The sequence below is a fragment of the Camelus dromedarius genome, chromosome 14 (genome assembly GCF_036321535.1).
Source record: "Camelus dromedarius isolate mCamDro1 chromosome 14, mCamDro1.pat, whole genome shotgun sequence".
Classification (NCBI taxonomy): domain Eukaryota; kingdom Metazoa; phylum Chordata; class Mammalia; order Artiodactyla; family Camelidae; genus Camelus; species Camelus dromedarius.
The window spans coordinates 62,968,006-63,108,330 of NC_087449.1; the positions used below are offsets into that span (position 1 = coordinate 62,968,006).

Genomic DNA, 140,325 nt, shown 5'->3' on the forward strand with positions numbered 1-140,325 from the left:
CAGCAGGCCTCCTCCAGAGCTGGGATCTCGAGAGAGCAAGATGGCAGCCACGTTGTCTTTTATGAGCTAGCCTCAGGAATCACACACCATCATCCCCATGATGTTTTTCTTTTTTGGTTGCGCAGGCTGGCTCTCCCCAAGGCGAGTAAGGACTGCACAGGTGCAGAGAACCAGGAGGTGGTGGGGATCATCCGGGCATGTTTCTTTCTCTGCCAGATGTGGATTTAGCCCTACCAGGCAGCCCTGAATAAAACAGTGGACACAGAATGCTCTTTGGATGCAAGGGGGGAAGGCTCTTCCAGCCGGAGCCCAGGGAGGGGCTCCCGTCCTCAGCAACAGCCTAGCCTCCAGGCTCAGGCACTCTCGCCTGCTCTGCAGCCTCGTGGCTGTTACCCCTCATGAATTCCTGGGACTGGTAGCTGGTGAGGAGTTCCTGTTGTGTTCCAGTGTTTCCTTCCACCTTCCAGAGAGACAGAGGAGGAAGCTGAGACCAGAGAGGGAAAGAGACTCGGCCAAGGCCCATGGCAGGGATGACCCCGTGGGCGGAGACTCTCCATCACGGAGTCCCTCTCTCCCCCAGACCTTCCTGCTCAGCAGGTCCGTTGTGAATGGGGGTGAGTCATTTAGACTTTCAGGAAACCAAACCTAGTCCAATATTAATCACGGAATCAGAGGCATCGGCTGCAAGAAGGAAACAGAAGCAACGGATGGTGGCAGCGACTCAACCAGAGGTGAAGGTGAGGAGGGTATGTCCGTGCAGGGAGGTCCCCGGTCCTGCGTGTCCCGATAGGAAGGCCTGGGGCTGGCCCCCAAGAAGGAGACGACCACTCCTCAGTGCCTTTTTTGTCCCGATGAGCCATACTCCCTTCCAAGAAGCACTGTCCCCACCCTACAGAAGGAAAAACTGAGGCCAGGGTCTGCTGGCTTCTTGGAAAGAGAAGAATCTCCCCAGGCAGGGATTTTGCCCATCGTGTTCAGTGCCTGGGAGCAGGTAAGACGCTCAGCAAAAAATGCAGAATAAATGACTCTAAGGTGCTTACGGGGTACCTGGCACAATGGCCCTGCAAAGTGACAATTTTTTAAAGTTCTATGGGAAAACAGATGCTCAGAGCAGTCATTTGCCCAAGCCACCCAATTAGTAAGTTCTAGAGCCATGATTCAAACCCAAGTCTGTGACTCAAAATCTGTGTCCCCTCTTTAGGGTGATTTTTTTGCTGTAATTTGAGCCCCCACATCTAGTTGTCCTGAAGGCCGCGGGGCAGCCCACACCCCCTGGTCACTCTGAAACCTGCTCTTGGCTCCCAGCACTGTCTGTTGTAAAGGAATTTACTCTACAGAGATTGGTCTTGGGTTCCCTGTCCCCTCGTGGGCTGAGTCTCTGGCAGTCAAGCCGGGGAAGACTCCCAAGGACCAGCTCTGGAGGATTTGAGGGGGCCAAAGTTACCCCATCTTCAAATCACGACTTACAACACAGCAGGTTCCAGAAGCCAGCTTCTCTTTCCTGAAGGCTGAGAATTTAGTGACCCAAAGAGGGATTGATCAAGACTCCAACCACTGCCTGCCCCTCGGCCTGAAATTCCACCATTACTCACTCCTTCAGGCCAAGGTACTAAATGCCCTGATTAACATGTAAATTATTTCTGGGGGAAACCACTTGGTAAGTCATTAGTGAGTGTCACCGCCCTACATGAACTGGTTCTCAGAAGAGCCTCGGAGGAGAACAGGGCCAGAGGGTCTGATGGCCAAGTGTAACATGCTGCTCATTCACCAATCAAGAGGGTGTCAGTGAAGCATTCAGATTCAGACCCAAGCTTCTCAGCTTGGCCAAAAAGGGCCCTGTGGGACCCACACCCCACTGACCTTATCCCTGTCACATTCCCCACTGGCCTCCTTTCTGCTCCTGGGGTCACCAAGCTTGTCCCTGCCACAGGGCCTTTGCACTCGCTAGTCCCTCTGCCTGAAACTCTATTCCCCCAGCTCTTTGGCCCTCTGAGGAAACTTGGGGTAATGGAAATATTCGTTACCTTGGTTATGGTGATGAATGCATACAGATGCCAAAATCTGTCAAATTATATACTTTAAATAGGTGAAGTTTATCATATGTCAATTACACCTCAACAAAGCTGTAAAAACTATTTTTTTAAAATGCTGCTCCTTCTCATCCTTCACGTCTCGGCTTAGAGGAAACCTTCTCAAAGAGGCCTTCCCTGATCACCCAAACTGATAGATACTGCCACTCTGTGTCACTTCACTCTGTTTATTCCCTTCAAGGGACACATCACACCACCATCTGAACCCGTTTATTTGCCAGTAGCCTGACTCTCCCCCTAGGATGGGAGCCTATGGGCACAGGGACTGTCTGATGTGAAGGGGGCTTGGCTTAATGCATACTTCCTGGATGACTGAATGACCAAGGCCAGGGGCCCTGGGAGGCGCAGCGGACATGAGCCCAGCCTCCTCCCTCCAGGGGGGCAGCATTGAGGCTGAGACAGACAGACACTGCTCTGAAAGTGAAACCCGGAGCAGAGCCCTAGCGTCAGTGCCATCATCCATGCAGTCACGGCAGGCGGGAGGTGGGCCGCACTCCGGGTGAGTGTACCCTGTTCCCAGCAGGAGCTGCCCATGGATGTGCGGAGCTCATTCAGGAAAGCTCTCTGGAGTTTCACTCAGCAGTCCCCTCACGCCACTGGGGGAGGATCAGCCTCACACCCAGGATCTCTTTCTCCAAATAGGAGCCATGAGGCCCTAAGGCCTGGTGGAGCCTGGGGCTCACCAGCCATGAAATCCTGGAGATCTGAAGAAACTGAGGCATGGCCCCGACTCTGGCCTCAGTACTCATGGAGTTCCTGCTGGAGACTGGGACCAAGTTCTGGGCTAAGAAAAACCAACAGTTATCATCCACAGCCCCCAGCTACTCATTGCTGACTGGTTTCTGGTTTGCATAAGAACGTGGCCCAGAGTGTGAAAGCTTAGAGGGGTCTAGCGAGCATGAGTCCCTTCCCCACCCATAGTCCCTCCCCTACCCAACTTACACTGACCCTGAGGCCAAAGTCAGGCAGCAAGTTAGTGCAGAGACAGCCCCAGACCCAGGCTCCTGACCCCTCACCTGTGCCATCACTTGCATTGTCATGTTTACCTGCCACTTTGCATCATCTGCCTTCTCCAGGCCTGCCATCAGGGGAGCAAAGTCTGGACCCCAGAGTTTCAGACCCCAGCCAGGGAAGTGGGCAGGGAGCCGGAGTGTCTGCGTGGCTGTGACTGCAGAGACTGCTGGAATGTCACGGGTTGGGGAGCAGTGGGCCTGTTTGAATTCCACAGGCACAAATTCCCACGAGCCCACAAGTGCCAGCACACCCTCCTTCCCCAACACTCAGAACAGCTCACCCACCTGCTACCTGGAACGAGTCCTGGTGTCTATCCAAAGAGATACCGGGGAAATGAGCGCTGCAATGGGGATAAGAAACAAGTGTGACATCTGTCCTGTGCCACCCCCTGGGGACTGTGTGCTCGTGGGCTGACAAAGCATTTCAAAGGCCCACTGGGTTGGCGGCCATAGCCCAGAGGAAGCAGCCTGTCCTGTGTTCCTCGAGGCCTAAAGTCCAGCCACTCGCTGGCATCCCACCCTCCTGCGTGGTCGCAGTTAGAGCGGCCACTGCCCTGCCTGGGACGGCCTCTGCTCCAGGGACCGGGGCACCTTCTGAGCCATGACCTTCCAACTCTAGAGGGAGGGGTCACTGATCTAAGTCAAGTAAATGAACCATCCGTGCCTACAGGTACTCGTGGCCGTCACTGTGTTCCCAGTCCCCGAGGCCCCTTCTGTGCTGTGCTCCAGGGACCAGAGCTTGGCCACCCAGGCCTGTGTGGTGTGTCTAGCGGGGCAGGGTGCCCACTAAGTCCTAGAACTCCACCAGGCTGCTTCCCACGGGACCTACCAGTGCTGTGGGTCTAACATGCCTTCAGGAACGAGGACGGATGAGAGAAACACATTTCCACTTGTTTGAGGTGGGCGGTGGGGTTATCATTCATTCATGCATTCATTCAACAAACACTACAGGTGTGTGGGTAGCAGGCCTTGGACTAGGTGCTGGGGATACAGCAGCGAACACAGTCAAAACGCCCTGCCTTTGAAGAGTTTCCATTCTAGTGAGGGAAAGACAGACAACACATAAAATAAATGAGTAAAGACACGGGATTTTTGAAGGGGAGGTGGGCTGTAAAGAAAAATACGGGGAAAGGATGCAACACAGGTGTGCTGGGGCGTAGGAGTACACATTTAAATAAAGTGTGAGGAAAGGCCTCACAGAGAAAGTGATTTGTGAGCAAAGACCTGAAGAAATGAGTGGGGGTGGGGGCGGGGGAGCCAGGCAGACAGAGAGGGAGCACAGAGCAGCCAGTGCAAAGGCCCTGAGGTGGGGGTGACCCAGGCCGGGCAGCAGGTGGGGGTGAGATCAGAGGAGCAAGGCAGGGCTGTGCAGGGCCTGTGGTCACTGTGCAGACTTTGACTGCTACCCTCACTCAGATGAGGGCCACTCAGGAGCCTTGAGCAGAGGAGAAGCATGACCTGACTTAGGTTCTTCCAGGGTCACTCTGGCTGACACGTTGAAAATAGGGCTGGGTGGTGGGGTGGAAGAATGGAAGCAGGAAGACCAGGCAGGAGGCTGACCACAGCAATTGGTTGGGGGAGGGGGGGGTTGACAGAAGCTCGGACCAGGAGGGAGCAGGAGGAGGGGAGGAGAAAAGTGGCCAGATGCTGGTGAACTCCAAAGGGAGAATAGGCAAGGTTTGCTGACAGAGGTATCGAGGACGACTCAAGGGATTTGGCCTGGGAAACCAGAAGGATGGAACTGCCTTCAACTAAGATGGGAGGATGGGGTAACTAATTAATCACCCACTGGTGACTGTTAGGAGAGAGGGCAGGTGCTGCAGGAGCACGTGTTCAGGGCCACCTAGCCAGATCGTGACAGAGTGTGCTTGGTGGTCAGAGAGGGCTTCCCGAAGGAGATGACATTTAAGTTGCGCCTAAAGGAAGAACGAATGGGCTGGGGAGAAAGGACAAGAACCAGGGCTGCTGGGAAGACCTCGATGAGGGCAGTTAGGGGGAACTTCCAGTGGCCTCAAGGGGCCCGAGTGTTGCTAAGGGCAAGGAAAGCGAGCTCCAGATGAGGCAAGAGGTGGGCAGGACTGGCCAGGCTGCTTGCTCAGCACCCACCAAGAAGGAGGCTTGGCCCTCAAGCGCCCAATCAGACCGAGAAATGGAAATGGGTAATAAATAGCCACAGATGAGTCATCTCAAGCCCCAATTTTGAGCCTGCTGTGCAGCTCTCCCCAGCCTGCATCTTCCCGGGAGGGGCCCCTGATTTCAGAATGACCAGGTCAGGCAGAGCTCAGCCCCCGGGGCCCCCAGCGCAGGGAGCTCAGCCCTGCAAAACCCCAGGCGGCACAGCAGCTCTTCCTTGCAGGACCTGGGCCCATCACCGTCCCCAGGACTCAGATTAACATGAACAGGGCACAGAAAACCTTTCTCAGGCCATCAGGGCTTCAGATGTTTTTCAAAAAGGAAAAGAAAAGCCTTGTACTCATAAAATGCAGTTGGAGGTAGTCAAGTATTTTGTTTGTTTATTTGCTTAAGCATTTGGGAAAGTCAGGCAAAGCTGGGTTCGAATCCCACCTCTGTCACCGCCACAGCTGAGCCACTTGGAACAAGTTGGTTAACCTCCCAAGGGCCTCTGTTTCACCCACTTCACAGGGCTGTGCGAAGATTAAAGGAGGTGATAAAGCTTAGCACAGAGCTGGGCACACAGGAAGCGCTCGAAGACTCATTGCCCAACCACTACAAAGACAAAGATCTCTTCTAACTATGTGGCCACCGAATCGGGCCCCAACCACACGAACAGATGAGGCCACCATTCTCTCCTTGGGCCCCCTGGGCCTCACACCGGAGCACCTGCTCCTGGCATCTCAAGACCTCCACTCTGCAAACATCCTTGGACAAACTGTCCGGGCCAACGCTGACGTAAGAAATGTAGAATCACCAGGGAGAGTTATCTCCCAGCAATGCTATCCACTACCATTGTTCAAGCAGCTACTATGTGCATGCCAGAGGTTACAGTGCTGGCCCTGGCGTTCGTTACCGTCGCTGCTGCAGCAAAACGCCCGAGACTGGGTGACTTAAAGAACAGCAACTCATTTCTCACAGTTCTGGGAGCTGGAAGTCCAAGATCAAGGTGTCGGCAGCTGTGGTTTCTCCTGAGGCCTCCCGCCTTGGGTTTGCGCATGGCCGCCTTCCTGCTGTGCCCTCACATGGCCTGGCCATGCATGCATGTCCCTGGGGCCCCGTGCTCTTCTCTGGAGGACTCCGGTCCTACTGGATATGGGCTTCACCCTTATGACCTCATTTAACCTTATTTTACATCTTTAAAATGTCCGTCTCAAGCTGGTGGTAGGGGAGGAATAAATTAGGAGTCTGAGATTAGCAGATACTAACTACTGTATACAAAATAGATAAGCAACAAGTTTCTACTGTAGAGCACAGGAAGCTATATTCAGTATCTTGTAGTAGCCTATAATGAAAAAGCATATGAGAAGGAATATATGTATGTACATGGATGATTGAAACATTATGCTGTATGCCAGAAACTGACACAACACTGTAAAACTGACTATGCTTCAATTAAAAATAAATAAATAAATAAAAATCCAAGGGAAAAAACTATCTTGTAATAACCTATAAAGAAAAAAAATATGTGTATATACATATGACTGAATCACTAGGCCATACACCAGAAACTAACACAACACTGCAAATCAACTATAGTTTAATTAAAAACAAAAAAAAGGCCTGTCTCCAAATACAGTCACGTGGGGGTTAAGGCTCTGTAACAGCCCTTACCTGCATGAGCTCATGTGTCCTCCCCCGTATCCCATGAGGCAGGCATTCTAATACCTGATTTATAGATGTGAAACTGGGTTGAGAGGTTAATCATCCAACATCACATCAGAAAAAAGGATAAAAGCACAATTTTCTGCTATTCCAGTGAATAACACACTTCTCCGTGCTCCTCCCTCAAATCCAAACAACCTGGCAAAGAAGAGGGAGTCATGGGACTTGGGGTCTGAAAAAATCTCTAAGTAGGAAGAGGCTGCTTTCTCCCAGGGACGCTCAAAGGCGTCCTGTACCCGACAGCGCTCAGGCAATGAGGGCTCAGAGCACCTTGCCCGGAGCGCCTCTGCCAGCAGCAGTCGAGCTAGACTCAAACACAGTCCGCGGGGAGCGGGTGGGAGGCCACTTGGAGATCCCAAGCGTGACGGCCGGGGGAGGCGCAGCACATCTGGGGCAGGCAGGTGTCAGCATCCCAGGGAGAACCCTGTGATCAGCTGGGGACCCCAGCAGCCTCAGAGTCCTCCCTCCCCGAGCACTTCTCGAATGGCTCACAGAAACTCCCAGCTGAGGAGGTGGAATGACAGGCCTGAGCTCTAGGGGTCTACCCACCCCCCAGCCCGGGGGCTCCCCTGTGATATCACGTCTCCTCCCTCAGCCTTCCTCTCTCCCCTCCATTCCGCAAATGGCTGGGCAGCGGCGGGGCTGGTGACGGGGCCATCCTGGGCCTGCCCCCAGAGTGGATACGCGGGAGAGGCCAAACGGGGCTGGGGAGGTGGGGGGCCGGAGCTACAGGCGCTGGGCTGTCAAAACCACGAGAGAGAGAGATTGAGAAAAAATCCTTCTCAGTCAGAATGAAAAGTGAGACTGAGAGAAACTGAGTGAGAAGATCCTGGCAAAAGAAAAGCCAAACGTCGGCTTCCATGAAAGCAGCACGGCCCAGTGGGTCCTCAGATGACTAAGTGCTGGGGCCACAGTGACAATGACGACGGGGCCTCCTGCAGCACGTGTGTGTGTGCGCGCGCCCACAAGTGTGAGTGTGCGAGCCCTTGAGATTACGCGTGTGAGGTGTGCGGACACAGGGCATGTGTGTGTGAGGGGGTGTGCCCGCGGCGATGTGAGTCAGGGGGGGTGTGTGCATGCACGTGTGCGCGGGGGTGTGTGGTCAGAGAGCATTAGGATCCTCTCCGCTGCACAGCGGTCCAGGTAGAGAAGCCCTGTCACCAGGGAGGAAAATGAAGCTCAGGGCAGGGAGGTCACTTGCCAGTGTTCCCAGCGTGGAGCCCACACTCAGGACCAGGCTTTGCCACTGGTCCCTGCCGAGCTGCCTCCCAAGGGAAACAAGTCCAACCCAAAGCCAGCCCCAGGAGGAAAGACAGACCAGGATAGTCGTCACCGCTGGGTGTGTGGTGTAGGTTAGACACACGGACTCTGGAGTTCAAGGTGGTCTGAATTCAGATCCCAACTTGGTCATGCTGCGTGGCCTTAGGTAAGTCACTTAACCTCTCTGTGCCTCAATTGCTCCACATGTAAATGGGGATAATAACCTTACCTCATAGGCTGGTTTTGAGGACTCAAAGAGATAAGAAATGTAGCGCTCTTAGAAAAGCACCTGGCACATAACAAGTGCCACATAAATCTTCCTTGTTATGATCACAGCAGTGAGCTTGTGGATTTAATAAGCTCCGGGGACAGGTGAATTCCAGGATTATAAAATCCCAAGATGCTGGAATGACCAGACACCAAGAACAGCTAGGCTAAGTCTCAGCGTGGTGGCGACTGGGGCAGAGGCAGGTGTGGTGGGGCGTCCTGTCCCCAGGCCTGTCTGCTGCACCCCCCAACCCCCACCCTCTGCCCAAAATCTTGTCTCCTCCATACATTGTCTGCGAGAGGCTGGTTCGGCTGGGAAGATGGCCCGAATTTTCAGGCAGAAAAAAACGAGGTCCAGGCCAGGGCAGCTCTGGAGCGCAGGGGTCACTGGTTAGGGCTGTGCAGAGTCCGCCAGCTCCCTCCCACCTCCCCAAGTCCCACAAGGAATTTCCGGGCGTGAAGGTATCTTAGTCTACCCAGGTGGCCCTGACAAAGCACCACAAACCAGCTTAAACAACAGAAATGTCCTGTCTCACAGTCCTGGGGGCCTGGAGGTCTGAGATCAAGGTGCTGGCTGCGTTGGGTCCTTGTCAGGCCTCTCTCCTTGGCTTGCAGACAGGGGACCCCTGCCCTTCACAAGGCCCCCAGTCCAGTGAGGCGAGAGGATCCAATGAGCCCACCAGGCTCTGGCCGAGAGATACACAGGAAGATGCAGGCTGACAAGGCAGCCAGGAGGGCCGAGGAGGGCCTGTGGCCAAGCAGGGAGCCCAAGGCCAAGTTTGGGCAGTAGACTCCAAAGGAGGAGACAGATGGAGCCTTGGGTAACTCCCACCCCAACAGCCCAGTATCTTCCCACACTGTGTCACGCACTGCCCCACATCCCCCAGAGCTCGAACCCAAGGATTCCTGGAAGGGCCTTAGTGATTTCCAGGCCTCTAACCCTCCCACCCCAGCCCAACAGAATTATTCTCACCCACTCAGCCATGTAACTCCCCCAGAAATGCAGGCCGATGGGGGCGCAGCCCAGCAGGGACGCTGAGACAGAGCCCCTCATCAGTCGTTCACTGGAGAAACGACCTAGAGCCTTTCCTGCATCCTCTCTCATCCCTGTTTCAGGCCAGGGGGGGGGCAGACTGCCCCAAAGACAGGATCCGCATCTGCAATACGCACATGGGCCCCTGTTTTCAAATAATAACATCCCATATTTATTAAGTACTTCCTAAGTGCCGGTTACCGCACTAAGCAGTTCATCATCTCAGAATTGTCTCATTTACTCCTCAAAACACCTCTGTAAGATGGGTAGCATTATAACCTCCATTTTACAGGAAACTGAGGTTCAGAGAGGCCCACTGGCTTGCCCTGAACCCCAGGCCTCGGCTCCAGGCCCAGTGCTCAGCCCACACAGCATTCACTGACCCCGTACAGACCCAGGAGGGTGTCCCTGGAGCCAGGGGAAGTTTGTCAGAACTCGCTGGGAGTGGGAGGGCAGGACAGCTGGGTCTCCCTCTGGGCTGGAGCCTTCTGAGCCTTCTGATGCGGGGGATCCTCCCCCACACCAGATCTGGGATCCGGAAAATTCTCAACCCCCGACCTTCCCTTCCCTCCCATGGAGATCCCACAGTTCCTGAGCCCTGGCTGGCTGAGAAGGGTCTCGTGGCCTTGGGAGCTGGGCTTAGAGCGCCCAGGTCCTCCTGGCACCTGTCCAGACAGCGGGGTCTGGGGGGTCTCTGGTGAGTTTCAGGGGCTGTGTTGGGGGTTTCTGGGGAGAGAGGGCCATAGATAAAGAGGGCCTGAGGGAGAAAACCCTGTGGTCAGGGCTCAGCCCGGTGCCACGACAGAGGGATGTCCCCAAAGGCCACCCAAGCCACCATCAGGCACCTCGTCATCACCAGGGCCCAATCCCATGCCACCCCTACCAGCTACAGCATGGTCCCATGGGGCCCGGGCTTCCCCTCTTGACTTCCTGCATGGCCTCGGCAGCCACCCTCACACCCCCAGGGAGCGCTGCCGATGACAATCGCAATGTCTTATCACGTATCACCCTCTTCTCCCGCCAGCCATGGGCAGCCCTCCACCCGTCTTGAGCTCCCTCACCTCTCACTGGTCCTAACACCCTCTACAGATGATGAACCAAGCTGTGGAGGTGAGATGACGTGCCCAAGGCCACAAAGTCAGGAGCAGCAAACCAGGCTGGGGTCTGAACCCCGATCTCTTTGAAGCCAAGCTGTGCCACTCCCCCAGGTCAGGCTTTTAATGCAACTTTCCAGTCGGGAAAGCCACGTAGGAACTTTTGTTGCAACAAAATGTAAATCCTGAGAACACCATGATGCTATGTTCAAAAGGCACAGGGAAATAATTTTGGAAAATCCAATTCTTTGTGTTTTCTGGAGCCATGCAGGGTCCACCTACATGAGGTCACAAAAGCAGGAGGTCCAGGGAGGACCACCCTCTAGATGGCAATCAGGAGATGCTTCTGTTCTTTGGGAAGCGGGAGGGGTCCCTTGGGAAGCCAGGAGTTCATTTGTTTACACACACTCTCCATCCTCTTACCAAGGGACTGGGACCATGGCTGCTGACAGGTGAGGGAGATGTCACAGCTCTCCCCAGTCACTCCCCACCTCCCATCCCAGGCGGCCAGATACCCCAGGGGGCTGGTGCTGAGCGAGACCCACCACAATCTGCCTGAGACACAGGACAACGTGAGGAACTCCAAACCGGTAACAGCTAGAGCAGCTGCAGCTCACGCCCGGTGCCACGTGCCTGGAACACGCTCACTTCCAGTCCCTGCGCTGTGTGGCCTCCATCATCCCAAGACCTCAGGGTTCATTTATTCAACATCTGTTTAGTACACACCCATTATATGCCACGTGCTGCGCAAGGACAGAGCTGAGGGTCTTGACAGCAGAGCATAAGGGCAGGTAGGATGGGGACACAGAAGCAGGATCTCTGATTCGGCCACCTCAGCCAATTCTGTGGGACCCGGGAAGGCCTCTGAGGAGCGGACATGGAAGCTGAGGCCTGAGTAGGAGTTTGTGGACAGAGGGAACAGCGTGGATGAAGATCTAGGGGCCGGGGGAGAACCAGACAAAAGCTTCAGCGGGGCTGGGGCCATCTCTGCGAGCGGGCTCATTTCAGCCCCAGCACAGGCAGGGAGGCTCCCTGGGGCCACTTTTGCTGTCACTGCTGTCTCTGGTTCACCACTGGGTCTGCAGAGCCCAGCACAGTGCCTGGCAGGGTAGGCCCTCGGTGCCCATGTAAATGAATGAAAGGACGGATGACCTGTGTGAGTCTGTGTCTCTCTGCTGGGACACAGGCTACAGTTGGACTCTCTGTTCTTCCTACTAAATGCCTGACATCAATTTTGGAAGATGTAGGTGATTTTGGTTTTTTCCTTTGGCATTGATGCTACATATTCAGAGTGGACACATAAAAGACAACACTGAATTTGGAGGCAGGTGGGAAGCATGCAAGGTGTCCAGCCACAGGGGTCCTTTGGTTCAGAAAAATGAAAGCATCCTTCCCACCTGTCATGATGCAGGTGGGGAAACAGGAAAAAGCCAACTCTGGAAATACAGTCACTACTTCTGAGAAAACTGGGGGAAAAAATTTCCAAACTAACAGAAGAATGCCACCTTTGCCATACGGAGCTTAAATTCTAGCAGGGGAAAGGGGGGCACTAACGCAAAGAACCCCATGATTAGGAATCGAATAATACGGCAGGGCTGAGATGAAGGAGGGTGTGACGGGGTGGGGTGCATCCGAGCGGCCCAGGGGTTCAGGGAAGGTCCTCTTGAAGGAAGAAGCACTCCAGCTGAGACAGGGAGCTGGAAGGGGTGAAGGTGAGGGAAAGGGAGACATCTGGGCAACCCCATGTGAGGGAGGGAAGGGCTGGAAGAATTAGGAATGGCTGGCAGGTACCTGGGAGGGCAGCGGTGACCTGGAACAGTGCGGGCTGCAGGCTGAGGGGGGCAGAGCCGAAGACCTGACGCTCTGTTCAGGGGCCGTTCTGCCCGTGACCTTCATTCTCAGGGCCCCTTAGGTTTGAGAAAGCCTGTTCCCCACGCTGAAGCCACCACACGCAGGGGGTGGCCCTGCAGAAGCCAGACACCTAAATTTTCCAAATTATTGTCCTTCCAGAGAGACTGCTTGCCCTGACAATTTAATGGGGTCTGGACTTTTATGGGAAAGAAACATTTCTGTCTTGTTCAAGCTGTTGCTATTCTGGGTCAGCTGAACTTAGGCAGCGATGTCAGCTGTAAATTTTGTCATTTTGTTTGTTAGAAGGTTTCCAGACTCTCTTCTCCCTCGGGCCAAAGAATTTCTAACAAAACCACTGACTCCCACAGGCTCTTTGACTTAAAATCACATGTGGAACAACAGAAAACCAAACAACCTCAATCAAAAATGGGCAAAGGACTTGATTAGACATTTCTCCAAAGAAGATAATACAAACGGCCTCTAAGTACAGGAAAAGATGCTCAACATCGCTACTCATCAGGGAAATGCAAATCAAATCAGTAACGAGCGGTCACTCTCCCTTGCCTTCTGAGACGGCCGGCACTCTGTCTATGGCATGTGTATCTTCATGGCATGTGTACTTTAAACATCCTCACACCTCATGTTCTCTCTCCCTCTCACCTTTTGAGGTGGTCCATATTCTGCCTATGGAGTATCTCCCTGATTAAACCTGCTTTCACTTAAAAAAAAAAAAAAAAAAAGAAAGACCTAAGTGAGATATCACGTCACACCCACTAGGATGGCTACCATCAAAAAGGCAGGAAGTAAGCGTTGGTGAGGATGTGGAGAAGCTGGAATCCCTCTGCTTTGTTGGTGGGAATGTAAGACGGTGCAGCTCCTCTGGAAAACAGTACAGTGATTCCTCAAAAAAATTAAACCTAGAATGACCATATGACCCAGCAGTTCCTCTTTGACGTACATACCCAAAAGAACTGAAAACAGGGGTTCAAACAGATATTTGTCCATCCAGGTTCACAGCAGCATCGTTCACAATAACAAAAGGGGGAAGTAACACAAAGGTCCACCGGCGGATGGATGGATGGATAAGCAAGATGTGGTGGAGCTGTAAAATGAAATACTTTCCAGCCTTAAAAAAAAAGGAAGGAAATTCTGATGCTGTACAACATAAACCTTGAGGACATTATGCTAAATGAAAGAAGCCAAGTAAGAAACAAAAAAGACAAATACTCCATGACTCCACTTGTAGGAGGTACCAAGAGTAGTCGAATTCAGAGACACAAAGTAGAATGGCAGTGGCCAGAGTTAGTGTTTAATTGGTGTGGAGTTTGGGTTTTGCAACAAGAAAAAAATCTGGGGATGACTGGCGGTGATGGTCACACAGCACTGTGAATGCACTCAATGCCACCAAACTGCACATATAAAAGTGACCAATTACGGTATGTATGTTTTATATAATTAAAAATCAATTTTAAAGTTGATTTAAAAATTACAAGTAGGAGACTGTTTCTCCAGGTGCCAGACTCAAGCAAGCAGCAAACCATGACCTGCTACTGAACCTGCCCAGACACGCAGAGTTTGCATCATTGAGGCATTTGAACTTGAAAGCCTTTGGAAGGGACATGTGCGCACCAGGTGGCCCTGAGCCCACCTTACCTGTCTGGATTCTGAGGCAGAGGTTGGAACCCCAGATGGAGTGAGAGAAGGCTTTTAGGTGAGAGTTCGTAGTGCCTGTTATTTTGCCAAAGGCCTGGGAAGTCTGTGTGTCTGTCTTGCATGGACAGACCTGGGGGAGGCAGGATGTGGACAGTAAGGCTCACCCAATATCCGATGAGCCCCCCTCCATGTCCTGACTTTTTGCTATCAGGCAGGGCCCATGTGACTAGTTCTGGTCATGAACCATGAGCAGAAGTGACCTGTGTGTCATTTCTGGGCTGAAGCAACTGGTGATCTCCTCCACAGTGGGGCCTCTGTTGGCCTGGGTCCCCAAAAGACAATGTCAAAAGCAGAGGCCCCATGGGACCCATGAAGGACAGGTACTGTGAGCAAGTCAGCAAGAAATAGCCTTTATGTCAAGCCCCTGAGATTTGGGGGTTAATTTGTTACTGTGGCATAACCTCGCTTATCCTGACTAACACATTTGCTGTGAATGATGGGGAGAAGAAGGTTTTCTCAGCTTCACAAGCTCCAGGTGGAAGCCACAGGGGACCACAGCCTGAGCTCCACCTCTCTAAGCTAGAAACCTCAGAAAAAGCACATGCCTTCTCTGGGCTTAGGTTCCCCATCTATTCCATTTTCATCCTAAAAATCAGGAATTTCATATTGCTCAACCTATGGGGGAAAGACAGGTCCTTTTAATTAATCCAAGAGGGTTGATCTGGGCTCTCAGCCAACCTGCTCTGATTCTGAATCCTGGCCCTCCATCCCCAATGTGTCCCTGCTGGGGATCTGGATCACCTGTGGCTTCTAGGGCTGGGAGCAATGGAGCCACCTGGCCCAGGGACTTCAAGAGAGCCCCTCCATCACTGGATCCCCCATTTCAGGGACCAAGAAGAGGGCTCACTCACTCCCCACTGTCACAGTTTCAGCCTCATCCCATAGGGGACAGCCTGAAACCCCAATCTCCTTGCTGAGATGATTTTTTTAAAAATAAATGGCAGTAATGGGGATTGAACCCAGGACCTTGTGCACGCTAAGCACACGCTCCACCACTGAGCTATACCCCACTGAGATGGCTTTTTAATGCTGACCTTGGTCCCCGCCTACTTGGGGGACCCTCACTCTCATCTGTCTGGGGAGGCCACACACCCAGAGTTGGGAGCTGCACAAAGAGCAACACTCAGGGTGCTGGGTTCAACCCGCCCAGCACAGGTTGTCAGAAGCATCGTTCCCCAGGTGAGGGGAGTGTAGGCTGAGGCCGGGGCACCTCCCGGGCACCGAGGGCACCAGCAGGGCAGACCTAGCACACGCGGGAACCAGGAGCTGCAGGGAGCTCTGAACTTTATTTACAAACGTGTCACAGAATCCCCTCACCCTGACCTCAGAGCCCACCCACCTCTGTCCCCAGGAAGGAGACAGGCCTGGGCCCACCCACCTGCTCAGCCTAGGTGGGTGGGGCCTGAGTCCACCTCCAGCTGTGCTTGGCAGGGCTCCTCTCTCATGGGCGCCCCTGCCAGAGGGGAGAGGCTGGGACGACAGCAGAGGCACTGTCCTCCTCCAGGTGGCCAGTCCTCAGGGCTTCATCTGGGGGGCGCAGGGCTGGGGCACCAAGGGTTCTGACCAGATCGGGGTTGGGGGTGGGACCCGCGTTGGCAAGGCCTGGATAGTGAAGGGAGAGGTGTCAGAGGGGCCACTTTGGGGGCAGGTTCCCCCCATATCCAGCCTCATCTCCTTCTGGGTCTCAGACTTGGGGTCACCTTCCAAAGTGGGGTAACCAATGCAGAGCAGTGAAGCCTAGAGGGGTGCCGTGGGTCAGGGCCAGGGGGACGAGACCCCACAGAGTCACTTCCAGGCTCTGCACTCCCACCCAAGTCCTGCCCCCAAGGGACTCTGCAGTCCTCAGGCCTGCTCCAAGGCATCTGATCCTCGCAGGGCACCCTGGGCCATACCTGGCAGGAAGGGTCGGCGGCTGACAGCTTCCGGTGCTGGGCCTCAGAGGAGACACAGGACCAGAGGTCCAGGCTCTTGGGGGCTGAACTTTTCTCAGACTTTGGAGGGAGAATGTCCCAGCCCAGGAGGCAGTGCTGTGGAGAACAAGGGGTTAAGGTGCCTGGCCTGGGGCAGGGCTCCTCGCTGCCTGAGCACACCCCAGGGAGGGGCTGTACCTCTCCTCTTGGACTGGCAGTATCCTCTAAGACACGGCTGTGTCCCCCGTGAGGGTGAAGGGGTCCCCAAATAGTCAGTGTCTTCCACAGACTGAGGCTCCCCCTGGACAGGGGTCTGTGTCCACCCACTGTTACCCCAGGCCTCTTTCCAAACCCTGCTGATCCAGGCCCTGGGCCTCGACCACACATAGGCAGAGGGAAGGCTGTGGACACTGACGGAGCTCAGCCTGCGTGACAGGTTCTGCTCCAAGCCCCTGACAAGTATCGATTCACTGACCTGCCCCACCTCACCCCATAAGCCTGAGGACAGTATTTACACCCATTTCACAAATGAGCAAACTGACTTTCCTCAGCACCCCTTCTCTCCCGCCAACCCCAGCTTCCCCAGCCTCAGTTGGGAGTGGGGTCCCCATTGACCCCTGTCCTACCCAGGAGACACTATGGAAGTATAAGGACCTGGGTTCAAATCCAGCTCTTCCACCTGGCTGACCTTGGACAAGTCACCTCCCTTTTGCCTCAGTCTCCATCTGTAAAGTGGGATAACACCAATACTCTTGGTTGCTGTGGTTCCACAAGATAATCCTCCTAAGGACTGTGCACACAGCACACAAGAGCTCAAGAAATGGGGTCCCTCTGCACTACACCAATATGCAGGCAGACACCTCTCCTGGAAGCCGTGGGGTAGGGAGGAGCCCCACCTCCCTCAGGGAACAAACAGTACCTATGATGCCAGTGGCCCAGCATGAACTCCACACACTTGGGTCCTTGAGCCCAGCCTCGCCATGTGGCCTTGGGACAGTCCTGACCCTCTCTGGGCCTCAGGCAGGACTCATCCAGGGACTCAGCCAGACAGGGGTCAGCCCACACCCATCCTCACCCGGGGCAGTGCCAGCGTGTCGGAGGCGTCGAAGCTTTTCCGCCGGTGGATGCGGTACCGGTGTGGGGGGTCCAGGACGGACAGTGGGACGCTCACCCTGGGCAGGGGTGACAGCAGGGGCATTGCTGCAGGTGCCTCCTGGCTGCTATGGCCCATCCTGCCCTCCCTCAAAACCGCAGGCCCCAGGCTCTTCTTCTCCGCAGCCGCTGCCCCTACAGCTCCCTCAGGGTGGGTGTCCTGCCTGCTCTGGCCGCTCACCTGACCTGCGCTGGCTGGGCCAGGGTCTCAGGACCCCGCTGGTCCCGTGGTGTCCTGCACAGACGGCAGGGGGTGCCAGGATCCGAAGGCACCAGAAACAGGCGCCGGTTGACACGGTAACAGTACATGCCTGTGAGACCCGCAAGAAGCAGGAGCCCCGCTCAGCCAGGGCACCTAGATCCCTGGGCCCCGACCATGCAGGCCCACCAACCCCTCCACACCCCCGACAGCCACGCTCACAGGCCTGGCCACCTGCACAGACAGAGCATGCACGTGTACACGTGCCCACGTGCACACCGAGCAACCCCTTCTACACAAGCATGACACCCGTGTGCACACGCGCACACGCCTGCATCTTCACACGTGCACGTCACCCGTGCAAACACAATGCACGGCTTCGCTGAGTCATTTGTGGACATATGTGCATGTGCTGATGTGTAATCACACACACAGGGTGCACATATACCTGTGTCCATGTACCTCACACACACGTGTACACGTGTATTTACACTGTATGCTGCAAGTGCAAATCCACAGCTGACTCAGGTGCTCGTGTGACTGAGCTGGCATTCCCCCCCCGCTGATGTGCAGAAAGGAGGGAAAATGAGGCAGCTGGGGGGGAAATGAAGGTGGCTGGGGAGCGGAGAGGAGGGTGGCACAGGCGGCCCTGCTCCCCACGAGGCCAGGCCTCAGCTCTCCCCTATCCCCAACCCAGGGCTTGCCGCGCCCCGTCTGGACCCCAGACCTCCCTCCCCGAGTCCCCAGCACCTCAGCTGCCTCCCCAGGCACCTAGGCCTTGGCTGAGCTACAGGTGGCCACCGAGGGTTTACACTCACACTCATGATCTCCCTCCACGGCACCGCTCTCCTGCAGGCCTAGGAACTGGGGTCTGTGAGGGCGAGAGGGTGAGCAGACCAGGGCGACGCAGACCCCGAGCCGCCCTGCCCACCCCTCGCCTGCCCCTGCTCACTCGGGGTCACTGCAAATACACTCCTCCTTGTTAGCTTCCCGGAACTTCTGCAGCTTTGCGAAGAAGGCCTCGGGCTTGCTGGTGATGGGAGAGCTATTGTCCAAGGACCCTGGAGGGGACAAGGCACAGAGGAGCTGCTGTGTGGCCAAGACTCAGGGGATGCTAGGCGCGGGCACCCCAGGCCACCTGCTTTGCCCCTCCCATGCCTCGCACAGACCTGGAGGGGACCCTCCACTCATGTGACTGCTGGTTTTGTGTCTATGTCTGTTTAACTTCGCACATACCCATATTCCACGTAAAAACATTCAGAGAGCCCCTACTACAGAGCCAGACACTGTTCACGTGCTCGGGAAAGAGCAGTAACCGGGACAAAGCCCTGCCCTCGTGAGGCTTACATTCTAATACGTGGCAACAGATGAACTAGTCACCAAAGAAACCTGTGATACAAAGTCAAAAGGTGACACCCGCCAGAAAGTAAGAGAGTCAGGAAACCAAGCTTGGTCAGGCAGGGAAGGCATGGAAGGCCTCTCTGAGGAGGTGACACCTGAAAAAAGGAGGGAGGGAGCCATGGGGACGTCCCAGGAAGATGGAGGAGCAAGTACAAAGGTCCTGGGGTAGGCATGTGCTTGGTATGTTTTAAGAACATCCAGGAAGCGAAGTGGGTGGAGGGGTGAGGGTAGAGGAGATGAGGCCGGGAAGCCAGTGAAGGGTTTGGGGACAAGGCACAACACCATCAGATCAGCCACGTACTTTTAAGTATTGCCCTTCTGGCTGCTGCAAGGTGGAGGGAAGCAGGGACACCATGTAGGAGGCTACCTCAGGCATCCTGGTGGGCACAAGTAGTCGAATTCTAGAACTATGTTGTTACTAGGATGTGCTGATGGACTAGAGAAGGAATATGTCAAAAGGAGAGGCGTAATCAAGGCTGATTGAGATGATGGCCATTAGCTCCATAAATGGGGTTGCCATTTACAGAGATAGGAAAGACTGCAGGAGGAATACGTGAGGTGGAAAGCAGGACCTTGACTTTGGACGTGACATGAATCTGAGACACCTAACAAGCTAGGCAGAGAAGAAAGCCAGATCTACAATTCTGGAGTTCAAGGAGCAGCATGGGCTGGAGATAGCTGGAGATAGATAAATGGGGGAGAAGACAGCGTGGAAAGCACTAGCGCTAAGGGGGCCTCGGGAGTTTGGAGGTTGGAATAAGGAGGCAGATTTAGCGGAGGAGAATGAACAGAGCAGTCGGGGAGCTGGGGAAGAGCCCAGGGAGTGCCTGGGTCTGCAAGTCAAGGGAAGAAAGAGCTTCAGGAAGGAGGGAGTGGCCGCTGTGTCCTCGCCTGGGGCCAGGAAAGATGCTAAATGAGAACTGAACTGGGAGGTCACTGATGACTCAGCTGAGGATGGCCTCAGTGGGTGCCAGGGGCTGAAGCCCGATTTAAGAAAAAGTCAGGGGGAGGGTATAGCTCAGTGGCAGAGCATGTGCTTAGCATGCACGAGGTCCTGGGTTCAATCGCCAGTACCTCCATTTAAAAAAAAAAAGTTGGGGAGAGAAACTGGAGACAGCAAGTCTAGTCCAGTGGCCTCTTGAGGAGCTTTGTTATAAAGAAAAGCAGAGAACGTGGGTGGTAACTAGAAGCAAACAGAAGGTAAAAGGAGAGATGCTTTATCAGTATGGGAAATACCAGACTGCAGCTTTACCCCAACCAGATGTGAGACTTGGCTAAGTTCCTCCGTCTCCTGGTGCCTCAGCCTTCCCATCTGTCAGTGGGGACAGTAATAGCATTAACCCAATCAGATCAGCATGAAGAGTAAAGGAGCTGATGGGAGTGGAGCAGAGTAAAGCTCTTGAAACAGGGCCCTGCACGTAACAGCCACTCAGTAAAATCAGTGCTCACTAATAGTCCTGGGTGTTCACGTGCTGATGGGGAAGAATGATTGTGGAGGAAGGAAAGGAGAGAATTACAGGGGGCAAACCCTCTGGGAGCCGAGAGGGGATGGGGCCAAGTGCGCAAATGCAGGAACAAGCCGGAGATGGGAGCTCAGAAAGCAGGGAGGGAACGCACGAACACAGGGCAGGCGGGGGCGGGCACATCCACTTTCCAGACCCGAAGCAAGGCAGTGAGCTGGCAGTCTGGGAAGTCCTTGGGACGGGGCCTGTGATCCCACCACTGCGGGTCCCAGCAACCCCAAAGAGCACCCCGCTTTGGGCAGCAACTCAACCTCTCTGTGCATGTTTCCTCCTCTGAAATGAGGATCCAACAGCACCAACCTCAAAGGACTGCCCATTTGCTCTCGCTCACTCAACCAGTGCTGGTTGAGGGCCTACCATGTGCCAGGCACCATTCTAGGCTCAGGCTTGGGAAACAGAGCAATGAAAAGACAGCCAAGCCCCTGGTCCAACGGAGCTTATGATCTACTAGAGTCAGACAAGAAACAAGCAAACAAGGTGACTTCTGAGAATGAATGACATGAAGACCATACAAATGGCCAATGCAGGAGGCAATAATGCAGGGACAGTGGCCCTATGACACCGTGCTCATGGAAGATCTATCACTGGAACTGAGCACTCAATAATGGAAAGGAACCAGCGTATGTGAACCTGGGCAAGTGCATGCCAGGCAGAGGGAAGAGCAAGTGCAGAAGTCCTGAGGTGGCTGTGACCATGGCAGGTTCAAGGAGGCCAGCAAGGCTGGAGGGAAAAGTCAGAAGGTTAGAGGTCATGCCATGGGGCCAGCAGAGGCCAGGCCTCACATCTAATAAGTCTAGATAAGGATTTTGGATTTTACTCTAAGAGCTAAGGACTCTGAGTGACATGACCTGATTCCCACGTTCAAAAATTTGTTCTGGCTGCTGTGTCAAAATGGTTGGAAATGAACAGCAAACCTGGAAAGAACAACAACAAAAAAAGATTGTATTGAGGGAGAAAGAGGCCAGAGGGAGACCAGCCAGGAGGCCACTGAGGTGCAGAGGGGTGGGGGGGATGGGCAATGAAATGCAAAGAGATGCTACACATACAGAACTCTGCAGGGGCCTGGCACACAATAAATGCCAAAAAAAAAAAAAAGGGCAGCTGTCTCATTCATTCATTCAACAAGCACTTGATGGGCACCGTCTGTGCCAACGGCCGAGAGAGGAGACACAACACTGAAGGTCCTCACTGAGGAGAGTGGGACAGTCGAAGAATCAGCAGCAGCACCTGGTGGGGGCTCAGGCAGGGGCGTAAGCAAGCTGGGCCCCCACCTCCCCCCACCCCCGCTCCCAGGCAGGGCGTGTGCACAGGGGAGGGCCACACCTGCAATCCAATCATAGCCCAGGTACGGTCTGAGGCGCCAGCTCCTCTCAGGCACTGGAGACTCCTTGTCGAAGGTCACTCTTGGCTGAGGGGGGAGGCAAAGAGGGACAAGGACTAGGCCAGCAGGAACAGCCCAAAGGAGGCCCCACTTTGCAAGGAGGAGAAGGCATGTGTCTTAACTTAGACCCTGACATGGGCCCCGGGCCTCTGCTGGCGGCTTGGAGGCTGGAAGACCAGAATTTGGCCCTACCACCCTCTATGTGAACTTTGAACAAGTCTGTCCTCTGGGCCTCAGTCTTCCTATCTGCCTAATGGGGCTCGTCATCTTCTTCCCAAAGTGCTCTCTGAGAAACTAATGGCCAAAACTTTTCAAGCACTTAGGCTGAGCTGGACACAACTCACAGTATCTCCTGGGAGTCCCACACCCTGGAAGGGAGGCTGCCCACGAGTGCACCCCTTAGGAAGAGGGAAACTGAGGTTCAAGGAAGTGCCCATCAATGGACGCCCTGCTCTCCCAAGTTACCTTAGACAACTTGCTTCGTCGGGCCAGGACGGACCTCAGGGCCTGTGACTCCTGGGTCCCCAGACTGTCCAGCTCTGCTGAAAGCTCTGGGTCATTCGAGTCTGAGCTGGTCAGCAAGGGAGCTGACTGGGGCCTCAGTGGGCCCAGAGACTCCTGGTGCTGGCACTTGGTAGATGGGAGAGAGATCACTCCCGAGCTGGCCCCGCCAGGCCAGGACCTATCACAGGAGTCACTGTGGTGGGCACCCTGTGGGCAGGCCATGCAGGTCGTTTCTTGAGATGATGGCACCTCTGAGTTATAGCTGCTGCTGGAGTCCAGGCTTGACTGGAACACAGAGGCCAGGTCACCCAGTCACCCACCCAGCTGGCCTGCACTAGGCATGAAGTTCTGGTCCTCAGCCTTGCTCCAGCCTCTGCAGTGTCCCAGGCCAGTCCCTCTCACACTGGGCCTCACTTGGTTTTCTCACCATCAATAAAATGGGCACGTTGCAGATGACCCCCCCAAAGGCCAGGATTCCAGCCTGAGGGTTAGCCAGCCTCTCCCTCAGCCCTGGGACTTGGCCAAGGAGCTCACCTCTGAGGCTGCCTTGGCCACCGACCGCCTCACGGCATCCTGCCCGACCCACAGCTGCCTCAGGAGCTCCAGATTGAGCTGCCGCAGCTGCGCCAAGTCCCTGGTCTCCACCATCCCGGGTGTGTGGGCTACCTTCCTGCGGCAGGTGTCACAGACTCCCAGGCTGCAGAGCACCCTCACAGCTGGGTTCTTCTACCTGAAGCCAAGACAGACAGCAAGACACAGCCCTAAGGAGGCTGTCCTGTGGAGCCAGAGGCCTGGGTTCAAATCCCCACTCAGATACTCCCTAACTGTGCAGCCTCAGGCAAGTTATTTAACCTCTCTGTGCCTAACTTTCCTCATCTGCCAAACAGATAATAGCAGCATCTACCTCATTAGACTGTTACCAGGACTAAAGGAGGTAAGGCGTATTAAATCTTAGGTCAGTGACTGGCACACAGTAAGCACTCAATAAATGTCTATTATTTTTAAACTGGCCAGGGCGTGTTTCCCATCATGTCAAAAGAGAACAAACCCCCTTTAACAACCTTAACTATGAAATTACGACTAGTTTAACTTGTAGAAAACAATTAGGGCAAGTCCACAAGTATAAAGCATTATAACTTTCAAATTCAACACAAATCAGATTTCTGAAGGGACTCGTCCCTCTCTCCTGCCCCCTCTTCTTCTTCCCTTTCTTTTTACAAATGAAAAACCAAAGTTGAGAGAAGTTAAGCCACTTGCCCCAAGTCACACATCTAGTAGGTGGAAAAGCCTGGACCTGAACCCAAATCTGGCTCCAGGGTCCATGGTCATGCCAGCCTTTCCCCAGCAGTGAGGAGAGGGGCCTGAGAAAGCGCCTTCTCTTCCTCCCACCTTTTGGCCCCCCAGGGATCCAGGCTCGGGACACACTGATGCCACTGGAAGGGAATTCTGCAGGCTAGTGGGAGGGGCTTCCTCTTCCTTCATAGCCTCAAGCCCAGACTCCTCCAACCAGTCTCCCCCAGAACGCACTATCCCTTTTAAACTAGGTCCAGACATCCTACTCTCATCCTACTCTGCCCTGCCCCCAGCCCTCCCATTCCCACTCCTCGCCTGTGGACTGCCCACACCTGGGGGTCCCCTCCTCAGGGCCCAGTTGCGGGGGTGGGGGAAGCAAAGAGAAGACAGACTACACTGCCCTCCCCCAGCCCCCACATATGCTCACGCAGGTAACAGGGACCGCGGAGATGCGAGAACAGACGACGCTGGGGGTGCGAACAAGGAGGGCAGGACTAGGCCTCCGCCCTTATCTGACCAAGCGACTCTGGGCCCGACCTATAGTCCGAGGGTCTCCGTTTTCTCACGGAGTTAAAGAGAACAGCCTGCATTGCCCTCCTCTGGCTCCGGCCGCGCTCTGGAAAGCTAAGCTGCGCCAATGCACCGGGAAGGCGACGTTCAAAAGAGAAACCGGGGCAGTAAGGGTCCCAGAGGTGGTGCCGGGGAAAGCAGGGGCGGGACCCCCGGGAAAGGAAGACTCAGCCTCCTTCTTCTTTCCTATCGCGGGCCCCGGGCCCTCCGTGAGGGCGCACGTAGGGCAACCCGCCTAACCCTTCCTTCCTATCCCCAACTCCGCCGCTCCCGCACTCACAGCCCAGATGTCCCGGAACCACGCAGCCCCCCGCCGCCTGCGTTGCCGGGAGTCCGCCCCGCCCACAAACGCAGCGCCGGCCGGGGGCGGGGCCCTGTGCGGCCGCTCTGATTGGTCATACGCGTGACGGAGGCGGGACGCTCCGGCGAGCGTTACTTCGCCTTTAGAAGCCGCAGATTCAACATTGGGGCGGAGATAACAATGGGGATCAGCAGTTGATTGGTCCACTTGTATTGTAGGAATGGGGAGGGCCCCAGGAGGAAGGGCTCCGCTTGGTCAGGAAGAGGCCGCGGGCTAGTTCGCTTTTGGTGGCGGCTGTTTCAGAGTCTGGACCTGACATTGTTCCAAGCCGTGGGGTGCGGCTGTCCGCGGTGGGTAGGCAGCAGTCAGCGACCCATTCTTTTGTACCTTATTTCAAGTGTTTACTGTGCCTATTTTTTGTCACTGTAGTAAGCACTGGAGCCAGGAAAGAATTAAGAGGGGTCCCTGCCTGGAGGAGAGGGAGAGGCGGCAGCGCGTAAGATGAAAACACAGATACCTATGAACCAGTCTGTAAAATATTGACAAGTTTATACGGAACGCCTACTTTGCGCCAGGTATTGTCCATATGCCAACGCATGCCAGCCTCATAAATGTGCTTTAAGATGGGTTTTGTCCCATTTTTACAGACAAAACAAAAATTAGGCCATGAGAGATGAAGTGACTTGTCCAGAACCTTTTATAATCAGTGTAATCCCCAAGTTAACAGACGAAAGGAAAGGAAGAAAATCTACCTCAATAGATAACAGAAAAATCCAAGCACTGTCCCTTCTTAGTGTTGGAAGTGGAAGTGCCACAATATTTTAACTTAAAGAGATGTTCCAGCTTTTGACAAAACGCAACATTCATTTCTGATTAAAAAAAAAAATCTTCCAGCTTTATACAACTCAATTACAAAAAAAAAAAAAAAGTCCAGTTTAAAAATGGGTAGAGGATCGAATTGGCATTTTTCCAAAGAAGACATAAAGCTATATGGCCATGAAAAGATGCTCAGTATTAGTAATCATCAGGGAAATGCAAATCAAAACCTCAATGAGTTATCACCTCACATGTGTTAGAATGGCTATTATCAAACAGGCAAGAAATAAGTTTTCACAAGGATGTGGAGAAAAGATAACGTTTGTGCACTGTTGGTGGGAATGTAAACCAGTGCAACCACTATTGAAAATAGTGTGGCGGTTCCTCAAAAAATTAAAAATAGAACTACCATATGATTCAGCAATCCCATTTCTGGGTATTTATCTGAAGAAAAAAACACTGATTTGAAAATATATACGCACCCCCATGTTCATTGCAGCACTATTTACAATAGCCAAGATACAGAAACAACCTACATGTCCAGCAGTGGATGAATGGATACAGAAAGTGTGGTACACACACACACACACACACACACACACACACAGAGAATGGAATATTATTCAGCCATACAAAAGTGGGGATCTTGCCATTTGCAACAATATGGATGGAACTTGTAGGCATTATGCTAAGTGAAGAAAGATAAGAAAAGGCAAATACTATATTATCTCTCTCATATGTGGAATCTAAACAAAACAAAACAAAAACAGAAAGCAAGCTCATAGATACAGAGAACAGATTGGTGGTTGGTTGCAAGAGGCAGGAGTAGGAGAAATGCATGACATGGATTTTTTTTGTTGTTTAAATAAATTGAATTTTTAAATCTTTAAAAATAAAAATAAGAATGTCCCAGAAAACTAAGACTGGAAGGGAACTTCCTCACTAATAGAAGGCAGCTATTAAACACCTACATTTAACAGCATATTTCATAATAAAAGACTGAACGGAGGGGAGAGTAATAGCTCAGTGGTAGAGTACATGATTAGCAGCATGAGGTCCGGTTCAATTCCCAGTACCTCCACTGAAAAAAAAAAGAAAAAAGAAAAAAAAGTTGTAGAGAGAGTGATCTGATAATGCATAGGTAAATTAACTATCATATATCCTGTGACCTATCCATCTTATGGGAGGGTGGGGGGTATAGCTCAGTGATAGAGTATGTGCTTAGCATGCAAGAGGTCCTGGGTTCAATCTCAGTACCTCCATTTAAAAAAAAATTTATTAAAAAAAAGAAGACGATGTTTCCCCACTACAGTTAGGGAAAGATAAAGATGTCTGCTGTCACCACTTCAGCTCAATATTACACTAGAGTTCTAGTCAGTGCAAGAAGAAAAAATAAAAGGCATATAGAATGGAAAGAAAGGAGTAAAGCTGTATTTACAGAAGCATGATAATAGAAACTCTGATGGAATCTACAAAAAAGCTACCAGAATCATTAAGTTTTGCAAAGTTGCAAGATACATATACAAAAATCAGCTGTATTTCTATAAGCAATAAACAATCAGAAATTGAAAACTTTAAAAAACACTGTTTCAAATGGCATCAAGAAATACAAAAATGAAATACTTAAGGATAAATCAAACCAAAAAGAGTACAAGACCTGTACATTAAAATATTGTTGTGAGAAATGAAAGATTAAATAATTGGAGAGATACACTGTGTTTATGGTTTGAAAGACTCTTACAATCCCAAGCAAAATCCCAGTAAGTTTCTTGGTAGAAATTGAGAACTTCTAAAATTCATATGGAAATGCAGAGGACCTAGATAGCCAAGACAATTTTGAAAACAAAGAACAAAGTCAGATGACCTACACTACCTGCTTCAAGACTTATTGTAAAGCTACAGTAATCAAGAGAGTGTAGTATTGGCATCAAGGTAGACAAAGAGATCAATGGAACAGAATAGAAAGTCCAAAACTTGCCTCACACATATATGATCAATTAATTTTTGACAAAGATGCAAAGGCAACTCAATGGAGAAAGGACAATCTTTTCAGCAAATGGTATAAGAACCAATCATATGCCAAAGACACATATACCACAAAACAAAATACAAATCTTAAAACCCTCTATCTATATGCTTGTACCATAAGTAAAAATTAACTCAAAATGGATTATAGACCTAATTGTAAAATGTAAAACTATAAAACTTCTAGAAGAAAATCTTTGTGACCTTGGATTAAGCAGAAATCTCTTAAATATGATGGCAAAAGTATAATCTATAAAAGAAAGAATGGATAAATTAGACTCTGTCAAAATTAATAACTTCTGCTCTTTGAAAGACATTAAGAGAATGGACCTACAAGCCATAAGATCAGAGACAATATTTGCAGATTGCATGTGTAATAAAGAATTTATATCCAGGTTATATATAGAACTCTCACAACTCATAAGAAAACAACCCAATTTTTTTACATAAATAAGAGAAGATTTATTATAGGAATTGACTCACAAGATTATGGAGGCCAGACAGTCCCACGATTCTCTATCTGGAAGCTGAAGAACCAGGAAAATCAATGGTGTGATTCATTCCAAGTCCAAAGGCTTGAGAAACAGAGGAATGTCAGTGTTCAAAGTTGGGAGAGGGTAGATGTCCCAGCTCCAGCAGAAAGAGCAAATTTGCCCCTTTTCTACCTTTTTTTTTTTTTTTTTTACTGTTCAGGCCCTCAAGGGATTGGATGATGCCCACCCACATTGCAACCTAATTTTTTTTAATGGGTGAAAGAATTGAACAGATATTTCACCAAAGAAGAGATACATAGAGACAGCAGATAAGCACATGAAAAGATGCTCTACATCATAGAACTCTCCCACTGAAGTTAGTGAGAGATCCCACACAGCATCCTTACCTACCACGAATACCTCTGGCACCAGCTTTCATCCCAGTCTGGCTTTCCATAGAGTCTTCTCTTGCTCTGGGCTCCCTTCAATAGGTAAGTGTAAAATAAAACCACAACGAGATGCCACCGCACAACTATTTCTATGTCTAAAATGATGGCATATAAAATTAAAGACACTCTACCAAGTGTTGGCGAGGATGGCGAAAAACTGGAACCCATGTGCTCTGTTCGTGGGAATGTAAAATGGTACAATCACTTGAGAAGAGTTTGGCAGTATCTTTAAAAGTTAAATATAAATTCACCGAATGACCCAGAAATTTCAGTGCTAGATATTTACCCAAGAGAAATGAAAACATATGTCCACGCAAAGACTTGTACAAGAACATTCCTGGCAGCATTATTCATAATAGCCACAAAAAGAGGGAAATAATCCATATGTCCATCAACTCACAAATGGACAAACTAAATGTGTTTCCATACAATGGAGACCATGGGAATGAAAAGGAATGTTTGCCAGCTGTAGCTTTGGTCAGGGTAAAGGGAGATAGAATGGGGGTGGATGAGGGCCAGGCCATGTCACCTTGAAGGGAACTCTGTTTGATGGGACGTCACCCTCCCCTTTGGGGGAATAAGGGAGGAAAAGCAATAGCAGATCTGGGTGGGTTGGAGGAGTGACCCCTCCAGACCCTCTTGGCCTTACTTGCCTCTTGTCCAGCTCTGCCTCGGCTGAACTGATCTGATGCAAACACAACCTGCCCAACCACACCCCCTGCCCATACCCTGCCCCTCTGACCTCCACCCCCATCCGGGGGTCCACCTTGGCACCTGAGCATTTTTATATGCAACCAGAAATGCATGGAGTCAGTACCCCACAGGGCAAATCTTCACCCAACCGGAAGAGGGAGACCATGGATAAACTCTGCCCCCTTCCTCCCCAAGAAGAAATGGAGCTGAGACTCATTACATGGCTTCTCAGAATCACATTTGGTGGCAGCAAACTCCACCATGCATGCTTCTGCTGACTCTCTCTCCTCCCAACTCCCGCCTCCCTCACTGCATCTCTCTGGGTTGTTCTGCAGAATAAAATGAGGGTGCACAAGCTCTCTACTTTAGGCTCTACATTTTGGGAACCCTGGCCAAGACACCATCCACTTGGTGACTCTCCAGTGTGCATCGCCGGGCCAGACTTCACCTGAACTCCAAATTCACATGTCCAACTATGGAAGAGGGACCCTAAATTCAACTTGTCCAAAATGAAACTCCTGATCCTCTCCCCCAAACCTGCTTCCCTATCCTACCATGTGCCCAGGACAAAACTCGAGTCAGCCATGACTCATCCAGTCTGTCAGCACATCATATCATTTCTGTCTTCAAAAGTTCTCCAGCACTGACCACTTTTCACCCCCTCCATCACAGCTGCCTGGTCCAAGTCACCATCCTCTCCTCTCTGGAATGTTGCCATCGCCTCCTGACTGGTCTCCCTGCTTCCATCCTTACTTTCTATTGTCTGTTCTCGCCACAGCAGCACAAGAGCCCATGGCCCAGAACTGTCCAATGGCATCTTCCTCGCTCCCAGTAAAGCCAAGGTGCTCTCAATGGCCTGCGAGACCCCAGTCTCCCCTGGTTCCTTTTCACACCTTATCTCCTATTACTCTCCACCTCCCTCACTCTGCTCCAGCCATACTGGTCTCATTCTGTTCTTTGAAGATACTGGGCATGCTCACACGTTAGGGCCTTTGCACATGCAGCTCCCTCTGCCTGGAATGCCCCACCCCAGATATCCACAGGGGTCCGTTCCCCTGAATTCATTCAGGTCTTCAAACGTCGTCTTCCCAGCGGGGCCTGCCCCAACCACACTCTTGTTACGTCTTCCCTGACCTTCCCCGCTTCATTTTCCACCATAGCCCTTACCTTCTGACACTATGTCTTCTACTCAACGGCTTTGCCTGCTGTCTGCCTTCCCCGACTAGCATACAAGCTCCATAGAGGCAGGGAGTTTTATCCACCTTATTCATTGCTGTCTCTCCAATGCCCAGAACCGTGCTCAGCACACAGCAGGCACTCAAATATTTTGCTGAATTAATGAACTTCTTCATTTGTACAAAGGGGAAAAACAGATGACTAGGTGTTTGAGAGGATTTGAGTTCATGCAGCTACATGTCTGACACATGTCAAGCCCTCAATAAAATCTCAAGCCTTAGAGTCTGACTCAGAGACAGAAAGCTCTGTCCTGGAGGTCAGAGTGAACTTAGCTGACATCTGTAAGGAAGGCCCAGCGCTTGGAACAGAGATGTACACTCTTGGCCACATACTTTGTGCTACGTACTTTGTGACTAAATGGTGACATTGTTACTGAAGGACCAAAAATCTCAGACTCTTTATTCCCCAGAACTCTCAGTGGGCGGAGGTGGTATGAGAAACCACAGCAATGAGTCTGGCCTTGACTGGGAACACAGAACTAGGAGGTGTGGAGTGAGGCAGACGGGGTAGAACACCTTTCTTCAAACTACCAGTCATGATCCAGGAGTGGCTGGTGTGCAGGTTAGTGGGTTGCAAAGAGCAGCTTCTTGATGAGGAAACACCTCTGCAGTGCAGAAAAGGGGTAATGACTGACTTATATGTGTGTACTCAATCACGACGGATTTCTAAAAATGGGTCAGGATGAAAAAAAAAGTCAAAAGCCACTGGGCTTTGGGGAATTAGGACGGGGCTCCAACCCAGGCTGCATCATCCCTCCGGCTGCTGAGGTTTGAGAGTCTCAATCTCTCTGAGCCTGTTTCCACAGTGGGGTTGAAAATGCTAATTACTGAATACACAACACACTTCAAGGCCCCCGGTGCCATGCCCACCTATAGGAACTTTCCAGTAGCAATTATTAGTTCTGTCCCCCAGCGCTAGAGGGTTGATAAACGTGTGACTGTGTTATCAGGACAAAGTTCGTTAAATCACCAAGTATTCCCTGAGTTCGGATTCTAGGTCTGGCGCTGGCCGAGATGTCAATACACAAAACAGACATTTCACATTTTGCTTATGTTCTTAAAGCTTGTGCTCCAGCAGGTGGAGACACAAAACAGTATTTCTCAGATGATGCTCAGGTGAGGGTACTTGGAAGTCCCAGGAAAGAGGGAAGGAAAGGAAGTTTTAACTGGGGGGTCTGGGCATACCTGGAGGTAACAGAATCAGTCAGCCTGATGCTGTCCGAAGGGCAGGGGGTCGGCCCAGGCACAGGCCTCCCGGAGGAGTGTGCTCAGCAGCTTCAAGGAAGAGCAGGGACCAGTGTGGCCAAAACAGAGGGAGCTGAGGGAGGGGTAGTCAGAGGCAGCAGATCCTGAAAGGTCACCGCAAGGACATGGGCCTTGATTCTGGGTGGGACAGGGAGCCAGAGCAGTATTTAGAGCAAATATGTAACAAGAGCTGAGTTCTATTTCCAACCTATGTCAAGGTCACTCTGGCTGCTGCTTTGAAACAAGCACAGGAAGGCGAGGGTGGAGGGAGGGGCTGAGTTGGGGGCAATAACCTGGGTCAGAGCTGTGGTTGTGAATGGAGCAGACGATGTGGTCAGGGGCTGGGTTTATTTTGAAGACAGAAACTGACAGATAGGATGTAGCACGTGTAACTGAGGAGTCCAGGAAGACGCCCCAAGTCTGTAACCTGGGAATCTGGAGGGGTGAGGGTGCCATCCACTGAGGTGTGGAAGCCACCGAAATGGATGGGCAGGGTGGGCGGTGGGCGGTGCAGAACCCAGGGGACAGGTGTGCGGAGCCAGCGAAACGGACTAGTCATGCCCAAGCCACTGCTGAGGGCCCTCCAAACACAAAGAAAGAAAGAAAGAAAGAAAAGGTCACAACCAAGTTCTCAGAAGGCAAACTAGGGTGGACCAGTCTGAGTCATTACTTTTTAAGTGAAAAATGAATGGTTTAGAGTTATGGAGAAATCTGTAAAGAAACCACTCTAGATTTCCTGGTTCTCAAAGATCAGTTACGCTTTTTGTTCTTCTGAGAGTATCAGATTCCTTCCAAGAGTCAGGAGGACCCCACAAGCAGATTACAGTGGGAACTTCCCCTAAACGAAGTCGAGGTCACTTCAAAATACAGCCTGCAGACTTCGTTCATCATGTCAAAGAGTTCGCAGAAGAACAGTAAACTGAGGAGCTCCCACAGACGGTTTCCAACTAGGTTTTATTTTAGTGTCCAATATTATCAGCAATGATACAGGAGTAATTCAGGCAAAATACATCACCTTGAACGCATCAGAGAAAAAACTCACCATGTCAAGCACATCTCGCTCTCCAGCAAATGAACATGAAAACCGAGAACAAAGATAGCAGCATTAAATTAAAGTGCTTTTTGCCACACTTCTTTCAGAGTCTCGCCCTCAGTGGTATAAATTTAATTTTACTTATTGTGTAAGAAGCTCAAAATCCCATTCACTGCCCAGAGGCTACATTCAAAATAATTCATATGTTTAGTTACCCTCAATAATTTTTTCCCCAAAAAGCACAAAATTCATTGGAGTTGTGTGACACTGATTTTTCCAGACGCACTGTGTGGTGACCACCATCCGGGCCTGGCAAAAAGCTCAGTGTCCTCCTGCTGCACAGTGGCCTTGGTGAAGTCCATCACTTTGTTCCCCACACCAGCGTAGACTAAGGGTTTGAAGAACAAGCAGGCACCTGGAGAGGATGCCACCTGCATGGCCACCCGCCAACGAGCAGCGGCCAAGTCATTTCCCCGAAGCCGGAGGGTGGGTAGATTCAAAAGAGCAGGAACAGCCCCACCTCTCTGCTGGAGCCCCGCCTCTTTCTGGGAGAGAGCTGCTGGTGGCTTCTAGGAAGTTCTCTGACCTGCAATGCACAGGCTGTCACCCAGAGGCTGCTTGCCCCAGACCGTTAACACCTTGGAGACAGGAACCTGCCCCAACTTTGACCAGTAACAATCCTCAAACTCAACAACAGGAAACACTTCTCAAAATCAACATGAGGCCACGTGTGTCAGCTGGAGGCTCTGGGGATCAGGGAGGGTGGGAGGATGGGTGTTGGGTTTACCGCACTGTCTCTCGGCCAAGTGCAGCCTCGCTGGCACAGGAGACTTTGTCCAGAGGACTGGTGGCCAAGGGGAGCTTGGGCCAAGGTGGGGTGAGAAGTGGGAACGTGTCTCTTAGAGGGCAAAAGAGAGATGCCATCAAGCAAGTAAGGTGGGCTCTCAGACCCCACGACCCCCTCACAGGGTGAAGTCAAACAGAGGGCCCTGTTCTGTGTCGACTCCAGATTCTCCAGCCGTCCCAGGTGGGGCCCACTCCCCTCAGACTGCCACCAAGGTCCCCTCCTTCCACCATCTTTCCTTCTACTACATCCGTTAATGATCTGGACCAAACCATCTTGCACCAATAACAAGCCAGACTAACAGGCTAAGGACGGAAGCTAGAACAAGGGACACGATGAGGAGAAGCGGGGCAAGTCCATCCTCGTCACAGCCCCGGCCGCCCGCCAACAGCACAGACACAGACATCATGACCCACCCTCCACACGCCATCTCCCCTCTGCTACTCAGTACTCCAGCTGCCTCTGTGACATGGCACAAGGCCCACCTCAGCCTAAGACCCAAGGCACACTGAGCGCCACCACCAGGACTGAAAGGCTGGTCTGGAAGGCTCTGAAAACGGGACGAAGCATGAAAGCCGAAAGACTAAACCGACACATAAACCATGGGCCCTCCCGGGACGGCTCGGACCTTCCTGGAATCGTTCGCAGTGCAGTCTGGGAAGAAAACGCAACCACCGGCGAAGGCTGTCGTTCTCTGCCGGTGAGCTGGGGTGCACGGCGGGCACGTGTGCACGGGTGGGTGTTAGTGTTGGCCAGAGGAGGGGGTGCCGGCTGATACCCTCAAAGGCCCCAGCCAGGCACTCTGCAATGCTGGCCCATCCCAAGACCTCAGCAAGCAATCAGATGATTCTCAGTCAAGGGAACCTGACAAAGCAGAGAAAAGACGCGACTTGACTCCTCGGTACCATGCTGTCCATAGTCATCATTTTTAGAAAAAGTCTCCTTTAGGGGTAAGAGCTGGAAGATCTTCCTGCAACAGCAGGCAAAGGATAGGGGAAATAACTAGCGTTTAAGGGCTCAAAACGGTGGGAGACAGCGGGTGCTTTCACTCTCACGGTGGTGGCAACAGACAGGAGCCGTGCGGGCCCTGCGCGAAGGCCCCGTCCCGTGCAGGCTCTGGCTCCGGGCTGCCCACTATCTGCTGGGCTCCAGGTACTGGTGCGTGAACATGTTGAGCTCGCTGTCCAACCAGCCGGCTTTATTCCTGCGGAGAAACAGTTGTTTTGTAGCAGTGATAGCTGCTAACAGGTACCAGCGTTACCTGTCAGGCGCTGCACACAGACTCACTTACTCATTTAATCCTCTGATAACTTCTACTTCCCAGAAGAAGAAAATGAGGCCCAAGAGATAAAATAACTTCCTACCACCGCGCCGTTAATCAGCGGTGGAAACAAAAGTCACGCTTTTCTGCCCGTCAAGCCCAGTGTTTGCTTCACCCCAGGACCACAGGCAAGTCCCTGAACTGATGGGAACACAGTTCTCCTGCCTGTCAGCAAGGGGCTGGGCTGCTGACGTGCAGCCCGTCCCAGGTTCACTGGGTCCCTGTATGTGACGGCAGCAGGGACACCCACCCCGAGAGATTTCCCAGGGGGTGAGCAGTGTGTCCCTAGAAAACAGCTTTCCCAGGTGGTGGGCGGGGAGGGGAAGGCCCGCCGAAGCCCTCCGCTCAGCTGCCCTCGGCGCTGACGGCAGGGGCGGGGGCGGGGGCAGGAAGCACAGGGTCCCGGAGGGCTGATGTTATCTCGGGCCGAGTGGGCCGAGGACTCCTGCAGAGCACTTTTACGTTCAGCTCTGTGGCTGTGTCATGAAATCTGACTCTACTTTACAGAAAACAAGACACAGGACAGCTCAGTGATTTGCGTAAACCCGAGTGTCAGGACCAGAAGCCAGGCCTCCTGACTCCTCACACCCACCCTTTCTCCACAAACTGCTGGTGGAAGCCCTGCCTTTAACGGAGACCCTACGCAGACCTGGGTCCCGATCACTGGCTGCCTGGCCAGCTTCCCCGTGGGTACAGATGCTGATAAGCCACCTTCCTGGGGCTCGCAGAGAAATGGCAGAAAATGAGGGGCAGGTCTAGCCCAGTGTCCCGGCCACTCTGGAGACAATCAACGTGCGGAGTGTCCGAGGGTGCCGAGGCCCAGCACATCCAGACTCTCCTACTGCTGGCCTGACCCTGTACTGTTGGACCACAGCTAAGTTTCTTAACCTCTGAAGGCCTCAATTTTCCTATTTATAAAATGAAGGTGATGATGTGACCCTGAAGGGACACTGAAGACTGAGTAGGACGGGGCACGTCAAGGGCCTGAGCCGCCGCAGTTACGGAGACGGTGCCTGTGAGCTGTAACCTCACGGGCCTGGGCTTCCCCTGATGCCACGATGGCCAATCTCACCTGAGCAGTTTGGCTTTGCTCTGAAGTGAATCAAGAACCTCGATTTTCTTGTTCATGGCGGCAATTTCTTGCTCCAGGTTCTCCCGGGTAACATCAACTTGCTGGCACAGATGAGCAAAGGTCCCAGACAGTTCCCTAAGGAGGGGAGAGTGAGGATCAACCAGGCCATGTGGGGTTGCAGAGAACGCTGCTGGCAGTCAATCCCATCTGTCACCTACTGCCAGCTCTGCCCTGCGCCAGTCCTGGCTTGGCAGAATCCCCTCCCCACCCCTGCTGAGACCGTGGGTGTCACAACCACCACACATGCTGGCATCACCACAGTGTAAGAACCAGGAGCACAGAGCAGGAGGCCCCGGCTTGGGCACCGCAGCCCAGGATTCAGATGCCGGCTCTGCTGCTGATCAGCCGAGTGGCAGGGAACACAAGACTCCTCTTCTGATCTCAAGTTCCTCATTTTGAAAAAGAAAATGCTGATAAAAACATCTACCTCAAAGGGTTTGGGGACAAAATGAAAAATCAGGTGCAAAATGCCTAGCAGAGGGCCTGCCACATAGCACTAGAAGGCAGGCAGCTGGCACCTTCATCCCCTACCACCGAGATCAAGCGATCTATTACCACATGACCGAAGATGCGCCATGAAGAATGAGCTGTGGCTTAGAACATCACAGCGACATCCACAACCCAAGCCCTTTAAGGCAACTTTTAAAAAAACGTTACAAGTAACACCCCTCATCTTCCCATGTCTTCCTTCCTGGGGGGACCAGAGGCCTGTGTGGCCCCAGCCCAGGATGTAAGGTGTCCCTGGAGAGACTCCTCTCCCATCCCTGGCCTGCAAGCTGGCCCTGCACAGCTGAAGGCGGGAACCAGACAAGGTTCAGGACCCAGTGGCTTCCCAGCCAAGTTAGAAGGGAACCGAGAGGAAGTCCTGAAGCACGAGAGGCAGCACTGGCCCCAGGGGCCGAAGGGGCACTCACTGCTGGACCTGGTGGCTGCAGTTGGAGCCGGTGTAGCTGATGACAAGCTGCAGCTTCTCGCTGGCGTACTCTACAAACTGGCGCTTGAAGGCCCTCTCCTTGGCCTTGGTGGTCCAGGTCAGACGCTCATAGACGTAGAGGAGGCCATAGAGGCCAAAGGAGAGGGCGATAAGTCGCCAGCCCACGGCCTTCCACACCTGCAGAGGCATAGTGGTCAGCCAGCGCAGCCTCTCGGCTGCCCAGCCGCCCATCCCCTCGGCCTGTGGCTGCCTGGACTTTCCCACGAGTCTCAGTCAAGGAGTCTTTGTGTTTCGACTCAGAACTGTCCATGTCTTCTTTGGTCCCACTGAGGCCAGAAGGGCAGGGACCATCTCTAGTTTGGAAATGAGAGAAACAGTGTGGGCCCCACAATGTGACTTGTGGGGTGGGGCCACCTCTGTGGTTGTTAGGACCAGAAGCACAGATCTGGGCCAGCAGAAATCTTAATGATAAATGCTAGAGTATTCTGAAGTGACACTCCATTACGGTGACACTGACAATAAGATTTCTGCACACTGTTCCTCAGTGGATGGCTTTTTTCGGTCTGGTTGGTAATCCTTTAGTTCAAAGTAGTGTAGTTACAGTCAGAGAGCACTGGACTTGGAGCCAGAAACCGAGGCTCTAGTGCTGCCTGCCATCCTAACTGTGGGACCATGAGCAAGTTTGTTTACACCTGTTTCCTCCTAAAATAGGAATAATGGCCTCCACCCAATTCCCAGGGCTGTTTGGGTAAAATCAGACACTGATTATAGAAGAGTGACACAACTGTCCTTGTCAGAGTCTCAGCTAATTCTCTGCCAGGTCACCGTCTGTGAGAAAGGAACCAGCGTGTACCAGCTGCAGACCAGGAGGGAGGGGCCCCATCTCAGCACGCTGAGAGCGCAGCTCCTGGCAGTTCTGTTACCATCACGTTCTGCCACTGCTCTACAGCATCACCAGGAAAATGCAAGCCATAAATTACTCTGGCTGCTGTGTGTCCTGCGTCAGGATGTGGGGAGTAGCTCAGTTACCAAGAAGGCAGTGATCTCAGTCCTTGGGGCAGAAAGGAAAGGGCAATAAAACCGCAGATGGAGAGACAAGGGTTCGAGGCCCAGCCTGGCCTCTTTTTTGTCTTAAGCCCTTATAAGTGTAGCTCAGTCTCCTCACCTACAAATGCAAAACTCCTGGTCATACCCATCTCTCTAGAACCCAGGGTTGTCACTTTCTCATGTTACTTCCCTATCTATCGTGTAGTCCTGGACCTACAGGGGAATGAACGTGGCCCTGGAGTCAGATGGGGCCAGAGTTCAAATCCTAGCTATGTGTCCTTGGCAAGCCAATCACGGATTTTCTCCTTCTGGAAAACGGGAACAGTGCTCTGTCACGTTAGCTGAGTGAGACTTAGTAAGTTGATACATGTGATGTTAAAGGGCTAAAGCTGCACAGTTCCTGAGAGCAAAGTGAGAGGTGGCCGTGGATGTGAAGTGCCGGGCTGATGCGGGGACCCCTCCACCCCAGACTGTGCCCCTTGGGCCCCACCCGCCTGCCCCACCCTGCCCCACCCTGCCCGAGCAGGGCTTGTCACTGACCACTCCTCCAACAACGAGAATGCCCATGGAGGTCCTGGACGTCAGGGAGGCCAGGCCGGTGACCATGGAAACCATGAGCTCCTCCTGGGTGAGGGAGCCCTGGGGCAGTGGGGGCATGCTGGGGTTGGCTGGGGTCAGGGGCATGGGCCGCTGCACCTGCACAGAGAAATGAGGAGAGGAGTAAGAAGAAGGTGGCCAAGTCTCTTACTCCACGGGACCTTCAGTGACCCTCCAGGCTAGGAGTCCAGAACAGGGACATGGAGAGTGGCTCTTTAATTTCCAAAAGGAAAATGAGCTTCACATGTAGCAAAGGATTTAAGCTTCCTAACAGACCTGCCACCCCAAAGGTGAGCACTGTGGGAACCACAGAATGTGAGCAGCGGCCACCCTGGGACACTTCAGCACAGTTCCCCAAATGTGGGATGTGCAGCAAGAGCAGTACATGCAATTACTCCAGTGGTGCAGAGATGGGTGGTTTAAAATCTAAGTGCTAAAACGCTGGTACGTGGATAGATACGTCATCTGTGTTTAACAGTCACATACTTACTTTAACGTGTAATAAAAAAAAGAGCTTGCATTTGTAGTTTCACCAATATTAGTGCTCAAGGTAAAGCTAGATTGATTTCTGGCAGAACCTGGACCGTGTGTGCTGTGTGGTGGCATACACGTGAGGGCTGTGACCTCAGAATGGTCATGTGTCTGGAGGCAGAGCACAGATCGACCTCCCCAATGCTCAAGGGTGAGGGGCTTTGCTTGCCTGGTCGTTGTAACCCATCAAGGCCCGGCGGCCGTTCTTGGGCCCCAGGAACCTGTTCACCAGCATGGTCCACCCGAGAGAAAAATGAAACTCGATGTCCTCCTGGAAGTCGGCACACAGCTTGTCACAGTTCAAGTCGTAGCTGAGGGAGAAGCACTGCCGAGGGACCAGCACGTCCATCTGACTCCGCACAGACGCAGGCAGGAGGGGTTTCAAGCCGTCTGTTGGGAATAGAAACGGGAAGAAAGCACATCAGCTCTGCCCTGGGCCACGCCAGTGCCTGGCCTCAGCGCGCGGGCCGCGCCTGCCCCTGCCAATGGTGCCGATGGCGCTGCCCAGAAACTAGGCCTGGACGCGCGGGCCTCTGGGGCGGGGAGCGCTTCATGGGGGAGGCCAGCTCTCCCTGGGGTGTGCTGACTGAGGCTCCCTACCTGCTAACGTGTGGATTTAAAGAGCAGGCCAAACTCTCAGCCTGTGACAGTCCCATGTGTAACGCAAAATGGCTCCCCGAGTCTCTGTGTGGTGTGAACTCATGACACGCACCCAGAATCTGAAGGTATCACGTTGACTCATTGTAAAAGGTGACAGATAAGGAAAGGTCATTATTTCTGTATCCTGGCCTGAAACTGTATCCGGGGCCCCTGCAGCACTGACCTATCATCTCCTGCTGCATGGTTTGCAGGGAGCTGGTGATGACCGTGGAGCAGCGGTCAGACATATTTCGGCCCAGTCCTTCCTCTATGTGGCGGTGCAGTTCCTGCAGCCAGAAGAGAGAGGTTAAAGGAAGCAGCAGCCTCCGCCAGGGGCTCTTTCTAGGGAGCCCAGGGACCTGGTCAGCCTGGGCCCACCGGTGATGGCAGAAGGCTGAGTGAGCCTGGGGTTCATCTCCCAGGCTGAGGGGCCATGATTCAGACCAGAAGGGGCTGAATCCTGAATTCCAGTAGCCAGAAGAAATTAAAGGGGACCCTTGCCCAGTGCACCTGCCACTTAGTGACTCACATTCTTATAAACCTTGAGGACCACTGGAGAGGGGTGGAAGTCCATCTGGTACTCGTCCACCAGCACAGACAGGCGCCGGATCTCCTCGGCCATCGCGGTGGACACCTACAGCAGGAGGAAGCGTGCTGTGATGCATCAAGAAGAACAGGGCCCAGTTCTCAGTACCAGATGGACTCTAACAGACTGGACATCCTTCCCCTCAAACCAGCAGTGCCCTCAGCCAGTATATGGAGCTAGAAGGGATGTTAAAGATTGACTGACCATGCACTCATCTAAGAAATGGAGGAGGAGGCCCAGAGGAGGGTGACCTGCCCAGGGTCATACGATGGAACAACAAACGCAGGGAGGCACCAATTAAGGCTGAGAAGCCCCCGAAGAGGAAGACGTCTGTGTTTTCACTTTTCTAGTGCCCAGACCCTATTCAAAGTCCCAGTCTCCCCAATGTGCTTCCTCCCATTTCTCACCTGCCTTTCAACTTCCTCTGTAATCTGCTTAATTCGCAGTTTGTAGTCTTGCGCCAAAAGCTCAAGCTGTTTGTCAATAAATCTCAGCCTCTCCTGCCGCTCTTCACGTGTTTCCAGGCAGTAAACCCTGGAAGAAAGAGCACTGGTTACAAGACACAGATCCCCACTCAACGAAGCAGAGGAGCGAGACGGGTGCCAGAAAGCCTGCATGGGTCCCCGGCCATGGTCCTGGCCACGGTGAGGTCGGTGGGGCCGTGACAGTTTCATGCGCAGACCCGAAGCGTGCTCCTCCCCTTCCCAGGTATGAGGGAGAGACGGTGCCGACCACTCACTCTTAAGTCTTTCAATTTGGGAGATGTGGTGGTGACGGACGGGGGGAGGGTGCTTTCAAGGGGTTAAAACAAGTTCTACCAATAAATTAAAAAGAAAAAAAAAAGCTCAACCTTAGTAATAATCAAGAAAAAGAAAAAAAGAGGTACTATGTCACCCGGAAGCCTCAAAAAGATCTCCCAGTCTGATGTACTGGTGAGGGTCAAGGAAATGGGAGTTCCAGCATACACTGCTGGTGAGACTGTGAATGGGTTCAGATGTTTCAGAAAGCAGCAAAGATTGGGTGAAACTGAAAATGCCAATACTCTAAGATAAAACAGCTCTACCTCCAGGAATTAGTGCTAGAGAAACTCCTGCAGGCGTGTGCAAGGGGACGCACAAACTGGCATCCACTGCAGCAGGGTTTGCAATAGTAATGAAATCTAAAAATCCACCTATGGGAAAATGAGGTATATTCATGACAGACTGCTTTATAGCAGCTAATAGTCATAAACCCCAGCTACGGGTACCAACAAGGACAAAGGGCCAAAACAGGGCCGAGTGGAAAGAGAAGCCAGGTGCAGCATGATACTGTATCTGGACGTTTAAAGCGTGTGCGGAGCAATTCTTTAGGATTTACAGAAACAGTACTTTTTAAATGGATGATAGGACTACACACCAAATTCACGACCGAGGTTGTCTCTGAGGAGTGGGTAGAGGGACACTAGGACGGGGGCTGAAGAATCGAAGGGCATTCAACATTTTTTTCTGTGTTTTAACTTAAAAATAATATAAAGCAAATATTGTCAATTCTGTGTGATGGAAGCAAGACGTATTATTTTCTGTACTTTCCTGTATTTTAATTTCTCCAAAAAAAAAAAAAAAAGGTATTTTTAAGAAAACGTGCTCTGCTCCAGGCTCTGAGAATAGTCATGGTGCTCAGCGCAGCACTGTGCCAAGGCCACCAGCACAGGCTTGTGGGGAACCTCCCCGTACAGGCCAGGGTGGGACAGACAGACCCACAGCTTCCTCACCCAGCTACTCCGTGTGGCCCTAACATGGCTTGGTGGGAACCCAGAGACTTGGCTCTGCCAGCTGGGCTCTGGCCCTAGGAATGTCCCCAGGTGGGGCAAGGCGACTGCTACCACGCACCCCTCCGCCTGGGCTCTTACCGCTGCTCCTGCGCCGCGACGTGCAGAGAATCCATGATGAGGCGGACTGCCTCCGCGATCTGCTTGGCCCGGACTGTGTGCTGCTCAAATTTGGTCTTCACTGCAGACTGGGAGATGCACTCCTGGAACAAACAAGAAACGTTGAGGGAGGCAGAGGCCACCAGCCAAAGGCCAGGCTCGGGCATTCACTGCCAGGGACGTGGCCAGTGAGAGCTGGGGAGGCATAGAATCGCCAGATACCAGAATCAAAGGCTCATGCTCACCTCAAATCTCCTCTCAAAATTCTGAAATTCAAACATCCTCACTTGAAAGCCTTCTGCAAGAGCGCCCCCTAGGAGAATTGCACCACATTAGTCCAGAAATTACTTGGCAGGTGGGAAAAGTAGTGAAACCTCCCAAAGGGAACTTGGCTGAGCACTGGCTGGGGAGCAGAGAGCTTCTCACCCACAGCTCTTCTCACCACCTCATTCTCAGAACTATTTCCAACAACTGACTTAGCACACGACCAAACGTCTCAAATAGCAGGGAAAAGCAAGAAGCTGTTCCATCGTCACCTCCTTCGGGCATGCCCTGGGCCTTCTGGATCCTGGCGTTGAGCACCTCCTTGGCAGACACAAAGAAAATGCGGTCTCCGGCCTGGCCGCGGTCCACCACACCCAGCTCGTCCACCAGGAAGCTGGTACAGCGCTCCATGTGCTGCCGCCGCACCTGGGGCCCAAGGAGATGGATGTGTGTGACCAGGTGGGGTGCAGGTGGCCCCTCCTGATGGAGCCCACAGCCCCAACAGCCTCTTTTAAAAAAACCAGGTAATCTAGTCACACAGCTCAGACTCAGAAGGCACAAACACACGCAGCAACCATCTCCCACCATCTGTCTGTCCTCCAGCGACCAGGCTCCCCAGAACCCATGTCATGGGGGATCCTTGGGGCACAACCTGCCAAAGACATGCAATAAACAAGCAGAAATGCTTACACACGCCCCAAACTGCCTCATCAGAGCTGACACAGTGTCTCACTTTGGTGGCCCAGAAGGGCGGGAACCTGGGTGTCAAGAAACCCAAACCCAGACTCTATACTGACCTACCGAGTCCTCCCAGGGCTCGTTTATAAAATGAGTGGGCGCCCTTCTAGCTCTGAAGCCCCGGGGTTCTACTGCTGGGACTTCGAAGTGATGACAGCCTCTCGTGGACACTTGCCACGTGCTAGGTGCTTTTCTCTAGGTTAACAGCTCTTCACCCACTCTGAGTTGTCAGTATTACCAATTACTCTTCCCTTCTCTTTTCAGCTTCTTTCCTGGAGGTCTTTCTAAAGCTAAGCCTGTTCTATAATGATTAATTGTTTGTGAACTAAAGAGGGCACTGGCCTCAAGCAAGGGTACAGCTAAAGTCGGGGAATGCTTCTCAGACTGAGATGAAAGCCTTTTCAAGAGCAGAGGGGTCCGGGAAAGTGAATGGGAGAAGTGAGGGAGTAGTTTTAAAGCCATCAGAAGCCACCACAGCAACCCCAGGGAACACCTGGGACATCTTTGCTGATGAGATTTAGTCAGGGATGCAGACTGGGAGAGCACAGAGGCTCTGGGTAGACACAGGGGGTGGCACTCCCCACACGGCTGAGGAAAGCGGTGCCCACCTCCTCCATGTACTCGGGCTCCGAGGCGGACGCGTCCCAGCGGTTGTTCAGGATGAAGATGTTCGGGCGGGACAGGCGCTCGCTCACCTTGTGGAAGAACTGCTTTTCCTGGATGGAAGGGGAAGACCTCAGTGGGGGAGGACTTGTAACAGCCAAGGCCCTGCCAGCCCTCCTACTCGGCTGGGTTCTCAGGATGTGGGAGAAGACAAAGGAGTAGCTACCGTCTGCATCAGGGTGGACTCCGAGTTGGCCACGAGCACAAACACATCAGCATCCAGGCAAAACTTGTCAATCCAGCTATCCAGCTCTGTCGTGACATCGATGCCAGGGCTAGAGGTGACAGGGGCAAACCCTCATCAGGCACACAGACCACAGGCTCTATACCTCCTGCTCTGAACAGACCTGAGGCAGTCAGGCAAAGAAGGAGAGAGCTACAGAGCGGAGAGAAGTCAGGTCTGGCCCTTATTACAGGGATTTTTACCTTTCATCTCAAAACCTCGCAGATTGTCTGAAACTGTTTTTTGCCACGTGTATCTATCACTTTTATAAAAACCTAATGATACGAATTTCACGTTGGGGATTACAAATTAAGGTGAAGCTGTGTATTTATATGAGTCCGGTAAGCACTCTAGTACTACATTTCTTGGTGTAATTATAACCTATCCACAAAGCAGAAGCAAAGCGTTCCTTCGAGAAAAGTAAAATACAACGCGGACCTCGCCACGGCAAACTCCACACCCCCCACAATAAACAACTGGGTTGAGTCTGAGAAGCTTCCCAACTTGTGAGCATCCCTCCTGTCCCTCTTCCCAGACCACCACTGGGACATCTTCAGGGCCCTGATGTCTCCCAAGGGATACAGCAACCAGATCCTGGGGGAAATCCAAGAGGCAGGATTTGGTTGAGCCAGTTTGAAAGGCAATATACTTAAGCAGAGCAACAACAGGACCTGGGGGGACCCTGGCCTGCAAATCCAGGAATGGAAACCTGGTGCCCTCCCAGTTTGGACCTCTGAGGGAGGCACCTTCCCTCTTACCTGTCCATCAGCACGAGGTCATCCTTGAGAAGCGGGCACTTGGAGTTGGGCCACATCACACTCACCAGGCTGCCGGCATGCAGCTGTTCGTCCTGGTGAAGGGCGTGGGCCAGCTGGTTCACAGTCTGGTGGGGGAGAAGGGAAAGAAAGATCAGAGCTGAGGGAGAGCCTCCAGGCTGCAGATTTCCGGCGCCACCGGCCACAACACAGTGGCCTGAGACCACTGCCCAATCTGCTACCCCTTTTCCTTTCATTTCACACATAAAAAGTCAAGAGCTGGAAGTTTCCAATAAGAACCAACTGTTCTCCACTCCTCTTGTAAGTTTCTTTCTTGGATGCTGTCCTAAAGCTGAGGTTTTTCTGCATGAATTAATTCTTTATGAACCAAAATCAGCACATGTCCCCAACCAAGAACACAGCTGGCTCTCGGCCAAATGAAAACATGCAAGCCCTAGCTGATGTGTCAGAATCACAGGGAAAATGCAGGCTGTTCTCTGGCAACACCCCAGAAAAGGACAATGCACATACATCTTCACTGCAATGGGAAAAGGCAGATGTGCTGTCTAGCAATTCACAAGGAGTGCGAATCCTGATTCCCAGGGCTCCAGGCTTCACACCCTCCCTGAAGCGCTCGAGCCTCCCAAACAGCCAGGCTAGGACAGGGCTTCCCACACTCCACCCCCCTGGACACTGCCCTCTGCTTAGAGGTGTCACTAGTCCTGTCACAACAGGCACACTGGTGTAAGCCCGGCTCAGCCTGCCGGGTGCCCAGGGCTGAAAGCGGAGCTAGCAGTCCCCACGGCTGCTGCCTCACCTTGACGCTCCTCTTCTCCTCGGAGCCCTCGGTGAGGAGGAAGGCCTCGTGGCCGTCTGTGCCCTCCACCCGCAGGAAGCAGTTGGTGGTGTGGCCGATCCCGGAGGGCAGCACTTTGTCCCAGAGCATCGCGTTGATCACGGTGCTCTTCCCATTGCTCGTCCTACGAGGAAGTCCTGGCTGTCAGGGAAGCTATCAAGATCTCTGTTTCAGGCTGTCACAAAGAAGCTGCCAGCCTGGAAGTCCCAAGTCTCGTTCTCTGTAGTGACACTAGTGCCCAGACAGGCAGGATGGGTGCTGTGTTTACGAAAATGGATGGATAACACCTCTGGCTGGTGCCTGGGACGCGCTCCTGGTTCATCACGGCAAACCAACCCTCAAGAGGCTCAGGCAATGCGGCGCCAGCACGCAGACACTACCTGCCCTCGAGTGAGCCTGCCACCCACCATGAGGTGCTCAGAGTCACTATGGAGACCACCTGTCCGTCTCCAAAGGATAACCCTCTCCTCTTCCACCTGAAACCGCTGACTCACCCCCAGGGTGTCCTCCTCAGTCTAAGCGACCTCAGCTGAGTGACCCCAGTGTCCCTGGTTCCCTACAAGAGGCCTGTTGTGCTGCTCTCCTCCCATCATGCTCTTCCCAAACTGAAGCCCCACCCCATCAGTCCCAGCTGATAACTGCCTGTGGGGGCAGATTACTGGAGCACCCCTGCCTATCACGCCCCTTTTCTACATTCTGGTTCTTGAAAACAGCTCTACTCCGCAGACTCACAGGCTCCAGCTCACAGCAGTGAGGGCCACACCTCTGAAGTCAGGATAAAAAATGGCAGCCCAGAGGGCTGCAGGCCACCTCTGAGGTCACGGGTCATCGGGGGCAGGGCACACGACAGAGTGCCTATTCCTCAAGCTATCACAGTGTGTACAGCATCCAATCTGAATGGGTGCCTTTTTTCTTCCCCCCATATTGGACTTCACCTTTTTTTTTAAAAGGTGCTGTGGTGTGATAAGAAATATATTTGGGATTTGTCCCCAGTTCCTGGCACAGAGCTCTTAAAACCCCTGGAATTTCCTGAGTGATAGGAGTGTCTTTAGTGACACACAAGGAGCCCCTTTTGAGCAGACCTGTTTATGCTAATGAGGTGACTCAGGGTGAGGCCCCCAGACAGTCTCAAGATGGGCTGGTCACCAGAAAGACCAAGTGATTAGATGTTTGGGGCTTCCAGTCCCACCCACGACCTCTGGGAAAAGGAAGGAGAGGGCTAGTGCATTAAGCTCCATAAAAACCCTTGAACAATGAGATCGGGGTGGATGAAGCCGGAGGCGATGTGCCCCAGCTCCCTGTGCTCAGGGTCTTCCCAGACCTCGCCCCGTGCACCTCTTCATCGGTGTCCTCTACAGTCTCCTTTATAGCAAACCAGCAAATGTAAGTAAGTGTTTCTCTGAGCTTTGTGAGCTGCTCTAGCAGATTAAACTCAAGGAGGAGGTCATGGGAACTTCTGATTTACAGCCAACTGAGCAGAAGCACAGGCTTCCGAGTGGCATCAGAAGTGGGGGACACCCTGTGGGACCAAGCTCTGAATCTGTAGGGTCTGCTGCCACCTCCAGGGAGAAGGTGTCAGAACTGAGTTCACTTTTTAGGCCAGCCAGTGTTCACTGAAAACTGGAGAATTTCTTGGTGCTGTGGCAAACATTCCAGAGGTACCAACTAGACCTCAAAGTGTAACAGGCAGATCCGAGGGCTAAAAGTATAAAACACTTAGAAGAAAACATAGGGGGAAAGGCTCACGACACTGGATTTGGAAATTTCTTGGATATGACACCAAAAGTATAGACAATAAAAGCATAAATAAATTGGACTAGATCAAAATAAAGAAACTTCTGTGCCTCACAGGACAGAGTCAACAGAGTGAAAAGGCAACCTACAGAACGGGAGAAAACATTTACAAATTGTATATCTTATTGATAAGAGACTAAACCCCAGAATATATAAAGAACTCCTAAAACTCAAAAACAAAAAAAACCCAATTTAAAAGTGGGCAAAGGACCTAAATAGATGTTTCTCCAAAGAAGATATACAAATGGCCAAGAAGCACAAGAAAAGACGCTCAACATCACTAATCATTAGGGAAACGTAAATCAAATCTGTAAGAGATATCACCTCACGCCCATTAAGATGGCTACTACCAAAAACACACAAAACAAGCCTTGGGAGGATGTGCAGAAACTGGAACCCTTGTGCACTGCTGGTGGGAATTAAAATGGTGCAGTCACTATGGAAAACAAAATGGTGGGTGGTTTCTCAAAAAATTAAAAATAGAAAGATAATATGATCCACCCATTCCACTTCTGGGTATAAACCCAAAGAACTGAGAGAGGGTCTCAAGCAGATACTCGTACACCTACATTCACTGCAGCATTAGCCAAAAAGTGGAAGCAACAAGTGCCCATCAAGGATGAATGGATAAACAAGATGTGAGGTATACACACAATGGAACATTATTCAGCGTTAAAAAGGAAGGGGGTTCTGATACCCACTACAACATGGATGACCTAGAGGACATTATGCTAAGTGAAATGAGCCAGCCACAAAAAGACAAATACTGTATGATTTCACTTCTATGAGGTTCCTAGCCATATTCATAGAGACAGAAAGTAGAACGGTGGTTACAGGGAGTTGGGGAGAAGGGAATGGGAGCTGCTATTTAATAAGTACAAGAGTGTCAGTTTTGTTAGGGGAAGCAGCTCTGGAGATGGATGCTGGTGATGGCTGCATGACAACGTGAATGTATTTAACAGAACTGAACTATACACTTAAGAATGGTTATGGTGGTAAATCTTATGTTATGCGTATTTTTTTATTGAGTTGTAGTCAGTTTACAACGTTGTTATGTGTATTTTACCATAATTAAAAAACACGGAGCGTACTGAACTCTGAGGCATGCCAGCTGCTTCCCTGCCTTGGGGCCCTCAGACTCGATCCTCCACAAAGCGCCGGCCTCCCTCCCTCCCCGCCTCCTCGCTGGGAAGCGAAGAAGCACGAGGACTTCAAGACTCACCGGCCAAAAAAAGCCACTTTCATGTGCCTCCGGGCCAGCACCTCGCTGATGCCCCTCACTTTGGACAGGTAACCTTTGACATCCAGAACCTGTTCTTCTGTCGTAACAGGGTCCAGTTCCGCGTTCCTGTAGGTGTCTGGAGGTGGAGATTGAAAATAGCTCGTCACGTGGTCAGAGTTCCACAGTTACAGGGCTGGAAGGGACAGAGTCCAGCACCACAGCTCCCTGCTACCGCCGGGCTGCAGGTCCCGATTCCCTACCGCGGGGCCGTAGTGCAGCAGTTAAGAACACGGCTATGCAAGACTACCTGGCTTCCAGTGCATGGAAGTGCTGGTTTTTATCTCTTCCTAACTTTGTGACCTCAGACAAACGAACCTTTCTGAGTTTTAGTTTCCTTGCCCTTAAAACAGAGACGACAATTGTACCTACTTCCTGTGATTACTGAAAGGATTCAGTGAATTAAAACACAAAAAGTCCTAAGAATGGGGGCTGGTACACGGTGAACCACTTGAATGCTAATCGCCATCATTTACTTGCATGTTTTTTACTAAACATACACTCACCAAGTTCTCACTGTATGCCAGTCACTGTTCTGATCACTTTTCAAACACAGTCTCATTGAATCCACATCACGTACCGATCAGAGTTAGTAGATGGCAGAGCCAGGACTGGGACCAGGTACCTGTGCACCTTCACGAGGGCCTGTTGATCCGGCCCTGCTCACCGGACATCCTCTGCCTCGCACTCCGCCCCACCACCTCCCCACACTCGCCACTGCTCTGGGCTTTGCTCAGTGCTCCCCCTACCCCAACATACACACCCTCCCACTCTGAAGAACTAACTAATGCACCACCTTGGGGTGCTCTGGCTCAGTCCCGCTTAGCCTGCACAGCGCCCAGGAAGCCTAGCCTGACCCCCCTCACCTGAATCAGACCCCCTTGTTTGTGCACCCACAGCACCATGTACTCCCTCCCACCTTAGCCCTTATCTCACCCCAGTGTAACTGTCTAGCTCACCTGTCCAAATCACCGACCACGTGAGGGTCGAGCTGCCTGATCCCAGCACCCAGCACCCAGCAGTGAACGGATACTGGGAGCACTGCACTGCTTTTTCCCAGTGCCCTTGACATGCAGATGGATAACAAATCACAACAGATGGGAGCAAGTGAGCAAGATCTCGCCTGCATCCCATCTAGTACTGCACCAGGAAGGTGCGTCAGCTGGCTGGGCGGGAGCCCAGCATTTGCCCCTCAGCACACTCTTGCTGAAATGGACTAAAAGTTTATGTGGCCCCCTCGTGACCGTATATGGTGTGACGGTACAGTTGACCTTTGAACAACATGAGGGTTAGGGGCGCCAACCCTCCACACAGTCAAACACCAGCGCGTAATTTGGTCAGCCCTCCGTATGCACAGTTCCTCATCTGTGGATTCAACCAACCACGGATCGTAGGGCACTACCGTAGTGTTTGCTACTGAAAAAATCTGCATGTAAGTGGGTCCAAGCAGTTCAAACTTGTGTTTTTCAAGGGTCAACTGTGTACAGAGGTGGAGCCCTCGTGACAGGGATCAGTGCCCTTAGAAAAGAGGCCGAGAGAACTAGCGAGCCCCTTCTGCCATGTGGTTACACGTGCTGTTACAGAGACAACAGTCCAGGACACCAGCCCTCGCCAGACACCAAGTCTGCTGGTGCCTTCATCTTGGGCTTCCCAGCCTCCCAAACTGTTAGAAATAAATTTTTGTTGTTTATAAGCCACCCAGTCTATGGTATTTCTGTTACAGCTGCCAAACAGACTAAGACACTTGCGAACCACTGGGCTGACAGGCCCCAGCCCTGAGAACACTCCCACAGCATCCGGAGCATGACAACTGCTTTTCAAAGATGCCCAGTGAGTTGCACCATCTGGTACCACAAAAGGAAGTAACCAAACAACAAGGCCTCCCCGTGTCCACTGGTCACCCCTCCTCAGAACCATCGACATTCCTTCCTTATGTGGGCATGTGGGTGTGGCCTTTGGAATGTGCCTTGGAGGAAGCTGGCTTGCAAGCCTGTGGCCACATTTAAAAAAAACAGCCAGCATCTCAAAAATTTTCTCCTAGAAGAAATAAAAGCAAGAACAAACAAATGCGACCTAATGAAACTTACAAGCTTCTGCACAGCAAAGGAAACCAGAAGTAAAACAAAGAGACAACCTACAGGATGGGAGAAAATCTTTGCAAATGAAACCGACAAAGGCTTGATCTCCAGAATATATACGCAGCTCGTATGACTTAATAAGAAACAACCAAACAACCCAATCCAAAGATGGGCAAAAGACCTGAACAAGCAATTCTCCGAGGAAGACATACAAATGATCAATAAGCACATGAAAAAATGCTCAATATCACTAATTATCAGAGAAATGCAAATCAAAACTACAATGAGGTATCACCTCACACCAGCCAGAATGGCCATCATTCAAAAATCCACAAATAACAAATGCTGGAGAGGCTGTGGAGAAAGGGGAACCCTCCTACACTGCTGGTGGGAATGCAGTTTGGTGCAGCCACTGTGGAAAACAGTATGGAGAGTCCTCAAAAGACTAGGAATAGACTTACCATATGACCCAGGAATCCCGCTTCTGGGCATATAACCAGAAGGAACCCTACTTCAGGATGACACCTGCACCCCAATGTTCATAGCAGCACTATTTACAATAGCCAAGACATGGAAACAGCCTAAATGTCCATCAACGGATGACTGGGTAAAGAAGAGGTGGTATATTTATACAATGGAATACTATTCAGCCATAAAAACTGACAACATAACGCCATTTGCAGCAACATGGATGCTCCTGGAGAATGTCATTCTAAGTGAAGTAAGCCAGAAAGAGAAAGAAAAATACCATATGAGAGTGCTCATATGTGGAATCTAAAAAACAAAAACAAAAAAACAAAGCATAAATAGACTCATAGACATAGAATACAAACTTGCAGTTGCCAAGGGGGTGGAGGGTGGGAAGGGACAGACAGGATTTAAAAATTGTAGAACAGATAAACAAGATTATACTGTAAAGCACAGGGAAATATACACAAGATCTTATGGTAGCTCACAGAGAAAAAAATGTGACAATGAATACATATATATTCACGTATAACTGAAAAATTGTGCTCTACACTGGAATTTGACACAACATTGTAAAATGATTATAAATGAATAAAAAAATGTTAAAAAATAAAAATAAAAATAAAAAATAAAAGAAACAGCCAGGAGGCCCACAAGCTCGTCACCTGCCCTTTACAGAACAGTCCCAAAGCAGCAGTCATCCCCTTCCCTAGCCAAGACAATCACAAATACATCTCAGGATCACTCTGGCTCCTTCCCTTCCAGGCTGCCAATTGTAGAGGCCTCGTATTTTCACAGAAAGAAATCAAAGCACTTGCTCCGGATGCCATCACATAAACACCTTCATTATGAAGCACTTGTTCGTCCACAGAACCATCTGAGTGAGTGAGTCAGAGCATCACAGGGGGTTTAGTCTGGGCTCTGGGGGGACAGAGGCCTGGTGTGCCCCGTCTCTGCATGCACAGTGCCAGGCACCCCAGAACCACTGCTAAATAAACAGGTGATGAACTGGAATATTTTCAACCACCAAGATTCTAACTTGGAAATTCAAAAATTTAAATTTAACAAATTATGTTAAATTTGTGAATACCCTCTCTTGCATCAAGCACCACGTTAAGGGCAGGGTATAAACAGTCCATTCTTAGTCTGTTCAGGCTCCTATAACAAAATACCATAACTGGGTGGCTTATACATAATAAAATGTGTTGCCCACAGTTCTGGTGGCTGGAAGGTCTCAGCTCAGGGAGCTCACCTGGTCAGGTGCGGGCAGACTTCCTGTCGTATCCTCACGTGGCCAAAGCGGGCGAGGGAGCTTTGTAGGGTCTCTTTTATAAGAGTACTGATCTCATTCATGAGGGCTTCACCCTCATGACCCAATCCCTTCCCAAAAGCCGCACCTTCTAACACCATCACGTTGGGCCTTAGGGTTCCAACATGTGATCATGGGGGGACAAACATTCAGATCATAGTAGTGGACCCATTCCCCTTCTTTAAAGGGAGACTTAAGTGACAGTCTGGCATGTAAACCAACCAGAAACCAAGCCACTCCAGTGGAAAGCAAAGAATGGAGTGTCCCTGGGGCATTTCCACTGAATTTCTAGGGTTCTGCAGGCTGGAATTTAGAAACTCTTGGTCTCACTTGAACCCTTTTTTCACAAACAAGGAAACCAAGGGCAGATAAGACTCAGCTACTGGGTCTTCACTGACAATCCCAGGACCTAGAGCCAAGGTGTGTCTTCTAGAGGGAGCCTGAGAAGCCAGTGGCTGGAGGTGGTGCCTAGACCGAGTGGGACCCTGGGAACCAGTCCTCCTTGGCTGCTAGAGCAGGGATTAGAGGCTGGGCTCAAATTAGTAACTAGAGGAAAAGGTGCTGGTGACACAAGTTTCTTATTCATAGTCCTGCTGTCTAAAAATATCAGAGAAAGGACGCCCTGGTCAGGAACAGCCAACACCCAGCCAGCGCTCAGTACTGATGGCAGACTGGACCAAGGAGAACACCTGGGCTTTGGAGTCAGAGACCTGGGAAAGCCCGCTGTGTTACTTACAAAGTGTTAAACAACTCTCAAAACCTCAATCCGCTTGTCTCTTAGATGAGGGGACGATTCACCTACCCCTTGTGATTAAATGGAACAGAGTATGTCAAATTCTTCAAAGACAGGTCCCTAGTCTTCCTGGCCCAATCTCCCCAGAGCCCAAGTCTATAGGATTCCAAAAGCAGAGCGCTGCTAAAGGTGACAGCCCATCCGGGCACGAGCTCCCCAGAGCAGGGCTGTACCTCCCTGCCGCCAAATCCTGCCAGTTAAATACAGAAACCAACAGGAGTGGGCCTGGCTGAGCAGGCTGGTTGTCTCTCACCCTCGAGGAAGGTGGCACTCTCCTGGATATAGGCCCCCAGCTGCTCAAAGATGCCATTGATCTTCTTCTTGGCAGTGACAAAGTGCTTGAGTGGGGAAGCATTCACTTCAGCCATGTGTCTCTTATCCTTCTTGACTGTGACAATGGAGTTGCATCGAGAGAAGAGCAGGGACATCGCGCTGCAAGAGAGAGACCATGTGAGCAAACCCAGGGACACCCAGCTCAGGACGTTCTGCTGGGGTGTGGCAGGGAGCAGCGGGACCAGAACATGGGCCCTCCAGGACGAGATCAGGGACAGCGAGATCAGAACCAGCATCTCAAGAGTAGGAAGGGACCACCTGGGCCAGTCTCCCTGTCCCACACTGTGGGACCCAGACCCCTAGAGCCAGGGCCCTGAGTGCAGGCCTAGTGCTGGCTTTTTCCTGCCTGTTGAACAGGGACAGGCCCGCCCTCCCCACCTCAGAGAAGACGGGGTGCGAGGCAAAGGGAATCACAAGGTAACACACGGAAATGCCCTCCTCTGACTCACAGGCAGACAAGAATGGCAGAAATCTCATTTATTTCCTATACATCACCCACCTGAGGAGAAGTACTGAATACTGCAAGCAGTGAAGGCGAAGTGATGCTCAGGGTCTGGTTGTCCCACCACCCTCTCCGGGCCACTTGGTCCTGATGGCCCCAGCTCCTAATTGGTTTTGTTTTTTTGTTTTTATTTTTGGTGGGAGGTGGGGGTAGACAAGCAAAGCTGATTTTCAAATAAGAGGTCTACTTCTACAATTTACTGTTCTCTTTCGTTATAAATGTGTACAATGTAGGGAGGATGGATAAAACAAAAATAAATGAGTTGATGGCTATTGTAGCTGGATGGTGGGTACATGGGAATCTCAGTACAAGTCTCTCTACTTTTGTATGTAATAATAAACTTATTTAGCCTTTTTTAAAGTTAAATGAATAAATAAATAAATGTGTACACTGTAGAAAATGTGGAAAGTAAAGAGGAAAAACACCATAACCCCATCATCCTGTGATAAGAACTATTAACGCCTGCGTATCATCACAGTCTGTTTTGTGTGGGTAGCTCTCTGGCGCTCACTCAGTCACATGTACATGTTTGCAGCTTATTTCTTTTCCCATGGCAATAACATGTTCAGGGCCTTGAGGTTTAACTCCAAAGTCCTAGAGCTCTTTGGTCAAAGTCAAGAGGCAGACAGACCAGAGAAGGTGGCACCCAGATGTGGCTGGGACTCTCCAGACTGGTCCTCAGAGTTCCCACCACGCACAGACCTACTTCTTCAGCACAGCCCTCGGATTCTGGGAAGTCAAAGGAAAAAGCCACCCCCTCCCCCAAGGAGGAGGAGTAGTGTGCACAGCTGTGTGCCTGCTCTACTCTCCCCAACAGGCAGCAATGTCTCGTTGGCCCTGCCCTCCCCAGCCACCCTAATCACAGCACCACTCGCTCCCCACCCAACCCGGCACTCACTCTATCTGGGAAATGAGAGGGCATTGCTCATGCGTGGACATAAACGACAAGCGTCCAAAGAGTGCCAAAGGGTGTGGAATAAGGTCCTGAGAAGCAGAAAGAATATCTGGGAAAAAATGCCTAACAACTGAAAACTGGCTGCTATGAACTAACCATCCCAATGAGCTGGTAGAGAGACCCCAGGGAACTGGGAACCACTTGTTTTGCTTAAACCCACAGATCATTTTGTGATGCTAATGATTTCTGGGGAGATGAGCGAGAGAAGTGACTATATGTCCGTTTCTACCTTCCTCCTCAGGAATACGCCACATCTGTGAGATTTTCTTAACATGGAGGCCATGAGTCAAGGGCTTAAATAAGAAAGACAGCAGGAAGAAAAAAAGACAGCAGAGCTCTGAGAAGGGGAATTGGGAAGAAAATACCACCGGCTCCTCCGAAGCAGAAAAGGAGAGGACACTGGAACCCGGCTTCCCGTGGCCAGGCAGGAAAGGCTCTGAGAAACAGGCGACATGTAAGCAGAGGAGGAAAGTCACTGAAAGGAGAACAGGGTCTGGGATGGGACGGCATGTTGTAGCTAGTGCTGGAGATGACAGGCTCTGGAATCAGACAGAGCCGGGTTCAAACTGTAACTGTACTATTTCTGGGCTGTTTAAACTTGAGCAAGTTCTTTAACCTCAGAGCCTTGGATTCCTCATGCATACAAGAGAGATTATCACACAGATCATGAGAAGATTAAAGATGACACAGCACAAGCTCAAAGGTAGCTTTACATGTCCTAAAACAACAATAATAAACTCTACCACAAGACTCCTTCCTCAAATCTCCAGCCTTCAGGGAAGGGCAGAGGCAACCCCCCCACCCCCACCCCCAGGGCTGCCGCACGGCTGCCACAGGGATCAGAGGACACAGGTTTGCTCAGGGGTGAGGCTCAGCGGGGCCCTGCCCCAGAAGTGACTTGCTCGCAGGCTGCAAGTTCCCAGAGCTCAGCTGGCTTTGAGAAGCAAATGCTTTCAAGTTCTGGTCACTGTTTGCGAGCCCAAACGATATGACACTAAAAGCATTAATATTCAGGAAATGCAAGATTCAAAAGCATGCACTCTAGTTAAAGCTTAGTGCTTCAAGGTTATCTTGGAAGTCAGCCCATCCAGGAGTTGCTCAAACATTCCCCAGCTGGCAGCTACATGCCCAGAACCTCTCATGTGGAACCTACTGCCAACCCTTCTGAACTGTCTGATTTCTCTGTCTCCATTTGTGCCCGAGCTGAGAGTCCATGTTTGTGGTACACACGCTGCTTTCAGCCTGTAATCCTTTTTCCTTTTTCACCCATTTGGCCTGCTCCTCTTGTCCTTCTAGACCCACCTCTAGTGTTACTCCATCCATACCATTTCCATGGGGGCCATGCAACCTGACCAGACTTCAGGGGTTTTTTTAATCATAATTTGTCTCCTTCTAATCTGTCAGCTTCTAAATAGCCAGTCTCTGATAGAGAGCAGTGACACATTTCCATTTCCACTTTCCTCCCTCCCAACTGTGAGAGACCCGGTTTGAGTTAGTGAATGCCCCTGAAGGGGAGCACTCTCCTACCCTCCATCCCTGGAAGACATACATACATGCACTTTTTTCTTAAAAAGCAGCCTTGGGTTAAGGATCTGTCTCTTAGTATTTGACGCTCAGTGAGTCAAGAGTGTTGAACAAACCTTTCCGATTCCAGGATTTAATCCTTCCAAAGAGCAAGCTGGGCATACATATGTGCACAAACGGACCAAAGTTGCAAAATACACACACACAAGCCAAGTTAGGGCCTCTGCTATCTTGGGGTTTCGCCTGCTGGCTTCTTAACTGTCTAGAGTAGGAGGAAGCAGCTGGTTCCTGCTCCTCCTCTGGAAAGCCCTGATAGTCCCTACTTCACTGCAGGGCTCACCGCAGGCATGTGGGGCTGGTCCCCCAGGTGCAGCTGGGCCAGAGTCCAGCTCCAATAGCAACTATACACTAAGCGGCCTGCTTCAAGCTGCTGTGACTGCCTCAAAGTGCTCTTGAGGACATGGCTTCAGAGAGTTTAACGCAGCAGTTCACAAAGTGTGGCCCACAGAACTCTAGTGCACCCAACGTTCCATCTAAAAAGGGTTCCATAGCAGAATCGATTTGTCAAACACTATATGCTACGGTTCCCTTCTGTTTGAGCCCATGAGCAGAGCAAAGACTTTGGGAAGGAAAGCCTGTTGTAAAGACCCTAGTTTAACTGTATTTCATGCAGCATTTCAGAAATTTATCTGAAGAAAACCTTCTCTGTAACAGTTTTAAAAACCTTGTGAATCATACTTTGGGAAAAGCCTCATCCATCCTGGTCGTGTCCCACTCCCATTCCAAAAAAGTTCTGGGACATGGTATTAACAGATATCAGCAGATATTAGCAGATATTAACCTACGACCAGAACCAAACCCAATTCTAGACTGCTCTTAGCACTCCAAGGTAATCAAAAGCTCTGTCTCGACCTAAGCTGTTAGTTAAGGAGCATGAGGTGCCTTGCGTGTAGTGACAGCAGCAGCAAAATTCACTGTAAGGTGTGTCTGGATCCCAAGCACAGTCCATGAATCCACACCACCTCCTTACCCAGTTTAATGCACAGCAGCTCCTAGCAGGAAAAATAAAATGGATCCACGGATCGTCTGCTGGCACAACTGGAACAGAGGAGAAGCTAAGAAATTGAAACAAAAGAGTATACAGGGTAAAGAGGCAGAGCAGATTCTTAGAAGAGCTGTGATAAGGAGCCAACGAGCCTACCTCTGCTGCGCAGAGAGGGGAAGGGAGGAGCCAGCACAGCAGAGAACAAACAAGGGAGACAGGGACTTGTTCTTCAGAGAGCCCAGAGATCCCAGCCACTTTCTAAACTGTCAGCCTTTAAACAGGCTCTCTCCCCAGTCAGTGAAATCCTTCATGGAAGTTGAAAGGAGATAGTTTTTTTTTCCAACACAGGCTGGGAAACTCCAAGTCTGTGAAAAGATGACCCCATCCAAGAGAACTGCCACTGGATGGCCAGCAAAGTACATCCCTTTCCACTCAACCCAGATCCAGGGTGCCAGATGTCACAGCCACCACTTACTTTTTGGATGGTGAGAGACCTTCACAGGATGGGCATCATGGACATGGCTGGAGTCAAAAAGACGAAAAGAATTTGAGTTCTTCTCTGTCCTGTCTCAGGTTGAGGATGGTTACCGATTGTGTTGACTCCACCAATTCTGACTAATTGGAAAGGAAAAGGGAAAGGTCAACAGGCAGGAGAAGAGAAAAGAAAAAAAAAAAAAGCTGGTGCTAAACAAGTCTAATCAGGTTTAAAAGCCAAACAAACTCATCCCAGAGGGAAGCTTATTCATTGAGGTACTGGGATGGCATGTGAGGAAGCGCCCTGGGGAAAAAAACACAGCTGTGGGGCCAAGCCTGGGTGTGCACAATCACGTGTTCAGCCATGTGCTGTTAAGAAGCAGGGGCCCTGGTAAAGGCACATCCAGAGGGGCGAGAGGAGAGAGCAGGACAAGGGCTGGGCTTGAGGACTGTGGAACTGAGGACTAGAGACGGGAGGGTGGAGTTTGAGAAAGAGAAGTGGAGCTTATTAAAAGCCTCTCTCTATCTGCCAGATGCTGTAAAATATCTACTTAATTCTCAATTCTATGGTGCAGAGAAGCTCAGAATATTTAAAAAGATTTATGGACCTGCCAGTTAAGTCCAAGCTGGGAACTGAGATAGCACGTCCCTTTGACTGAAAAGCTTGTTTTCAATTATGTGGAGCTGCCTTACTCCACCCTTGGGGGTGGGAAGGGTGAGAGTCAGAGCCCTTTCTGGGAGAAAAAAAAAGAAAGTAGATAGATTAAAGAAACAGCAATGAAGGCTTACAACAGAAGGGAATGGGCCGTTTTGGCTTCATGCATCCAAGGAGCTAATTATTCGGCATTTTCTGTGTGCCTTCTTGTGTGTGCTAGGCGCTAGAGTTAGGGATGGATTAAAAAACAGTCCCTGCCTTCAAGGGGCGTACCGTCCGTTAAAAAGCCAAACAAGTAAACAGACTACTGTGCGAGAGCAGTAAGTACCCAAATTTGGGGAAGTCGGAGAAGGGCTTTAGGTGAAGAACGTGGGCACCTATCACGTGCTGAATAAATGCTGCCAAATATAGAGAAATGGACGAGAAGTGGGGAGAGGGCAGGGGTGGAAGGCGGCGGTGAACGGTGAGAAGGCAGGGGTAACAAAGAGCCTCAGGGGACCCCACCCCCGAGTCCCGAGTCCCGCCCCCTCCCCTCAGGGCCGCGGAGGGCCCGGCGGGGAGGCCGGAGCGTGTGGACGCCTGCCAGCCTGAATCCCGAGCCCCCGGGAACCCAGCGTCCCGCCCGCCCACGCCGGATTGCTCTGGACTCGCCAGGCTGTGCCGGGCCGGGCCGGGCCGGGCCGGGCCCCACCACCCGGCGCGCTCGCCCTCTCACCTTCACCTTCCCAGCCTCCCGGCGGCCATTATAGCCCCGACGTCAACGACGAGCGCCACCCCGGGGACAGGTGGGAGGAGGAGGGAGGACGCGCGCGTCACCAGCCGCCGCAGGTTTGCCGTTCTAGCCCGGGTGAGTCAGTGGGCTCCGAGTTCAGCCGGGTTTACCCTACTACTCATTATGGGTCAGGGGTCCGCTGGGTCAGCGCCTGGAGAGGCGTCTCAGCGCCTTGATTCACCGAGGCGGCGTCCCAAGCCGATGACGTAAAATTAGGGACTCCCGCTGCATCATGGGGACTGTAGTTCTGCCGGGCGTTGGTCAGGGCTGGGGTGGGCGGGGCCTCGAGCTGTCAAGGGGAAAAGAAACCTAGGGCCCTTTCGTTTGTTGCTGGGGAGCCAGACTCCAAGGCCTTGCCCGCTCAGGAATCCAAACTTGCGTTTGGTAGTTTTAGAGAAGAGCTCTCAAGAAGAAGACGGGAAGCCAGCCTGGGCCTGCTGCCCTTGAGCTGACTTTGAGGAAGTACACTGCAACAACAGTCGCTGAGCAGGACATCTACCATACATCATTTTAACCTTCACAACAGTCCCAGTTGGCTCAAGGAGATTACCCCCGCTCACATATGGCAGATCACTGGACCTCATTATGTGCCAGGCACTGGGATACAGCAGTAAACAGGCTCCTGTTGGCCTCAGCCACAGCAGGGAAGGCTCCAAGCCTGTGCTGTCCAGTATGGTAGCCACCAGCCACATGTGGCTACGAGCTCCTGAAATGTGGCCAGTGCAAACTGAGATGTGCTGTAAGACTTGGTAGGAAAAGGAATGTAAACTATCACATTGATATTTTTATATTGATTTTGTGTAAAATGATATTTTGGCTATATTGGGTTAAATAAAATATACTACTAAAATCAAGTTCACCTGTGTTTTTTTACTGTTTACTACGTGGCTACTAAAAATCTAAAATTACATAAGTGGCTTGCTGTGATATTGTGGCTTGTAATAAGAACAGATACAGGAAAATGAAAGAATGTGAGAGGATGGCCGTGTCCCAGGTTTCAGTTGAGTCCCTGAGATGCGCCCCACTAAGTGAGGGTCCTTGGTTTCACGCAGGATAGAATTCAGTTTTAGTATACGTGCTGCCGAAGCAAGCACTCGTGCAGGAAAGAATTCAAGAGTGAGCCATAGGTGAGTAAAAGTGTATAATGAAGCTCAAGATCCACTGGAGGTCAAGTCTCCCTCTATCTCGGGCCTCCAGGTCTATTGGGAGTTGACTTTTCTGCCATCTTGGTGCTAATTGCTGTGTCATTCCTTTAATGGCTGTGTGCTGCCCTCTTCCTTCCTGTCTGAGAACTGTGTATTTGGTCTTTGTCCACTGTTCTGACACAGAGCTCCTAAAGCCCTCGTTTACCTATATTAGAGCCAGAGGAGCATCTTTTGTTATAATATTTAATTTTGTCCTCAGTTTCTGAAATACCTTCAAAGCCATTCAGATAAAGGTGAAATGAATGTCTTTTGTTACACATAACAAGCCCCTTCCAACCACTCCTGAGTTTATGTTAATGAGATGACTTTGGGAAAACCCCTAAGGATGGGGGCTAACTGCCAGGGGAACCAACCACGTGATCAGAGGGTTGGCACTTTCAGCCCCAACCTCCCGAGAAAGGAGTTGGAGATTGAGTTGATCACTAGTGGTCAACGCTTTAATCAATCATGCCTGCATAATGAAGTCTTCATAAAAATGCCTGAAGTTCAAAGAACTTCCAGGTTGGTGAACACGTGGAGGTTCTGGGAGGATGGCCGGCCCAGGAAGAGTATAGACGCTCTTTACTCCTTCCCACGTACCTTGTCCAATGCATCTCTTCCATCTGGCTGTTCTTAAGTGGTATCCTTTCATAATAAAGTGATGATCCAGTAAGTAGACTGCTTTCCTGAGTTCTGTGAGCCACTCTAGTAAATTAATCGAACCAAAGAAGGGGGTCATGGGAATCTCCAATTTATAAATAAATGGTCAGTCAGGGGCACAGGTGACAACCTGGATTTGCAATTAGCATTTGAAGTGGGGACAGTCTTGGACTGAGCCCTTCACCTGTGGGATCTGACACGCTGTCCCCAGGTAGAGTGTCAAAATGAGTTAAATTTGTAGGACACCCTTTCTGTGTCCACTGAAAATTGGAGAATTGCTTGATATGGGAAACACCCAGACATATCTGGTAACCAGAAGTGTCAGAGGTGGAGTATTGTGTGGAGTATAAGGAAAAACAGGAGAGTTTTTCTCTGCGCTCGAATTTATGGTTAACATTATACAGTTGTACCTCGGTACCTGCAGGAGATTGATTCTAGGACCCTCTTTGGATACCAAGATCCTCAGATGCTCAAGTTCCTTATATAAAATGGCATGGGACAGTCAGTCTTCATAGCTGAATACATATTTGGATGCGGAAGGCTGAATGTATTTTGACTGGACAGCACTGCTCTATTACCATGGTAGAACCTTACTATAAATACCTCAAGAGGTAAATCATTAGCCTCTGGAAAGACCAGCTTCTCAGTTCCGGGTGAGGTTGGTGAGAGGTAGCCGTCCCGCCCTTTCTGTCCTAAGTGAGCTAACAGCCTCCTGTCCTGACAGTCAGACTCTGGACCGTGAGGCCACACCTAGGCCCTGCCTTGAGGTGTGGCCAGGCCTCTGGGATGTGGCACACACTGGGTCCTGTTACTTGGTGCCTTGTAGCACAGAAGTCTGTTTCCTCCTCCAAGCTCCCTGGCTTCCCTAAGGGGACTGTCAATTCTCCAAGGGCAAGAAGTGAATTCCATTGCCCTTCTCTGGCAGAATCTTGTCCAAGACAGGAGGAGGCTTGGACGTTCTCCCTCCTAACCATCTGCCCATCCATTCCCTCCCATAAGCTCTGGCCCAGGCGCTGGCCACTTGCCTGGGCTGCCACAGGAGCCTTGGAATCCATTCCCAGCCTTCTAGTCTGACCTCCCCTCAGCACGCCACTTTCTCTCTGAAACATGGCTTCAAGCTGTGAGGCCCCCAATGACAAGGCTCCCCCAGCTCGGCTGACAGTGTTATTGTGAGGATGCAGGGCAGGGTTGGGGTGCAATCACAGGACATCTTTTCCACATTACCTATTTCTATTTTGCTGGACTTTTCCACAGTGGACAGGAATTGCACTTGACATCAGAAAAAGGTAACACTTAAAAACAACCCTAAGACAGACAGACAGACACACACACACGCACACACACTATAGCACAGATCAGCTCAGAAAGGACACCCAAGAAACAGATTAGGCATGATCACTTCCGGAGAGAACTGGAAAGCTGAGGGTGAGAGATGGGAAAGGGGTTAAGATTTGTGCTGTCTGAATTTAGTGTGGGTCAATTGAAAAAATAAAAATGTATCAGGGGGAGGGTATAGCTCAGTGGTAGAATGCTTGCTTAGCATGCACAAGGTCCTGGGTTCAATCTCCAGTACCTCCATTTTAAAGAAAGAAAAGAAAAGAAAAGAAAAGAAAAGAAAAGAAAAGAAAAAAAAGAAAAGAAAAGAAAAGAAAAGAAAAGAAAAGAAGGAAGGAAGAAAGGCAGGAAGGAAGAAAGGCAGGAAGGAAGAAAGAAAGAAAGAAAAATAAACCTGATTACCTCCCCCCCAAAATAAAAATAAAACCAAAAAACTTATCTTGAGGACGCATACACAAGACTCCTGAATGACTCCAATTAAATAAAGTCCAACTCCTCCTTAACCTGGGAAAATGGGCTTATAATCTGACCCCCTCCCCCCCACCCACACCAGCTAACCTGCTTCTCAGATCCCACCTGAGCCTTGCTGGTTCCAGCCCCTGACCTGGAGTGTCTCTCTGCCCACTGGAAACCTCCTCTCCATCTCAGGCCCAGCTTGAATGGCATCTGCTGGCAGCCTTCCCAGTCTCGGCACTGCTGGTATCCAGGGCTGGGTAGTTCTTTGTTTGGGGGCATGGAGTGCCCGTGCCTTGCAGGATATTTAAGAGCATCCCTGGCCCCTACTCCTAAGTGCCAGGAGCATTCCACCCCTATCCCAGGTTGTGACAAACCCAAATCCCTTCAGACATTGCCGAATGCCCCTCTGGTGAGAGGCACTGTGCTACACAAGCCACTGGTCCCTCCTGCTCCCCACAGCTGTTCTTACAGCCATCAGGCATTTCTGACACTGGGTCCGCAGTGAACCGCCCTTGGCTCTTTCTGTTTCCACCGCTGACTACAGAGTGCCTGGGGGTGCAGGAACCAGATTTCTACTGAAATCATATTCAAATCCCTGTCTCTTAACTGTTGTGCAACTTTAAGCCAATTATCTGGCCTCTCCAAGCCTACATGACTCATCTATAAAAAGGCCATCCTAGCCCCTACCCAGTGGACTGTGTGTGGAGCACCTGACATGCACGATGCCCAGCCCACAGCAAGGGATGGATAGAGCTTAGCGCTTATTATTGATAAATGCCCCGAAGTGCTAGGGGTACTACAAAAGTCTGTCCAGAAGTTCTCCGTTCCCTGATGTTCATGTTTGCAGGAAGGGTGGTCAGCCAAGGCTTCAGAGGAGGTGACACTTGATTCGGATCTTGAGAGATGACAGTGCGCCCCAGGTAGTGGGGCTTGGCTCCCATATTGGGTTTATGAAATATACAAATGACACAGAGTTCACATGTGACTGGGTGTGGGATACACAAGTCACCAAGCCTGCTGACACAGCCTTCCTTGCCAATCATGGGCTATTAAAACCTCTCCCTGCAGATATCCACCCTGACATGTGCACACCCACCCACCGCAGCATCTCCCACTCAGTGGTTTGAATGACCTTTAATAGAGACTCTCCTGTTTCTGACTGTCTGTCCTTCTCTTCAGAGGCACCCAGGACAGGGTGATGCAGTGCAGTGTGAGGACACAGCGCTTCCTGTTCCGCCCCCCAGCACAGGTCCAGCAGAGGATGGAGCTGTGGCATCAATGCATTTTCTGTTTCCCGGGAGGTTTTCTGAGTCACTGTCTCCAAGGGACAGAGTTTTGCTCTCGTGATAGGAGCCAGGGAGGAAGGGGCTTCAGCTGTCCCTCAGTCAGCATGGGGACTTGAGTCTGATCCAGGTCTTGGTGACAATCCTGCAGTCCCCGGGGCTGCAGCTCCACCTGGGAGAAGCTCCAGGGCATGGCTTCTTACCCCTGGAGTCTCTCTGGGCAGCTGGGTCAGCCCCTGTTCTGCTCAAGTGTTGCCCCCTGGAAGAAGCAGAGAGAGTGGGACTGGGTTTTCCAGGAAGATGGGTGGGAAGGGATGAGTTGCGACAAAGCAGTGAAAGTGAACACTGTCTCTCGGGGCTGCGTCCACAGCACCAGGAAATCCCCAGCCCAGGAGGTGTGCTCCGCCTCTGGTCTGTGGCTCAGGCCCAGTCTCTCCGATGGTGGCTCCAAGAGCAATGAGAGGTCAAGAGTCCGGCGGCTGGACCCTTCCCTGGGACCCCCAGGCCCCAGAGGCTGCTGGGCAGTGGTTGTTGATGAAGAGGAAAAGGTCCGAGGTGGCTGGGCCTGGCCAGTTAGGGATCGACGAAGGACACGGCGATGTAGCGGGTGCCTTTGGTGGTGGGGAGCCCCTCGTGGTAGTGCGTGAGTCGCCCAGGGTGCATGAGGGTCCAGCCCTTCCGCGGGGCTCGGATGGAGCAGTTGTAGCGCAGGAACCGACAGCCTCCGCCCTGGGAGACAGGAAGTGTCAATTCCCCCACAGGAAGCGCCAGTTCCCCCATTGGACACTGCCCCCTCCGCCAATCCTTCCCTCTGAACCATCGCAGCCAGGCAGCCCTCAGCACAGCCTGCCTGGGGATGCCCTGTGGAGTGACGGCCACTAGATGCCTAAGGTAAGGAAGACCCTCCGCAAAGAGCAAGGGACCAGGAGAACCGGCCTGGGCGCCAAGCAGCACTGGGCCAGTGTCGGCTACATCTTTCACTAACTTTGTGACCAACCTGAACCTCAGTTTCCCCTTCTGGAAAATTAAACTGCACATTTAATTGTGAGAATTAAATGAGATGATACAAGTAAGAGCTTAGGGCTGCGTTTCTCAACCTCAGCACTATGGACATTTTGGGCCAGATAAGTCTCTCTTTTTTTTTTTAATTGTGGTAAAATACACACCACATAAACTTTACCATCATAACCATTTTTAAGTGTACAGTTCAGTGGTATTAAGTACATCCAAACTGCTGTACAGTTATCACCACCATGGGCCAGATAATTCTTTCTTATGGGGGGTGGTCCTGGGCATCCCTGGCCTCTACCCACTGGATGCCAGTAGCACCCCCATGGTTGTGACAATCGGAAATGCCTTTGAATATTGCCAGTGTTCCCCTGGGGGAGAGGCAAAATCATCCCCTATATGAACCCTTGATGCATTGTAAACTCTCTAAAAATGATCAGTGTTTTTACTGGTGTCTTTCACCGTGCCAGGACTGAGTTCCAAAAAGCTTAGAAAATAATAGCTTAATGAGTAAATGAATGAATGAATGACTGGCTCGCTGGCTGATGACACCTACAGGCCTTCCTTGGGGCCCTGAGGCCCCACAGAACTGCTCCCAATCCATCCTCACGTCTTCCTGGTTTCCCCAGGCCTCCCATCTGGCCACAAGCCTATGCCCCACACCTAGACTAACACTGCACTGACATTCCCAAAGCTGCCTTCTTACTTTCAAGAATGAGGAAAACCCTAAACTTTTTATTACTAATAGCTATCAATCCTTGAGTACTTAATATGCATCTATGTAAGCAGTTAGCTGGATGAGCTCATGTAATTGTCACAGCCATTCTATGGAGGGCACTCTAGGCTTTCCCATCTAAGATATGAGGAAACTGAGACGCTAAGAAACGTGCCTGTTGACCCATTACACAGAGCTGGTGATGGGGCAGGCAGGACCCAGGTCCGGGCAGTCTGGCCCCAGATGTCCTGTTCCCCTGCCCTGCTGTGGCTCAAGCCCTCTCCCTCCCACCAGCTTGTGCTCTGAACCCACCCCTTCCAGGAAGCCTTCCCCATGGACCTGACACCCTTTCTCTCTGGGCCCCTCTGCCTCAACCACCCCTGAGCTGCTCCCCAGACAGCCCACCCCTCTGCCCACCTCTGGCCCAGGGTGACCCCTGCTCACCTCGTAATCCACCCCAACCCGGTTCAGGGCGATGTTGATGGTGAAGGTGGACGCGTCATGATGTGGCATCAGCGAGGGCTGCTCGTCAGGCTTGTAGCGGACAACAAAGGCCAGGTCGAACTGCGCCTGTGCCAAGGAAGCAGGACAAGACAGACAGCTTAGAGAGCGGACCCTGGAGGCCAGGAAAGGCGGGGGTGCACAGAAGGGGCCCCTCATCCACTAGCTGGAATGTCGGCCGTGAGGGCAAGTCTGCTTACCCCGTGTTCTCCAGTGCCTGGCACAAAGAAGGGCCTCAATTAAAGTGTGCGGAGAAAGGGAAGGACAGGGAGGGGAGGAAGGGGAGAAGGTGAAGGAAGAGTTGGAAGAGAGAGAGGAGAAGAGAGGGGAAGAAGGAAGAAATTAACTTAATCCTCACAACCCTTTTTGGCTGGTGATTCCTTGAGGGCAGGGCCCAGGCACATTCAAAGCAGATTTTTGGAGAAAACCGTGTACACAAGGAGGTGACTGAGTGAGGGAAGGCGTGCAAAAGCCAAAGAGGCGTCAATGGATACACGTGTGAGGGAGCTGAAGAGAAGCCGAGGGCAGGACTGGGCACGCTGGCCAGCTGACCAGGAGCTTGTTTGGTGGGCTGGCCTAGGAGTCAATGAAGCAGGATTTAAGTACACAGAGAAGGATGCCAAGGGGAGAGTCAGAGGCCAGAGGCAGAGTGGCTCCCCAGTGCCCCAGACGCCTTGCCTCCCAAGGCCCCACCTCACACCTGATGGGAGGAGGCTTCACTCTTTGACACCAAGTATTCAGACCTCTCCCCCAAGCCAGGAATGCCCCCCACCTCACCCCTCACTCCCTGCCCTCATCCTGGCTGCACCCCAGGCACGCCCACCCTGGTGTAGTAGCCTGGGTAGAGCTTCTCCGTCATGGGGGCGATGTACTCCACCAGGAACTTGTGCCACTCCCGCTCGAAGCTGATCTGGTTCATGTGGATGTCGATGGTCGGCACGTTTTCGTAGCCACCCTGGATGCGGTTGTCCTGGAAGTGACCACGGAGAGTGTGGTAAGCAGAATTCTAAGATGGACCCTCTTGCCCTCAAATCCCAGCCCCTTGGTGTACAGCCTCTGTCTAATCTCCTCCCTTTGACCTGTGAACAATATGAGGGATAAGGTTAGGTTACAGGACAAGGGTGGAGATGTTCAGCAGATGTAATTAATTAATGAAGCCTGTGTGTTCGCTTTGGGTCGATCAAAAGGGAGATTATCCCGGGTGGGCCCTTTAAAGGAGGATCTTGAAGAGAGAGACTCTCTCCTGTTGGCCTGGAAGAAACCAGCTGCCTGAAATTCTGCAGCTGCAAGGAAATGAGTTCTGCTACATGAGCTTGGAAAAGGAACCCCCAAGCCTCAGATAAGACCCCAATCCCCACTGACACCATGTCTACAGCTTCGTGAGACCCTGAGCAGAGGACCCAGCTAAGACTTACCGGACTCCCAACCCACAGAAACTGGAAGATGGGAAGTGGGTGCTGTTCTAAGCTGATAAAACATGCTTCGTGGTGATTCATTACACAGCACGAGGGCCACACGTTAGCTGGGGCACTAGTGTCCCAGGGCGGGCCTGGTCACCGGAGCACAAGGGTTCACCAGACACCACACGTGGACTATGCAAGGTACTGAGCTCTGGAGATGAGATCAGCCACCAAGTGTGTAGATCAGGCAGTAACTAGAACCATGCTTAGACCAGCTGCCAGCCCAAAGGCTAGCCAGGCTCCGAAGTACACAGCCTAGGGGCGCATGTGCCTTTAAAAATGGTTCCTGAACTTTCCAAGGTGAGGGCAGGTATGAATTCCTCTTTCAGGCACTGGATTGCCTCTCACATCCATCATGCCACTTGGTTCTGCTGTCTGGTGAACTTGACATTGATGTCGCTTCCTAATTCTTCCTTATCCCACACTTGCTCGTTCCTTTCCCATTTCCACGCCCAGCTGAGGGGAGGAAGCTAAATCATTCTAATAACAAATCAGGAACTGGACACCTAGCAACTTAAGATGAAGGCAGCTCAGTCATCCAGCAGCAATGGCAGCTCAGGGACCAACACTCCGTCCCATTTTCCAATCCCTCTACTCCTAAGTGCCTCAGGCACCCCTGCCAGCACCCCCATCTAGAGTCCCAGGGAGTCTGGCTGGCTTGCCAGGAAAAGAGCCCAGAGCAGGGCATGGGTGGAGGGGCAGCCTCCCCACCGTCCCAGTCTAGGCGTCCGGGGCTCCCACCTTGTTATCTCCCAGAGACCACTGGCCGTAGTGCTCCATCTCCTCCACCAGCTCATCACAGGCCGTCTCCGTGAAGATGGGGAACCAGTAGACATCCGGGCAAGGCTGGAGAGGGTGGGGACTCAGTCACAGGGTCCAGAGTGGCACCACCACATCCTCCCCCTGCCCCCATGGGTGTCCACAGAACCCACTGCAGGCAAGACCCCTCGTGTGGTCTATCCCCAGTCCCACACCCAGGCCTGTGAGTCCTCCGAGTGCCCCACAAGTGTCTCCAGGGAGCTTGAGCAGGGGCTCAGTGAGCCAAAGGGAGGAAGGGGCAGAGCTCAGAGCCGGCCCTTCTCAGCCAAGGTCACAGAGTTGCCAGGGCTGGGGCCAGGAATGGGATGTGTGTGTCAAGGGAGCAGAGGCTCCAGGGGAAGCAGAGAAGCACTTGCTTCTCACTCCTGGCCATGGTCCAGTTGAGATGATGTCTGGGGACATTTTCCTCTTTCCTGCGCCAGCCAGCAAAGAGCGTCAGGCCCCCAAGACCCCTGCAGGCTCCAGCTGGAACGTGCCAACAGGGGGAGGGGGCCACCCCACTGCCCAGTCCCTCGCCCCAAGCACTGCCAGAGCACAGAAAGGCGCCTCCTCCCCCTCCAGGCCAGCCAGCTCCCATCCCCTGCAGGGCGCCCAGCCCTTACCGTCTCCACCAGCTTCCCCGCCAGGGCCTTGGTGTAGTTCTCGTGGATGTACTTCTCCTTCCAGTCCTGCGGGAAAGGTCGCGAGCTGGGGTCCTCAGGCCAGGCCTGGACCAGCGGGGCTCACCCCTTGTTCTGCTGCATGGGCTGCTCCAAGAGAGGGTTCTGCCCGCCCCCAGCCCCATGCAGTGTGGGTGGGTGCACGCGTGCCTGGAGGAGCTGGTATGTGCCTATGCCCACTGGGTCATGCCAGCCGTTTGGGCACAGTGTGCCCACAGGAGGGGGTGTTTGCACGTGTGTGTATACAGGTGTGCAGGTGTGTACAGGTCTGCCTGCAGGTATGTGCCCACATCCACATCAGCACAATGTCACCACTCTGCTCTCCCCTGATCATCACATCACCCTCGGAGGTGAGGCAGGCTAGGGCAGTGTATCCATTTTAGAGCTAAGAAAACCGAGGCCCCAAAGGTGGAGAGTCTCAACTAAGTCACAGCTTTTGGGCCACAGACCTAAGCCTCTGACTCCCGGTCCCTCCTCCACCAGATGGCGCTGCCTCTGGAGACTCTCCCCTCTCCCTACAAGTCCTGCCTTACAAGCGCCCCTGGGCGGAGGGAAGCAGGGGGCCCATGGGGTACCAGCCATGGTCGTGCTCTGAGAGGGATGCACCTCAGGCCACAGGATCACTGCAGTCCCTTCAGCTCCCACCCATGCCCACCCACCCAGGGCCTCACCTCGGGGTTGCTGAACACTTCCCAGAGGTCGTTGTGGAGGTGGGTGGTCTGGTAGCTGTCCAGGGAGAGCAGATGGCCGAAGGCATGCCGGTTGGTCAGGAACATGAACACATCCTGGGGAGAGCAGGCCGGATGGAAGAAAGCTTCCCCCCACCCAGGACACCCCCCTGGGGGTCAGGAAGGACCACAGCCTCCTCTGCCTACCACATTCGAGTTCATAAGATCAGGGAACTGGGTGTGGGTCACCCCATCTCCCCAGTGCCTGGCCCAGGCCTGACAATGGGGGTGCCATCAGGGAAGGCTTCCTAGAGGACTGAACAGGAATGAAAGAATGAACGTGCAAAAGAAAAGGATGGCGTTCTGATTCTGGAGTTGTAGTTGTGGGCACAGGGGAAACACCATCCTGCTGCCACATTTAAAATACGATTAATCAATCAATCAATCAAAATAACCACAAAATAACACAGGGTGGGGCCCAGGGATAGGGTAAGGGTATCTTTTGGGCACATTACTTGGAGAAAAGGCAGAGAATTTAGTTTTAGGTAGAAAGTTTAGTTTTCTTTAGGCTCTGTCAAAAATGTAAATAAAAGAGATGATGTGAAAACTGGGTCCGCTAACATGTTCCCACAGACGCCGAGGACCAGCCCTGATGCCCGGTGCCCCAAGTGCTCCCACCAGGGCCTGGCAGCCTTTGAGCATCCCTGCTAAGATCTCAGAAGCTCCAGGGCCTATGGCGACAAGTAGCCCATCCTCCCCATCAATGGGGCCTCCTCTGACAGCCCAGGCTGACCTGCTGCCGGACGTTGGCACAGAAGGACATGTCAGGGTCCAGCTTCCTGTGATGGAATAGGTCTGTCTGCTGCAGCTCAGCCCGCAGGGCACTGCCCTTGATCAGGTAGATGTTCGAGATGTAGGGCACGTTCCAGACCCCGCTAAGGGAGAGAAAGCAAGGTGGAGGGTGACGTGGGTGACGGTGAGGGGGTCATAGGGTGGGAGTCAGGGGTCAGAGGGAGGGGAAAGTCACAGGCTGGGAGGATAGGACAGTACTGATTTGCTTCCCCTACTACCCTCAACACATGGACCCAGGATAATTGTCAGGAAGTCCTTCTGTGCATCTGACTGCAGTCTTTCTTGCTTCAGTTCAGAGGAATTTGAGGGCAACAAAGACGGGAATACTAGGGAGGGTGGTGCTTCAAAGCCAGGAGGAAGACAGATGAAGGGTGCCCCAATCCTGCTGGTACTCACACACGCCGCCCCTGCACGATGTCCACGTAGTCCTCGGAGCGGGCGTAATAGCCATCTGCACTCAGGGCCCCCCAGAAGTTTGACCACAGCCTCCCGTGGCGGGTCATCAATGGGGCGATGACGTTCCTGAGGAAGGGAGCATCTCAGTGGGAGCCCCTCTGCCCACAGAGAGTTTGGGGCAGATCTAGGTATGGGGAAGGGGAGGAGAGAGCCTTCATCCTGCAAGCACCTCCCTGGGGCAGGGCCTGGAGCAGGGTCCGCTCCCTCCCATAGGGCAACCAGGAAAGCAGGGGAAGGGTTACAGGAGGTGGGGGGAGTGACGGCTTGGGGCTTGTAGCCAGGAGGTGGGGAACATCATGGACCAAACCAAGACAAGGTAGCCAGGCCAGCTTGAGCCCCAGGTAATAGGTGAGGCCAAAGCGGAGGAGGAGAGGAAAGGCAGGTGAAGGGCTCGCACCCCGGGCCTGGGCCCAGGCCTATCCTGAGCGGTGCTGGGGCCCGGAGGCCTGGCTGCAGCCCACCCACAGCCTCACTTGTTCTGCTCGATCAGCAGTCGCAGGGTTTTGGGCTCAGTTAGGGCAACGTCGGCATCCACGCTGAAGTAGTAGGTGCAGCCACGGTCCTGCCGGCACAAGTCCCTGCAGGCAGGGGTCGCAGGGTCAGCGGGGCTGGGGCTCTGGGCAGCCTCTCCACCCAGGATCCCAGAGCTACCCTGCACTCTCCACCGCCACCCATATCTATGAACACCAGGTACCAGCCAACGGTCTTTAGAGAACTCAGGCTGGCCTGGTGCGGGCTGGGGCCAGCTGCCTCGAAGGTCCCTCCCAACTCTGAGACCCAACCCCTGGGCTGCTAGGCTGTCAAAACAAAGACTCAGAGCCTGGACACTGGTTATTAAGTGCCCTGAAAACCTTGGTACTGGGGAAAGCAGGCCCACAGACAGGCCCCTAGACTGCCCAGGGCCATGGGTAAACTGGTTCTGCCTTTCTGGAGGGCAGTTTGGTAACTTGGACCAAAAGCCTTAAAAATCGATATTCTTTTTGTTTATCTGGTGCTGGGCTCAGCAAACTATGGTCCACAGACCAAATCCAGCCTCCTGGCTGATTTCACATGGCTCATGAATTAAGAATGGTTTTACATTTTTAAATGGCTGGGGAAAAAATAAATCACAAGAAGTCACGTGAACATCATCTGAAATTCAGATTTCAGTGTCAATAAATAAAATGTTACTGGAGCCCAGCCACAGGTCATTAATGTTGCAATGGCCGAGCTTGAGTGGTGGAGGCTGAGCTCACAAAGCCAATTTACACAGATTTACTATGTAGTCCTTTACAGAAAGTTTTGCTAACCTCTGATCGGTACTAACTCTTCTACAGTCAACACAAATTATCCGTTTGTTTTAATAACAAAGGGAAAAAATTCAGAGACTTTTTCCTTTAATTGTCAACATATATCTACTCTGGCCCTCCAGTCCTCTTTCTCTCTCCTGCTTCCTGAACCCAAAGGACACTGCTTAGCTCCGTCTAGGAGTCCTGAGGTTGGCAGGACAGACTTTTCCCCATTTGACAGATAGGAACACAGAGGCCCAGAGAGGGGCTGGAGACCACACAGCCTCCTGAACTTCCATCTTCCCACCTGGTGCTCCTGATACCACGGCCCCCCAGCCATGGCCCCCCAGCCAACTCACGCGCCCATGTTCCTGGCATCGGCGTTCGCCACCCGCACCTCTGGGCCCACCAGTTTCATGGACTGGTACTCGCCACCATGCTCTGCCAGGAACTGCTCCACCTGAGCCTTGTGGTGTTGCTCCTGGGGGTGGGGGGGATGAGGGTGAAGATGAAGCTCCACCACAGGGACCACGGCACCTTCCACTACTGCAGGCTGCCCAGCCCCCATCATCCCTGGCACATCCCTGGCCACCTACTTTCCTATCTCCAGAACTTGGCCCACACCAGACCTTCTGCCTGGAGTGCCCTTCCTGGCCATGCTTTGACCATCCTCCCCTGACCAGGCCGGGCCCAGAGGCCTCTTAAGAACTTCTGTCACCTGGATAGCACCCCTAACCCCGAAGGCCCCACATCCAGAGTTGGTGATTCTGCTGATCTGGGGTGTGGCCCAGGGATCTGCTTTACTATAAAACTCTCCAGGTGATCCTCAGATAATGCTTTGAAAAACAAGTTGATACCAGGAGCCCCTTGCCTGGGAAAGCAGAAAGAGCAAGGTGTTCAGAAACAAACCCAGGGTTCAGAGAGAAGCCTGGCTCTGCTGATTGGATGCTTGACCTTGGACAAGTCACTTCACCTATTTCTGCTTCAGTTTCCTCCCTTGTAAAATGGGAGGGCGATCGTGCCTCCCTCACTGGGTCACTGTCAGGCGTCAACAAGTCAGACAGCACAAAGTAGGTCCTCAAAGACTACCTGCAACGGTTCTCTATTCCTACGCAAAGTCACAGTTCGTGGACATGAGGTTTGATGTCTCCGGGGAAGCTGGGAGCCTCTAAGGGCAGGGCCTATACCCTTCTCCGGTTTCCAGGTGGCACAGCTGAGTGAACGTCTGTGACACAGGCAGAGCCGGGTGCGGGACCACAGGTCCCCGGGAGTGGGGTGCAGACAGGCAGGACCGAGAGGTCTCAGAAACGGGTCACCCTAGATGGGGCAGCTGAGAAAACGCCATGGAAGACAAGAAGCCTTGACGACAGGAAGGGTTTGGAGAGCATACCTGGCTTCTCCTAGCAAAAGCTGAGAGGTGGGACTTTACCCAGCTAGGAGGGAGAGGCCGACAAGGGACAGAGCTAGGAATGCTGAATCCAGGCCCGCTCCCCACAGAGCAGCAGGCCTCAGGGCCCTCCCTGATTCCTCAGAAGGTACTCAAGGAATGAAAACCAATTTGACTATCACAAGATCAAATTAGGAAAGACTGGGGGAAACAATGAGAATGACATCGGCTAAAAGTACCTACTATGTGCTTCCTATGCACCTGGCACTCTTCCATGTGCTTCACAGGTCAACAGTTTAACCCTTGCAGCAGCTCTGTGTGGCCAGCACTATTATTAACCCTATCTAATAGACGAGAAAACTGAAGCCCAGAGAGGTTGAGTAACATGCCCAAGGGCACACAGCCAATATAAGCAGTGGTGTTGGGATTCAAACCCAGCCAGTCTGACTCCACAGTCAACCCCGTGATTGGGTCTAGAGCCCAATTCCCACTTCCATTTGGCCCAGATAACCCAGTTCAGTCAGTTCCTCAGCGGAGTCAGGGCATCTTGAGGGGCTATGCCCTTGGCCCAAGCCACAGAGCGACCCCACCGAGTGCCTGCTACTCACATGGTTGTGAATGAAAAGCCGCATCCGTTTCCGGGGGTAGTGGAGGCGCAGGAGCCGCTGGAAGAACAGGGACAGGAACGGCGTGGGCTGTTCGATGAACACGCCAACCAGGACCGTGGGCAGAGCCTCATCCTGCGTGGGGAGAGGGCGGCACAGGAGTCCGGCCATGTCCGGCCACTGCGCCACAGCCGAGCCCCTAGGGTGGCCTGAGGACTCCAGAGCAGAGGCGTGTGGACTTAGCAGGAAAGGGGCCTGGGCTGGCGCGCTCCGAGCAGGATGTGCAGGTGGACAGAGGCAGGGACTGGTCAGGAAGCAACAAGAAGCTGTCCCTGCTCAGGGCAGGGAGCAGCGTGAGCCCAGACTTGGAGCAAGGACTGCTTGATGGCACACTGTCAGGAGAGCCGGGCTGGCACAGAGTTTGAAGTGGGCCATAAATGAGGAGAAAGGGTCATGGGGAAGAGGGCTGCAGGAGAGCCTGAGCGACCAGGCGGAAGAAACGGGAACTTAGGCATCGGAGAGAGCTGGAGCCATGTGTGGTCTGAGAAGGCTTCCAGGAGGAGGTGTCTGGGTGGGGAGGAGGATGGGACCCCAGACAGCGAGGACAACAGAGTCTCTTCCAAAATCCTCCAACTTCCCCCACCCCAAGGGATGGAGCCCCTGGTGTCCAACAGCCTTACCCCGATGCCCTTGAGGCTGCGCAGGCCCTCGTCACACACGGCACATCCCGTCTCGAAGGTCCAGAAGCGCGGGATGTAGTTGGCCAGGTAGTTCAGCTGCAGCTGTCAGGAGACGAGGGGTCTGAGAAGAACCAGGCCAGCCTCCCTCAACCCCCGCAACCACCAAGTCACATCTCCCAAGGCCCCTGGTGTGCCCAAACCCCAGCCTTCTGCCACCCCTAAGTGGGCAGGAATGTGGCTTTATTTTGGGTGGGTCCTGGGGAGCGTGTTCGTCCCCCCGGTGATCACCAAAGCTGCTCTGAGCGAGGGCCGAGGGAGGACTCAGCGCTCTGGTGCTTCTGCATCTTTGGATCTCCTCGGAGCTTGTAAAATGCAGATTCCTGGGCACCAACCCCTCAGATATTCCAACTGAGCAGCTCTTGGGTGGTGTCAGGAAATCTGCATTTTAAGATGCTCCCCTTCTCCTTCCGCCCACGTGATTCTGATGAGGGTGGTTAAGGACCACACTCGGAGATGTGTGCCAGGATCCAGGGGGCCAGCTCCCCAGGGGCAGGTTAGGTCTGGCTGCACCCTGGCCCCTTCTGGAGCCCCAGGAGCACAGGGAACTGTCTGTCCTGTTCGAGGCTGCCTATGCCTCATGCCCCGGTGCAAACATTCAATAAATGTTTGTTGAATGTAGAAACTAGTCTGCCCCGGGGTGACAGAGTACGGATGACTCAGGGCAGCCCAGCTTTGGACTGGGTGGGGACAACAGCCTCTTCTGTGGTCAGCAGAGATGGACAGGGCATCATGGACCACCACGATAAAAAGAGAAGGTGCCATGCTCAGTTCAGATGTGAGGTCAGAAGCAGTGATCTGGCAGCAGGTCCCAGGAGGGTGGCCCTGACCCCAAGGAGAGGCTGTGGGGTCACACTGAGAGCACAGTCAGGTGTGCTCCTAACCGCCTGCTTCCCACTCTCCTGGGGGGCTGGAGCCCCTCTGTACCTTGGTGGGCCCATTGCCATGAATCAGGACCGGGAGGGTGTCGTAGGCCAGGTTCCTCGCTCTCACTTGTCCCATTTCAAACTTGAGTACGACCTCATCTGGGGGTCAGACAAGCACAGACCTGTCAGCATCAGGTCCACAGGCTGACAGACTGGACTCAAATCCCAGCTCTCCCCCAGTGAATAGGGCGTGGCCCCAGCGTAGTCACTTCACGGCTCTGAGCCTCAGTTTCCTCATCTGTAAAATGGGGGCCAGAGTGGGAGGATTCTGTGTCCAGTGAGCACTTAGCACCATGCCTGGCACATGGCAAGCACAGAATCCAAGGCAACCCCCATTGTTTGTTGTGATTCCTTATTAGATCTGGAAGCAGGGGATGAGAGCAAGTGAAGACCTGAACCATCCCAGCTCCAGGTACAGCTCAGCCCCACGGGGAGGCCCGGGCAGGGCAGGGACAATTCCTGCCCTTGTGGAGGGAGCCCCTGCAGTGGGGTCTCAATACCCAAGCTCTGACCCAGTTAGTCTGCACGTAAGAGTGCGGGTAGGAAGCTGCTTTGTTCGACAATCATAAAATTAGCAGAGAAGGGCGTTTTCCCAGAGGCTTGAGAAGATGCTGGGGAGGGAGGCCTTTTGTGGTGGGTGCTCAAGAAAAAGGAGCCCCTCTGTGCAAGCTCCTGGCCCTTCCAAGAAGTGATCTGGACTCAGCTTCTTAACAGAGATTCACCAACTCCCAGAACCTATAGGCCAAAGGGTGCGATGCTTCCGCAGCTTCCCAGGAGGGTAGCCAGAGTGTCCTCAGGTGCTCAAAGGGGTCCACTGACCCCATGAAAACACCAATCAACTTCTCTTTCCTAAAGATGGGAAAACAGGTCCGAGGGATATGTGTGTGTCTTGCCTGAGGTCACCCAACAAGAGAGTGGCAAAGCAATGTCGTCACCAGCTACGGACTTGGGACCAGGACAAGAACATTGTGGTCTCAAGGGCCAAGGGGCCTCTCTGCTTCCCAAGTCACTCATCAACCCCCTGCCCCAGCCCTGGGAGATGGCAGGACAGGGGAAGGAGGTGAAGCAGGCTCATCTGTAAGGACCAGGGATGCAGGGCAGGGGGCGGGTACCTGTGAGTGCATCACTCAGCTCCTCCCAGGCTGAGCAGCTGCCTCCTTGCCTGGTGCCCTGGACTGACCTCTTGGTCTTCCTTTCTCCACCCCCAGAGAGACACAGCTCTGCCTCCAGGACATCCAGGTGGTCTCTGGGGACCCGGAGACGAGGAACCTCCTTGGCTCAGGCCCTGCCTGGAATCCTCATCTCTTTTCTACCAACCTCTCAAGATCCCCCTCTTCGTGGGGGCTACTCACCCAAAGCTCCATCCAGATTCTGGAAGATACGGCAGCGGTGGTCCAGGGTGATATTGATCCGCTCCTGCAGGAAAAAGGGCCCCAACCCTAAGTAGAAGCTGTGGGGTCACAGTAAGAGTAGGATGGGGAGCGCGCCCTCTTACTCCTGCCACTTCCTCTCCCCACACCCACTTTGCCCTGTCACCTAAAGGCAGCGGGGAGCCTTGGGAAGGCCAGCCAGTGGCCAAGCCCCTGGGGTCTACTGGTCTAGTGGCTCTATTCACGGAACCAGGGACTCTCAGAACTGGAAGGAATCTAAGGAAACAGCTGTTTCAGCTACAACAACAAGCGCTGTAATCATAACAAATGCCTGGCTAGTAATTACTCTGTGCCAATCACTATTCTAAGTATTCCACATACTTTAATTAATCGAATCTACACAACATCCTTATGAGAAAGTACTATCATCACTGCATTTTACAGATTCAAAAACAAAGCACAGAGAGGTTGAGTAGCTTGCCCAGAGTCACACAGCTAGTAACTGGCTAAACTGGCATTCATACCCAGGTAGCCTGGTCCTGAGGTCCATGTTCGCTGCACAATGCTGCCTCTTGAGATCGGACTGTGTCTCATGGAGCCCTAGGCCAGGCTGACGAAGGGCAAGTGGGACTCTAGGCCCAGTGCTCATCCCATAGGGAGTAGCTCCACTTTTATATTTTAGACTGTGGGCTTCTGCTAGCCATGGGACTGGAGGCAAAGGGGAAGGAGGAGGAAGGACTGAGTCAACAAAAAGATCAAGTTCATAGCTACCACTGCACAGGCAACCGCTTTACTTCATTATTTCATGGATAATAAAAGCCGAGGCCCAGAGAGGGGAAGTGACTTTCCCTAGGTCACACAGCAAAAGTATAGATGGAGGTTGGGGTGGGTGGTTAGCAGGGCAGAATCCAGAAATACTGACCCCTGAGGGCTCCCTAAATTTCTCCTGCCTGCCCAGAGAACACTGGCTGGATTTGGGTACACTGGTCTACCACCTCCAGTCCCCTCAATGATCCTTGCCTCAAGATAGGCTCAGATGCCTGGCTTCTGGGGCCCAGGTCCAGCCAAGATCTCATCAGCCCCCAGGAACCCCTCAGGCAGGGTGGGACAGGAGCAGCTCAGCCTGTCAGTTCCTTTTCATCACCACTTGACATGAGGCTGTAAATTCTGTTTCCCCTACTCGAGGGGGCAGAGAGCCCAGCTGTCTTGTTCACCGCCACATCCCTGCCCTACAGCTGACAGTACCTCACACACAACAGACACTTGATAAATACCTGCTGAGTAAATGAGTGCATGGAAGAATAGATAAATGAAATATCAATGCCCAACCTGGGGGTCAGGCTTAGGAGGGCTGCTCCCAGTGCAGTCTGGTCCAGCCCCACCCCTACTCCTCAGCCGCACCCCCCTGCCTCTCACCCTCTTCTCTGGGTCCAAGAAGATCCTGGTGTAGAAGAGCTGGTCGCTGTCGCTGTCCTGACCCTCCCACTCAGCCACCAGTTTGCTGAGGTTAGGGGCATAACCAATGAAGCCTGGGGGTCAGGGGACACAAAGAAACAGATACTTAGCTTCTGGCCCCTAAGCCAGGGGCCTCTTCCCAGCCTCTACCCCATCTACCTTCCATTCTTTACACAGAAGCCCTGTCTCCTCTCAGAAGTCCTCCTGGATTGAGGGGAGGCAATGTCTATAGGCTGGAAACAGCCTGCCAGTTAATGCCACTTGGTGACAAGTTCCCACTGAGCCCAGAGAGAAAAATCAGTGGTACCCATTAAGCTGCGCCAGCTCAGGTCCTGGGCACCACACAGGTGAATAAAGAATTAGACTAGGAGCCCAGAGGAGCAGGGCTGGTGGGACATAGGCTTGGAGCCCCATTTCTGCAGTTATCTGGGAAATTTGACCCAGAGAAGGAAAGAGGCTGGGCCAAGGTCACACAGTACAGGAGGGTTTAGAGGGTAGAGCCCACACAGCTCCCTGGCTACAGTGCAGAACGGAGAGAGAAGAGAGAAGGGAGAAGGTGGCAGTGAGGGAGGGCCCTGGCTCAGGGGACACCCCACCCCTGGGCCAGGGCCAGGCCATCTGGATTGCACTGACTCTCTCGGCCAATGGGGAAACGTGGCTGCTGGGGGCGGATCCCCCTTCCGTGGCCGCACAGAGGAATCCAGAGTAAAATAGGGATTTTATTCTCTGTGCACTGGGAAGCCACTGAGTGAGGTGTGTGGACTCGCACCTGGCTGCTGGGTGGACATGGACTGGAAAGGGGTAAGGGGGTGAGGATGGAGGCTGGCAGAGCAGTTAGGAACGACTGCCAATGCCAGGGGCCATGTGAGGCGGTGGCAGTGGGTGTGGACATGAGAGGGCAGATTCCAGAGATCTTTCAAATTGGTGGGGGGAAGGCAACGGAGGAATCAGGGGTGACTCCCTGTTTTGCCCTGTGCAGACAGAGGGCTGTTTAATGAGATATGGAAGGTCGCAGGGGAGTAGATGTAAGGGTTAGAAAATCAGGAGTTCTACTGAGGACACTGTGTGCAGGACCAGTTAGACACAGGATGTCAAGCAAGGGGGGATACTCACAAAGGCAGTGGATGGACCCCGCTGGAGTCTGCCCAGCCCCCCCACCCACTCTGCACCCAGGCTCCGCACCTCCAGAGCCCAGGAACCTCTTGCCGTCAGACACCACCGGGTACTTGGCCTCCAGCCTGCGGTCCGGGTAGATGAGCTCCTCGGCGGAGAAGACCACTTGGCTCCTGGCCTGCCGGAACTTCTTCAGGAGCTCTCGGGGCCCCGAGGCAAAGACCACGTCGTAGCTGTGGCCAGAGCCAGGAGAAGACGGGGTGGGGACGAGGTGAGCAGTGGCTCAGGGAGGGCACAGTTAGGAGACCCAGATCAAGGCTCTTCCAAACCTCCCACGCCAGCCCTGGGCCACATCTGGGACACAGATCTGCCCTGTCATCTCTGCCCTGCCAGCCACATTTCCACCCCCTCCCTGGGCAGAGAGATGGTCCCCAAAATCCATGCCTGTCTCACACTCAAAGCACAGCTCACCACACTTGGGCAGGCCCCCCAACCCATCTTTTTATGAAGATTAGGAATGGGCCACACCAGAGGGTCTTTTCTGGGGTTTACAGGCCTCTTAAAACTGTAGGCACCCTTAGCTAGAGTGATCCTCCCTCATCGCTCATGTCCTGGGAGGGCCTCATTCTAGAATATTCTATCTCTCAGCTGAAGGGCCCAGTCCAGGAAGCCCCCAGCCGCCTACCTGTCTGTGAAGAGAATGACCAGGTTCTCCTTGTCTGCGTGCTTCTCCAGGGCTTTCTTCAGCAGCCGAACCTTCAGCCCTCCGCCTGCCGACGCCTCCTTCTCGCCATGCCAGTCCTCCCCTAGGCCCAGTGCCTGCAGAGAAAGGCCCCTTAACATGGGCTTTTGGTAAAGGAAAAATCTGGCCAGCTATATTTCCACCCCCACCTGGGCTGTGAACATCTTTGCTTCCGTCTGTCCAGCCCCTCCTCCCCTTCCCATGGGGAAACCATTCGAGGATGTGTGTGAGACTGAACAGGCTCCTGGTGCGGTCATGTAATCACAGCTGACCAGTCAGAGTGTCCCCATCTCTCTCCCACAGCCGTGAGCTTGAGCATGTGACCCAAGTATGGCCGATCAGAGTCTTCCCTGGGACTGTTCTGTTAAAACTAAGGAAAGGCTTTCTTGGTCTGAGGTTGAGAAGCTGGGGCATGTGGGTCTGCGACATGTGGGTTTGGGGCTGTTGGTCATCACGCCACCATGTAGAGAGAGCATGTCTGCAAATAAAAACAAACAGGGCCTAGAGGGGGAAAGACAAAGCCTTTACCATGCTGCTTGGACTCCTAGATCCAGCTATGCCTGAAGCAGCCCTCAGCTTCAAACCCTCATTCATGTGAACAAATATACTTTCTTTCTGTCTCAAAGCCACCAAATTGCAAGCTGTGTAGGCAGTGCCATCATCTGTCTTGTCCATCATTCTGACCCCAGTGCCCACCCACCACTGTACTTGACACACGCAGCACACTTAGCTAAATGGAGGAATGTCTCCCTGCAAGGCTCAGCCCCACAGGACACTAGGGCAACCCAGAATCACTTGGGGGGAGGATTTGTAGAAATGCTGATCTCCAGGCCCCACCCTCTAAACTAGCCACATGTCCCCAGGACAGTCCTATGCAGACTAACATGAGCACTCCCACATCTCTCTCCAGTCTCACCTTCCCACACCCTCCATCTCCAGTACCTCGGAGATTTTGCTTATGTTCTTCCCATCTTGCTTTTCCAGCTTTCCCTGTGGCCCCAGGTCAGTTTGGGAAAGGCAGACACCCAGCTCCTGGACTCTTCCACCACCCCTTGGCTATCTCTACCCCGCCTGGGGAGCCCCTTACCTGGATCTTGTAGTTGAAGAACTGGGCTGAGCGCTTGAAGCGTCGGAACCCCTCGGTCTCCTTGGTGGCCACCGTAAGGACCAAAAGGTTGTCTAGGGACAGAGGAGGGCGTGGTGAACGGAACGGAGGATGAAGAGATGACAGCAGGAGTGATCAGTGTGCCCAGTGGGATGTGTCAAATCCCACAGGATATGTCATCCTGTCAACATTACAGACAAGGGCCCAAGGCCCAAGTAGGAAGGGATGTGCCTAAGATCGCTCAGCTGGTTAATGACAGAGCTGAGACATAACCTGGGTCTCCCAATCTCCTTCAGGGCTCTGTCTACCTGGTAACTGACCAACATGGCAGGAAGTACACAGAGCAGAGATGTCTGCACCTTGCACTGTGGGGCTTGGTCTCTCTGGATTTAGGGGGCTCTGGCCTCCCACAGGAGCAGAGGAAAAGATTCGCTCTGAATGCTGACCACCAGCAGGACCTCTCTGGCCAATATCAGACATTAGCCCAGGGACAACCGCCACTCTCCATGCCTGCACTCAGGGCAGACATTGCTAATCAATTGCTAACAGACTTTCTTGCTAAGCCTCACTTGGCCTTGGATTCTCCCCAAACTGTGAGAACCAGTAAGAGTTGGCTTGGAGTGGAAACTGACTTGAAATCCTGGCCTTTGGTCAGAGCAGCCCTGCTACCTTTTTAACAAAGGACTTCTCTGGGCTCTGTAGTGTGGTTTCATCTCTACACTAGAACCTGCTGGAAGCACTCCCCAGATGGCATCTCTGGAAGCCCTGGGGAAGCCCCTCCCAGACCACACATTGAGGCTGTGTTCCCTGAGAAGTAAAGGCTCTGAAGCTGGCCCGGTTAAACTCCTAGCTCTGCTCCTTACCAACTGTGTGACCTTGGGTAAGGTAAGTCTTTGACCTTTCTGAGCTGCAGTTTCCCCCTTGTAAAATAGGGATACTAACAGTACCTACTTCCCAGGGCTGCTGGCATTAAATGCAATGAGAGTGGGCCTGTAAAATCTTTATTGGGATGCTGGCACATGCTAAGAGCTATTACTGGTGCTGATTAGTGAGAGGCAAATGCCTTGCTCTGGCATTCAAGGCTCTTGCTGATTGGCCTAGTAACATACTCATTCCCTCCACAGAGTGGACCCTCCTCCAGGCAAGAATCTCACTTTGCCAGGCCCCTCCCTCCTGCCAGGGCTTCCCCTCTCTGTCCATTCTCTAACCGTCTTCCAGGTCCCAAGGCCAGTGTTACTTCTTCCCTGCCACCACCTCTATGAAGCCTTCTCGGATTTCTCCTGACCTCTCTCCTGCCCTCAGAGGCAAGACTCCACTTTGCAGCACCCATATTGTTTCACTGGGTGAGCCTTACTTCCCTGGGGTCCAGGACTTAACATTCTTCAGGGTGAAGAGAGCCACTAAGTGGCCAGGCCAGCACAGGCAGGTAATGCCCTCCCAAGCCCACCTCCCCAGGAAGTCAGGAGAAGCCTGGGCTAAAAGAACAAAGGGGTCCAGTCTGGCAGCACTGGCTGAGCCGAGGGGCAGGCTCTCAGTCCCAGAGCAGGGGCTGGTGCCAGGTGGCCCAGCCAGGATTGGCAAGAATCTGCTGGGGGTGGGCCTGGAGACCTGGAACAGAAAGCGGTGGGTTCACTAGGCAGGTGTGGAGAGGAGTGGCCTCACCATCTGACCCTGGGGTCCAGGAAAGAGGGGAGCTGCTCACACTTGGGGAAGGGCTCCCCCAACTGCTGCCGGGATGGTTAAGTCTGCCCCAGGTGAGGAGAGCCAGGGCTCCAACTCAGGCCCTCTTGTCGACAACAGGGGCTACTGGGGACAGGAAGAGTGTCACATTTCATGGATGGAAAAAGCCAGCGTGTGCATCTATGAGATTCTGGATTCTCCATTGGATCAGGGCTCCTGAAGGCAGGCAGATGGGGAGAGGAAGTTAGGAAGCCAAGGCTCAGACACGATGAGTAATTTGCCCGAGGGAGCCAGGAAGCAGCAGCACCGTGTTTGGACACAGACGCCTGCGCCCGGCGTCCCCTCTCTTAACCTCTGCACACACTGCCGAGGCCTGGGATGGTGGCCAGGCATCTGTCTCCATCTGTCTAGAGAGACTGCCCAGTGAGGTGGAGGGGAGTGCCACAGGCCATGCCAGACCCTTCCCACATGCCCCTGCAGCTCCCCCTCCCCAGCCTGTCTCTGCTTGGTTTTCCTGCCAGGTGCTCACAATGGGGCCTTAACAAATCCTGGGTTCTCTGGGCAACACAACACCCACCTTCCTGGCCAAGGACCCCACAAAGTCACCCAGGCCAGAGGGTCCCAACCCTGCCTGTATATCAGCACCACAGGAGAGGGTGTGAAATCCAGACTCCCAGCCCCAGGGCCAGAAAGCCTGGGATGGACCCAGAAGTCTGGATTTTTCCTACATTTCCCTGGTGATTTCTGATGTCAGCCACATTTGGAAACCTCTGATCCAATCCACCCCCAGTCCTCTGACTCTGGGTTCCAATGCAGAGGCCTGGGAGGGGGTTCATAGCAAGAGAACTCAAGGCAGGCCCCTCTGCCAAGGGACCCTGGCAGCATCTCTCAATACCCCCAAGAACTGCCTCAGTGAAGCCATTCCCTCATCCTGACTGCAAAACTTGCTCCTTCCCCTGAAGAGGCCCTAGGCCACCTCCTCCAGGAAGCCCTCCTTAATCTCATCTCCTTATCTGGTCAGTTCTCAGCCTGTGCAGGCTCCATGTACCCAGCAGACGAGGTACCAGTACAAACCCGCTCCTTCTCCCTTTGCCAGGCCAGGCCCACATCTCTATTTCCTTGGTGTCCCTCTCCCTCCCCAGGACTGGGACCGAGTGTGCCTTAGGCCTGGTGTGCACTGCCTGGCCCTCAGGAGCACTGTGGGAAGGTGACTCTTACCTGTTAAGCCTTTACCAGCTGCCACACACTGTGTGAAACTTGTTATATTCATTATCGAATTTAACCATCAACACCTTCTGCGGTAGGTGATATTTCTACCCGCCCCTTCTACAGGTGAGGAAACTGAGGCACTGAGAGGCTAAATACTCTGTCATAGAAGCTGGAAGTGAGAAGGGAATGAGCTGGAATTTCAAATGCCCAGGCCCTTAACCTCACTCCTTCCCTGTTCCCCATCCTGGAATGCTGGGAATCCCAGTTGCGGACTGAATCCAGCATTTCCAGCCACCTTCTTTCAGGCGTTCCCGCTTGGGCACCTGGCTCCAGTCACGCGGTGAGGTCTCTTCCCAACTCACCGCACAGCCAGAGCTCTGGGCAGCTCACAGGCCCACAGGGTGTCAACGTGGAGGATTCGGTCCTGCCCACCAGGGCCCCGCCCACCTGCTTTCTGTCTGGTCCAGCGGGCCGCCCTGGGCTGGGGCTCTCAGCCCTCCTGACCTGCCGTGCAAAGGCCAGCAGTGGTTTTCCCAGATGGATGACCTATGATTCAGGGTCAGCCGAGATACACCAGACAGCAGAGTGGAATGGCAAGGAGAGATTGCTGGGCAAGTAACTCAGCCTCTCTGTGCCTCTGCTTCCTCATCTGTGAAATGGGAGTAATAACAATAGTACCTTCCTCCAGAGACTCGGGTGAGGATTAAATGAGCTAAGGTGTGCGAAGGGCTTAGCACAGCACCTGGCCGTGATGGCCACGGGGGGTTCTTGTCATAGGGACCCTCCCCTAATAGAGGGAGCTGTGCACGGGCAGGTGCTGCCCTGGGGGGGGCAGGGATGGAGAGAAGCGCCTTCCTGGGAGAGAGAATGATGCGAGAGGCTGAGCCAGGAACTTGGGGGGGGAGTGCAGACACCTCTCTGGGGTCCTGAGATGAGGCTGAGGACTTAGGCCTGGTTCGGCTGTGCTCGGTCAGATGCCGCCTCCTTCCTTCCCTAAGCAGCACCGGCCCAGGACAGGGAGCTGATGGTCAGCATGTGGCCTTGGCTCTTCAGGCGTGGTCATGACACACCCGGTCTGCTCTCCGGGGAGATGGGAATGAATGAAACTCCTCCCCCAGCCCCCACACCCACCGGGGGCTAGAACAGAAGCCAGGCAAGGGTCTGGCAGAATGCCAGGAGATGGGGATTCCCAGAGCCAGGGCCAACCCTCCTTCCCCCAGGTCTGGCCTCCCACTCAGACTCCCCTCTCCCGACACACACACGTCCAGCTGGGTGTCCCTGACTCTCCACTTCCTGCTGTGGAGCAGCAGCACCTGGGACCCCACCCAAGCCCCGCCGGCATCCCCATCCCGGGAGCCTCAGGTCTCAGCAGACGCTGGGCTCGGGCTGGTCCCTCCCCTTCTGCAGATGGAGTCCTGCAGAGAAAGGCGTGAGCCCAGGCAGAGAGTGGGGGCTCAGCTAAAAGCATCTACAAAAGGGAGAAAAAAACCATGTGGCATCTGGACTCTCCCACCCCCTCAGCTCTGTGGAAATTCGCTTGTTCCGATGCTGCTTTATTGAAGGCCTTTTTCTGTCCATCATAGTAGTCTGGGGGCTACCATGAAACAGGGCAATGTCTCCTCCATCAGGCACAGGGCTCTCTGGGAGCAGAGGGTTGCATCTCCCCCACTAGACTGGGCATCCACTTGGGTGAGGAGCTCTGTATCCCCCCCTCAGATTGGGAGCCCCCAGAAAGTGAGAGCTGTCCATCTTTCTCTCCATGTACCGAATCCTGGGTGTTTGGATGAGGGTGCACAAGCCACTGAAAGTATCTCCACCCACCACACCCCCCAAGACTCCACAGCAAACCCCTGCCCCACTCCAGGCCTTGCTCTGCCCCTAAGGGACACATGGCACCATCCCTGCACCTGCCCCAGTGGAATCCTCGTCAGCCCCATCCCAGCCACCTGATGCTGGACTGGGCATCCTGGTGCAGCCAGAGGAAGGAAGAATCTGGCCTCTACGGGCAGCTGGGGTGCCCCTTTCCTGACACCAGTGGGCAGCTTGGGCAAGACCTCCGGGAAAACTACCATCCTACTCTCTCTTCTTGGCCAGCAGGCTGAGGGGTCCCAAGTAGTCAGGTCTGGGAGAGTCAGGCAGACGCCCACAGGCAGCATCTCTGGGCAACAACCCCCCCCCCCATCCAGAGGCAGGGGTCTGCATGAATGCGCAGAGGGTCTGAGTTCCAGTCAAGGACTCCACCTCCAACTGGCTTTGGCAACCTGAGACCGTGTTTAACATTTTAGGGCCTGTCTTCTCATTTGCAAAATGAGGCTAATGATTCTTTATGTATCAAAAGGGTCTGAACAGAGCAAGGGAAGCACAGGGGCTCAACTTGAGAGCAGCCCGACATGAGCCCTGTGCCTGCGGACACGCTGTCTCTGAATGCTGATTATCTACTAGGTGCTTTACCTGGATTCTCTCGGCAACACCCTGAATCCTGCACCCTCTGTGGGGGCTGCCTTGTGTCTACTGTCCCTTCCCATCATCTGCTGGGAGTCAGGGCACCTGAAGCCTTGTCGTCAATTTGGTCCCTCCAACTCCCTGGACTTCATTGTGGGCAACTGAAGTTTCTCTCCTGGGATGCTCTGGGGTGGAGGGAGCTCACATCAACAGATGCAGAGGGAATAGAGGTCCGGGGGAAAAAAGGCCAGCAACTGGACCCCGACCACAGGCCCTTTGCATACACCACCAGCCTAGCTCTGTGCTTAGTACCTCCCTCACTGGATTTTTTGACCTGTCTTACTGCTCTGCTGTGATACTTCAGGAAAGCTGGCAGCGCTGGGCCCAAGCAAGAAAATGCCTCTATGGGTTGGGCATTGAGCTGAACTCTCACCAACAGGCCTCATCCCACGGAATCCCTGTAAGAGCTCTAGGAGTGAGGTATTATCACCCCTGTTTTGCAGGCTAGATCACCAAGCCTCACAAGATCAAGCACCACTGCTTCACCATGAGAGACATGTGGCCTTCGGCACAATCTGGCAGAAAGGAAGTACTCAAGAAATGGAGGTTCCCATCCCTTTTCCTGGCATCAGGGGTCATCCATCTGGGAAAACCACTGCTAGACTTTGGACAGAGTCTGCTAAACTGCTACCCTGCCTTCCTCCCAGGTTCTCTAGGAGGGTAAGCAAGAGGAACTGGGGGTCACGGAATGGGTGGCTTCGCTGGGACTGCCCATGGTCTATGCCCTCCTGGGGCTCCCAGATGTTCATTGGGTGGCCTTGCAGGAGGCCCAGGGAGGGCTGGGGAGTAGGCCCCGCTCAGGAGAGAGGGACACACTTTGAAATCCAATCTGCCTTGGGGATGTAGGAGACGGGGCACTAGACCTGGAGTCCAGCAGATCTGGGACTCACCACTCCAAGGCTGGACAACCCTGGGCCATCACTGCGCCTGTCTAGGACTCAGTTTCCTCGTGTGAAACCTGGAGAGAGTAAGACCTACCTGGCAGGGGCAGAGCAGACTACAGAGGACAGGGGTAAAAGCACAAATGGTTCTTCCATGTGAGCCACCCCACCGCCCAGCCAAGGGGTCCCTCATCCTCATGGTTGTGAGGCCTAGAGGCTCCCAGGTGGGCTCTGGAACCAGACACACTTAGGTGTGAATCCTGGTTCCAAAGCCCACAAGCTAAGGTTAGGCAAGAGAATCAATTCTAGAGCCTCAGTTTGCCCAGCTGGAAAATGGGAATAGAAGGATGCACTTAGGAAGGTTGCCATCCTGCTTGATTGATGCTTCACCCACAGCAAGTGCTCCATAAATGGGAGCTATCGTCCTTATTATTATGAACGCTATTATTAATCGACCCTCTGGTTACTGAACGGAACTCCGGCTGTTTCAACCCTTCAACTGCACGAATGTGGGAACCGCAACCCTACGAGGGGAAGTGATTTGTCCAAGTCACCAGCGAGTCAGTGGACAAGTAGCCTGAACCCAGATGCCCTTGGAAGTCCAGGCCTCGCGTACAGACGGTCCTAACGATGGCAGCCCCCCAGACCAGCCCTCCCACCCGCGATCCCCTACCCTGCTCCCGCCCATGATCCCCTCTCCCGCCCCGGATCTCCCTCTCCGCCCTGGGACCGGGGCCCTCACCCTCCGGCTTGGCATCGCCCTTCGTTTCGGCCAGGAGCAGCCAGCCCAACGGGGCCAGGAGCAGCAGGGGCCGCATGACCGGGGTCTTGGTAGGTCCAGCCGGTCCAGCGGCGCTCACGGGCTGGAAACTTCGCGACGGGGCCGGCGATCCCGCTGCCACGCACTGGGCCCGCCCCGGAGGCGGTGTCGCGCCGCCCCCTCCCCCTCCGAGCCGCGCAGCCGGGGGGAAGGGTTTCCTGCAGACTTGCCCGAACCGCGGCCTCCCGAGTCCAGGCAGCTCCCTTCGGCCTGTGCCTGCGGCTCCCGGGTCCCTCCGCCGCCGCCTTCTCCCCCTCCCTTCTTAAGGGGGCTTCATCCCGACCTGGAAAAGGAAGGGAGACGGGAGCGAGGCAACAATTTCTAGACCCTAGACTCCGCGCCAAGGTTTGATGGTTATCAATAAACGTTAGCCTCAGTTTCCTCGCTGCAAAAGTAAGGATTATACCAACCTCTCTTTATTGGTTCTTGCACGGGTTAATGACATAGTTACCTGTAGTGCACTTAGAACAGCTCCGAGATAAGCCCTCAGCAAATCTCAGGGCTTAAGATTTCATTAGTCCTTCCCCAACGACGTGGGCGTGAGGGTCTGAGCCTGGAGTGGGCAAGGCCCGGGAGGAAAGTGTTCAGAGGCGTCCACACCTCTGCCGAGACCGTCCTGGCTGCTGGAAGTGCAGAAGGCGCATCACCATGCGGCAAAAAAGGACTCACTTAATCTGCCTTTTTGTCCCTGGGAGGTAAAAGGAATCTCTGAGCCAAAGAAGGTCTTATTTCTGAGGTCGCATTGGTGAGTGAGTGAATGAATGAATGAATGAATGAATGAAGAAAAGAAAAGAAATTGTTTAGGGTCTCTTCATAGATGTGGGTCTTCAAAGCCCCCAAAACATCAATATCTTGTAATAACCTATAACGGAAAATAATCTGAAAAAGAATATGTATACATATATATGTGAAACTGAATCACTTTGCTGTACAAGTGAAACTAACACAGCGTTGTAAATCAACTATACTTCAATTAGAAAAAAAAAAAATCCCCAAAGTCTCCTGGAGCAGGTGTTAGCTGGAGACAGCCATCTCTGGGGGGAAAAAAACAAAAAAACAAAAACACAACTCCTTTCCTTGAAAGAGACCCTCAGACAGAGTTGGGGAAGCCTCTTTCCAGCAGGTTAGGCTCCAAAGGCATGGGTAGTGGGTGCAACCCTGAGTGGACAGGGGGTTCCCCTCCCCCAGGGGGAAAGGGGAGAGGGAGAAGAAATGTCACGGACATCAATGAACCATGTAAAGCAGGCCATGCTAGGTGAGGGGGAAGAGAGAAGTCCACAGTACTGTAAGGCTTCTTCAGCAAGAGAAATGCACTAGTGAAATGATATTAAGTGGAAAAAGCACTATATACAGTATGACCCCACTCAGCAAAAACATACCCTTAAAGATACAGTGCATAGAGACAATGCTAAAAGAAAGTGGCATCAAATTTTTACAGCGATTATTTCCAGCTTGTGTGATTATATTTTTATAATACATATACATACATACATACATACATACATACATATACATATACAATTGCCAGATGGTTTTTATTTTCTTATTTATATTTTTCCTTGTTTTTAGAATCACTTTAAAATGAATATGTATTATTTGTACAATCCAAACAAAGCCAACACATGTTCTTTTTAGAAGATATGTGGGAACCTGGGAGATCATCTCATTGTACAGAGATTTACTCACTGTAAAGATGGTAGAAGTGAGGCCCCGGGGACCTAGCAGCAAGCTCAAGTTCACAAGGCAAGTAAAAGGAAGAGGCGTGAGTGCAGGGCCTCTACCACTCTGGGGCCTGGGACCCAGGACGAGGAGTTTCTACAGCTGGGGACAGGACTCGGTGCCAGAATCCACCGGATGTTTTTGAACTCAGGAGGATGCAGACTGAAATTCCAACTCCTTCAGGGAGGAAATGGAGGGATAAGCAGAGGGAAGGAGAATGAGTATCAGTTGCCTGGCTCAGTTTTCAAAGCTCTGGCTCATGCCATGTTCCCAGCAGCCCTGCAAGTCAGGCAGTATTGCCCCTGTCTGCGAAATGAGGAAACGGGCTCAGAGACGTAAAGCAACCTGCTCAAGGTCACACAGCTAATGTGGGACCACAGTAAGGGAGTTAGCTTTGGAACCAGGCTCTAACTTCCCATTTACTGGAGCTGGAGGAGAACCTCGATGGTGAGGTACTATGGGCAGAAAAATATCCTTGGGCAGTGGGGTTCCCACAGTCATTGCAAATCAGGAGGAGGAATCAATCTTGGAGGCTGCTGGCCTTCCCTGGAGAAAGGATTCACCCTGGTGAAGCCTGCCAGCACTACTTCGGTATCCATTCCCCGCTCTCTTCAAATCCCTGGAACTTGAACTCTGTCCAAGCTTCATCCAAAAGGAGGGGCAGTCTCTTTCACTAGCAATGGCTGCCGCCCAGATGTTACTCCTGGTACGTGCTGCACGTGTTGTGCACAGTTAAAGGAACAGGACTCTGCTTTTCTGGGAAGGTAAAGGAAGGATAGCTAGGCTGGAGGGCAGTTGTCTGGTGCCCCAAGGAGATTCTCTCCCTTTCACTCTCTGCTTTTATCCATTTTTACCATTTTCTTTCTTGACCCGAGGAAGAGCCAAGGCCTCAGCAAACAGCCACATTCTGTGCAGCCTCCTCCCCTTTATACCCATCAACTAGTCCCACTGGCACCAAGCCTCTTTAATAACGATAACGATGATGATGATAATAATAGAATTTCCAAGCTGTTCCCTTAAATAAAAAAAGTAATATGCATGTGTACATCATATGCTATAATTTCTGTGAAGGGAAAAATACTGATATATGTCTATATATCTGTAAGTGAACAGAATTTCTGGCAGAGTAGCCAAAGAACAGGAGGCAGTGGTTCCATCAAGGAAGAGGAACTGACTGGCTGGGGCCCCAGGAAAGAGGAAGGTTTCATGGTCACTCTTCACTCTTTTGTATATTTTGCATTTTGTATCATGAACATGTATTTCCTGTTTCCAAGTAGAAATAAATTAAATAAAGAATGGTTATTTTAAGCCAGGCAGTATGCTAAATGTTTAACTTGTTTGTCCAACCTAAGTCTCAGAGCAATCCTACTCTGTCTTGTGATCCCTATTTTATGGATGGAAAAACTGAAGCCCAGGGAAGTTAGTTGACTTGCTAGCAAGGGGTGAGGCCAAGATTCAAACAGGCAATCTGATGCTGGGTCCTTACTAATGGAGGTACTGGGGATTGAACCCGGGACCTCGTGCATGCTAAGCATGTGCTTTACCACTGAGCTTTACCCAACCCCATTTGTGTGTGTGTGTGTGTGTGTGTGTGTGTGTGTGTGTGTGTGTGTGTGTGTGTGTTTTGGGGGGGGGGAGTTAGGTAACTAGGTTTATTTATTGTTATTATTTTTTAATGGAGGTACTGGGGATTGAACCTGGGACCTTGTGCATGCTAAGCATGTGCTCTACCACTGAGCTATACCCTCCCTACCAGGATCCTTACTCTGGCCCTCTTGGCTTTGTTGTGGCTATATTGCTAACCCTTGGCTGTGATTCCCTCCCCCTAGGGTGTTTGAGAGTGATAAAGGCATTAAGGGTACCAATAATGAACCTTCTCTTTGACCTAGGAATCTACTTCCAGGAATTGCTCCCCCAGAAACATTCACAAAAATGAGTCAAGGTATATGTCTATCACACGGATGTGTGTAAGAGCAAAAATAATTATGTAGGTTTACACTTACTGCACACTTACACCATGTCATGCACCTTGCTTGCTTTGCCTGCACTTATGTGGTCGTCCCCATTTTTCAGGAGGGATCAAGCGTGGTTCAGTCCTTTGCTGTCACCTCACTGTTCCTCCAAGTTCTTTGCCTCCCTGAGGGGCTTGGATGGATCCCCTCTCTCTAGTTGTAGGTCATGGATTCCTGTGCATCCATGAACATATTCTGTGGGGTTTGTGAACTCCTGGTGGGAATTAAGAATTCTGTGGTTATGTTTTGATAATGACCTTTAAAAAAAAAGTAGGATCACCTGGACAGGTACCTTCTCTTAGGGTGCTGGCCATAGAAGTTGGCAAATACCTCTGTGTCTGCCTACAGCCCACAAGAAGCCACCTGAAATGACTGCTTAATTTTTAAGAACTGGGAAGCACTGTCTGGCTTTGGAATGTCCTGAAACCAAAGTGGGAACAATCACCCCATTGTCCGCCCCTGTGCTCATATTGAATTTTTTCCCCAGAAACAAAACAAAATTTCTCCTTTGCATGGATAATTCACAATTTAAAGGCATTTCAAAGTAAGGGACTCTAGTATTTTATGTTATTTAATAAGTTAAAACTCAGAGTTGACTTCAAGTAGACAACTTGGTGTGGTAGAGGAATGGACAGTTCTGATTTGTGGCCGATACACTGTACATGCAGCCAGCCAGGTCTGGAAGAGTTGTCAGCGAAATATATCCTCACAAGCCTGGTTTACAGCAGTTACTCTCCTTTCTTTCTTTCTTGTACTATTTAGTGCTAAGGTTCTTTCGTTTGTTTGGTTTGGTTTTGGTTTTTTGTTTGGTTGTTCTGTTTGGTTTGGTTTGCTTTGCTTTGCTCTGCAGCGAGGATCATTTTTACAGAAAAAAGATTTTTCTTTATTATTAAAAAAAAATCTTAGGGCTGTTGAATCCATCAGTAGCAAACGGGGCCCAACACGTGTTCGGTTTGGCTGGCTTGGTGTCTTTCTTTTTTCTTTTTTCTCCATGAGTTGGATGCTTCCAGTTCTCCCCAGACCCTTCTCTTCTTTCGGACTTTACCCTGTAGGCCTGAGAACTGGTGGCCCAACCCCCGGCGGCGCCCGCCCCTTCCTCGCTGTGGCCCCGCCTTCTTGTCTCGGGCCCGCCCTTCTCCCCTCCCGCCGCCCTCCCCTTTTCCATCTGTCGCAAAAGAGTCGGCGGCGCTTGACGGCCGGTGTCGTTTGACGGCCGGAGGCAACCGAGAAGGAGGAGGAAGCAGCAGTGGCGGCTGCTGCGGCGGCTGTGACGGGCGCCGGGGTGGTCGCGGCGGTGCGGGCCGGGGAGTGAGGCGCGGGCGGCTGGGCCGGTGGGCTGGGCGGCGGGCCCGGCGGCCCCCCCCGCGCCGCTCCCGCGCCTGGCGGCCCGATGTGGCTGCAGCAGCGGCTTAAGGGGCTGCCGGGACTGCTATCGAGCAGCTGGGCCCGCCGCCTACTCTGCCTCCTCGGGCTCCTGGTGCTGCTTCTGTGGTACGCTGGCTCCGGGGCGCGGCGGGCAGCGGGCGGCCTGCAGCTGCTGCCCTGGCCCCGCAGCGAGCCGGGCGCTGCTGAGCCCTCGGCCTGTCTGGAGGCGGCCACCCGCGCCTGGCGCGGCCTGCGGGAGCGGGGCGAGGCTGTACCGCTGGGCCCTGGAGTGCCAGCCCTGGTGGCCAACGGCTTCCTGGCCCTGGACGTGGTCGCCAACCAGCTGTGGGTGACCCCTGGGGAGCGGGAGCCCGCCGTGGCGCCGGACTTCGTGCCCTTCGTGCAGCTGCGCCCGCTAAGCGCGCTTTCCGAAGCCGGAGAGTCAGTGTTGCTGCTGCGGGAAGGGCTGCTGCGGCGGGTGCGTTGCCTGCAGCTCGGGACCCCGGGTTCCGGCCCTGCGGCCGCGGGCGCCGGCCCCGCCTCCGCCTCCGGCCTTGTCACAGGATCTGGCCGAGACTGCGTGCTGCTTCAAGAGGACTTTCTGGCCCACCGGGGCCGACCCCACGTCTATCTGCAGCGCGTCCAGCTCAACAACCCCACGGAGCGCGTGGCCGCGCTGCAGACTGTGGGGCCCACTGCCGGCCCACTCCCCAGGGCCTTCACCAGCACCCTGGAGAAGGTCGGAGACCATCAGTTCCTCCTCTACTCGGGGCGGTCCCCGCCTTCTCCCACGGGGCTGGTGCACCTGGTGGTGGTGGCTGCCAAGAAGCTGGTGAACCGTCTCCAAGTGGCTCCCAAGACGCAGCTGGATGAGACTGTGCTGTGGGTGGTGCACGTCTCAGGCCCTGTTAACCCCCAGGTGCTCAAAAGCAAAGCAGCCAAGGAGCTCAAAGTGCTCCAGGACTTGGCACGGAAGGAAATGCTGGAGCTCTTGGAGATGCCGGCGGCTGAGCTGCTTCAGGACCACCAGCGCCTCTGGGCTCAGCTCTTCAGCCCAGGTGAGGTCTGGCAAGTGTTTGGTCCACCATCCACACCTTGCAACACCGTGAACACGGTCCACCCTGGAGATGCCCTTCCAAAGTCTGCAGAAGTGACACTAGGGTGGTTCAAACTTGGACTTGGCGTTTGATTTGGGGCCGACTCTCTGCTCCACCACGTAGTATCTGTGTCACCTTGGACCAGTCGCCTAGTCTCTCTGGGCTTGTGTTCAGTAATAACAGTAGCACCTACCTCAGAGGGCTTTTATGAGGTTTTAATGAAAGACAAGCGTAAAGGGCAGGTTTTATTGTTATTTGTTCTTGTAGACGAGGCCCCATTTGAGCAGAGTGGGTTTGGGGGTCAGTTCATAAAGGATAAACCAGAGGCCTGGCCCATCCGGGGATTCTTTCCTCAGTTCCCCACAGTTTGGCTGTTGACAGGCATGGGCTTCTAGACATGACTCCCGCTAGGCTGAGGTATGGCCCAGCTGTCGGGGCTGCAGCTTTTTCACGGGGAGGTAGTGGAATCCCTTCAGCAGGTGGAACACACCTGTCAGATGAAAACTTCTTCACTGACTGCTGAAGAAAAGAAAGTCCTAGTCTAGATGAGAGAGAGATTGAGAGGTTTTGTTTTTCAGAGTTCTAGTTATCTGCATCCTTATATTTCATTTATTCAACAAGTATATATCAAATGCTTCTGCCAGAGGTGGTTCTCCATGTGGGAGATGTGGAAATGGTTAGGACAGAGTTCCTGTTCTCAGGATTCTTAAATTCTGGTTGGGAGGAAGACAGGTATGAGAAAAGTGGAAATTTGAATAAAAAAGCAAGATTGCCTTTCAGAATAAAAAGTTGTAGGGAGAAAAGATAAAAATATGTGATCGAGGGTGACTGCAGTGGGGGTGGGATAGGATTGCGGGAGGGTGGGGCCTGTGCAGCTCCAGTTGTCAGGGAGGCCTCTCTGAGGAGGACACACGGAAGCTGAGGCCTGAAAGGCTGGAGGAAGCGCCATGTGATGATGTAGAAGGAAGCCAGCAGGGCAGCAGGACCGGTTTGGTAGAGCGGCCAGCGTGGCTGGCAGGTGGTGAACAAGGGGAGGAGGGCGGGAACCAGATCCTAAAGAGCCTTTGTGGACCTGGGTGAGGACGGTGAATTTCATTTTAAGTGGGGTGGAGAGCAAAGTTGAGACACTACCCAGTGCACATTTTTCAGGCTCCCGCTGGCTGCTATACAGAGTATGGACAGTACAGGGGGCAAAAGTGGAGTGTGGAGCCCAGATGAGAGGTTTTTGCAGGAGCCCTGGTGGAAGGGGGCGGCTGGGACCACAGTTGTGACCGTGGAGACAGAAGTGGATGCTTCTGATACTTTTGGAGCTGGAGCCACCTGGGCTTTCCGTGGACCAGCTGTAGGGAGTGAGAACTTGAGAGTGACTCCTGGATTTGAGGGGAGGGCTTGAGCAGGTGTCTGGAGACAAGTTAGGGAAGGACTGGTGTGGGGCTGGAAGAATTCAGGCCGTGTCAGGTTCAGAATGACTGTCAGACATCCCGGTAGAGACACCAGGCGGGCGGTCAGCTCTTTGAGTCTAGAGTTAATACAAATTTGGGAGCTCCTGTGTTCAGAATTTATTTAAAGCTATAGGCCCTGAGAGAGAGAAGCAACCCACGACTGGCCCATGATTGATGACAGTTCAGCATTGGGGGGACTGGGCTTTTTATTTGGTGCCGTAGAGCTAGCTAAGTCTGTTCTGCGCTCTGGCTGAAGACCCCACTGCCTTTTAACAGAATTTTCCGTTTCAGGCCCCCAGGGCTCAAGGTGGTCACGTGAGGAGGCCAGGCAGGATGACTTCCGTGTACTCCTGGGAGACTGGAACTGCTGTTTTCAGCCCTCGGGACAAAAGCTTCACGTCTCTCACGCTCGTGGTCTCCAGCGTGCCATCCCTCCTTAACATGCCACCTTTGTGTGTTACAGGTGTAGAAATGAAGAAGATCACGGATGCCCATACCCCGTCCGGCCTCACCGTGAACCTGACATTGTACTACATGCTCTCCTGCTCCCCGGCCCCGCTGCTCAGCCCCGACCTGAGCCACCGGGAGCGGGACCAGCTGGAGTCAACGCTCAACTATGAAGACCACTGCTTCAGTGGCCACGCCACCATGCACGCCGAGAACCTCTGGCCGGGCCGCCTGTCCTCCGTGCAGCAGATCCTGCAGCTCTGGGACCTGTGGAAGCTGACCCTGCAGAAGCGTGGCTGCAAGGGGCTGGTGAGGGCAGGCGCCCCGGGCATCCTGCAGGGCATGGTGCTCAGCTTCGGCGGCCTGCAGTTCACGGAGAACCACCTGCAGTTCCAGGCCGACCCCGACGTGCTGCACAACAGCTACGCCTTGCGCGGCATCCGCTACAAGAACGACCACATCGACCTGGCCGTGCTGGCGGACACCGAGGGCAAGCCGTACCTGCACGTGTCCGTGGAGTCCCGCGGCCAGCTCGTCAAGATCTACGCCTGCGAGGCGGGCTGCCTGGACGAGCCCGTGGAGCTGACCTCGGCGCCCCAGGGCCACACCTTCCCGGTCATGGTGACGCAGCCCATCACGCCGCTGCTCTACATCTCCACCGACCTCACGCACCTGCAGGACCTGCGGCACACGCTGCACCTCAAGGCCATCTTGGCCCACGACGAGCACATGGCCCAGCAGGACCCCGGGCTGCCCTTCCTGTTCTGGTTCAGCGTGGCCTCCCTCATCACCCTGTTCCACCTCTTCCTCTTCAAGCTCATCTACAACGAGTACTGCGGGCCCGGCGCCAAGCCTCTCTTCCGGAGCAAGGTATAGGCCGGGGCCTGGCTGCGCCCCGCCCCGAGCCAGGGGGCGAGGCCAGGGAGTAGTGGGGTGTCTTTCTGTGCCTGTGTCCTCAGCACAGAGAGAGGAGTGGGTGGTTTTGAGAGGACATTAAAAAGTGACTTCCAAGAGGAGACTGTAGAAAGGGACTGCTGCGGAATCCAGGTGTGAACAGCCAAGCCTGCCGGCCTCCCAGGGACGCGGGCAGTCCTGTCCTCCAATCGCCACCCACCCCCAGCAGTTAAAAATAACTGCAGCAAACCCTAGATTGACCTGAAGCCTCCACCTGAACTGCCGGTGGGGCCCCGCCCCCACCTGAGAGCCGATTTACTGCGGTTCAGACAGAGGTCAGTCCCTCGCCGTGGTCTGGCCCGAGGCTGTCGTCTCATCTGCCAGGACAAGATCATTCTCCTCCCGTTTCTTGAGACACCGTGGCCCCCAGGAAGCCATGGTTTTGACTGGGGTCGCTGTGGGACTCTTATCTGTAACACATTTTGGGGCTCAGGAGTGATGTCCCAGGGGAGGCTGCTTGCTCTGCCTGCCACCTGGTCTTCTGGGCTGTCCCACTGCAGGGCCTCCTGGGGAGAGGACAGGAGGGAGTCGTGGGCAGTCCTGGGAGAAAGCACTTCCGAGGGGCTGAGCTGGTCCCCTGGCCTCCTCTGTAGTGAGGTGGGGGCGCTCCACAGCGCCAGCTCTCTGCTCCCAGTTTTTAAAGAGCCAGCAGCACCTCCACACTCTGCGGAGGGGGCTCTGTGGCATCTGGTTTCTAGTTTCTGGCTCGAGACCAGGACTTGGAGAAGTAAGTGGCACTTGACTTGAGGGAGTGGGAGAAGGGCCAGAGGCAGGTCTGAGCTCCTGAAGCTTGAGGAGCATGGAAAATCAGATCACAAAGGCATGTGCAGGCGGCCTTCCTGGGCGACCAGCATGGAACAGGGGCTACATTTGCATCACGAGGGTCCGGCAGCCTCTGTTCAGCCAATGGGCTGCTTTTCCCTGCTGCTTGGTGGGCTTCTCTGCTCTTAATCAGGCTTATCCCCATCCGCCCTTGGACCCGCCTTACCTGGGGCACAAGCCACACTGTCTTCCCGGGTCCTGCCCCAGTGAACTCATGCCCCCCGCTTTACTCAGGCTTGAGCCTGGTCTCGCCAGAGCAGAGTCCGTGAGCTCCCCGCACCCACCTGAGGAGGTGCTGGGGCCCCTGAGTCCTTCGCAGCTCCAGCACGTCTCTAGGCCAGGTGCTGTCAGCCAGGCCAGATAAGAACCTGGGTAGGGTGCCACCAGGGTGTCTCCACTGCCCATTTCCCTTAAACTTTTCGGTAGCTGTCCACCAGGGTTGGCGTGAGCAGTAACAACCTGTCTTGTCACTTGAACAGGAAGATCCCAGTGTCTGAGTGAACCACCAGTCCTGCTTTCAGTCGCCGTTTGCACAAGACACCCAGCACTGAAAGTCCTGCTGTGAACAAGGGATCCTTTGAAAGCACCCAGCCTTTTGTGCCTTGTTGGGGGACACCAGTGACGCAGAAGCGCGTGTGGATGCTCAGGAGTTTGCATCGGGGAGCGGGAGGGGAGGGGCCGGTGGACTTTTTGTAAGCTTTCGACTCAATAAAATGAACCTATATGGAAAATACTTGAAATTGAACTCACTCCTTCTACCTTCCCCCTTTTCTTCTGTCCCAGGAAATGGCCCCTCTTTTGGAAAGACTCTTGTCTAGGAAAAATTGTGTCCTTTTCCTAATTTAATGTGTTCTTTCTTGACTGAATTTTTAATTTATTGTTAAGGTTTTGCTGGATGGCTTTTGCATCCACTCCAGACAGTGAATCTTGGTGGTGATGCTCGATCTGCGGCCCCTCGGAAGGTTTGGAGGCCTGCGCCGCCTGCGTGGAGGGGTGGGCCTGGGTGGGCGACCCTCCGGTTTGCACATTGTCTCTTTCTTATCCTGAGCCTATGGAGATCTGTGGTTTTGTACTTCTGGGCTTCAGGGGAAGTGTTTAACTTTCTAGTGATTGATCATTGTTGGATTTTGAAATACCAAAGCTTTTTTGTTGTTCTGTTTTTAAATAAATCTCTTTCAAATTTCCATGACCAGTTTGTGTGTGGTTGAAACCTCTGGAGACATCAGACCTTCCTCTGTCACAGACTTTGGGGTAGAGTCAAGCCCAAGGTCCAGCCACCCCACCCCACCGTGATGACAGTTCTTTTCCCATGTCTTCTCTTCAGAGGAGTCCACTCAGATGATGTGGAGGTGGCCCCTGTGCTGCTCACCTGGGGGCTTGGCTGGGTGAACAGCATCACCTTGGTCCCCTGCCTGCTGGGGTGCCTCTCCCGCTACCTGCCCTGAAGAGCCGAGAGTTGCCTGCCCCACTTTGCTTGCAATAGGACGCGGTGGGGACAGGAGAGAACCCTGAGTGGGCCTCCTGCTGGTTCCCAAAACTAAGGACCGACTTCTGTCTTTGTGGGGAGAATGGAACTAAGAGGGGCCAGGCTGGACATGCAGTCCACCTTGGGGATCGTCACCCTCAGTGTCGTGGTTTCCCTGGCTTCCCAGATGGGTATTTTAAGCTTCTGACTCACCAGGAAGCCTGGTTTGCAAGCCGAGATGCTGAGTGTCCAGCCCACAGCAGGGCTGGGAGAGAAAGTAAACCAGTGTCTCAGGCTTTCCTCCGAGTGGCCCTGCTTTTCCAGCCGCTTCTGTCCCACGCACACCCCTTCCACACATGCTCTGGAGGGTGCAGAGCAAAGAAATGCGTCCCACTTTGGGCCAGAGGGCACTGGCTGGCAGGGGCCAGTGGGGTGTGGTTTAGGGTGTGACAGGCTCTCCAGTCGTTGCATTGAACTGGAAGGTGGGTGACAACGGGAGGCACACTTCATGCTCTGGCTCGCTCTGTTTGACTCGGAAACAGGCATGTTGTTGGCACCCAGAAATGTCATACTGAAGCCAAGGACATGCCAGGGAAATACCGACCGAACAGTATTTGTGAATTACAGGTCTTGTTTAAGTGAGCGTGTATGTTAGGTGTTTTACATCCACATGGCTCCATGCGAGGATGGGGTGGTAGTGCTGAGGGTTGAGATCTCATATTGAGATCTGAGGGTGAAGGTGAAGACACGACCTCAGAATCATTTGCTCCAGGCCATGCAGCCCAGGCTGAGATGCAAACTGGGGCTCGCTGTCGGCCCAGCCTCTCTGTGAGCCTCTGCAGCCACCGGTGCCAGGGGCGTGCTGGCCTCATTTGGGAGCCAGGTGGGCACCATTGCTGGTGGGTCCACCACCCACGGTCCAGTAATGCCCTGGAGCTTTCTTCTTGGCCTTGCTGGCTGGACAAGCAAAGAGGCTCTGCTTTTCTTTTTTTTTTTTTGTTTTTAAACCAACGCTTTTTTTGTTTGTTTCGTGTGTGTGTGTTTGTAAGGGTGGAGGTAATTAGGTTATTTTATTTTTATTTTTTTCTTTTCAAAATTTTTTGGCGGGAGGGCAAGGTTAATTTGGTTTATTAATTTAGATGGAGGAACTGGGGAGTGAACCCAGGACCTTGTGCATGCTAAGCAAGTGCTTTACCACTAAGCTATACTCTCCTCCCCACCCCCTCAAGTTGCTTTTCAGGGGCAGAAACCTGGTATGGAAAATTTAATTGCTAACTACCCAGCACTTCCCAACAGCTGAAAGGTTGGTTTGGAAATGTACTCCCTCCCTGAAAACCTCCAGGTACCTCCGTCTCTCATGCCCCGTCTCACGCCCTCTCAGCCCACCTTTGATTCCTGCCGTGGTTGCCACCGCCAGCTCTGCGCAGGTGTGAGCTCCCAGTAGCACCTGGCCCCTCAGCGGCTGTGACCTTCAGGAAGCTGCTCTGCACTCAGAGCCCGGAAGCAGGCCAAGGATAACGCTGCTTGGGGCATCCCTACTCCCACGGGAGGTGGAGCTGTGGACCAGTGCTCCCTCCGCTGGGCGGACAGGTCGGAGACATTCTACACAGCTCCTCAGATCAGGCCCCCCACAGTTCCCAGTGCTGAAGGCACCTTGATTCAGGTTCCCTCCCTCTGCTTTACCCTCCCCCCAGGGTCCCTCTCCTGTCCCCCTGGGATCTCTTCCTAAATAAACTACCTGCACACAAGCTCTAGCTTCAGACTGAGACACTGACCGTGAGGCTCGTGGCTCCTCTGAAGGATTTTTCCAGGAGGAAGTTGGATTCTCTGTGGTATTCTGTTGTATAGGAGCCCAAACAGACTAGACAGGCATATTCTTCACGTGGAGGTATGGAATTTTTCAAGGGTGAGAGTAAGCCAAGAATACAGAGATTCACAGGATCCTAGATTAAAAAAAAAAAACTTAGAGCTGTTTTACTTGCTCAAGATTCTGTAACCTGGCTTCAAGGGAACTGTGAACCCCTGGAATTGCAAAATGCATGTACTTTTTTTTTTTTTTCCCATGAGGAAAGTTTCTGTAGCTTTCCTCAGATTCTCAAAAGGCTGCCTGACTTTTAAAAAAAAAAAACCCGTAAGAACAAGATCACCTGCACTTTGGGGTCTTGTTTTCAGTCCCCCGCCCCCAACAAGCAGCTGCACTCTGAGCTTCTGCCCTCTGCTTAGGGGTCTGGTGAGTGGGCGGATCACCCCACTTGCAGAGGGGCAGTTGCTCTCCCTGCGGAAAGGAGGCTCAGTTCAGCTGCTGGGCACTGGCTGAGCGAACAGCTTCATCTTGAATGAGCTACCTAGTCTGACAATCCTGGTTTCTGGGAACCTCTCTGGACATCGGCCAGTGGGAGCTTCAAATAAATCATTTGATTCAGTACGTGGATGGCCAGAGACTAGCACAATGCCTGGCACAGGGGAGATGTTTAAAGAATACTTGAATTGCATTTGTAGGCATTATGTCATTCAATCCATGTGTTTCAGTTAAGATTTTTGTGGGGTGCAAGTGGCAGAAAACTTAATTATAATTGGCTTAAAAGGAAAAGTACTAGTTCAATAACAGTATAGTCCAGGAGAAGCTTCAGAAATGGCTTGATCCAGGACTAAATTTCAGCAGGCTCCATCTTTTAACTCTGTTTCCTGTAGACTGGCTTCCACCCTCAGATTGATTACCCTTGTGGAAACAAAATGGCCACAGTTATCATTAGCCCGATGCCCTCCTAACGAGGCCAGCAGAGTCTGATTCCTGACGTTCCTACCCAAAGTGCTGAGGTTCACCTCTGATTGGACAGCCCATCCCTGAGCCAGTCACCATGACCAGGGTGACCAGGGATATGTTAATTAGGTTAGGCCAGCAGGCCACCTCCTCAGAGCTGCGCATTGGATCAACCTCAAACCACTGAACAGAGGATAATAGCAGATGAGCGGTTCCCCAAAGGAATATGGGGTAGTCCTATGAGGAAGGAGGAGGAATAGATGGTTGGTAGCAAAGCATAGGTCTCCAGTACACCCTGTAAGATGAGTTTCATTCCCATTTTACAGATGAGGAAAGTGAGGCTCCGAGATGATAAGGCACTGGGCCAAAGTCACACAGCTTGTAGAGTCTGGGATGTGTCCCAGGTCTGCCAGCTCCAAAACTAGATGCTCTCATTACTAACCGGAGTCCTGGGGGGCACATTTTGTAAATAGCCACCTGCCTGTTTGCCCAGAAGCAGCACCAATTTCTTCTGGGCAAGAATGTTGTTACTTTTTCATCCAGAAGTCTCTCTGGTCAGGGCAGGCTTGCAGAGCCTCTGAAGAGATGTGCAGGACATTAGGTCAACTGTACTTACCTCCAAACCCACTTACTGGATGTGGGGTTCTTGGTCCCTGTATTTGACGAAATCCCATCAGGAATCATGTTGACTGGAAAGAGATCAGATACAGTCCCTGACCTGGTGGAATGCACAGTCTGAAGGCGAGACTTCTGGGAGGACGATGGGTGATGCCTAGGTTAAGGCATGGGAGAGGACCATCCAGGCAGCGCACTGCTCATGAGTAAATGCACAGAAACGGGGAAGTTTAGGAAGGCAAGTGGATGGTAATGCTTCAGTTTGTCTGGTGTATAGAATCCATGGAGGGAAGAAGGTAGGTGATAAGCTTAGACAGTTGGGGTTTACGGGTCCAAGTCATTGATCTCTAAAGGCAAGGGATAGGTAGGCTCTGGTGCTAACTCACGACCATGATAACATTGCAGGTGATAATTCCTTCCATGGACACATTGAGGTGGGAAGTCCCATAAAAAAGACCAGCAGGACCCCCAGGCAGGGTCACTACTCTCCTGCCAGCACCATTTGGTTCCCTGGCCTGGTGGCATTATCTCGCTTTTTGCCTCTGAAACGGCTTACTTCTAGGAAAGTGGAACTTACCCCTAAGATTCTATTGGTTCTCTGAGCTAACTCCTGATTGGTCCACTTATAGAACTTCATTTGCATGGAGCTCACTCCTGATTGGTCCATTTCTGTCACTCCTGATTGGTCCATTTCTGTCACTCCTGATTGGTCCATTTCTACAAAGCTCATTCCTAATTAGCCAACTTTTGTTACACCTTATTTGCATATGATGTTGCAAAGTGTAGACTGGCAGCCTATACAAGCCTGTGTAAACCTATGCACGGGGGTCCAGAGCTTGGAGTGTTAAATCCTCTGGGCCCGCTGGCGTAATAAACCTGAATTCTACAACCCTCCGAGTGCTGCTTGGTCTCTAGCCCGGATCCAGGTTGCTGTCACAACTGAGCTATAACACACTTTGCTCCAACAACATCACTTCCTCTCCCTGGGTTACCGTGATAATTTTAGCCAATCCTTACAGCTTCCTCAAAAACCAAGGAGGACAGTTCATCACCCTGTTTTACAAAAGTAGAAACTGAGACACCACGAAAGAGAGTGACTTGCTAAAGATCGGAGGGAGGTCACTAAGGGCCTTGCAGGATTGCCTCTTTCCCACTGGCAGGTTAATTGTCACCTCTCCTAGTATATGAAGGAGAGCGCTGGAAGTCAGGGCTCCTGGTTGACTGCAAACACCATAGGAATCAATGTGACCACTGCGGGTGGGGGCAGTGGGGGTGTCCAGAGAGATGACCAAACAGAAGTCGGGTGAGCTCAGGAGAAAGGCTGTGGCTCCTCTCAAAATGAAACTTCCAGAAAAGGCAACTAAGCAGCATTTCCCGGAATGGGAGCTGGATGTTGGGCTGGGGGGTTAGGGGACCTGGGTTAGGTCTCCAGCTCTGTCATTATCACTGTGTAACTGCAAACGAGTGAGTTAAATGTTTACACATCAGTTTCCCACCTGTAAAATGGATCTAATAACACTTTTCAACTTCCTAAGATGGTTAGGAGGTACCAGGAAATAAATGACTGTGTTTGGAAGGTAGCTATGCTCACCACTATACCATCAACGCATAAATGACTGTGTTTGAAAATGCTTTGATACATTCAAAACCTCCCACCCGCACAAAGGGGGATCGTCTGTGTTGTGCTCCTGGAGGCAAGAGCTTGCAGATCAGGGCTTCCAAACCTGGGGTCCATGGACAGAATTCAGGGGGTCTGCGAAGTGGGATCGGAAAAACGTCTTTATTTTCCTTAGCCTGTAACTGAAATTCAGCATTTCCTTCCACGATTAACTTTGGCATTTGCGTCATTATCACAAATAGGAATCACAGACGTGTTCATGACATGCTTGGCTGTGGCAGGCATCCTGAAATATTGCTCAATGTTCATTGTGACTTTGAAATTATTAGATCTGCCACCGGATCCCAATATTTAATCTATTAATTAAGAAGCCCACATGTTACCAATCCCAAATTTGTTTTTAAAACATGTTTATAATTTTAAAATTATGGATCGTGATTAACATATACAAAAGTAAACCTAATAGTAGAAAGAACTTCCATGTGTCCATCATGGGGTCCCACAATCATCAACCACTTCTCTCTCACTCACATTATTATTTTATTATTTTTTTCATAAACAACAACAAACATTTTTTTGCTTTTGTCTTTTGGGGGGATTTTTCTTTTTTGCACTCATTATTTTGAAGGAAATCCAAGGTATAATATCATTTCACCTGTAGCTATTTCTGTATGTACTTCTGAAGTATAAGGAGGTTAAAAAAACCCATAATCACAATATGACAATCATACCCCCAAAAAACCTTCAATAATTCCTTAATATCAAATATCCGTTTGGAATTTAAAAAAAAATGAAGCTATCTCATAAATGTAATAAATTTTGGGAGATACAGTTCAGTGGTAGAGCATGTGCTCGGCATGCACAGACAAGGTCTGGATTCAATCCCCAGTGCCTCCATTCAGGGGAAAAATAAAATAAAATAAAAAATAAATGTCATAAAATTTGAAAATAATGTTTGTTTAAACCAGAATCCCAACAAGTTCTGCACAGTGAGATGGATTGATTTTAAGTCTCTTTCAACATATAGGTTTCCTTTCTCTCTCTGTCTCCTCTTCTTTTTTCTTGCAATTGATTTGTCCAAGAAATCTGATGATCTGCCACGAAGAGCTCCCTGCAGCCAGGACTTTGCTGATCCCATTTGTCCCGTGGTGTTGCTGACAAATTCTGCTGTGCTGGGCTCTTCTGTCAATCAGTGGTCAGCTCTAGAGTCTTGATCAGATTCAAGTTTGATTTTCCGTGGCAAGGTGATGTCATGGGTGTAGTGTGCTCTTTCATCTGGAAGCATATAATATCTTGTTTTCTCTCTCTCTTTCTCTGATATTAGCAGCTGATGTCTAATCTATTAGTGCATGGCTGATTGCAGCCATGAGCCAGGAAATAGAGCAACTTGAAGAGGCTCCGAAGAGCCAAAGATTGCCCTTTCTCCAAAGAGCCTGCTTCCTTTCAATAGAGAATGGTATTTAGAGAATGTGACCTGGGTGCTTGGAGCGCTTGGTACATTGAGTTGTTGTTTTGTTGTTTCTGCCAAAGGTGAACAACAAACAAGCAGAAACCCCTGCTTTATTTACACACCCAGCCTTCAGAGCCCAAAAAGCACTGGCCACGAGTATGTAGTTCCCAATGACCAGACCTAGTCATGAGAGCAGCGGCTTGCCTGGTGGAAAGGAAATAAAGTTACCCTCCCCAGTGGAGCTGGGCTGGACTGTGAGCAGTTGTCCCCGACCTGAGCCTGGGGTCACGGTTCCCAAAACAAGAGAACATCAAAAAGGGCGTTGGTAGGGGGGTTATCCCACAGCCCCGTTCCAGCCTCTGAGGGGTTCTCTGCAAGGATGGGAGAGATGGCCACAGGGAGGAGCCTGGGAGTCGGAGAAATGGAGCCCAAGGAGGGAACTTGAAGATGGATTCCCTCCCTTCTTTTGTGGTGCAGACTGCTAGTTTTCTTCCCCAGGATCCACTCTCCCTTCTAGGACCCCACACAACTCGCAAAGCTCATGGCTGTCTAGAGGAAAGACTACATTTCCCAGACTACTTTGCCACCGGGTGTGATCAGGAAACTCAGTTCTGGCCAATGGGATTGTTTGAAAAAAAATTAACTTCCTCTCGAGTGTTCTGACTCATATTTCTAACAGATGGCCCAGTTTCAGTTTTAAGGCAAGATTACCTCCTAAAAAAAAAGATCGATACTTATAAACACGCTATAGGAAAAGTAATGAATTACACTTTAAAAAGCAACCAAAATTTACAGTAAGTACCATCCTCAGAACTAAAGTGTTTCATATTTAATTGACAGTAAATGCTAATCCTCAGAACTAGGAAACTCCATATTTAACAAAAAGCTGCCAAACCCCACGGCAAATCCGATAACCGCAGAAATTAGCAACCAGTGGTCTATAACTGTAGAACGTCGACTGAAAAAAAAAACAGCTTTACCACCGTTCATACGTGACGGACAACTCCGAACACGAAACACCCACCCAAATACGTAAAAGAAAAATTAAGTCTATTTTTAAACACTGTAAATTAGCCTTGCAAGTGCAAGGCCTCAAAAAATTGGGCAAAAACTCAGAATTGTTCCTCTCCACGGAAATCTTTAGTAAAAGGCGAAAGATTTATGCGATCTGAAGAGAAACCAGAGTATACCAGTTACCTACGCCATGCATTCCTCGGGTAACGGTTACCCCTAAGACAGTAATGGTTACTGTTTTCACGAAAGAGCTGGTCACATCTATATTTTTTTCAGATAAATTCTGTGGAAGCATATCACTTTAGAAGAAATTAGTTCAAAGGAAACAGGAGAATCTAGTCATTTATAAGTCGAAAAATTGTCCTGGCGCAATGCATTGTGGATATGTAAATGACCTTAGGCCTCACTCTGCGGTTTCCGGAAATACTTTAAACAGTTCATTCATTCTTGTTCTGGGACTGAAACTACCACCAGGGGGCAGAGCAGAGGCCAGATTTGCGGGTTTATAGACCTGAGCCTGATCCAGCTACAAAAAGCCTGTTTTGTTGTTCGCACTCCGAATAAAAATTTCTTTTGGGCTTAAATAGAATAAACTAAACTAAACTAAAAATTTAAAAACTTGAAATAATTATCTTCATTCATTTATCCAACAAAATATTTATTGAGCCCTTAAACCCTGCGCCGGACTCTAGGGATACAGCGGTAACCCTAACATTTCAGCTTTAAGGAGCCCTCGGTGTGATGGGGGAAGCGAGGTATGTGTGATGAGCACTGATAACAGGATTTTCGGTGACATCTGGGCAGAAAAAGGGCATTAAAGGACCATAGGAGCAGGGTGGTGAGGGTATTGTATGTAGGGGGACACGGTGCTGAGACGGTAAGTGACCAGATGGACTTCAGTGCCAGCTAAAAGCTTGGATTTACCTTGAGGGCAGTCGGGAGGCAGTGAAGAGTTTTAAAAGAGAAAACGTGATCAGATTAGTGTTTTAATACAGTGGTCCTTGGACCAGCAGATTGGTCTTACCTAGGTACGAATTAGAGATACAGATTCTTGGGCCCTACTCCCAAACCCACTGAATCTGAAACTCTTAGGAATGGGGCCCAGCAGTTCGGTTTTAACAAGCCGTCCAAGTGATTGTGATGCTGGCTGGGTTGAGAAACGCTATTGGACAGCCACTCTGGTCAAAGTGTATTTGCCTGCCGGAAAGCAATACACAGTGGCCTAGGGTGCGGGGTGGGGGTGGGGCAGGCTGGGAAAGGGTGGAAGGTGAGGAGAGAAAACAGTCTAGGTGGCTCCTTAAGGAGATGGTGGCATAAAGAGGAGGTGGTGCAGCAGGAGGAGCATATGAAGGACACCATGTCAACAAAAGAAAGGACAGAAATCACACAGTCACCTCCATAGATGCAGAAAAAGCATTTGATTAAATTCAACATCCATTCATGATAAAATTCTTACCAAACTGGACATAGAGGGAACACATCTCAACATAATAAAACCCACAGCCAACATAAAACTCAACGGTGAAAAGCTGAAAGCCTTAAAAAAAAAAAAAAGTTGAAAGCCTTCAGCTAAAATCTAGAACAAGACAAGGATGTCCATTCTCACCACTTCTGTTTAACATAGTATTGACAATCCTAGGCATAGCAATGAGACAAAAAAAAAAAAAAGGAATCCAAATTGGAAGAGAAGAGTATAATTGTCACCATATGCAGATGACATGACACTGTATATAGAAAACCCTAACAACTCCACATAAAAACTGCTAGAGCTGATAAACAAATTCAGCAAGGTAGCAGGATGCAAAATTAACATACAGAAATCTGTTGCATTTCTTTACACTAACAATGAAATATCAGAAAAAGAAAGTTTTTAAAAATCACTTTAAAAATTGCATTAAGGAGTAAACCTGACCAAGGAGATGAAAGGTTTTTATGCTGAGAACTATGAAACACTAATAAAGGAAATTAAAGATGATTTAGAGAAATGCAAACATATCCCATGCTGTTGGATTGAAAGTACTAATATTGTTAAAATGGCCATACTACCCAAAGCAATCTATAGGTATAATGGGATCCCTGTCAAATTACCCAGGACATTCTTCAAAAAACTAGCACAAATAATCCTAAAATTTATATGGAATCACAAAAGACCCAGAATTGCCGAAGCAATACTGAAGAAAAAGAACAAAGCTGGAGGTTTGACACAACATTGTAAAATGACTATAACTCTATAAAAAAAAGTTTAAAAGAAAAAAACAAAACAAAGCTGGAGGAATAACCCTCCCAGACTTCAGGCAACACTACAGAGCTACAATAATCAAAACAGCATGGTATTGGCACAAAAACAGATATATAGATCAGTGGAACAGAACAGAGCCCAGAAATAAACCCAGAGATTTACTGTAAAAACCCATCAAGCTGTCCACCTTACGTACGTTTGTTTCATAAGAACATTTTCTAAGTGCTTTGACAACACCGAAGGATTAAGTGAAACAAACTCGGCAGAATGATGGTGATGGATTTGTGGGGGTTCTTTTTTTTTTTGTGGGGGTTCTTACATAATGTTTTTTCCACTTTTATGATATTTGACATTTTTGATGTTAAAAAAATTAATATAACAACCATATGACAGTCACCGGTCAGAAGTGACACTGGCTGTGCCAGGTAGGGGGTCAGGAGCCCTGAGTAGGTGCTGTTACAACCTCCCTATCACAGATGGGGAAAGTGAGGTTCAGAGAGGTAAAGTAACTTGCTCAAGGTCACACTGTTGATCAGTGATGACTGGGACAGGCAGTCTGGCTCCAGAGGCTGCCCACTTAACCACTCCATCATGCTTCTCCCTTTGTGGCCTGAAGAGCAGAACGAGGTCAGCAGGACTGGGTCCTGGGGACCTCCATCTAGACAGAGGGCTGTGGATGCTGATGCCTCACTCAGGATATGAGTCCCCCACCCCTTCCCTCACTGGTCACAGCCGTGGTCAGTGAGACCTTGTGTGTAGTGTGTGGGCACAGGATTTGGCACAAAGGATAGACTTGATAGATGTTAGCTGGGGGGAAAAGCCTTGACCTCCTCCTTTCCCGCCCCTGGGCCACGCTGCCAGCTTCTCCTGGGTTCCTGGGGCCAGTGTCACCCCAGGTTCCCCTCAGTAGAAGCTCTGTGGGCACTTAGGCTGGGGGAAGGGAGATAGGGGAGATTGATAGTGGCAGTGGCCATAAGCTCATTAATGGTCATGATTGTTGTGAAAATTTTAGGCTGATCAGAAATAGAGATGACATGAGGCTCCAGCTGGCCGCTCCAATCTTCTCTCTGGACTCAAACAGCCAGGGCATTGTTCAGAAAATTGCAGAAAATTGTCTGGTTTCCATGCTACAGCAATTAGCCAGCCTTCCTCCTAGACTGGCCTTCAGTAGCTGACATGCCTTCATTCATCCATCCAGCCAGCCATCCATCCATCCTTGCAAGGTCAGGCTCCTACTTTGAGCTCCAGGTGCATCTTTCTAAGTTTCTGGTAGAAGGAATACCCACATCTGTTTCTAGGGTCAAGTATAGGACTAATCTCCTGGCCCTGCTCCCAGGTCTCCATCTTCTCTCACCCGCAGTGTTCCCACCCAGTGACCAGGGATGACCACTGCTCTGCGGATGCAGGGACCACTGGAGGTGCTGCTACTGTACCTCCAGCAGGTGGCGCTGAAGGCTCTCTCTTCATCTGGGTGGCACTCGTCGCTTTTAGGAAGCAGCAGGCCGGCCAGATGGGGGAAGACAGGACAGTGGCTCAGCCCAAGGCCAACAGGCCAGGCAGGGAAGCTCTCATAAGAGATTTTAGTCCTGGTGTAGGTATTTCTACACAGTACAGGAGGGCCTATCTCCCTTCTGGTCTGGGATCCGCTGCACGGGAGTCAGAGCCAAACTCACTGTCCCCCCTGAGAGTCATGGCCGGTGCCTCTGAAAGGGCATAGACCTTGCAGTTACATAGACCTCAGTTCAAATCCCTGCTAAGGGCCGGGTGACTGTGGAGAATTTGCTTCATCTCTCTGAGGCTCAGTTTACTCATCCATAAAATGGGGCAACAATGCCCAGTGCTCAGGTTAGTAGCAGGGTTCAATGGGTCAGCATGCAAAAGCACCAAATGATAATAGGTGGTCTGTGAGTGGTGGTCCCCTCTCCACCCAAAGGTCTCATGTTGGTGGCGCTGGCAGCAGTCAGAGCCCAGCATGGGGCTGTATCTCTTACTCATTCTACACCGTTCCCTGAGCAAGGACAGAATTGGGCTCCTGGTCAGACAGAACTGAGGGCAGGGCAAGGCAAGTCCCAGAAACGGCTTTCTCAAGCCCACTAACAGCCACATGATTGTCTGCCCCCACTGGGTGCATTGCCCGATTTTCCAATAACTCTTGCTTTTTCACAATAAGCTGGGGGGAAAATGCTTCAAAAGAATTGCTTTCTAGAAAAAGCCTGGCAAGACAAATAGCACAATGTTAATATGTGAAGTTAAAATATATAAAAGAACAAGTATTAAAAAAAAAAAAAAACCTAATCCTAGAGGCCAGAGTTCAGTTTAGTTTCCTTGGAAAGGCTGGGTCTGGCCCTGCTGGCAAACCGGTGGTGGGGGTCCAGAGCCAGGGAAACTGCTAAACCGGTGTTCGTTCCCAAAGCAGTTTGTGTCCTGGCTGTGTCCTCCCGTATCAGTGGGCTGAGCTGGTGGGGTCCCAAATAGCTGCTCTTGGGTCTCACCAGAAATGCCGTCTCATCTTGAAGGCAGGGTTCACGCAAACGTGTTTGCTCCTGCCTTAAGGAACAGATGAGTTCAATGGGAGGCATCTGGGATCTCAGGGCTGTGGAACCCCGAGAGGCAGGCAAAGCCCCAGTGATGTAAGGACACTTCCGAGGGTGAGGAGCCAGGGTGACTGAGACACAGGAAACCCACAGGTGTGGAGGTGTCTGCAAAGTGGGGCAGGTCTCAGCCCAGAGCTCCTGGGATTGACACTGGAATCTGTCCATCACGGACGCCCTGTCCATCACCTGACCTTCTCGCCTGCATTCCTCCAGCCAGACAGGGTGGGTGGGGGCGTCCTTGGAGCTGCAAAAATCTTCATGTCACATGTCCCATCAGCACCTCAGAGAAACCTTATCTCTATCCTTAGCTTTTCTTGGGGTGCTGAGAGCAGGGAGCTGGGAGTTCACGTAACAGGGTGGGGTCAGCTCTCCAGGTGCAAAAGTGCAGACAATGAGCCCTGTTCCCACAGGCAGCCCCACCCCCTTCCCTTCCCTCACCACACAGCCTTCACCCCTTTGGAATCAGAGAGACCTGAGTTTACGTCCCTGCTCTGCCACTCTGTGTGACAATTTCCAAGTGTTTCACTCATGTGGGCCTTGGTTTCCCTAAGCTGTCAGATGGACACAGCCGACGTCCCCAGTCTGCTCTCTGGGTCGGGGTGACAATTATACAATGTGCTTTGTGAACAAGGAAAACATAATCTCACAGCAAATGCTGCCTCCCTAGCCCTCCCCTTTAGCTGGATATGGCCTGCAGACATGTTTTGTTAGAAACTCTCAGCAGTAAAAAAAATAAAAATAAAAATAATCATAATAATAATTTGGGGCCAAGATTAAAAAATCAGATTGTTACTAACGGTTTTGAATTTACTTCTGCATCTGAAGATACAGGTAACCCCCCCCCCAGGGCAGCACTCAGGCCTGTTGAGCTGCCCCTTCAGACAAGGTTCTTCTGGTCCCCACAGCCCTCTGTGGGCCCTGCTACGTTCCAACACCGAGATCAAGGGTCAGGTCCTGTTTGGCACCTGGCTTGCTCAGCTCCTTACAGTACCCATCTGGTCCTATAGTTTTTTTTTTTTTTTTGAACTGTAGTTGATTTACATTGTTAGTTTCAGGTGTACAGCAAAGCGATTCAATTATACATATAGATACAAATATTTTTCAGATTCTTTTCCATTATACCTCATTACGAGAAGTTGAATATAGTTCCCTGTGCTATACAGTAGGTCCTTGTTGTTTATCTATTTTATATATAGTAATATTATCTGTTAATCCCCGAATCCTGTCCCTATAGGTGTTTTATTCTCAGTCCCTCTGATCTTTTCTCCTTTGTGACGTGTCCAGTTCCCGGCAGGACTCTGGGTCTTAACAGGTGGTGTGCCTGGGGGCCTGCTGAATTGTGCTTCCCCGCTACCAATCCCTCAGCCTGCTGGTGGCCCTCTAGAAAGCTTTTCTGCTGCTGAGTACATGGACCTGGTAGGGAGAGGGCTGCTGGCCAAGATTTCTCAGGTCCAGGTGCCCACGCTTGGCTGTTTCCTGGGACCACCGTTTTTGTCTAAATGTGGGCTGACACAGGGCTGCCTCTCTCAGGAGAGCTGCAGCTTCCTTCCAGGAAAGCTACTTGTTTGTTTGTTTGTTTGTTTGTTTTCTCGGGTTTGGGGTGGTGGTAATTAGGTTTATTTATTTATTTATTTTGAACGGAGGTACTGGGGATTGAACCCAGGACCTCGCGCAGGCTAAGCACGGAGCCCACACCTGAGCTACAATCTCCCCTCTTGCCACTTAGATCTTAGAACTTTGGAGCTGGGTCTTCATCTACCACTAGTGTGCTGTGTGACTTCACACAGTCCGGATGACCTCTCTGGGGGACTTGCTTACTCAGGAAGCCTAGGGGAATCTGAGTAGAGTGCTCCGGGGAAGAGGCTAGGACAAAGGCAGTGGAGAGGATCCCAGGAGGTGTTTATGACACCACATGGACAGTGAAGCAGGGGCCTGGGGGTCAGATCTCCTAGTTCAAGTCTCAGTTCTCTACCTCGGCGGCTCTGCACCTTGGAAACAAAACCGGTCCCCACCTCATAGGGTGGTTGAGAGGATTAAATGAAATCACGTGTGAGAAGCATTTGGCATTCTAGAAAGTGCTCAGAAAATAAGTATAATAACTTGTCATTGATGCAAGAATGACACTGAACGTACAAAATGGAAAATAGAGGCTCCCCTCGGTCAAGGTGCCACTGACCTGTAACTCCCACAGGTAGAGGCTGGGGTCAGGCAGGCTGGATTTCCAGGAGGGTGGGGACCTGCATTTGGGTCCCATGAGCGTGTGCCATGCCTGGGCATGGCAGACAGACAGGGAGGAGGTGGGAGTGAGCTCTGACCACCCCTGCTATTGCTGGGGGACCCCTGGCAGGGTGGGCGCTGAGCTGCCGTCCCCCAAGGAGAGCCCCCTGGGTCGGGTCGTGGGGAACACGCCGCGGAGACACTGGTCCCTCCAGCAAGACCCATCCAAGGCCGTGGTCCGCCGCTCACCAGCCCAGGTCACGGGGACGCAGGGGGTTCACCTTCTCAAAGGAAGGAGCAGGGACAGGAGGGAAAAACAGGGAGCTATTTCGAGAAGGTGTCGAAGGCCGGGACACTAAAATTAGACCCTTGGTTCCTAAAAAGACGTTGGCGCCAACCAAGGCCTTGGAGAGGGGCTCTTCAGCGCGGAATGCGACCCCAGGAAGGGCTCCGCGGGCCTGGGCAATGAGGTCAGCCTGCGGGACCGATGGCACCACCCGATGACTGGTGGTCATGGGCACCTCTCCCCCAGCCCCCCGCCTGCAAGATTCTGGAGCCGGTTCCAACCGCTTCCTGTCTGCGCCCAGCGCGGGAAGGCGAGGGGCAGAGCCGCCCGTTCCGGCGCCGGCTGGCCTCCCTGGCGGCGTTTGTCCTTTTTAGACTGTCCCTTTGCCTCCCGTGTGTTCTTTCTGCTCCTTTCCAGGGGTGTGTGTGTTGGGGGTGGGAGAGACTCAGAAGAAGTGACCATCCTGGAGATTGGGGGCCCCGTGCCTGGGGTGGGGGTGTGAGCCCGTGAGAGGACTGGGCCCCCAGATCAGGGAAGCCCATACCACTGGACTTCCTTTCCTCGTCTCCTCCCTCAGTCCCTAGGCCTCACTCTGACCCTCAGGATATGGCTGCGAGGAAGCTGGGAGGTCCTCACGAAACCTGGGATGGGAAGGGGTTGAGGGCTGTGGGGGTGGCGAGGGTTCCTGGGCCCCACACTCTGAGACAGCTCCTCTCCCTGCCTCCCAGCATCCTGGTCTGGGGTCAAGGACTGTGTCATTTGCCTTTGTTCTTACCCCAGCTTGTTTCCCAGGGTAGGGAGGGTGGTAAATTAGATCCTGTCACCATACCGTCTGAGATCCTTTAATGACTGCCCGCGGCCCTTGGGATATGTTCTAGAAGGCCCACAAGGTCCTGGCCTGCCGCCCCTCCCCCCACACCCAGCCGCACGGCCTCTCTCCCATTCCCCAGCGCACTCAGTTTCCACGTCACCTCCTCAGAAAGGCTTGCCCAGGCCTGATATTAGGTCAAGTCCTCTTTCTGTCTGTGACCCTCTCCCCTTTGTTTGTGGCCGCATTGAGGACAGGAGCCCCGGGTACACTGAGTCACCGTGCTGCTGGCTACCACGGCCCCAGGGCCTGCCTGGCACAGAGCAGGTGCGTGAACACACACGTAGCTGAGTAGAGGTGGAACCCAAGGGGCAGTGCCCCTGTCACTCTGGGACCACAGGGGCCTAGAAGTCAGTGGCTGTGCCCTCTGCAGACTGGCTGCCTGATGAAGGGGGATTGGTCCCCTGAGGGAGGCCAGGAGGGGATGTGGTGGGAGAGCGCAGCTGGAACATGGCCTGGGGGCAGTGTCCACAGGGCTCACCTGCAGCAGTGACTTGTCGCCTACTGGCCAGCCCAAGTGGTCTTCCTTTCCCTGTCCTTGCTCTGTAGCCTGGGTTCTTGGGGTCTCTCAGAGACTAGAGGAAATAGAAGATGGGGCTTGAACCAACACTCAGGGACCTGCTGTCATTTTCAAAGCAGAAGTAGAAGGAAGACTTGACCTGCTGTCATTTTCAAAGCAGAAGTAGAAGGAAGACTTTGGGGCCTTCCCTTGATGTGCCTGTCTTCCCCAAAGCCTGGCACACTCGGTCCCCTCTGAACCCCCACGGTCTCCCCAGGAGTCTCTCAGATGTGAGGACTGATGGCTCAGAGCCTGTGGGGACTCGAGCCCACCACCAGGCCTCCTGTTGCCTGCTTAGACATACATGAAACACTCAGAAACCATGTGTCGATCATAAATCGGTTGTTGGTCTACGTTCCACTTGGCTTTAGCTGAATTCTGCTCACGACTCCTAAGACAGGGTTATCCGGGCTGTCCGGTCCATGTCCATCGCCTGGTTTAAAACCACCTCGTTTTATGCTCAGAAGTGTCCTGGTTTGGGCTTGATGTTACACGATGGTGCCGCTAGGTCTGTATAAGTTCATATAGAATCGTCTGTAAGATAATTCAATTGAGTAATTGAGTAACTTAATACTTTAAGTGAAAAAGCAGAAAAATGCAAAATCCTGGAGGCACAATCCGGTACAGACATGTGTGCGCCTGTGTGGATGAGCTGCCCATGGACGGAGATGGAAGGAACAGAGCAGTGTGTGTCTGGGAGGGGAGGACAACTGAGGCACGAGGTCGGGAGGGAGGCATCCTTTTCAAAGGTTTGATTTCCTTTCCATTATTGTGAACGTGAGTTACTTTTTCTCAAACCATGAAATTAAAGAAAACAAAAAGCCGGTCGTCTGCCCTCGCATCCCCTTTCCCCTCCCCCAGCCTGTTCCCCCAGGTTTTATTCTGTGGCGAGGGAATTTCTCCTTTGTTATCTTTCTATTGCTTATTTCTGGGTTTTGGCGGGAAACTGTGAGATCTGGCCTTTGCATTGAACAACGTAGCAAAATAAAATACAACAAAAAAAGTATTGTTTTTTTCCCTTTTTCTCAACAACATATTCTTTGAAGGCAGGGACATTTTGGGGGGGTCCCCTTTGTCCTACAGAGTGTCGGGATCGTAGTCGGTGTAAATAGATATTTGCTGAGTCCTGGGGATGGAGGAGCACCCAGCCTGTCTCCTAGAAGCAGGAATCCTGGAAGGACCTCTTAGGGGCACCCGTCCTTGACTGTGCTCCCTACCAGGACAGCAAACACAGCTCATCCGGTAACAGGTTCCAGTGGACTCGTAGAAGCCGCCCTGGGTCTAGTTAGGGCGCCCACTGGAATGTGGGATGGGAGGGCAACGCACCATGTGTGGGGTAGGTTACTCTGCTTGGGGACAAAGCCATCCTGCGCGATGACAGCCCAGGCTCCTGACCAGCTGCACGCTCCCCCGGGTCCCACATGGGGCTAAAGAATCCCCGGAATGTGGCGGAGCTGCTGACAGCACTTCACGCTCGGGAATGATCACCCATGTGACTTCCTCAGGGAACCGTGTGAAGAATCCTGTGCCTAGTGGGCCCCAGCATCCTGATCCTGACTCTCCCTGGTCTTCTTGGTCCCAGCCCTGAGAAACATGACAGGGCGCCAGGAAATGGGGCAGGGGGACCTGGAGAGGAAATTCTGTGGATTGTTAATAACCCCACCTCTCCATCTACCTGGGACCATAAGACAGATTCATATTAAGAGTAATAATCATAATAACCGCTGGCTCTGGAGGGAATCCAACGTGCCAAGAATTGTGCTGAGCACTTTAAAAGCATCATGTCACTTAATCTTCATGAAAACCCCATGAGGGAGACGCTATTGTTACACGCATCTTACAGATTGGGAAAACTTAGGCTGGAAGATCCCGAGGGATTTGGCTAAGATCTCACACACAGTTGGTGGCTGGTAGAACCAGGATTTGGACCTGCAGGTGTCATTCGGACCTCCAGAGTCCAGGTTGTACTCCTAATGATTCACCTACTATTTCCTACTAATCATGTGGCCCAGACGAATTCCTGGTTACGGTAAAAAAATCATCTGACCACACAGCCTGGGATGGTGCTTACTTGCAGTGATTGTGTATATACTTAGCAGCACTATTTTAGGCAAGCAGCAAGCAAATGAAGTTTGCGGAAGCTGAAGCCTTACTTCAAGGGACCTGCTGAATGCTAGGGAGCCTGCCCCAGAAGGCAGAACAGGTACATGGTCAGAGGCTGTCTCAAGTCGAACAGGTCTGAGCACCACCTGGGGCCCGCCGCTGGTAGCCGTGTGATGGCATTAGTTTGCAAAGGGCTACTGTACGAAGCAGCACCAACTGGGTGGCTTACACAACAGAAATTTCTTGTCTCACAGTTCCGGAGGCTAGAAGCCCAAGATCACGATGTCAGCAGTGTGGGTTCCTTCTGAGGACGGGGATGGAGAATCCCTTGTGTCTCCCCTGGCTGCTGGTGATTTCCTGGCCATCTTGGATGTTCCTCAGGTTGTAGAAGCATCACCCCCATCTCTGCCTTTATGTTCAAATGTGTGCCTGACTCTATGGCTGAATTTCCCCTTTTTTTTAATTGAAGTGTAGTCAGTTACAATGTGTCAGTTTCTGGTATATAGCATAATGTTTCAGTTGTACCTACACACACACATATATTTGTTTCCATATTCTTTTTCATTAAAGGTTACTACAAGATATTGAATATAGTTCCTTGTGCTGTACAGAAGAAATTTTTTTAAAACTATTTTTATATATAGTAGTTAATATTTGCAAATCTTCAACTCCCAATTTATCTCTTCCCACCGTCTTTCTCCCTGGTAACCATAACTATGTCTGTGAGTCTGTTTCTGTTTTGTAGATGAGTTCATTAGTGTCTTCTTTTTTCTTTTTTTTTCCAAATTTTCCCTTTTTATGAGGATGCCAACCGGATTGGATTAGGATCCACCCTAATGACCTCATTTACATTTGATTATTTCTGTAAAAACCTTATCTCCCAATAAGGTCGTTCTGAGGTACTGGGTTTAGGGCTTCAGCACAACTGTATAGTGACCTTGGGTAAATCAGTTAACAGCTCTGAGCCTCAGTTTCCTTGTCTGTGATATGGGCTTGGTAACAATTCCTCCCTCCCTGAGTAGCTTTGTAGAAATGGTAGAGGAAGTAAAACTCTTGGCCCGGCGCCCAGATCATAGTTGGTGCTCAGGACCGCCGCTATTATTTCCTGTGTCATTCCAAGGATGAGCTCGGCCAGAGGCTGCAGGGTCAGGATGTACCTGAATTTGATGGCTGGGGGAAGGGCAGGGCCTGGATGGGCCAGTGGAGAGCCAGTCTTGGGAAGATGCTGGAGTAGTCGGGCCTTTCCCAAGCCATTTGGTAGCTGAGAGTGGGCCCTGCCCTGTTCTGGTCCAGGCCCAGGCTCCCAGGCAGTGCTTGGACTTGGCTTTTGCACCTCTGGGCGAGGCATTTGGAGGCCTCCCTTCCAGACTTGCCCCTGTGTTGTCCAGCTCAAGGTTTCTCAGGCTCAGTACTGTTGCTGTTTGGGGCCAGATGACTCTTTGTTTGTGGGGCTGTCCTGTGTGTTGTAGGGCACTTAGCGGTTTCCCTGGCCTCTATCCACTAGGCGCAGACAGCACCTCCTCCCTAGTTATGACAGCCAGTAATGTCTTGGATGTTGCCAAGTATCTTCCAGGGGTCCAGATCACACCCCTGGTCTAGCTGGCAGCCTTGGAAAGGGCCAGGCTACGGCTGCACCTCCATGTACAATCAGAAACCCACATGGACGAGTCTGCAAATGGAACCTAAACAGTACTGGGGGCACAAAATCTCCATCACAGTGGACCCGCTCCACGTCCTGAGTGAACTGTCCTTCCCGATCCAGCTGCTGCAGGCCTGTCCCCTTGGGGTCATCTCAAGGTGACTGTGGCCTGGCCTAGGCACTCTGGCCGGGACTTGGCTGGAAACAGGCAGCAGGAAGCCCAGGGCAGGGGTGGGCTCAGGGAGGCCGGGCCCGGGAGTAGGTGTGGACACAGTGCTGACAGGCCCAACTTATCAGGACCAGAAGCCCGGGCTCTAGGCGAGCAGGTTGTGGGGTTTTTATCAGCCGTTAGACTGACAGAGTTTGTGACAATCTTGTTGGCGGCGGGTGCTAACAGCCAGGAGCCTGGCGGGACGCAGCTTCTGCTCAAAGCCTCCAGTCCCCACTGCAGGGCGGGAGGTGGACACTGCAGGGACAATTGAGGAGAAGAGAGGGTGGTGAGGAGAGAGAGAAAAAAAAGATGAACAGTGGGGTTTGCTTTTTTCCTCCACTTTTCTTGACTTTAAAGACTTCAAAATATGTGTACAGTTTCAAAGCTGATGCCTGTTTACTGAAACAAGTTAAACTGTTTTAAAAGGAGTGAGGTGTGTTGGGGCACATTAGGAAGAAAGAGAGAGATGGGAGGAGGTGAGAGAGAGAAAGAGCGGGGAAGATGCCGCAGGAATGAAATCCCAACTCCATCCTGCTCACCTGCCGCACCCCCCAACACCCTCACCCCACCGGCTACCCTGCTGCCCACCCAAGCCTGGCCTGCAGAGACGGGCTCTACTCACTGCATCTAAGTGAGATACTTCCTTTCAGCATGCAGGACCATTCATGGCCCCGTGAGATGTGCTCAGTAAACGCTGACTAGTCCACAGGGCTCTCAGAAGGCTCCTGGTGTGTCTCTGAGCCCAGGAGGGAAGGAGGGGAGGAGGGCAGGAAGCAGGCTGTGTGACCTGGACCGTGGCTTCACCTCTCTGGGCCTCAGGTTTTTTCTATTTAAATTAGAGGGTTGGACCTGGATGATTCATTCTTGTTTGTTTTTGAGGCTGAGAATGACTGAGCTGTCTTGTGGTAGGGGTTAAGCCAGGGGGTGTGAAACTTAAAACTCACCCAGACCGATGGATGGGGGTCCTACCCACTCTCACGCACAAGCAGATTCCCCTGAGGAACGGGGATTTAAGTGGATTGGGCAGCTGTGTGGTTCTAGAATAAAAGACTTGACTCTGACCCTCACTTCTGAGCTGGCGAGAGCAAAACAGATTGGTGAGGTCCTGAGAGCAGGAGTCGTCTGTCCATGAACAAAGAGGATTTTAAATGATCTTGAAAAGCTTTGGAGTTCTGTCCAAGAGCTGCTTTGCCTCATGTGAAAAAGTCATCCTGGTAAGATCCGTGCAGTGGTCATGGAGGAGGGATGAGATAGCTGTTGGTCAGCTTTATTTCCTAAATGCTACCACCCTGGGGACATTCTTGCCGCTCTCCTCCCTCTCCAGAGTTTCTTCTCGGGGCCCAAGTGCCTGACGCCCCCAACCCCCAACAGAGCAATGAGGGTGGGGACGCTCTTCGCCGGCTGCACCCCGGATGGATCTGTGTTTCCACGGGGAGGTCTCTCTCTAGGCTCCTCTAGAGGGATGGGCTGCGGAAGATGAGTGTGTCAGCCTCTAAGGAGTTACTTTGTGGGATGAGGAAAGCCCTGGGTGTTGGGGTCACAGAATTAGAGACAGATGGATTGAAGCTGAACCTTGGTGGTGTCACTTCGCTGTGAGTCGAGACCACATTACTTAACCTGCCCACGTCCCATTCTCTGTGAGGAGGAGGGTCTTGTAGTCCTTGTCTGATTGGTCCCAGAGCTTAGACAGTGCTTGGCATACAGTAGTTACTCAATAAATAGTTGTTGAACATTTGAATAAATACCTTACTGCCCTTATCTAGAAAATAGAACTGTACCTCCCTGTATGAGTCATCCACTGCCGCCTAACAAATTAGCCCAACTTCAGTGACTTAAAAAAATAGACATTGCTGACCCTACAGTTTCTGCGGATCGAGAATCTGGGTGGTTCTGACCCAGAGTCTCTCACGTGATCACTGCTAGGATGTCAACAGGGGCTGTGATCTCTGAAGGCTTCACTGGGGCTGGAGGATCAGTTTCTTGCTCCCTAAAATGGGTACAACTGATTTCTTGGTGGAAGATATATACAATAACTGTATGTTATATAGTTATAGACAGTAATCATAATGATAATGGGCATGATTGTTAATTTGCATTGAGCACTTACTTTGTGCCAGGCCCTGTAATAAACACCTTACATATGTCATTTCATTTAATCTTTCAACCACCCCATGAGGCTATCAACAAGGCAAAGAGAGGCTAATGTAGCTTTCCTGGATATACAGCGAGCATTTGGTTATCATTTGTTGCATACACAAATCACCCTGAAACATATTTGCTGCATACACAAATCACCCTGAAACATAGTAGCAAAAAACAGCTGCATTTTATTCTCTCTTACAATTTCTGTGGGTTCGGAGTTTGGGGAGGGCTGGCTTAGGACCCAGCATGCCATTGCAGTCAGGTGGCTGGAGCTGGAACGGGTGGGGCCAGCCAGGCGGCTCTCTCTCTCTCTCTCTCTCTCTCTCTCTCCACGTGGCCTCAGGGCTTCTCCAGGTGGGCCGGTTTGGGCTTCTTCACAGCATGGCTGTCACTGGGCGGTTGGACTCCTTACGCGGCAGCTCAGGACTCCGGTGCGAGCATTCTGGTGAACAAGCAAAGCAGAAGCTTCTTCACCTTTTACGATCCAGCCTGAGGCATTACTTCCGCTTTAGGCACAAGTCTGTCTAGACTCAAGAGGCGAGAACACGGCCCACTTTTCCAAGGGAGGAGAGTCAAAGTCCCACTGTAGGAAGAGCACGGAGGGTTGGGGGCAATGTGGCCCTCCTTGGAGGGTTAATCTGCTACATTAGTAAGAGGTGGGGCTGAAATCTGAATACTGGCAGACTGACTCCTGGACCCCAAACTCTTCCTTGCTGTATAGTGCTGCCCCACTGAGGGCTAAGTCCCCCAGAGACCTAAGGCATAAACCTAAGGACACAGGAACCCAGACCAAAGACCCTTTGCAAATACAAGATGCCCGTGAACTTCCCTGGGGCTGCTGCAACAAACCAACGGGGTGGTTTAAAACAATAGAAATTCACAGTTCCGGAAGCTGGAAGTTTGAGATCAAGGTGTCGGCAGGGCCGTGCTTTCTCTGAAGGCTCTAGGGGAGGGTCCTTCTTTGCCTCTTTCTGCTTCTGGTGGCTGCAGGAAACCCTTGGTGTTCCTCAGCTTGTAGACACACGGCTCCAGTCTCTGCCTCCAATTTTACAGGGCTTTCTCCCTGCGTGTCTGTATCTATGTCTCTCCTCTTCTTATGAGGACACCAGTCATGTTGGATTTAGGGCCCATCCTATTCCAGTATGATCTCATCTTAACTAACTAAATCGGCAAAGATCCTATTTCCAAATAAGGCCACATTCTGAGGTTCTAGGTGGATATGAATTTTAGGGGACACAGTTCAGCTCAGCACAGTGCCCCCTTCTGAGTTTCCCGTCACACCCTGGCAACTTTCCCAGTCTCTCGCATCACTCCACACAGCCTTTTAAATGGGGAAGCAGAGCTCCAGGTCCCAGCCATGTCCAGGAGGATGTGGCTAGCGTCGTAAGGCCTGGAACTCTGAGTCTGCCTGGGGAGGGGGGGAGGTGGCTGCCCTCCCTGTGGAGTAATGTCCGGGGAGAAGAGCCAGCCAGGGCGACATCGGTGCCCTGCCAGCGCCTCCCCGACTTCCCACAGTGGGGCTGTCACAGGGCCTGTTTCCGGCACACCCAGCCCTGCTCCTGCGTCCCACTCTCCCGGAGCACCCGGAGCACAGAGTGTCCTCTCCTGGAACAGCTCTATTAATATCCCTCATGTGGATGTTCCAGGACGGTCATTCATGAGCTGGTCCTCACGTGTGCCCCCAACTCCACACCATTCATGAGTGTGGCCCTCCAGCCCAGGCCAGCTCCCTCCCTCTCTCCTGTGCCCTCTCTCTGTTCTCTGCTCTTTCCCTCCCTCCCTCACTCCGGTTCCAGAGTGTCTGCAGGATCTAAGCCACCATGTGTTTATTCTTGACAGTGAGCGCAGCAAGTTAGAGCTGCCGCGTTCACATCGGATTCCAAAGGAACAGTGTCTGCACGGAAATGTACACCATGCAGCCCTTCCCAGGGATTGCAGTGTGGAAGGCGCCCCCTGCAGGTGTGCGAGCAGCAGTGGGAAGCCACTCTTGGCCCCGTGTGAGAGGCCCACTCTTTTACAGGTGCCCACGAGGATCCCTGATCGCATTTCCCTTACCCTCGTGACGAGGCTGTGAACTGCTGCAGTCCTGTTGGAAGGCCAGCCACTGGTTGCCATCGAGACCCATGAAAAGGCTCGTAGCCTCTAATTCAGTGAATCTCTTCCTTAGGCGTTTATCTTGAGTAAAATGTCTAAGACAGTGGTCCTCAACCAGGGGCAATTTGGTAATATATGGAGACATTCTTTGTTGTCACAATTTGGGTAAAAGGGTAGAGAGCAGGAATGTTGCTAAGTAACCTACAAGACAGGTGACAGCCCTACGACCCCCAACAAAGGATTATTTGGCCCCAAATTTCTATAGGGCTGAGGCTGAGGAAACCTGATCTAAAAGGGCAAAAATCCTACATAGTTACAGATTTTTATAGCAGCATTATTTAAACTAACAAAAAAAAATCTTAGCACTATCAAATTAGAAAATAGTTAATGATATTAAGAATATTAAACTCAATGAACTATACGACAGCCATTTCAAAGGATAAATATGACAGCCCTTTAGCAACACAGAGAAGCATATTAAAATTATATATATGCTGAACTTACTTACAAAACAGAAATAGACTCACAGACATAGAAAACAAACTCATGACTACCAGAGCGGTAAGGCGGGGCAGGGATAAATTAGGAATTTGGGATTAATATATATAATAGATAACCAACAAAGGCCTACTGTATATCACAGGGAACTATATTCAATTTCTCGTAATAACCTATAATGGAAAAGAATCTGAAAAAGAATAGATTTATATGTATATGTATAACTGAATCACTTTGCTCTGCACCCGAAACCAACAGAAGTTTGTAAATCAACAATACTTCAATCAATAAAAAATAAATTAAATTTAAATTTAAAAGTATCTATAAATATTATATAGAATTATATATATGAATTCCTCAAACGATTGAATGTATCATTACTACATGACTCACCACTTCCACTCCTAGGTATGTCACTGAGAGAGATGAAAACTTGTACATGGAGGTTTGTAGCGGTATTATTCATAGTAGCCTGAAGGTGGAAGCAACCCAAATGTTCATCTATGGACAAATGAATAAACAACTTGTGGTCTGTGCACACAATGAATTATTATTTGGTTTTAAAAATGAATGAAGTACTGATACATAAAGCTACAGCACAGATAAACCTTGAAAATATTATGCAAAGTGAAAGAAGTCTACCACAAAACATCCCATTGTTTGTGATTCCAGTTTATGTGAAATATCCAAAATAGGCAAATCTATGTAGACAGAAAGATTAGAGGTGGCTTAGGGCTGGAGGTGGTGACGGGGAGGTGGGGTAGGGGGTAGGGGAGAATGGCTAAAGGTCACGGGATTTCCCTGAGGTGATGAAAATGTCCTAAAGTTGCCTGTGATGATGGTTGCAAATGTCCGTGAATGTTCTAAATGATATTGAATTATACACTTTAACCGGATGAATTATATGATATGCAAATTATATCTAAAAATAGTTGTTTTAAAAATACAGACATACATGGATTAAAAGACATAAATGCAAAAAATAAACATATTTATGCATTGTTCAGTTGACACGTCTAGTGAGGTCCCTTCCACGTGTCCAGCCCCACACCAGCCATTGTAGGTACAAACGGGAATGTGTGACCTGTGCCCCGGGAAGCTCCCCCCCCAGTGGGGGACACAGACCAGCCATGAGTAATTACGCTCATGTGGGAGGAGCCTGTCACTGGAGAGCCATTAAGGTCTCTGGGAGGCACAGGAGGAAAAAAATAAAACTAAAGGAAGGTGAGGGGTGATTGGCAGGGACAAAACTGGGGTCACGGGAAACATGGCACCAAGCTCAGCAGAGCCCCCCACGTCATCGTCATCATTATGAGACCCCATCACTGGGGTCTCAGGGACTGTTGGTCAGTCAGTTCAGGGGAGCAGCTTGTGCCGCAGAGAAGAAAAATGGAAAGTGAGGTGGGCTGAACTGTGGAGGGGTTCAGGAGGCAGGCTAGGAAGTCTGGGTGAAGATGAGCAGAGAGCTTGGAGCAATGAGACCAATAGTTGGCGGTGGGGTATGGAGGGTTGTAATGGGTTGAATGGGGGCCTCCAGAAAGATACGTCTATGTCCCAGCCCCTGGAACCTGTGAATGTGAACTTACTTGGGAAGGGGGTCTTTGGAGATGCAATTAAATGAAAGATCTTGAGATGAGATCATTCTGGATGTGGGGTGGGCTCTACATCCAATGACAGGTGTCCTTATAAAAGAAAGAGAGAAGGAGATTTGAGACACAGAGACACAGAGGGGAGAGGGTGATGACAGAGGCAGAGATTGGAGCTGCCCCAAGCCAAGGAATTCCTGGAGACACCTAGAACCTTCAGAGGGAGCGAGGCCCAGCCAACACCTTGATTTAGGACTTCTGGTCTGCAGAATGGTGCGAGAATCCATCGCTATTGTTTCAAACTAAGGAACGTGTGGTAGAAGATCAGTATTGCCAGCCCTGGGAAACTCCTGCAGTGCATGTGAGGGAAGGCAGTTCCTCTCCCACCACCTTACAGGTCATCCTGGTAGAGACATTTAAAATATCAAAAGACACTACTTTTGCACATTCATGTGAAAACCAAGATCAAATAGAGGGAAATTTGGTTTTCCAAAATGAACTGCGGCTGAGAGAAAATGAAATTTTAAATAGACCTAGTTCTATAGAAGAAGCAAAAAGAATTTTTCCATAAACTATCCCTGCAAAAACAAAACAAAACAAAACAAAACAAAAAAAAAACAAAAATTTTTTTAAACTCTAAACAAATACAAAAATCAGTCCCAGATGTTTTCAAGGGGAAATCCTACGACAACTTTAGTCAGGATAGTTCCACTGCTCCATTAATTGTTTCAGAGCCCAGAAAACGAAGAGGGCATTTCTATTGTTTTTACCTGTACGATTCACATCCTGTATTTCAACCATACCTTTAGCAAATTATGAGGTTGTACAATCATCACGACTAATTCCAGAACATTTTCATCAGTGTACTCATTCGCAAGTATTCCTCATTTCTCCTCTCCCTCCTCAGCTCTGGCAACCACTAATCTACTGTCTGTCTCCGTGGATTTGCCTATTCTGAACATTTCATATGAATAGAATCATACAATATGTGGTCTTCTGTGTCTGCTTATTTCACTTAGCATATTTTGAGGTTCCTCTATGTTGTAACATAACATGTGTCAGTACTATATCCTTTTATGGCTAAATGATATTTCATTGTGTGGAGACACCATATTTTGTTGATCAATTCATCAGCTGATAGACCTGTGAACTGTTTCCAATTGGGGGACATGTTTCATATGATGGCCGTGTGATTTTTTAAAAAACAATTTTATGGAGGTGTAATTTACATGCCATAAAATTCATCCCATTTTATATGCACATTTCAATGAGTTTTAGTAATTTACCAAATTGTTCAACCATCACCAGAATCCAGTGTTAGGACATTCCCACCACCCTAGTAGGACTTCATGGAATATCTGCTGTCACTCCAAGTTGCCACTTCCAGCCCCAAACAACCACTAAATCTACCTTGTCTCTGATGATTCGCCTTTTCTGGACATTTCATATAAAGGGAACTACAAATATGTGGTCTCTGGCATCTTAGGATTCTTAGGCACCTTTTTAGCTCTGATAAATAATGTTGCTATGAACTTCTGTGTGCAAGCTTTTGTGTGGACATATGTTTTCATCTTTCCTAGGTATATACTTAGGAGTAGAATTACTGGGTCATATGGTAAACTCTACATTAAACTATTTGAGGAACCACCAAAGTGCTTTCTAAAGGAGCCGCCCATTCTCCATTCCATTAGCTGTGTATAAGGGCTCCAGTTTCTGCATAACCTCGCCAACTTTAGTTATTTTCCATTTAAAAAAAAGTTATAGCCATCTTAGTGCAGAAAGTGGTGTCTCACTGTGGTTTTGATTTGCATTTTCCTAATGACTACTGATGCTGAGCATCTTTTCATGCATTCATTGGCCATTTGTGTATCTTCTTTGGAGAAATGTCTATTCAAATCCTTTGCCCATTAAAGAAAATTGGGCTATTTGTGTTTTGGTTGAATTGTATGAGTTCTTAATGTTATTCTGGGCATTTAAATATATGATTGGCAAATATTTTCAAATATACGTTGTCTTTTCATTTAAAAAATTTTTCAAGATTATTTTTTTTGAGTTGCCTTATTGATTTTGCACATTTTAAAAATCCTTCTTTTATTTATTTATTTGGGTTTTTGTGGGGGAGATAATTAGGTTTGTTTATTTATTTATTTTTTAATGGAGGTACTGGGGATTGAATTCAGGACCTTGTGCGTCCTAAGCACACTCTCTACCATTTGAGCTATACCCTCTCACTAAGCTGTCTTTTCATTTTCTTGATAGTGTCCTTTGATACACAAAAGTTTCTAATTTTTTTGCTTGTATTTATGAGGAGGAGGTAATTAGGTTTGTTTTTACTTATTTCTATTTGGAGGAGATACTGGGAATTGAACCTAGGACCTCATGCAGGCTAAGCATACACTCTACCACTTGAGCTATACACTCCCCCGAAAAGTTTTTAATTTTGATGAAGTGTAACTTATCTATTTTTTTCAGTCACCTGTGTCATAGTTTACCTAATCTGAGAGAAAGAAAACAAATGCAGCAAAATATTAAAAAATGGTTTTATCTGAGTTAAGGGTAAGTGAGACGTCTTTGAATTATGCTTGAAACTTTCTCATAAGTTGGAAATTCAAAATAAAAGGCAACTGGCCCTAAAAGCCTTCAGTACATTGGGAGTGTGGATATCACCTTCATTGATGTGTCCTTTTGAGACAGGAGGGAGAGGAGCAGGACACAGCCATTCGAGGAATGACAGCAATTAACACCATAATAGTGAAAGATTCAAATCCCATTAGACCTTGAACTTCATCATATGCTCATGGTAACATATTAGCGTGATAAATAACATGCCCACAGGCGCCATGACAGTCCCAAGGGTAATCACAAAAGGTCAAAGAGTGAGTGGTGGCCCAATACCTGGGAATCCCAGCCCCTCCCCTAGGGTAGCTGGAATAGTCTTCCCACTTGTAGTTGTGTGAAGCTAATGAACCCATAAAAACTGGCAACACCAAGCATCGTTGGCCGCCTCTCTGGCTCCCTCATCTTCAGAGATGGCCACACTCTGCCTATGGAATGTGTACCTACTTTTACTTTAAACTGAGCACCCAACCCCCACACCTTGTGGCCTTTCTCTCACCTTCTGAAACAGCCTGAACTCTATGCAGTACGTATCTCTCTAAATAAATCTACCTTTAGTCAAAAGGAAAGAAAGAAAAGAAAAAGAAAAAGAAAAAGAAAAAGAAAAAGAAAAAAAACAAAGCTATGTAAGACAACCTATTGAATGGGAGAAAATATTTTCAAATGATATATCTGATAAGGGAGATCGTATCCAAAATATATAAACAGTTCATACAATTCAATTTTTTAAAAACTGATAAAAAAAATTGATTAAAAACTGGGCAGAAGATCTGAATAGACATTTTTTCCAAAGAAGACATACAGATGGCCAACAAGCATATGAAAAGATGCTCGCCATTGTTAATCATCGGAGAAAGGCAAATCAAGACTGCAATGAGATATCACCGCACACCTGTCAGAGTGGCTATCATCAAAAAGACCACAGATAAATGTTGATGAGGATGTGGGGAAAAGGGAACCCTGATGCACTGTTGGTGGTAATGTAAACTGGTGCAGCCATTGTGAAAAATAGTATGGAGATTCCTCAGAAAAAGTAAAAATAGACCTATCACATGATCCAGCTGTTCCACCTGTGGGTATATATTCAAAAAAAATGAAAACATGAATTCAAAGAGATGTATGTACCCCAGGGTTCATAGCAGCATTACTAACAATTGCTAAGTTATGGAAGCAACCCAAGTGTTCATCAACAGATAAATGGCTAAAAAGATATGATACAATTAAAAAAATATACAAAGAAATATTACTCAGCCACAAAAAAGAATGAAAATTTGCCATTTGCAACAATATAGGTGGACCTGGAGGGTACTATGCTTAATGAAGTAAGTCAGACAGAGAAAGACAAATACTGTATGTTTTCACTTATATGTAAAACCTAATAAAAAAACAAATGAATGATAGAACAGAAATAGACTCAGAGGTACAGAGAACAAACTAGTGGTTACCAGTGGGGAGAAAGGTGGGTAAGGTGGAATATAGGGGTAGGAGATTAAGGGATACACTATTAGGTATAAAATAATAAGATATAAGGATGTAATGTACAGCACAGAGAATTAGCTAATATTTTATAATAACTTTACATGGAGTATAGTGTATAAAATATTGAATCACTGTGTTGTACACCTGACACTAATATAATATTGTAAATCAACTATACTCAATTAAAAAATTAAAATAGCAATTTAGATGTAAAAAAAGGGGGGGAAAGGTAGATTAACTTCCCTGAGCTCAGTTACATTATCTGAAAAGTGAGGACAAATAATCGTAGTTTTCTCACTTAATACCTGACAGATCCTATTTTACAGGCAAGATTTGCTTAAAGATCCCAGCTTCCGCCCCTCGCTGTCCCTTTCTGCACCTCTGTCATAACACATTTCCCTTCTTAAACAGTCCTGCTCCCTCATCCTGCTGCTTGTCAACACAAGTTATCTGTAAGGGGTGGTGACATCAGTCATGCACACTTTAGGGGGCATTTAATCTGCTGTGCCTCTTCCCAGGGCCATTTTTCTGTAAAGCCCCATTTGTAATGACAGGCGGGAGGCCCAGACCATCTGTGAATGGGAGTTAGATCATGGATGGCCAGACGAAGGAGGCCCTGCAGAAGACACTCCTCACACCCCTAGTGTCTCACCAAATAGATAACCATCTTCCAGTCATCCTTGCTTTATCCGTCATATGTTAAAGGAGGTGTTGGCACCTGGAGGAGATGTGATAGAAGACATTCCTGAATGACTTCATCTCTGGGCCTTGCCTCTCAAAATTCCTGTCAAATCAGCTCTACCCTTTAAAGGATGGAAGAAGGGTCAGCATTCCAGAAGTTCCTTGTTGTACCCAGACTTTTAATCAGGTGATACTAGAGAATTAGCATCCTGGTGCAGGAGGTTGTGAGAGGGTGAGGAGGGGTCTCAAAAGTCTCTCGTCCCTGCCCGAGCTTGTCTTTCTGGCAAGACCTGAGTTGAGGAGAGCAAGACCTCTTGCGTCGTTGGCTCAGGGTGATCAGAACCACGGACAGCAGCCAGGGCGCCCGGGAGACGAGCAGCTGGGCCGGGTGCAGAAAGTCACCGGCGCCTGCCGGGTTCCAGGCGGGGAGGGGAGACGCGCTGCGGTGGTGGGGTGTTGGCTGGAGCTGTTCTCTCTCTCTGAATCACCCCAGTGCGCCCCGCATTTGCGTCGGGCCTCGGAACGCCTGCGTTCTCTCTCCCTTCTCCAGGAATGGGGGTGGGAAGGAAAGAGGAAAGAGCCACAATAAGGTCCCGGTGTTTTTGCAAGAAAGAGACGAAGGACCTACTGGTGTCCGTCTCACTCCTCACCGTCCCCCTTCTCCCCCGCGCCCCCTCACCCCCCGCTCGCCCCCGCCCCCGGCCAGTCCCATTTCTATACAAGGCCTGCTCTCCCCAGCTTCCAACTCTCAGCGCGGAGAGGTGCATTCCCCCGCCCTGAGCTCAGCGGGCCGGGCCGGAATGCAGCCGATAAATCAGAGATAACCCAGAGGGGCAGGGCCGGCCCGGCTCCCAGAACCTGGGATAAAAGGCCGCGGTTGCCCGAGGATCCAGGAGAGCGCCTTCGGGCCGCAAGGAGGTGAGACGTGAACCGGAACCCAGAGCAGAAGCAGCGGCAGAAAACTTTATCCGCCCTTCCAGGACATGGACCCCCAGACGGCGCTGCCCCGGGCTCTTCTGTTCCTTCTGTTCTTGCACCTGTCGCTGCTAGGATGTCTCTCCCACCCTCTGGGTGGCCCCGGCCCAGCCTCGGAACTGCCCGGGATACAGGTGAGCGCTGCGGCACCGCGCAAACCCGGCTAGCCGGGAGTGCGCGGACATCAGCAATTAAACGGTTCCCCACCTACGGTCCCATCAGGTCCCCATCCTCCCTTGGGAATTAGTGATAAAGGAATCAGAAAGCGGCGAGACTTGGTGCCTGCCCGGTACCCAAGGTGATCAATTCGCTTTGGCGCCATTGAGGGCGGCTGGGTCCAAGAGCGGGTTCCTGAGGCTCCGGCTCCCCCACCCATCGCAGGAGCTGCTGGACCGTCTGCGAGACAGAATCTCGGAGCTGCAGGCGGAGCAGATGGACCTGAAGCCCCTCCAGCAGGGCCAGGGCCTCGCGGAAGCCTGGGAGACCCCGGCGGCATTCCCCGAGAGGGTCACTGGGCCCCGCAACAAGGTCCTCGAGGCCCTGCGGGGAATACGCAGCCCCAAGATGATGCGCGACTCCAGCTGCTTTGGGCGGAGGCTGGACCGGATCGGCTCCCTCAGCGGCCTGGGCTGCAATGGTGAGCAGCCACCCCCATTCCCACTGTGTTCCACCACTAGAGTCACTTCTGGGTTTGAGGTCTCTGGGAATCAGGCTCCGAGAAAAGGACATCCGAATATCACTCTTCCTTCTTGACAGTCCTCAGGGCGGAGGAGTGCCTTCAGGAAATAATAAATTTGGACAGCATTCATTACCAAGCCTCTGAATCCCCACCCACCTTCTGCCCACCTCCTGCCTCTCTTACCAAAAGGGACAGAATCACTTTAGGATGAAATTCAGTCATTGTCTGGCAGTCCCTCCTTGGAGCAGAATGAGCACTAAACATTTTTCTACTGGTTCCCCCTAAACTGTAGTTCCAGGGGCAGAGAGCAGGGCCCCAGGGAGACTATAACCCCCAGTTCACGATGAGGAAACGGTGGTCAAGAGAGATGGATTATTCCAAAGCCTCAAGTATCCAAATCAACTGAAGCGGGTGGGGCAGTGGCAGAGATGGCATGTGGTGAGGGGAGGCTCAGATCCTGCCTGTCTTCTACCCTAATGTCATCACCACCCTCTCTTCCCCTCATAGTGCTGAGGCGATATTAAGAGGAAGTCCTGGCTGCAGACGTCTACATCGGCTTCTCCATCAAACCCCTGCTCCCCTTTGAAGCAGCTCCTATTTATTTCTATTTATTTATTTATTTATTTGGTTGTTTTATATAAAATGGTTCTTATCTTTGAGCACAAGTTTTTTTCCATGGCGAAATAAAGTCAGTATTATAGCTTTTTCTGTTGCAGTGGATTTGTCTCCGTGTTTTCAAAATAATCCATCATTTAAAAAAAAAAATCAAAACTCTGTGTTTTCTTGAAGGTCCCAAAGTTGTCCTAATGGTGGGTTGGGGACAGGCCTCAAGGGCTGGTCAAGCAGTTGGTGGGGTTCTACTTTTCTTTAAGGGTTTTTCATGCTCTGAAATGTCTATAAATACCTCAAGCACTTGAGACACTTCCCAGAAATTGGTTTTCAAAGCCTGACCATTTCTCCCTGGGTGTTGAATGGGCCCGGATGTATTCCTGAGACATGAGGGTATGTGTCAAGGTATCTGCCCAGAATTCTGCTGCCTGGAATTCTGCCAGTAGAGGTACTCTTTCTCTATTTGTTGCTCCCAGAAACTCTAAGCTAAGGTCTCAGAGATTGGGAGTGGTGTGTGTGACATACTGGCTCATTTGCATTTGCATTTTTGATGAAGGGGAGACCTCCATCCTGCCCCAAACCTCAGGTTCAAGCCTTCAATTCCTGGTGTCATCCTAGAAAGGAGACTTAAAAACCCTGAGTTTGATAGAACTTTCATTTCCTGAGCCCACAAGTTTAGAAGTGCCTGACCAGAGGCCCAGCATTCAGGGGGCACCTCCCTTGGGGCCCCATGTCTTCACTTCCTCTCTGCCCTAGAGAGAAGAGATCTTTATTCTAAGATGGAAAAGGAGACAAGCACCAGAATCTACTGTGCTGCCTTAATGAGCAGGGAGTCCTGGTGGGGGTTACTACCCTTCTGCTGCATCCTGGGTTCCAGGCATCCCAGGTCCTGAACTTGCTCCTGCTTTCCAGGCCTCAGCTCATGCAGTTCCCTTTGCCTTGAATGTCTTTAATGATCCTAGCTTAGCAGAGAGGACCACACTATAATTATCCCCATTTTATAAATGAGAAAACTAAGGCCCAGAAAAGGAAAGTCTCCTGCGTGAAAGCATACAGCTGCTAAGTGCCAGCACTGGGGTTTGAGTGGGGATCCAGATGACCCTGGAGTCTGTGCTCCTTCCCTGAGCTCCTGGCCTTGAACTGCACTCTTATGGCCTTTCTGCTGTTCTCATCTGATGTTTCCTTGAGTGACAGAATCAGAAGTGGTGGGTCTTTGGGTTGTTTCTCATTTTAACTCAGTGCACATCAGAGATGATTGATATCTCATGAGATTAAGATTTAAAAAATATTTTCCAATAACATGGTGAGCCATCTTTGCCTAATGTTTCTGACGCAGGGCAGCAATGAGTAATCAGCATAGTTGACATTTATAAAAGCCTCATTAGGTACCAGGCAGTTTAGTCTTGATAACAACTATGCAGGAAAAACTTATTATCCCTTATTTTACAGATGGGGAAGTCGAGGCACAGAGAGGTGATGTGACTTCCTCAGGGTCGCACAGTTAGTAAGTGGCAGAGCCAGGATTCAATCCCACATGTGCCAGCCCAGCACCCAGGCTCCTAACTACAGCACAACCCAGCCTCTCCCAAGTCTGTGAATTAGACTTGTTGGTCAGATGGAGGGTCTCGCTCCTAACGGCATCACTCAGTTCAACATTTGGGCCGCTGCCTGTTGGCAACTTTCCCCTCCTGCTAATTTAATGAAGACAGGCCCCTCCCAGAACACCCTCTCGGCAAACCCAGCCAGCACTTAGGAATTCTTCCAGGTGAGTCCAGCTCCTCCATAAATGGGGCTCAGGTGGTGGAGTCAGTATGTATGATACAGATACATCCTTTTACTTGAGCCTTTTCCACAAGCAAAGACCCGAGAGAGAGGACCCCAAAAAGAACTGTGAAGGAACCAAATGTGACTTCTGGAGGATGGGGAGTGCATGGCCTGATGTACCCAATGGAGTGACATCTCATTGAACCCCCCTGGTTTGGTGTTTGTGGGCAGCACTGCAGCACACACACCATCTATGGATGCTCTTTAAAACCAGCTTTCTGTAGCCTGTGACCTTGGCCCCTTCAAACACTCCCCTATGTCTCTATAGCCATGGCCTTGATCTCCCTGACTTCCCTATTATCAACCTGGTCCTCCAAAGAAGCTGCCAGATTATGTGTCTCCATGGATGCTTGTCACTGTAATCTACCTAGAAAGACAGTGAATACAGAGCCAAGGAGGTCAAGGCCATGTCTTCACAGCTGGAAGGAATTCCAGTAGAGGGTGGACTGGCTTTACTGGGTCTCCAGTGTTGAGGTTACAGGATTCGGGACAGCACTGGGTCTGAGTGCTACATCTCAGTTGCCGATTCTGCACTCGTAATGTTCTCAGGGAATGCTGAGCCCCTCTCCATCCCTCCTGTGACAGCTTTGACACTTCTGAGAATGATTTGTGGCAAGAAAAAAAATTCAGTTTTACCCAGCTGCAGAACCAGGTCTAAACAAAATCATGAACTTGGCCATTTGTCTACTTTTTTTTTACTTTTCTTTTTTATTGAAGTATAGTCAGTTTACAATGTTGTGCCAATTTCTGGTGTACAGCACAATGCTTCAGTCATACATGAATATCCATTTGTCTTTTTTCACATTGCAGTTCTCAGCCTTATATCTCTGTCTTTGCAGGATTTTTCATGCAATCGGTGCTTTTCCACTAAGTGACCTGTTTCTCCCATGGGGTTAGGAGCCAGTCCCATACAGAAGCCTGGGCATCCTGCAGCATTTCTGCCCTGGAACACTGGGTCTCACTCTTGTGTCCCTAGTGTCCTATCTGGCACTGCTGAGCACAGCCCCTGCCCTTCGGTGCACACCAGCCCTATCTTCAACCAGCAGCACTGCACTTTCCAGCCCGAGGACTTTCTCTGGCAGCTGGAGCTGACTTCCTGGGGCAGGCAGGAAGGGCTAGGGAGTTGACATGGACCAGGAGCAGCACTCAACCAGCATCTGGCAGCTCCCACCGTTCACAGGTGTGCGTCTTTTACTAGCTCTCCTGGAGTTCTCCGCAGGGGATGGGCATTAAGTTCCAGTTGCCCACGTTGATCACTAAACTCCTTTTCCTGGTCACTCCCCCACTCTTCTGCGGATATGTCCTGGGATTGTCTCCAAAATAAACTACTTTTGCTTGAATACTTGTCTCAGATTCAAGAGAACCCAAACTAAGACACTCCCAAATGAGTCAAACTTAGAGCTCCACCCTTGATGACTTCAGCCCTTGGAATCTTCCTTGACTCTGTTTTTTGGCTGGACCACCTAGGGAGGTACCATGTCCACTCTAGTTTCCTTCCCTTACCACTTGTGCCGATATTTGGCGCACAGGCTTCCCAACTGGCCTCCCTGCCCCAGGCTCTCCAATCTGGTTCTCTCTGCATTGAGGGGAAAGAGCAGAACCTTCCTGCTTTGGCCGGAGGGTGACTTCCCCTCACTGTGAGGCCCCCAGGGAGGGTAATGTGCAGCAATGGGCACTTAGGTATGTCCCTGGGTGGTGTGCCAGAGGGGATGTGGTGAATCAGGGTTATTGTAGATGTAGTTAGTGAAAAAGGGATCCTGGAGGTGGGTGGGCTCCTAATCTGATATGACCGGTGTCGGTATAAGAAGAAATGAGAGAAACACAGAGAGGGAAGATGGCTATATTGATAACAGAGACAGAGATTGGAGTGCAGCACCTACAAGTCAGGGAATGCCAAGGATTGCTGGCAGCTACTGGAAGCTGCAAGAGACAAGAAAGGATCTTTTTTTGGGTTTATTCTTTTTTATGGCTGAGTAATATTCCATTGTGTAAATTTACCATAACTTCTTTCTTTTTGCTTTTTTAAACACCTTTATTGCTGTATGGTTCCTGGACAGTAAACTACACTTAGGAAGGATCCTTCTTTACAGGTTTCAGAGGGAGCAGGGCCCTGCAGATGAAGCCATAGCTTTGGACTCTGGCTCCCAGAGCTGTAAGAAAACACACTTTTGTTGTTTTAAGATACTTGGTACTTGGTCACAGCAGCTCCAGGGATCTGATGCAGTACCCTCATCCTTTCCTCTCCTCACAGACTGTTTCAAGGTGCTGGGTTCTGTGAATCTTTCTGGAGATGTCCAGCATGACCAAACCAGCCAGTAAGTTGCTTTTGCAAAGCTGTGACCAGCTTTGTACCATACTGTTTTATATGTGTGCTTTCTCTCTCCTTCCCTGTGGAGGGCAGCCTCTAGGATGGCCCTCAGTGATGCTCCTCTTCTGGTATTCATGCCCTTGATAATCCCTTCCCTCTGAGTATGAGACCCAATGACTCTTTTCCAATGAACACAGTACAACAACAATGATGGGATACTCAGAAGGCCAACAGGCACATGAAAAGCTGCTCAATACCGCTAATTATTAGAGAAATGCAAATCAAAACCACAATGAGGTATTACTTCACACCAGTTAGAATGGCCATCACTAAGAAGTCTACAAATAATAAATGCTGGAGAGGGTGTGGAGAATAGGGAACCCTCCTACACTGTTGGTGGGAATGTAAATTTGTGCAGCCACTATGGAGAACTGTATGGAGGTTCCTTAAATAATGAAAAATAGACTTACCATATGATCCAGCAATCCCACTCCTGGGCATATATCCAGAGAAAACTTAATTCAAAAAGACAAATGCACCCCAATGTTCACAGCAGTACTGTTTACAGTAGCCAAGACATGGAAACAACCTAAATGTCCACTGACAGGTGACTGGATAAAGAAGATGTGGTACAATGGAATATTACTCAGCCATAAAAAGAATGAAGTAATGCCATTTGCAGGACATGGATGGACCTAGAGATGATCATATTAAGTGAAGTAAGTCAGACAGAGAAAGACAAATATCATATGATATCACTTTTATGTGGAATCTAAAAAAAGATACAAATTTTATTTACAAACCAGAAATAGACTCATGGACATAGAAAACAAACTATGGTTACCAGAGAGGAAAGGGAAGAGAGGGATAAATTAGGAGTTTGGGATTATCAGATACACACTACTATGTATAAAATAGGTAAACAACAAGGACCTACTGTATTGCATAGAGAACTATCTTCAATCTCTTGTAATAAGCTATAGTGGAAAAGAATCTGAAAATATATGTATATATATAATATATGTATGTATAGGTATGGTTGAATTGCTTTGCCGTACACCTGAAACTAACACTGTAAGTCAACTACACTTCAATAAAAAATAAAAAATCTTAAAAATGCAAAAAAAAATGATAGGATACCATTCCAAGATTAGGTTACAAAAAACTTGTGGTTTATACAATCTCCCTCTCTCTCTCTCTCTCTCTCTCTCTCTCTCTCTCTCTATATATATATATATACTCAAAGGAAGTCAGCCACTTCTCTATGAAGAGGTTTATGTGACAAGGAACTGACATCGTCAGCCAATAGTCAGTGAGGACCAGAAGCCTGCCGAGAGACACAGGAGTGAGCTTGAAAGCAGAACCCCAGCCAAGACTTGAGATGACCCCAGTCTCAGCCAACATCTTAATTGTAGCCTGTGCAAGCTCTGACCAAGGAGCACTCAGCTAAGCAGAGTCAGATTCCTGGTCCACAGAAACTATCAGCTGGTAGATGTGTGTTGTTTTAAGTTGCTAAGGTGTGGGGTAATATATCACGCAGCAGTAGTTGACTAATATAGTACTTCACTTTCCTTTTTCCCTCACTCTTGCTTCCTTTGAACTAAAACCCCCATAAAGTTTTAGCAAGTGGGCTTTTGCCTTGGGCTTTGTTTTCAGGGGAACCTGCACCGAAATCCCAGCCCAGTGACCTCCATATTGTACCAAAGAAACAGAACATTGTTTTCAAAGTCAGAAACAATCGTTCCTGAATATGCACCAGTGTCCTACCGATTTCTTCTAACTGGGGCTTCTGCTTTAGACTTTTCAGGTCTGACAGAATCATGCCACAAACGTGATGGGTTTTTCATACCAGCTCTGCACATGTGTGACATCGCTGGGCCCTCATGGCTCCCCAGAGTAGCCCACAGCATCCCCATGGAGGGTCATGAAACCAAACTCGGCTGGAAACTGGAGATCTCCCAATTCTGGGATTCTCCCACCCATTTCGCAACCCTAATTCCATCAAATGACTAAGACGACTTCTTTCCAGGGAAAAGAAGATAAAGCTTTGATTTTTCAGCTAGTTGGGGAGGTGGGGGTGGGGGTGGATCTGGCGTTCTGTGC

At 51.2% G+C, this 140,325-nt stretch overlaps 5 protein-coding genes and 1 non-coding gene across 11 annotated transcripts; 2 read left to right on the forward strand and 4 right to left on the reverse strand.

The window, feature by feature from the left end:
• Positions 1-15,425: 15,425 nt before the first annotated feature.
• MIIP (migration and invasion inhibitory protein) lies at positions 15,426-24,440 on the reverse strand. 3 transcript variants are annotated; one of them, XM_011000855.3, is made up of 10 exons: positions 24,372-24,440; positions 22,763-22,958; positions 22,190-22,513; positions 21,667-21,751; positions 18,372-18,480; positions 18,238-18,290; positions 17,402-17,531; positions 17,144-17,240; positions 16,051-16,185; positions 15,426-15,760 (listed from the first exon to the last, which is right to left on the reverse strand). In XM_011000855.3, exons 2-10 carry the CDS (start codon positions 22,874-22,876, stop codon positions 15,674-15,676), a joined length of 1,134 nt encoding a protein of 377 aa, XP_010999157.1. In that variant the 5' UTR covers positions 22,877-22,958; positions 24,372-24,440; the 3' UTR covers positions 15,426-15,673. The 3 variants fall into 3 exon arrangements, with proteins under 3 accessions (XP_010999157.1, XP_064350119.1, XP_010999158.1); XM_064494049.1 differs by lacking the exon at positions 24,372-24,440 and adding an exon at positions 23,618-23,811; XM_011000856.3 differs by lacking the exon at positions 22,190-22,513.
• Positions 24,441-32,263: 7,823 nt separating this feature from the next.
• Positions 32,264-59,561, reverse strand: MFN2 (mitofusin 2). 4 transcript variants are annotated; one of them, XM_031464076.2, is made up of 20 exons: positions 59,322-59,561; positions 57,953-58,092; positions 57,463-57,547; positions 53,372-53,550; positions 48,414-48,549; positions 45,359-45,521; positions 44,545-44,669; positions 43,730-43,838; positions 43,509-43,616; positions 42,435-42,588; positions 42,144-42,211; positions 41,881-42,002; positions 40,400-40,526; positions 39,936-40,040; positions 39,591-39,693; positions 38,937-39,157; positions 38,180-38,335; positions 36,573-36,769; positions 35,599-35,733; positions 32,264-34,409 (listed from the first exon to the last, which is right to left on the reverse strand). In XM_031464076.2, the coding sequence occupies exons 4-20, from the start codon at positions 53,544-53,546 to the stop codon at positions 34,340-34,342; spliced, it is 2,274 nt and encodes a 757-aa protein (XP_031319936.1). In that variant the 5' UTR covers positions 53,547-53,550; positions 57,463-57,547; positions 57,953-58,092; positions 59,322-59,561; the 3' UTR covers positions 32,264-34,339. The 4 variants fall into 4 exon arrangements, with proteins under 4 accessions (XP_031319936.1, XP_031319933.1, XP_064350120.1 ...); XM_031464073.2 differs by lacking the exon at positions 57,463-57,547 and having other exon boundaries at positions 59,322-59,560; XM_064494050.1 differs by lacking the exons at positions 57,463-57,547; positions 59,322-59,561 and adding an exon at positions 58,741-58,761.
• Positions 59,562-64,132: 4,571 nt separating this feature from the next.
• Positions 64,133-89,325, reverse strand: PLOD1 (procollagen-lysine,2-oxoglutarate 5-dioxygenase 1). Its single transcript, XM_011000853.3, has 19 exons — positions 89,157-89,325; positions 82,125-82,216; positions 80,981-81,114; positions 80,365-80,528; positions 79,144-79,256; positions 77,710-77,773; positions 76,359-76,456; positions 75,375-75,476; positions 74,698-74,829; positions 73,062-73,183; positions 71,908-72,012; positions 71,375-71,500; positions 70,920-71,061; positions 70,130-70,243; positions 69,402-69,467; positions 68,722-68,826; positions 67,344-67,490; positions 66,464-66,589; positions 64,133-65,025 (listed from the first exon to the last, which is right to left on the reverse strand). Exons 1-19 carry the CDS (start codon positions 89,230-89,232, stop codon positions 64,870-64,872), a joined length of 2,184 nt encoding a protein of 727 aa, XP_010999155.1. The 5' UTR covers positions 89,233-89,325; the 3' UTR covers positions 64,133-64,869.
• Positions 89,326-94,194: 4,869 nt separating this feature from the next.
• KIAA2013 (KIAA2013 ortholog) lies at positions 94,195-100,281 on the forward strand. The gene is made up of 3 exons (XM_011000852.3): positions 94,195-95,388; positions 97,333-98,186; positions 99,572-100,281. The coding sequence occupies exons 1-3, from the start codon at positions 94,356-94,358 to the stop codon at positions 99,587-99,589; spliced, it is 1,905 nt and encodes a 634-aa protein (XP_010999154.3). The 5' UTR covers positions 94,195-94,355; the 3' UTR covers positions 99,590-100,281.
• A 7,792-nt stretch (positions 100,282-108,073) lies between these two features.
• On the reverse strand, positions 108,074-108,189 carry LOC116156994 (U5 spliceosomal RNA). Its single transcript, XR_004140959.1, has one exon. It is a non-coding gene; the product is annotated as a U5 spliceosomal RNA (small nuclear RNA).
• A 24,529-nt stretch (positions 108,190-132,718) lies between these two features.
• NPPB (natriuretic peptide B) lies at positions 132,719-134,178 on the forward strand. The gene is given in 3 exon segments (NM_001303557.1): positions 132,719-132,936; positions 133,184-133,439; positions 133,989-134,178. Coding segments are annotated over 3 exon segments (399 nt in total). The 5' UTR covers positions 132,719-132,810; the 3' UTR covers positions 134,006-134,178.
• The last annotated feature ends 6,147 nt before the right edge of the window (positions 134,179-140,325 follow it).

Coding starts and splice junctions, on each gene's coding strand:
- MIIP (XM_011000855.3), bottom strand. CDS start 22,876: ATGGTGGAGACCAGGGACTTGGCGCAGCTGCGGCAGCTCAATCTGGAG. Junction 21,752..22,189: donor GACGAAGCAAGTTGTCTAAG/GTAACTTGGGAG, acceptor CTCCCCCCTCAG/CCAAGAGTGACCTTCGACAA. Junction 15,761..16,050: donor CCGCCGACCCTTCCTGCCAG/GTATGGCCCAGG, acceptor TTCACTATCCAG/GCCTTGCCAACGCGGGTCCC.
- MFN2 (XM_031464076.2), bottom strand. CDS start 53,546: ATGTCCCTGCTCTTCTCTCGATGCAACTCCATTGTCACAGTCAAGAAG. Junction 42,212..42,434: donor CCAGGGCATGCCCGAAGGAG/GTGACGATGGAA, acceptor CAATTCTCCTAG/GGGGCGCTCTTGCAGAAGGC. Junction 39,158..39,590: donor CATGCAGCAGGAGATGATAG/GTCAGTGCTGCA, acceptor TATTCCCAACAG/ACGGCTTGAAACCCCTCCTG.
- PLOD1 (XM_011000853.3), bottom strand. CDS start 89,232: ATGCGGCCCCTGCTGCTCCTGGCCCCGTTGGGCTGGCTGCTCCTGGCC. Junction 82,217..89,156: donor GGGCGATGCCAAGCCGGAGG/GTGAGGGCCCCG, acceptor CTCTGTCCCTAG/ACAACCTTTTGGTCCTTACG. Junction 80,529..80,980: donor GTCATTCTCTTCACAGACAG/GTAGGCGGCTGG, acceptor CTCTGGCCACAG/CTACGACGTGGTCTTTGCCT.
- KIAA2013 (XM_011000852.3), top strand. CDS start 94,356: ATGTGGCTGCAGCAGCGGCTTAAGGGGCTGCCGGGACTGCTATCGAGC. Junction 95,389..97,332: donor GGCTCAGCTCTTCAGCCCAG/GTGAGGTCTGGC, acceptor TGTGTGTTACAG/GTGTAGAAATGAAGAAGATC.